This window comes from Arvicola amphibius, chromosome 1 (assembly GCF_903992535.2).
Source record: "Arvicola amphibius chromosome 1, mArvAmp1.2, whole genome shotgun sequence".
NCBI lineage: Eukaryota > Metazoa > Chordata > Mammalia > Rodentia > Cricetidae > Arvicola > Arvicola amphibius.
The window spans coordinates 79,764,804-79,908,982 of record NC_052047.1 but is presented as its reverse complement, the minus strand read 5'-3'; the positions used below and the strand labels follow the sequence as shown (position 1 = coordinate 79,908,982).

The following is a 144,179-nucleotide window of genomic DNA, read 5'->3' as shown; positions in this document are numbered from 1 at the left end:
GGTGATTTTATTTTATGTTAGTTATCTTTTTTTTTTAAAGACTAGGTCTCACTATGCAGCCCTGGCTTGGCATGGAGCAGAACAGGCTGGCCTCAAGCTCCCACAGGTCTGTCTGTCTTTATCTCGTGAGTGCTGAGACAGAAAGAATGCACCACCATTTCCTGCTCAGGGGTGATGTTAGATAGCAAATTTAATAATTTGGTTTATGAAAATTTAATTGCTAATTTTACCATATGGTGAACAAAAGACTTTAAAATGCTTTTCTTGTGCATATCTGTCCTTGAGAACTTATATACCACCTAAACATGCATGGCATAAATTGGTCTTTCATCACTTGTCCTTTGTTTGTTTGCTTGTTTAAAAATCCACAAGGTTTATCGGGAGCCCTTCCGGCTCTCTCAGAAGTCCTTCATCTTCTGTAGTTCATCATCTACGGACGGGGCATATGAGATGTCTTCCATCCATGCTGGCAGCTAGTCGCTGTTGTCGTTGACCAGTGTTGGTTAGGCAGAAACGCCGGAGCTTTCAGAAATAAAGTATCTCTGTCATATCGCGAAAACACACTCTACAGTGGACTGTCCAGGCCTCTGGCTTTTTGATTGATTGATTGATTGATTGATTGATTGATTGACTGATTGATTTGGGGTTTTATGAGACAGGGTTTCTCTGTAGCTATGACGCCTGTCCTGGAACTAGCTCTTGTAGACCAGGCTGGCCTCGAACGCACAAAGATTCATTCGTTGCCTCTGCCTCCAGAGGGCTGGGATTAAAGGCATGTGTCACCACTGCCCAGCTTCCAGGCCTCTGGCTCTTGCAAACTTCCTATAACTGCTTCCATAATACTCCCTAAGACTTGGGTATAGGGATTGTTTTGTAGAATTTATGTGCATTTTTTTGGGAGAATTGATGAACTTCATTAGTGTTGGGAAATTCATGTTTCTAAATTATTCGAATTTTGCTCCCACGCCATTATCATTCCCCGTGTGTGTGTGTGTGTGTGTGTGTGTGTGTGTGTGTGTGTGTGTGTGTTACACACAGGTAGAGTTTTTACTTTACCTTCATATCGCCCCCCATTCTGCTATCCCATCCTTTTTTTCTCCATCCATACATCCATCTTATTTTTAGCCCATTTCATTGCCCAAACTACTAAGCACTTCCTCCTTCAGATATCAAATTTTCTGTTTCAGTTTTTCTATTCAGCCTTTAAAAAAAAAAAGTTCACCGTTAGCCAAGTTCTCAAATCTTAGCTTTTACCACCTTATCAAAGTTTACTTGTTTTAACTGCTATGGCTACTAGTGTCAGTATCTGGAGCCCTGTGAGTCTACTTGCCTCGTTAGTCCCTTCGGTTTCATCCCTGTCTTGGGCAGATCTCCCTTTATTATGCCTGGATGTTGTATTGGTAAAATTCCTTGCAGATCTGATATAGAGCCCATAATAAGACTCTTATGTTGCTTTGAGGAGGATTTATACTTTCTAGCACATGGAACACTAGCTGTCTGGTGCACAGGAATATGAGCCATCTGGCCACCTGTTAGGACCAAGTTCAAATTCACTTCTCCTTCTGCTAGGCTTCTTGAGCCTCCTTATTCCCCAGGGAAAGGTGAGTATGCTATCTGCCCATTCCACAGGCCTGTCGCAAGACAATCAGATTGGCAGGCCCATGATGCAGGACAATCAGATGTGATAGGGAGTTGAATCAAAGCAGGAACTCAGTTTATTACTGTGAGCATCTGCTTATAAAGGTTAAGCGACATCCTGTGGTGTGAGGGTCCCTCCAGCCAACGAGAGGCAGCCAAACTCTCCCCCTGGCTGAAGAGGTGTCTACCTAGTTTTTGGGGTCTTATCCTCACTCAAACTCGAGCCAGGCTTTTTTCTGTCCTATAGTCCTTGAGGTACAGGCCCTGAAATAATTTTGGCCCAACATCCTTCCTCCTGGAACATTACTCTACTGGATAAAGAAGGTTTCAACTCAAAGTAACTCAAAATGTCAGAAAGAGAGACTAGAATGCTTTTACAACTTCAACAGCTCTGTTGGGCAGCTAAATAGATATTAGGAGGGTTAGAAGAGAACCCTCCCTGTGAACTAAGCCCTCCCTTCTAACAGCTTGTAAAATCAAGGACTTGAATTTTAGGACAGTACTTGCTGGTCAGATGAATGGGAGCTGTGTTATGTCACACTCTGGTCTCAAGAAGAAATGTGACATCCTACACTGGACAGAAAGTCATTCACAGGTCATTACCTAAACCTGGTTCCAAGATCCCTGGATGGTAGAAGATTACCTTACAGCTGAGGACTTTATAACAAAGAAAAGGGAGACTCTTATCTCCTCCCATAAACCTTTAGGAACAGCACAAGACCTGTCAGAAATGTATGCAGTTGTCCACACCCACCCCAAGAGTGTTCCCAACAGCGCATTTGGCCATTGCCCACTCCTAGAGAGGACTCCCCCTGTCTCAGTAGAAACTCTACCCACTTCTACAGTGCACAGTCTGTGTCTCACCTGAGTTCTTTACCACAGACCGCAGGACTAGCGGTCTGAGAGGGGCCCAAAACAAGATCACAGAGACAACTGGACACCAGTATCTGTCGCCCTGGCTGACTGTAACATGGAAGCCATTCCTGATCTGGATACTGGTGGAAAACCACAGGGACACAGTAGAGTTCAAGGCCAACCTGTGCTATATAGTAAGACCTGTCTCAAAGGAAGCAGGGTAATTCCAACGTAAAAATGACCTCTTCACTGCCAGAAGGAAGAAAAGTAGAGCAAGCCTGTGCCCAGTGGGTGACACCCTGTGGTGATACCCGTGGGAGTCACCTCCATCTCTAGTTCCTGGACTTGTGTTCTTTCCTAAACTTTTAGCTTCCTGGGACCTTCAAGCAATATTTATTTGTTGGTTTGCTTGTCTAAGCTTTTCAATAAAGCTTTTGTCTATGCGTATTCAGTAGCGTTACAAGGTTACTTTGTCTATCAAAATATGATTAAGGGCAGAAGATATTTAAATAAAATTTCTTTTAATCTGACATAAGAGAAGAAAGAAAAACAAAGTGTTCCTAGTGCTTTTCAAGTGGTTCCTCACTTTAAATCCAAAAGAATCAAAGACTCATTTGACAAAATCTATTTGCAAAGTATTTAGACAGACATAACCCTTTTTTTGGTTATTTTTGGTTTATTTGGTTATGTTGTTTATTTGTGGTTTGTTCATGGCTATGTTGGTATGGTTACATCAGAATATTAATGTGACTTTCATTTCCTCTAAAATCTTAACAAAACTATATTTCATACTTGCTAATCTTATCAAGACCAGTACAACCTGGAACACTTACATATATCACGGTGGAAAAACTCCCTTGGAAATGATTCGTTGAGATTATGGCTTTACTGAATTAAAGATATTTAAAGCTTGCTGTAGAGTTTTAAATTTTTTTGATATCATTAAACAAGGCATTAGCCCAAGTACTAATTAAAATTTATCATTGTCACCCAGTGATAAGATTTTCAAATTTTACTGTCTGCAAGTTTTAATCATTTAAGGAAAATCTAATTTAAATGAAAAATGTCTTTCCAGACCAAAATCTGTGATATCTAGAATGTTTTTATATTCGTGTTTGAGAACGAGAAATGGCTTTATGTTTTTTATTTCTCTCCCCACCCCATGGGTTCAGTGCCAGAGGAGAGCCTGGGGCCTGAGCTAAACACCTAACCTTGAGGGATCACCTAACGTTTCAAACCCATTCACCACCCAGCGCACACATTGACCAGGTACCAACTGCATATCAGAGGCAGGAGCAGGCCTACATTCCCTTTAACACCTTAGGGGCCTCTTCTCCCTCTTTTGCTGACTTACATGCTATCTTAACCCTTACTGTCTGTATCTTACTTAGCAAGAATTCCCCAGCTCTCTGTGTGATGAGTCTTTCCATGCAGCCTTGACATGTAGACCTGTGTCTGCATCATCTCCTCATCTAAAGAGGGCACGTGCAGTAGATATGACATCAGCATTCTCTCCTACTCACCTGACAAAAAATTGTGACCAACAGTTGCGTTATCTCTAAAGCAAGTGTACAGCTAGTTGAAACACCTCCCCTCCACGCAGCGAGGCTGGTTTGAGAAGTGGTCTCAGATCTTAGAGGCGACAAATGGGATGCCTGGCTGGTGACTACCACCGTGATGCATCCTTGTAAGTGCCTAACGCTCACTGAAGAAGGAACAAAGAAGCATTTAACACATTTGCTATCCAGGCTCAATTCCAGCTCAGAATCCACATCTATTCCCCAGGCCACGCTTCCTCACTTTGACTGTAAACTGGCATCTCCTGAAAGTGCTTCTGTTGTGTGTAGACGCAAGCGTGTATATCATTATCTGGATGTTTTGAAGTACAAAATTTCTTTTATATGACTTCAGAAAGACTGGGATAATTTTCACTTCAACAATCTAATCATATACACATATAATGGATTTAGTCAGTTTTTACCCCCTGCTACCAGCTCTCATCCCCTCTCCCTGTCTTGATGACACCCCTCTTCTCTCCATCAAGCCCCCATCTTGTATTCATGTCTTCTGTGTGCATGTGGCCCACTAGGTTTAACTGACTGCATGCCCAAGTATGGGCATGAGGTGATTAATCGGAACATGGGCCACTTAGCAGTAACTACACCACAGAACAGAGTGGCACTCTATCCCCGGCCCCTGTTAACTGTAGTTCAGGCCGTGGGGCCTCAAGAGCCCTTACTCCTTCCATGATGAAATGTTGACTATCCCCATCTTCTGCAGCTCTTGTGTAGTTATCCATAGCAAATTCATGAGCACAAGGCATGTCCAGAAGATTTTTTTCACACTACGCCTCTCCATTCTCTTTTTCTTCCAGTCTCCTCCCCTGTCCTGCTATGCTCCCTGAGCCTTAGAGGGGGAAATCTTGTAGGAGGAGGCCACTTGTTTGTTCCTGGCCACCCAGACTCAAAATAACCACATAGAAACTGTATTAATGAAATCACTGCTTTACCAATAGCTTAAGCATATTGCTAGCTCGCTCTTATACACTAAATTAGCCCATTTCTATTCATCTGTGTATCCCACATAGTTGTGGCTTACCGGTAAGGTTCTGTCCTATGTCTGGCATCTGTCTCCAGCAGCAGACTACATGGCTTCTCACTGACTCTGCCTCCTTTCTCTTTATATATCGCTTCCAGCCTGGCTATATTTTGTTAAGCCATTGGCGGAAAGTAGTTTCTTTATTAACCAATAAAAGCAACACATGTACATTAAGACTTCCCACACCAAAATATGGGAAACTTATTTAGGGTCAATTACCATGCCCATCATGAGCCCACATAACTGCTACACACAAGAAGTTCTCTGACAATGGCTGTGAGAAGAAACACTCAGTGTGGATGTAAACGTGGTTAGAAGGCAGTTGGGCCTTTAGCCCTCTTGTCTTAAGACTACAATGATGAAGTGGATTTGAATTGGGAAGACTTGTTTGTGAGGCATTGTGCCTTCATGTAAGACCTTAATAGTGTCCAAGCTGAGACGCATCTCGCACTCATTTTTACGTTTCATTGAATGGCCTGGTGAGTAGGAATTCTTCTTCCCTTCTCAGTGCTGGCGAAGCCTGGGGGTCACAGCAAAGTCAGGCTTAGTTGGTAAGAGGGACTAACAGCCTTGGAGCACGTGTAACCTTTAGTGTGGGTTTTGTCTCATCTTCTGATCACAGCTCCCTTTTGAAGAGGTGAGACAGTAAAAGCAAATAAATTTAAAAAATTAAATGAATTAAAATAATAAAATAAATTTTTTTTAAAAAAGTGTTCTAAAGAAATAAAATAAGGGTTCCAACCCTGGAAAGACTGTGATGATGATACATATTCAAGAGGCTCTGCCAGACGGAACCACCAATAGAAGATGCTACCCTGCCTAGCTTCCCTCGCTCTGCTCCTGGGACAAAGACAGCCTTGTCAGTCTCCACTGGGGTTTGGGGCTTATTTGTCTGTTTTGTTTGGGGTTTTGTTTTGTTGTTTTGTTTAGTTTTGGAACTTACAAGCTTTCAAGTAAGCTAAATAATTTTTCTCTAAAACAAAATTCTTAGAAAAGGAAAGAAAACTGACAAATGAACCAAATAGAAAGGTTTCAAAAGGAAACACAATTCTTGTTCTCAAAGGTGTTCACTACTCCTAGCCGCCAGGCAAATGCAAACCCAAACTACTCTGAGGGGCCACCTGCTTCGGTCAACAAGCCTGACAACAAACGTTGTAAAAGATGTTGGGGGGGGGGGGCTTGCTCACTGTAGTTGGAAGTGCAAATTAATGCAGCCATTGTGGAGATCAGTTTGGAGATTTCTCAAAGAGTTCAAAACAAAACTCCACATGACCTGCCGTTTCGTTCCTAGGCATGTACTCCCTACCTTAGAGATCTCAGCATCCCCTCCCCCCATCATTCCTACTGCTTTTGTCACTGTGGCAAAGAGTTGGGATCAGTTTAGTTGTCCATGAACCGATGAATGGATGATGAAAATTGTGTGTGTGTGTGTGTGTGTGTGTGTGTGTGTGTACAAATACTATTCAGCTCTAAAGAAAATATAATCACAAAACTAGCAGGAGAATGGGTGGATTTAGAATATATAATATTAAGTGATGTCATAAAATCTCAGAAAGAAAAAACTTCATGTTCTCCTTTGTATGTGGAACCGAGTCAATTTTGTGTGTGTGTGTGTGAGAGAGGGGGGGAGGGAGAGGGAGGGAAGGAAAGAGAGAGAGAGAGAAACAGAAAGACAGAGAGAAAGAGATACATGTAGGTATAATATAAATGCAGAAAAGAGAACATATTGGAGACAGAGGAAGGACCAACTGCAGGTAAAGGGTACCTCAGTTGAAAGAGGCTATAAAGCCAATTGGTTTTCTACTTTTAAATCTGTTACAGATTTTGGGGGTTTGGTGAATAAGTACATAAAATATACTCAATAGTGAAGGTGTGGGATCCAATGAGGTCTTGGCATGGCTATTCTAACTGTATAGAAGAGGCTCAGTGAGGTGTATGACGTTGGGTCTGTTTAACGTCAGTGTGTAGTTTTTTATTTGCAAGGTTTCTATTATAATAATGTTCATTTACAGAGAAAGATTATTCTAAAGTGCAGCTGAAATTCTTGATAGAATGAGAAGGTCAATTTTTTCATACAAATGGATTTCAATTGTCTGGACAAAAGTAAAATAACTTTTTATTTTATAGCTGACTGTAAGTCATTAAATATTTTTGAGATTTCATGGATAATACAGACCAAAGATAAGCCACTGACAATTTCTAGAAGTGCTGTGGAATCTTCAAGGACACACTGCAGTGGTTACCATTGGTTGTTGAGTAGACAGGATCAAGAACCACCTGGAGAAACTGCTCTCCCCGTCAGCCTGTGGGGCGCTGTCTTGATGACATTATTTGGTATAGGATGAGCCATACCTGCTGCAGCAGGCACCATTCCCTGGCTGGGATCCTGGGCGATGTAAGTAGAGAACGGAGCTCAGCGGCAGCGGCAGAAGCGGCGGCAGCGGGCGGGGGCCGCAGCACTCATAGCTCCAGGCCTCCTGGTTGCAGGTGCCGTGCGACCAGCTGCCTCAAGCTCCTGCAGCCTCGACTTTTCCACCATGAGAGACTGGATCGTTAAACTGTGATCCAGAGTAACCCCAACTCCACTTACGTCGCCGTCTTCAATGCATTTTCTCACAGCAAGAGAAAAGAAACCAAGATGCACACACTACTAACATCTGCTTGGTAAGTAACTTCTTAAAACAAACGTCTGCCCAGGAATAAAGTCACCAAACTCGATTTTTCTCAGGAAATGCTGTTTAAAATAAATTATCAAGGAAAGAGATTCTCTCCCACTGCTCCTGGGCATTCAGACGCTAGGTTCACAAGTTCTTACTGAACCACTGTCTCTTAGTATCTGGTTTGCATGTCTTTTTCTTTCCTGCCATAAATATACAATCTGATTTCATAGAAATCCTAGGAAATATTTCTGGTACTAAAAGAAACTTCTAAAAAAAAACCCAAAAAAACAAAAAAATAAAATAAATAAAAAAAAAGAAAAGAAACTTCTTAAAGGAGAACTTTTGATTGTGGCTTGGGTAATAATAAAATACAACTTTGACACTTAAGGTAAAAAAATATTCAATCACAATATTTGTCTGGGCATTATCTTTTGCAGTTATGTTTTTGTAGTGAGTTTAACTTTTTGAGGCAGGGTCTCACGTATCCAGGATGACCTAGAATTCACTCTGTGACTGAGTGTGGCCGTCACCCTCCTGGGTGTCAACAGCAGTTTTCTGTGCAGTGCTGGGTACCCAACCCGCGGCTCATGTGTGCAGGAAAAGCGCTCTAGCAACTGAGATATAGCTCCAGTCCCATCAAGTTTTAATCACTTTTTTTCTCTATCATCCATGAAATCCAAAAATAGTTTCCACTTCATTTTTAGTGACGCAAAGCAAGACAGAAACCCGCGTTCTTTTGCTGCCACCTAGTGGTTAGGGTCAAGAAGAGCAACTGTGGTTAATCTCAACCTTGACAAGGAAACATTACTTGTCCAGCTACATAGAAATGACACATGAAGCTTTTCATTTTAAAAACCTAAAAACATAAAAATTCCTTGTTTAAAGTAAAAAAATGAATGAGTGGTTACAATTTGAAAATACCCCTTTGTATTACCTGAAACTTTAAGAGACATCTCCCCTCGATTTTAAGTTAATTTGAACATGGAGACATAGAATTTAAACATAACTTCCTGCTTTCTGAAACAGAGAGTAGGTATCCAATAACAGGAGCAGACAGTCAGTATGAATAAACACTACAGTTCCACAGCTACACTGGTATTAGCCGCTCCATCAAATGATAACTAAAATCAAATTAAATATAAAACAGATTAAAAATGACCTTGTGCAAAGGAGACCTTGCTGTCTATAAACATCTTGTTTTATAGAACAAGAATGAGTAAGAAAAAATAAATATAAGAAAGAGGATGGTGATATTTGGGATAAAGCATCTTCTATGATGCCTGGCTTCAGAAAGAACTACTTTGATTTTGTTGTTGTTGATAGGGGCGGGAGGGGGGAGCAGTAGTACCAGAAGACAACCTTGGGTGTCAGTCCTCACCGTGTATGAGTCGGGGTCTCTTTTGTGGCTCACTGCTGCAGTATGCCAGAGTGGCTGGTCCCCAACCTTCTGAAATTCCCCATCTCTGTCTCTCATCTCACCATAAAGGAGCTGGGGTTACAGACATGCACTTCCATGTCCAGGTTTATGCAGCTTCTGGGGGTCTGAATGAAGTCCTTGCTCTCCTGCAGGAAGCACTCTCCCCACTGAGCCACATTCCTCTGAGAGCATAAATGGGTTTGACTTGCCTACTGAACGGTTAACGTGGTCCGAGAGAGAACAAACCATCCAACTCGGTTTTCACAATGGTTATTCCAGATTACCCGCCCCCGCTTACTGTTAGCACAGTAAAGCAGAACCCCAGCAATGTGATACACTTCCAGCCATGCTTGGAAGTTAGTGTACACGCGTAACTCTGCTACCATGGAAACACAAACTGAAGCCAACTAGATGGAGCTTGCACCTGCAGGGCCCCTTCACTGAATCAGCAGAAGGCAGGTATGAGAGACCGGGGTTCTCTCTTCCAGCTGTCATTCTGGTTTAGTTCATTGGTCAGATACAAAGCTTAGGGCAAAGACAAGAGTGGTGGGCACCAGGTCCATCATCCTTGCCTTGCTCAGCATGAGCTTGGGGTTTCTCTATATTGCCCTTGCTGTCCTGGAACTCACTCTGTAGACCAGTTTGTTCTCGAACTCACAGAGATGTCCTGCCTCTGTCTCCCGAGTGCTGGGATTAAAGGTGTCCACCACCACCACCTAGCTCCATTAAAATTGTATTGTTAAGAAATTTAAGATTTTCTACACCTCATTTATTTCTTATATTAGTTTACCTGGGACCTTTGGAGTGTTTGTTTTTGCTTTGAACCACTATTGTATGGCAAGAGCTAAAAACTAAATGTCTTCAAAGTAAATTGCCTTGCAGGACTGGAAAGCATGTGCTGTTCTCTCAGAGGACCAGGGCTCAATTCCCAGCATCCACATGGATGCTAACCTACAGTCAGGCTTGAAACAATTTTATTCATAATTGCCCGAGATGCAAGGTAACCAAAACATTCTTCAGTGATTGAAGCGTAAATAAAGCAATCTTTCAGTGAAGTACTGTCTATGAGATGAAACAGAACAGGATCCGGTGTTTATAAGAAACGGGCTATCAAGCCATGAAATGACAAGGAGAAAATTAAATGTATCACACTAGGTGAGAGAAGGCGACCTGAAAAGACACTCGCCATCTGACTCCAAGGATGTGTTCTCCTGGAAAAGATGAATCAAAGGAGTCAGTGAAAACTGTCCTCTCCAGGGGCTAGAGAGGAAAGAGATAAATACGTAGAGCGCAAATCCTTAGGGCCATGTCAGGTTTATAAATATAGTGGCAGGTGGATGTCCTTGTATCTGTTCAAAACCATAGAATAGACAACATCAAAAGAACCCAGACATAAACTACAGACTCTGTAGGTTCGTTAGCCGTGACAACAGTACCAAGTGGCACAGGATGTCCTGTTGGGGGTAGATTTGTGCCTATGTAGGGAGACGGAGTGGATGTGAACTTCTCACTTTACCTGTGACCTTAAAATCACCACTACAAAACAAAATTTGTGAGTAAAATTTTTAATTGTATAAGAAAAAGAAATGGGGCAAGCAAGACAACACAACAGTTTAAGGAGGCTTGCAGCCAAGCCCAATGACCTAAGTTTGAGTCCCAGTACCCACATAGTAGAACTGAGATCTGACAACACACACACACACACACACACACACAGACACACACACACACCAAATGTAAATGTATATATACACACACATATATTTCAAGTCATCTCTGACATGCAAGATTTAATGCCGAATGACATCTCAGATTACAGAGTTTTTACAACTCTGCTGAGCCTCGGTGAGACAACAAATTCTTGCCCATTTTCTAAGAACCGGATTCCTCTTAGGACACTTGGATGCAGGAAAATCCCCTTTTCAATGTAGCACGAAGACACTGAATATCTCATGTTTGTTTACAGATAAACTTAGGAAAATTGTGCACACGTACACACACTCATGTGCACACATGAGCAACCGTGGAATATCTGCCATCTTAGCTCAGCATTCCCTGGCTTCCCTATCGCTGAAGAGTTTTATTGCCTAAAATGTCCAAAACTAAGTCGTACAGTCATAACACAGCTTTGAACATGTTTGGTGCTGTTTGGCACCATTACTCTCCTTGTTTCTTTTTACTAAAGAGATCACACTCAGCAAAAAACCAAACCAAGCCCAAACCATGGCCTACGTCTCCTCCGCACATGGCGGGAACACAACTTTCCAACTTCGCCCGGTTGACCTCCCAGCACTGACACTGCTCCTAACGCGCCGCCTCCTGGTTTGCAAAACCGAGACACAACTACACTGGTTCCGTCAACTCCTTCCAATCTTTGTCAGAAAACTTAGAAAAAGCAAAACAGCGATCACCTTTGCAACTGGGATTAAACCTCCAAGCCCTTCAGTCTCGGACAGCAGCTGAATGTATCATCGCGAGAATGCGGCTTCTCCCCTCCCTCTCGGCAAACTCTCTCAAATAGAGGTTTTTACATTCCCGAGGTCCACTTACGTTATTATCATTTTGTGTTTTATCTACTGGCTCATTCTAAAAACTGATGGCAGTAAAGGTATTTAGAATGCTAAAAAGGCAAAGAGCTGAGCCCAAACTATTAGAAGTAAAGGCTACTTTTGAATTCTTCAGTTGCTAACTCCAAAGGTGGGGCATAAGTGCGGGTGCCCCCACCCAACACACACACACACACGCACGCACACACACACACACACACACACACACACACACACTATACGCCTTGATTATTCAGTTTAAGAATTGGGAAGAGGCCCTTTAAAGAAAAATCAAGTTCAGCCAGATAAATTCCATGTGGGACTTTCACAGGGGCATGCGCTCATCTAACAGTACAAATTACGCACACCTGTGTATGATGTTTTACGCATTTATTTTCATTACTCCAAGCTAACTACTCCGTTGTTTCAGGAAAATGCCATGCAGTGTGGTAATGTTTCTGTGAAGAAACAAAATAAATAAAAATGTTTGAAAGATGGAACGTTCAACCACATGGGCAATCTGTTCAAATGTTCGGGCTTTTGAAGGAGTATAGCACGCCCTTGGCATTTTAAAACAGAGGTCCTGCCATCTCTGCTTACATAAAAATGTCCATGAGTTTTCACAGGCGCCAGAGTGTTTTCAGAATTCACCTTTACTTCCGGTCAACGCTCCTCATACATACTTTCACACACAAGTACTGTCTTTATTCATTTCCCTTCATCTGATGGCCTCTGAATTTGTTTCCCGGGCAGCCCCAACAGAACACCCACACTGGACAGCACATACAGTAGAAAATGTATTGTCTAGTTCTGGAGGCTGAAGTCCAAAACAGGTGTGAACGGAGCAGGTTCCTGCCCCACACGGCTTGCCTGAAGTCCAGTACTCTGTGGACACTGGTGTCCCTTAACTCCTGAGAACATCAAGCTGCTCTCTGCCTTCGTTTCCTACAGGAGTCTCCCTGCATACATGTCTGCATACCTGTCCACACGGCCTCATTTTATACTTGCTATATGCAACTGGAAAACACCCTGGTGACCTCACACATGTGACTACATATGCGATAATCCCATTCCAAAAATAAGAGGACATTCTGAAGTATTGAATCTTAGGTCTTCGATATATAATGCAGGAGGTGGGTGCCCGAGTTCACTCATGACAACCATTTTCACGTTTGGATCAGGGATAGAACTCAATGGTAGAGTACTTGCCTACCTAGCATGTAGGTTTAATCCCAGCACAGTGAAAACACACACACTCACAAACTAAAATATCTCCCAAGGACCCCCATGTCAGGGTCAATGACTGAATCCCCTATGTCTAAAACAGAACTTTGCACACAGGATCTCAGCTAAAGAGTTTGTTGAATGAGTGAACAAGAGAGAAGAAAAAAAAGCGGAAGTCAAGAGGTTGAATCATCAGCTAGGTTCAATATTGCCTTCCTTTGTGGAATGAGTAAGAAGTAAGATTGTGCCCTGGCAAACTGCAAATCAAAATGACTCTGAGATGTCATTTTTTACTTGTCAGAATGGCTAAGATCAAAAACATTGAGGAAAGCTTATGTTTGAGAGGACATGGAGTAAGGGGAACACTCCTCCATTGCTGGTGGGAGCGCAACCTTGGACAGCCACCTTGGAAATCAATATGGCAGTTTCTTTTTTTTTTTTTTTTTTGATTTTTCGAGACAGGGTTTCTCTGTGGTTTTGGAGCCTGTTCTGGACCTAGCTCTTGTAGACCAGGCTGGTCTCGAACTCACAGAGATCCGCCTGCCTCTGCCTCCCGAGTGCTAGGATTAAAAGCGTGCGCCACCACCGCCCGGCTCAAGTTTTTTTTTTTTTTTTTTTTTGAAATATGGCAGTTTCTTAGAAAATTGGAAATCGGTCTACCTCAAGACACGGGTATACCAATTTTAGGCATGAACACTCCTCCATTGCTGGTGGAAGCGCAAACTTGGACAGCCACCTTGGAAATCAATATGGCAGTTTCTTAGAAAATTGGAATTAATCTCCCTCAAAACACAGTTATACCAATTTTAGGCATATACCCAAAGGATGCACAATCATACCACAAGGACTATGTTCCTAGCAGCATTATTCGTAATAGCTAGAACCTGGAAACAAACTAGATGCCTCCCAACCAAAGAATGGATAAGGAAAATGTAGTACATTTACACAGCGGAGTACTACTCAGCTGTAGCAAAAACAAAAACAGACAAACAAACAAAAAAATGATGGCCTCATGAAATTTGCAGGAAATGGATGGAACTAAAAAAAATATATTCTGAGTGAGGTAACCCAGACCCAGAAAGACAAACGTGGTATACACTCACTCATAGGTGCTTATTAGGAGCAAAGCATAGGATAACCAACCTACAATTCACAGTCCAAGACAGGCTAGATAACAAGGGAGGCCAAAAGACAGATGGATTGGTCTCCCTGGAAAGGGAAAGTAGAAAAGATCTCCTGGATAAACTGGGGGCAGGGACTGGAGGGACAAGAGCTCGAGGGAGCTGGTTGGGCAGGCTGGGTGCAGGGCTCGGGCTGGAGGCAGAATGGAGGGGGGGAGTAACAAAAGAGATGTCTTGATGGGGGGGCATTTCAGGGTTAGGGAGAAACTTGGTGCCAGGGACACACCCCAGAAGCCCACAAGGATGACCCCAAATAAGACTCCTAGCAATAGTGGAGAGGGTGCCTGAACTGGCCATCTACTGTAAGCAGATTGGCCACTTCCCTAGTTGCCATCAGAAATACTCTAAGCAGTAACTGATGGAAGCAGAAGCAGAAATCCACAGACAAGTTCTGCGCTGAGCTCCCAGAGTCTTGCAGAAGGGAGGAGGGATTATACCAGTGTCAGGGGGGTCATGATGGGCAAACCCACAGAGACAACTGACCTGAGCTCGCAGGAGCTCAAAGATGCTGGACCAACAGTCAGGGAGCTTGCATGGGACCGACTTGGGACCCCTGCATGTGCATGATAATCGTGTAGCTTGGTCTCTTAGTAAGGCTTCTAACAGTGAGAGCAGAACCTCTCCCTGGAGCTTAGCTAGCTTTTGGTAACCTGTTCTCTATGCTGGATTGTCTTGTTCCTGCCTCAACTTTATGTGCCACGCTTTGTGCAAGCCCATGGGAGGGCTGTCCCCTTCTGAATAGAGATAGAGGAGTGGATGGGGAGAGGGGTAGATGGCAAAGGGAAGGAGTGGGAGGAGAGAAGAAAGGAGGGGGAAAATGGCTGGTATGTAAATAAATGAAAAAATGTTATTTAAATTTTAAAAACTGTGCCCTGGCGAAACTATGAAATATTCCATGTTCTGTGTCCTGCTAACAAACCATCCAAATCACAAGCATCAAAACCTCAGAAACAGCGAAGATGCCATGTATACAGGCGAGCTTAAATAATTCCTTCCTTAAGGACCATTTGAGACAGGTGTAATGTAGCCGACAGCTTCGGTTTAAATAACTCCGGAAATGGCAGGGAGAAGGAAAGGGATAAAACGCAAGACTGCCAGCGTGGTCCATCAAAGCACCGTCTCCCAGCACACCCGTGCTCCAGCCCTACACGGGGTGCACTTCCTTGTTATCAGGTTTTTTTTTTTTTTTTTTTTTTTTTTAAATAACCCATCCTTTTTGATAAACTCCAAGGTGAGCTGAACTCCGCCGCAACCTCAGGATAACAAGCTCCTCTTTGTTGTATCAAATACACACAGTATCTCAGTAGGTAACAGCCACACAAGGACAGCGTTCTGTTCCATTTCTCCTAATCCCCTCATTCAAATCCTATCACCATGAATTTCCTCGGTACTTGGCCTTAAAATACTGTATGACTTTAAATCCACTCCCCGGATAGGTCTACACTCATTATGACAGCAGCATCTTGAAATGGTGAATTATACTCAATTTCCCTCAGCCATTTATTGCAGTTGCCAAAATGAAATGGTGCGCTTTAAAGGCAACGCTAAACTGAAGAGCGAGTAGTCTCTTCAATGACTCATTTACAAAAGCTTATTTTTCCACCATCACATTTTATACACCATCTCAAATACATATCACTTTGTGAACCTGGCATTTTGCATGTGGTGGCCCTGCAGAGACCATGCACTAACTGAAAGGCTTCCTGGGAGGGAGGAAAATGCAGCAGCATCTTTGCACCTTTTAAGAACCAGAACCAGGGTCTGGAGAGATGCTTCAGTGGCTAAGATCAGGTCCTGGTCTTGGAGTTCCCAGCATCACTTGACAGCTTACCGCTATAACTCCAGTTCCAGGGGATCCAACATCGTCTACTGCCCCATGTGGGCACTGCACACACGTAATGCAAATGCATACATGCAAACAAAACACTCACACACAGAGAATAAAAATGAACCTTCAAGAACTAGAACTGAGCTGGGTGTGGTAGCATCAAACTGCCCTCAGCTTCTGGGAGGAAGAGGCAGAAAGTCAGGTCTTCATAGCAAGTTGCAAGAATACAAAATGCCAGGGCTACACAGTGAGACTCTATCTCAAAAGCAGGGTGGGGGTGGGGGGAGCCAGAAGAACCAGAATTGGCTGGGTTTTGGCCTTGGTAGGGAGGTAGGTGGGATTAAGTTAAAAAGTCAGTAGCTTCATTGTAGCTGCCCCTTTTGTGAATAGCTTCACTAATGTGGCTATATTTTAAATTGTGCTGCAACCAGGGATGGAGTGTTTGCCTAGCATGCTGGAGGACTTGGTTCAATCTCCAACACCAAAAATAATGAAGTAAAAACATTACACCCCTATGTAAGCATTCTAAAAAGGCAAATCAAGACTAAGATAGGGGCTCCAAGGAGCAGACTGTGACAATTAGCTCACTTTAACAACAAATCTCCAAATATACAACAAAAAAAATTCAAGATCTTCTAAAAATCCTTCTAAAAGCCAAATGTGTTAAGTTCTATTTTAACCCTATGTAAAGCCACAACTGCCTATGACAACTCTAAGGTACTCACTAGCTAAACAACATCCGACTGTAGTTCCAAAACTGACCTGGGACTAGAATGCAGGGCAAGGAGTGTTCACGTCAGTGAAGTACATTCCCTGCAGTCACACAAGCCAGGGAGCCGTGAGGTCACTAGGAGGGGCCACAGAAACATATAAACAAGGTTATTACTATGTATGGTCGGTGTTTCTCTTCCTGTTGTATGTGAAGCTGAGTTTTAAAAATGTTCAGAATCACTACCCAAATCTTTCTCAGTCAGTAAGACTTTGAAAAGTCACAAGTCCTGGAAATTTATTGTATGAAACTGTAATTTAGTAGAATCATAAACTGATTAATCCCAAAAGTATCTTTCACTTCAAGAAAAAAAGTGTCTATTTTTAGTACACTGTCCATTTCTGAAGTATTCGTGTTTTTAATTAATTTAAAAACCTGTAGTTAGAATACCAGTCCATTTTAGTAACTGGGTAGATTTAATACTTCAGTTTCTGAAAAGCCCACCTACTTGTTATGACCTAAGTCCAGAAATATAAATCATGATTCAACCTTCAAATTTTAATTTAACATATTTTACTTCCCACTCTGTAACTATGAATGAGAAGAAAATTTTGAAATATTAAAAGATCAGTATCTACAAATCTAACCTAAAGACTACCCACAGCTACGACCTCTCTAATGTGTTGAATCCCAAGACCATAAAACACACAATTAACACCTACCCTTAGGGCAAAGCATTACTTGGAATAAACTGTTACCAATGACTATTTTATAAATTTGATGAGCCCACCACTCTGTGTCGTTCTGGATGAGGCTAGTGAGCGAAATTTCCCGGAACTCTGAAAAACTGAACCGAACTAAGATGACTGTTCCATAATACTTCTTCAAAACAGCACAGGGGCTGCAGAGAACATCTCTAGGACTGAGCTCAGTTCTTGGCAATGTGGACATTAGGGTATTAATTTATCAAATAACCCAATAAACTGCTACTAAAGATATCCAATTTAATGAGCTGTTAAGCTGGACTTTCAGAAACAAATACATTGGTTAATGATTTTCTGCAATCATGTGACAATTTTCATTAATTTTTTTTCTTTATTAAATTTAAAAAGTTTCTCTACAATGAACATTAAGAATGTATTCTATAATTATCTTAACAAAGCATTTATTTCTCTAAGGAAGTGACTTGAAAACTAGCTAGAAATCTGACAGAATTAAACGGCAAGGAGTGAAGTAACTACAAATGTTCCTAAGCATGTTTGCACTCTAAAAAGTATCTGGTATCAGAGCTAAGAGGCTTTCTGCATCCATTCGGGAATTACTCTCCACGTATCACAGATTTTAACATGCCTTCCGAAGCCCATTATAATATGATACTATGAATCAAGAAATTTATATATTCAAAGTTGGTTGTGGAAAAATTAATCAGACAATTTCAACAACTCTTATTCTCAAAAATTAAAGAACTTAGCTATACTTGGCACCCCTACACATGATGATGGGGGCTGAGAGCAGCAAGGCTATAGGGGCTCAGTCACTAAAATAGTTTAAGAAGTAGAACTCTCTCACAAATATTCTGGAAAAATAAATCAGAATGTAAATACAAGGTGATTCCTCCTGTGCCGAAGGGGCAGTAGTTAATAAAGAAATTTGGTTCAAAATATTCCTAAGTAAATGTGCCTAGGAAACAGTCAGAAAACATCTAAAAGAAAACTGAGACATGACTCACAAATGCAGCCTACTGGATACAGCTTCTCACGCCTACCTTCATCTGGAGAGTGTGCTCCCTTTCTCTGTGCATAGCAAGAAGCGAGGGAGCTACACAGCACAACCTTTATTAGGAGAGAATCAAGCCAAAGCCAGCCAGGACACACAATCTTATTTTCCATCAGTGGTAATGAGAATATTTTATTTTAAATGGAACATGAAGAGTTAAAGTACAGCCTTAAGGTTTCAATTTTGTACTTTGAATATCAAGAAAGCAATTACTGCAAAAAAAAAATCACAGAAACATGTTGAACTAACTACTCAGAAAACAGCATGGGTATCTGAATCACTGTATTTATCACCATTAGTGAAAACAGATGTCCTTAGATCTCCAGTCTACAGACAGCACACTTCATAATATCATTATTCATTTAAAACACCACAAATGTTTACATAGAACATTTAGATTTCACAATTGTTTATAGAATATCTTACAATATTAAAAACATCATGATATTTCATATGAAAATCAATAGACAACTTAATCTTTCTCAGCAAAAAAAAAGATTCAGTATCACAAATTTAATGTGTAAATTTACATATGAATTCAAAAAGGAATCCATTTAAACCTCACATTGCCACATAACTACCTATTTCATAAACTTATAAAAACGATGTACTTTTTGAAAACATGTACATCAAAACCAGAAGGTTAATGTTTACTTTTCCCTTTATTAGCAACGTTTGGTGTATTTTTCTGTTTCGGTTCCCAGAGTGCATTTTTGACAAATCTTGAGGCAGCACCCCTGTCCAGCTTGGCAGCCTTTTTCTTGTCTGTTATTTCCTTGACTCTGTTCATGTAGACTCTGATTCTTTCCTTAGAGATAAAAAGAAAGAAAAATAAAAGGCAATGACTTCCTGAGCTGCTCACTATCTTTAGGTTGTATTATACTCTTACTCAGTGAAAACCAAGAGTGAGTATTTCTTGTCAATTAAGTCTATGGGACTAGTGAGTGCAAACAAACAGGCTAAGCATGCCCCATGTGGTCTTGGACAATCTAGGGGAAGGAATACTTTAAACTCCCTTCATTGGACATGGGGATGCACCCACCACTTGAAAAGCAGAGGCAGGAGGATCAAGACTTCAAGGTCAGTCAGTTTGAGTGCAACTTGGCTCTACACCAGACTGTCCAAAAACAGCAACAACCAAGAACCAAACATTTTAGAAGAGTTCTGAACTCTTCCAGAGAAAGGCTCCTGTCAGGGTATCACAATAAACAATGACTGGCTGACATGCGGCTCTACTGTTTTAATTCATATTAACCTAAATTCTTACACCAACCAATTAATTCTCCCACTATTTTTCTAAACAGAAAATAGGTGGGGCAGTATTTATATCTATTTTATGTTACTGTCTAGTGTCACAATTAAAATAGAAAGAATGAAATAGGAAATCTTTTATTCAATTTCATAATTTTGACTGGTAAGCATGGGAAATTTTCTAATAAAATATACAGACTTTAAAGGTAAGAAACATAATAGCTTTCTGGACCACTTTAAATCTCCTAAGAATATTACTCAGAATAAATAAATCTTATACTTCAAATGATGAATTAAAGTTGATGAAACCATACAATACAGTAATTGATTGATCACTGTTCATAAAAGAGTTTCACTGAAATAAAAGAGATACATGAACATACACAGTAAAATACAGAACCTTACAAATTACCAAAACTGAATAACTGTTCAAAACCTCTACTGGCTCCTTCTTCTGTGTCAAAGCTGCAACCCTTAGAAAGCAGCACACCCACCCCAGACCTGCCCTGGGACCTGCGCCCCCTTACTGCTCTGGTGACAAATATCCATGCAGTTACCGCTCTCTTCCGTCTGCTCCACTGTCAGTCTTGTCAGGGAGCTCCTCCCTTCACCATTTAACACTGGCACTTCACCAGGTATCCCAATTTGTTATACCTGCTCTGCTTTTTCCTTTTCCCCATAAAATACCCCTTAGCATCCTGCACAGTCAGTATGTGCAGTGTTCATCTTATTATGGCCACACTGTGGGTGTGGCACCTGCCACACTCCTCAGCTTTTTCTCCAATGCAGCATCTCGCTAGAAAACGATGCCTCACTCATAGTAGGCACTCAGACATCGCTGGATGAAGAAGGCGACTGTTTTCCATTTGTGATGTATATGACAAATAGCAAATAGATTTCCTCTAACTCGGGGATCAATTAGCAATGTCTGTTGCAAGGTCAGGAAAGGGTAATAGACTTAAGAATGCTTTTTATTTGCCAATCCTTATCCAGAAAATTAATATGCTCTCCATGAAATAGATTCTGAAGGAGAATGAAGACTAATGATCTTATCCTTTTACAAACACAATATTGAGTACTGGAAATAACTTTGGGTTAGAAATAATTTCATAAAAGGACACCATTAGAAAGCTAGAAAGATAACCTTTACTTCTTAAAGCCAGTATCATAAATCAAATAAAATCTATACATATTCCTTTATGCCTTTCTCTTAAAATTGTTTCACAACTGCTATATTTAAATATAAATTTATTTTTCCCTCAAGAACTTTAAAAGAGGAAAATACCCTGATCTATACACTTTTTTAAATGAAGATAAGAGGCCTGAATTACTCATTTATTTTTAAGTGTATTACCTATATGCTTTACGGAGATGTAAATAACACACTTTACTGGCTACTATAAGACTTGAGAACTGGATACAATGTCAAGTGTTTTGCATATATATGTACATTATATTTTATGTACACAAAGAATAAATTCATTAGAATTCTTATTCATGAAGCCAAGTCAGTAAGGTAACTATGTTTGATTTCTATTTTTCTCCTTTGAATTGGATGATTTGACTTAATATTTGAAGTCAGCAAAAACTCCAAGATATTAGATCTTATTTAGTGTACTTATACATCTAAATGGAATACAGAGACAACCTAGAAGATTTACTGCAGGTTGTAAATATGTCACTGGTGCAGAATTACTGGACAGTAGACATACTGCTGGTGCCAAAAAAGCTTTTAGCTTTGTTGCTGAACTGAATTCTTTACTGCTGAGAAAATGAGTTAATGGAGGAATTGAAAAGGTAGGAGAAAAATTTCCCCGTCTTTGCTAGTAAATCAACGGGAATACACTTTTAAGAATTGTCTAAGAGATTTTTTTTCCTTAAGTAGCCCCGGAGATGAATAAAATCTTAACAATTTATAGGAAAAATAATATGAAAGTTATAAATAATTACTGGAATTATGCCATTCTGCCCTAATTCTGATCCCCCTAATCAGCGTGATAATGGCCATAAGTCTGGAATTCCAGAGTTATACAGCAGACCTATAAATAGGGATAAATCAAAGATGTCTTACCAATTCTTGCTTCACTGGATGCTCCTTAGGATTAACTCCTTGAGTTGCCAAATAAACTGTAAGAGAAAGACAGCATTAAATAAAGTAGTATATATAATATTAAATGTTATAATAAAAGAACCCCTAGTTATTCATGGAAGGAAGGTTGCACAGTTAATTCAATTTCAAATTATTTAATCTCTATGAAATATTAAGTTTGTGTGTGGATCACAGGCACCCTGTATTGATATAATATAAAAAACATTTGAATAATAAAATTACTATAAAAAATAATTGGGGCTGGAGAGATGGCTCAGCGGTTAAGAGCATTGCCTGCTCTTCCAAAGGTCCTGAGTTCAATTCCCAGCAACCACATGGTGGCTCACAACCATCTGAAATGAGATATGATGCCCTCTTCTGGCCTGCAGGCATACACACAGACAGAATGTTGTATACATATAAATAAATATTTAAAAAAATAATTCTATGCTGACTGCTAGCTCTTAAAAGCAAACCACCTTTGACACAGTAATATACTTCCTAATAAACTACAAAGTAACATACGTACCCCAAAACATTGAATTTAATGTGTATGCAGAAACTAAATCCACCTTGGCTTGCTCAAGTGGGTCCAACTAATAAAAGAGAAAGAGACAGAAGAATGAGAGATGCACACAAACTTTGCACATCAACAGATAGTACTTCAAACATTTCTCAACCACACAGAATAAAGGCATGTTTTTCTCAACTCCTATAATCCAGTAATACAATGATCTACTAAATAAGTTGCACAAAAACCGGTGATTCTTTTCAGTTATTTCTGAAATTGTATTTTAATTACAACACTTATCCCTTCTCTGTCTTCCTTCAAAACCTTCCTGGGTACCCCTCCTGCTCCATACCCCTCCTGCTCTATACCCCTCCAGCTCTATACCCCTAGAGCTCTATACAGCTCCTGCTCCATACCCCTCCTGCCCAATACCCTCCCTGCTCTATACCCCTCCCTGCTCCATACCCCTCCTGCTCTATACCCCTCCCTGTTCCATACCCCTCTTGCTCCATACCCCTCCCTGCTCCATACCCCTCCTGCTCTATACCCCTCTTGCTCTATACCCCTCCCTGCTCTAGACCCCTCCCTGCTCTAGACCCCTCCCTGCTCTAGACCCTCCTGGTCCATATCGGAAGGAGAACAAAATGCTTAGGCAATACCAAAGACAGGAGAAACAATTTAATTACTGTTTTTGTACTGCAGAGTTTCCAGAAACTCTGATATTATCATTACAATACTTAAAAGGTCAAAGATAGTGTCAAAAAGAAGGCTATGAATGTCCTTGCTTTTCAAAAAAGTTCCCAATGCAAAAGTTTTATCGGATGTTCTGGCTAAATATACCCCAACACATCTACATCTGCAACTCCAGTAGGAAGACATGGAAAGTGTCGATCAACTGCTTCTTCCACATGTTTCTGTCTTACAAAACTCATCTTCAGGAAACAGATTTTAAAATACCTTCTGCTACCAGGCTGTGGAAGTGTATACCTTTAATCCCAGCACTCAGGAGGCAGAAGCAGGAGGATCTCTGTGAGTTCAAGGCCAGTCTGGTCTACAGAGTGAGTTCCAAAACAGCCAGGGCTATGCCATGAAACCCTGTCTCAAAAATAAAGAAAGAATACCTTCTGCAACAACTCGTTCCTGGAAACGGACATCATGGTCTTCAGCATGTCATCCACAGCACCAAGGGAGCTCTCCAGGGCCGACAAGGACTCATGGATCTCCACAGGATAGTCCTCATTCATTTCTTCACCTGCCATTTCGACCAACTAGGAAAAGAAATATCAGAATTCATATTGGAGACAGAGCTTTAGAAAGAAAATAAAAAGCACTTTTACTTTTGAGTAAGGGTAGAAAGAGAATCTGAGCACGCAAGTCTAGAACAGCAGCTTCCGGCACCTCTTCCACCATCTCCTCCTAAGCATGCCTCCTTTCTGGGAAAGAGGAAACAAGCCCACCCAGGCCACACATCAAGCCTTGGACACCTTCAAAGCTCCAAAAACATGACTCTAACACCACATATGAATGGGCAAAACCCATGTTCACCCAGATGTAGTGGCACAGGCACTTGGGAAGTGGAACAAGATACAGGTGGCCCTCAGCTGTAGGTAAGTTCAAGGTCAGTCTCTGCGACATAAGACACCATCTCAGAAAAAAAAATGAGGAAAAACTACATTTTTAAAAAGAATCCTAATGAAGGCAGAATTTTTTTGAAACTGAAAGTCTGATTTAAAAAAAAAAAAAACCTCTAACGTGTGCTGAAGAAATCTAAAAAGCGAGTTTGAAAATTTTATGTTTTATTTAGCTTTTGAAAACTTAGGATCATTCTGACAGTTCATTGTATTAAACTTAAAAAACAAATCCTAGACATGAAAAATCTTTATCAACTATCACAAAAACTACTTTTCAAGTTCATATATTTATGTATTAACAGTCTTTAAGCATCTTAACAACAGTTGAGGAAGCAGACACTTGAGCTTTCAGTGCACCTGCTTGAACACTCTATTACCTTGGGGGGAAAAAAATCACTAAATCTCTCTGGGCTTCAAATTTTTCATTCATAAAATAATCTAGTTGATCTCATGATCTGTAAAGGTCATTATTAAAATTATGGATAATTTTGTTGTATATGAAGATACTATTATAGATATATAATGTCTGCCATCTAAGGATACATACTGAAGTACACAGTGATTAAAACCATGAACTTGAAAGAGTGGCCTTCATGAAGTAAAGTGAAAACAAGGATTTACGTAGATTATACAATGAAGTTGGAGAGCAGTTATGACTCAGGTCATGTACTGCAGGATGAAGAGGTGCAGCCTAGAACACTCACCAACTTTACAGGGAGGGGAAGGGAAGGAGGTGCTCACCGTACCTGCGCAGCTGCTCAACCACGCTCATATCTCTACGGCTGGCCACAGAGGCTGACATTTCAGATCCCTGGATTATGTACAGAGTGTCTTTAAGACATTGCCATTTCAGTGGGCAGGGCAGGCCAGCTGCCGGGAACTGAACCGAAGCCTCAAGAGTGCTAAGTACACAACCTACCTCAAAAATATCCCTCTGTGTTTATCTGATTCTTTAAAATGTATCCACGTAAAAACACACAGATCAGGTTAAATCCAAACAAAATACTAAGGAAATGAACCTGTGGCACAACAGGAAAGAGCCTCTGCGAAATCAATTCAACGAACAGGCAGCAACTACACACAGCTCCAAAGAAAGTAGACAAAGAGGCGAGCGGCTCACAAAAGAACCCAGATGACTACAAAAAAAACTACTCGACTTCATCAAGGAAACCACGAGAACAAAATGCCATTTTTCATGTGTGAAACAACATCTAATGTAAACAAAAGGTGGCCACGAACAGGCCCTTTTCACCATTAGCCGTTTGATTTAATTAGGCATCTTTTGGATTTGATACTTCCTTTTTTCTAGGAAAGGAAAAGCAGGGAAGTGAGACGGTGTACCTTATTACATTCTCGGAACTAGGACTATAGGAGATTTATGCAATGTGTTAAAGCAAATCTATAATAAAAGCTTCACGTGTTTGACAATTTGAAATTTACTGGAGATGACAGACAGACGCTCACTTCCCCCTACTTAGCAGCTATAGGCAAACCTATGACTCTTCAGCTCCACTACTACATTCAAAGAACCAAAATGTCTTCTTTTCCCTGGGGCTGAACTCTTCCTCAATCTCATTGCCTCTTCTAGCTTAGCTTCCTGAATGGTCACACCTCCTACCAGCTGTCTCAGAAAAGCTGCCACAAAACAAACCTAACTTCCCTTGGTGCCCACCAGTCAATTCTCAACCTTAGGTAAGTAACCGTTCGAGTTCGAGGTGCACTAGTCTTCCTGAGGAAATCCACAGAGGACACAAACACAGAGCCCAGCTGGGAGCACTATCAACTCCCTCATTCATGCCTGAACCGACTGTGCACTCTCTCTTCAGCTTTCAGTATACACTGGCATATCAATAAAGAGCATTTACTGAACACTCACTCGCCAGCCACAAGGGCTTGCTCACAGGTATCCAGAGTTGACAACAAACAACCCTGATGCTTGGAATGCATTGATGAGCAGAAACCTGGACCCTGAGCTTCTGTGCTTACTGCAGATGATACACCTCAATCCAATAATCACAGAAACACAAAATCACAAGGCATGGGGAGATACAGGGTGCCCTGACACTGCAAACTGGCAGGCATAACAAGACCCGAGGAAAGCAAATCCATCTCCAAACACTCTTCAGAGTGGAGTCAAGTAGACAAACACAGCATGTGAGGAGGAGTCTTCATGGCAATACCTTAACTAGGTACTGACACTCAGCTCACTGAGCCCTGCAATGGCTCCTTATCCTTTCAGGACAAAACACTCTTATACAACATGAAAGCAACTTCAAAGTCTGGCCCTGTCATCCTTCAGCCTTAATTCTCTCTCCCTCACACCAACACCACATTAAACTTCTGCTTCTGTTCTTAATCTACATGAGTAAAATCCCTCCAACTCTGGAGCTAGACCAGTCATGGAGGCAGAATCAGCTGTGGGTACCAGGAAAGAGGACTTGCTAAAGCACCCTTCAAACAGCTGACTGGGTCGGCGTGGGTAGTCTGAGAGTTAGGAGAGGAGTGAATATGACTAAAATATATTGTATGCATGTTAGAATTAAGTTAAGGTTAGAGTTAGTTCTCAAAGAATTAATAAATATATAGAACCCAGCTGACTGGGAGGTGTGGCAGGGCAAGAGGGGAGAGATCAGCAAGTAAAACAATGAAGGTCCTCTTCAGGATAGATGAACTAACTCTAGGAGACTAGTTATGGAGGATGAAATGACAGCATCAGCTATGAACCAAAGCAGGCAGAAGGAACTGAAGGTGGAGGACAGTGGTCCAGCTTGGGTTGGGTTTTGTAGGCAAAGGCAGCAGAATCCACTTAGGCGCTGATCGTGGGTTGCGAGAGAATAAGGTGAAACAACCGGAAGAGCGGAGCTGCTGCTAACCAAGACATGAGCGGACACAGTGGTGCACACTTACGACCCCAGCCTTGGGAATCTGAGGCCAGAGATCCTGAGTTCAAGGCCAGCTAGACTATATAGTGAAATCCTGTTACCAACAAAACCAAGCAAGCAAGCAAACTCAAAATCTCCCCTAAAACAGCATGGGCAGGACTGTGGGAGCAGAACAGTATTCAGATGTTTGTTGAGTCATCAGATAGAAGTGTTGAGGGGGAAGCTAAGTAGAAGGAGTCTAGAGTTGAAGGAAGTGGTTGCTGGTTGAATAAAAAATTGTAAATTGTGAATGAACAGATGGTATTTAAAGTCATGGGAACCAATCACTAAAGGAATAAATGAAGACAGAAAAAAGAAGTTGGTCCAAGGCCAGAGTGCTGCGGTGTTGAATAGCTCACGTAAGTTATTTAATACAGTACAGTACATACTATGTAATTTACCCTCAAGATCACAAGAGTCACTTGGATCCATGCTGATACTGCTCACCATCATGAGCACCGTAGCACACATCATTAGCCCAGAAAAGATAAAACTCGGAGGACAGCTTCTACACCCCACACATAGTCAACTGCGACAAAAAAGATGAACTCTCTGAGTACAGCTTGTACACCCTACAGACACACACAACGTACAGCTTCTACGCCCCACAGACACACTCAATGTACAGCTTCTGCACCCCACACAAAGACACTCCAAATGCAGCTTTTACACCCACACCCTAACCCCCTCCCACCCACACAGAGTTAACTGGGACGCAAGTTTAGAGAATCTTAGCACCATGTCACAGTTTGGATTTACAAATATAAAAGTTACTACATGGATATAGGAGGAAAATATATGTTTTCATCTCTATTGCAATTAGAGTTCCATATAATAACCACACTGTTGAGAGAAAGAAAATCCAACATATACTTAATGGATTTTTGTACAAGAAAGCAATTTGCAGGTTCAGCACCATGATTCTATTCCTATAATTATGTTTTATACAACATTACCTTAGAAAATAATGATGAAACTATATGTAAGTTATCAATAAATACTACTGTCTTGGTCAAACAGTGATTCTCCTAGTGTTACCTGTAATTTTTAGTAAAATCTGAGAATATATAAGGCTTCCTTTTCAAGCATATTAACCTCTAAAAACACATCACAGAAGTTAGAGAAATTGCTGACTAGATAAAAGCACCTGTCCCCACCCCAAGCTTGAGGGATGGAATTCAGATCTCCTGCACCCTCATAAATGTGGGGTGGGTATGGAGGGGGCCCAACACTCAGAAGGCAGAAACGGGGAATAACCTAGCATCCTTGGTAGAATGGCTGAAGTTAGTGAGTCTCGGGTTCAATGAACAAACACTGTGGAGTGCCACTCAATAAACTGAAGGATGGAAGAAGCCCTCATGTTCGGACTTCCACATATTCTTGCAGTTGGAAAAAGACACAAACACACACACACACACACACACACACACACACACAAACACACACACAATCCAAAAGTTCAGCAATAAAAAAAGCAGATAAATTACAAGGCTGGCAAGGTGGTTCAGCAGTTAAAAGCAATTGTTCATCTTTCAGAGAACCCAAGTTTGGTTCCCAGCAACCAGGTTGGGAAGCTCGCAACCACCTGTAATTCCAGCTCCATAGGACCAGACTCTTTACTGTTGATGTTGGCAGGGCACGGTGGTGTACGCCTTTAATCCCAGCACTTGGGAGGCAGAGAGGGGACGAGCCTCTGAGTACGAGCCCAGCCCAGCCTGGCCTACAGAGAGTATTCCAATACACCCGGGGCTACACAGCGAAACCCAGTCTCAAAAAATAAAAAATAAAATTAAGGAAGCCTTTATCTCAAGTGAGCTAACATTGCCAACGCGAGCGTTACAATCTTGGGCAGAATATAATAACTGCATGGAAAAATTACTCTTTTCAACTTCCATCACGGCCTTTCTCCGTTTAGATTTGAAATCTGCCAGAAACCGATGGCGTTGGGTTTTCACTTGTCGCTTTTCAACCCTTGAAAGGCAACGTTAACAAGCGAAGGACAAAGGCAGGGTTGGGAGAGAAACGAGGGGGCGAGGCAGGGCAGAGCCTGAGAGCGCCATTGACAGGCTCAGGGGACTGGCGGGACCACGCTAGCGGCACCGAGGTCCCGCTGGCTCCCCAGTCGGCCACAGGACGGACGCGATCCCGGGACGCCGGAAAAGGGGTCGTGATAGGAGCGCGACAATCACCCGAACCCAGCTTGGCACTATACCTCAATACCGTGAACGACTGGCTCCGGGAAAGAGGTCGCAAGATGATGACGCCATGACTCCGCCTCTGCCTGCCACGCGTGCGTCGCTCCGAGGCTCGCGCATGCGTAGTTCAGTATCACGGATCACAACCAGCGCCCGGATGAGAAGCGTGAGGAAGGAAGCCCTGGCGTCTTGTGTCGATTAGGCTTCTGCCCTCACCCACCCCAGAAGCAAGTTGAGTGTTCCCTACCACTTTGTTCAGATCTTTCCCTTGCCGGAAACTGGGTCCAGAGCTCTCAGATCAAATTTTTGAGGGGCTCCTCTAGACTAGGTAGGGTCTGCTGCCTGTCTGCCAGATGCTAGGCTAAGGGATACTTATGAAATACAGCAAAACAAAAATTTTTAAATGGAGTCGTGGCCATATGCAGAGTATAAGCCCGGGTTTCGTTATTTTGCTTCTGTTTTTGAGCGGGTTTCATGTATTATGGATTGGCCTTCAGTTCACAACCCGCTTCATGTTTGTTGGCTGTGCCACCATTCCTACCTGCTGGGGAGTTTTACACTACCAAAAGAGAAACATAAACAAACCCTTGGAACAACAATGGGATCCTGCCTGCAATGCAGTGGTGCCAGTCAATATCTGATTTTTAAGGCCCACCCGTGAGAAGGAACTCATATCCAGCATGGCTTGGATGACCAAGAAGTTGAGACTATACAACCCAGGGACCTATGGTAAAACTAAATACTACTAGTTTGTTTTTTTTTTTTAAAAAAAAAAAAAAAGCAGGTCAGGGCATGGCAGTGTATGCCTTTAGTCCCAGCACTCAGAAGGTAGAGGCAAATGGACCTCCGTGAATTTGAGGCCAGCCTGGTCTACAAATCAAGTTCCAGGACAGTGAATGCTGTTACACAGGACAGTGAATGAGAAGCTCTGTCCCCAAAAAAATACCCCCAAAAATGTAGTCTTAAAATGACTCCTAGTGATATTCTGCTATACTCATAGATCAGTGCCTTGCTCGGCCGTTGTCAGAGAAACATCCTTCTGCAGCAGATGGGAACAAATAGAGAGACCCAAAGCCAAATACTGTGCAGGACAGTAGGAGACCTTGGAACACTCAGCCCTAAACAGGATGTCTTTATCAAATCCCTCCCCTCTGGTCCAGGGAATCCTAAAGAAGAGAAGACAGAAAGAGTCCTTAATCTCGGGCTAAAGACATCCCTCTTCCAGGGCTCAGGAACCTTCATGGCGGAGGGGACAGAATGCCATAGACAGTGGAGGACAACAAAGTAGTGTCGTCTCCCTGTGAAAGGCAGTTGCATATGAACTCGAAGTGACTGTGACCAAACGCACAATTTCTTTTTCAAGATCAAGATAAAATCCTGGCATGGGAAAAGGAAGGGTCACGAAATTGCACCCCTAGGTAGCGAGCTATGGGCAACTGATGGCTGTGGGAAGCAGTGAGTTGTGCAAGTTCTAATTGAGCTTAATAATAAAAACCCGGAGTCAGACTTTAGGGGGTAAAAGCTGAAAGATCGGAGAAGCAGAGCAGCCAGTCACAAGTTTTTACCTCTATGAAATCCTCCGACCGAATGGGGTATCCTGTTTCTACAAATCTTTAGACGGAATGCCTTGAGCTCCCATCTCCCCACGCCTTATATTCCTCTCTCCACTCAGCCACTCCCTTCCTGTCTCCGCCCCCCTAGTGTTGGGATTAAAGGCGTGTGACTCCCAAATACCGGGATTAAAGGTGTGAGCCACCACCACCTGGCTCTGTTTCTCTTAAGATTGGTTCAATCTACTGTAGCCTAGTATGGTCTTGCCTGTAGCTCTGTTTCTCTTTGAGACTGGATCAATCTGCTGTAGCCAGTGTGGCCTTGAACTCACAGAGGTTCTTCTGCCTCTGCCTCCCTGGTGCTTGTGCTAGGATTGAAGGTGTGTGCCACCACTCCCTGGCCTCTATGTATAACTAGTTGTTCACTTCTCCCCTGGATCCTCAGGCAAGCTTTATTTATTATAACAGAAATAAAATATCACCACAGGGAGTCCATTTTCTTCAGGTACATAGGCCTACGAGGGTGCCCATGGTCCAGGGGATGGCCTATACTCATGCATACACTGGCAGCACCAATTAGGCTAAGTGGGTTTAAGAATAAATGTCAGGAGTTTTTCTCTGTCCTGCCAGCATTCTCTCTGCCCCCAAAATTCTGCTTAGTTAGCTATTGACTATTTAGTTTTTTATTAAACTAACCATAATGACATACTTCACACAGTGTAAAGGAATATTCCACAACAAATAAAAGCACAAGAAATTGGGAGGAAACAGAGGAGAGAGGAAAGGTATTGGGAGGATGAAAATGGGGAGGGGTGTTCATCAAAACACATGTACGTATGAAATTCTTTTTTATTTATTTACTTTTAAAATGTTTTAAGTGTTCTTTTTTAAATTTTTATTTGTATGAGTGTTTGGCCTGCGTGTTTGTGCACCACATGCATGCCTGGTGCCCACAAAAGTCAGAAGAGGGCCTCAGTTTTCCTGGAACTGGAGTTAGAAGTGGGTGTGAGCTGCCTTGTGGGTACTAGAAATCAAACCCAGGTCCTTTGCAAGAGTATCAAGTGTTCTTAACTGCTGAGAAACCTATTTAGACCCTCATGTATAAAATCTTTAAACAACAAAAGAAAAATAACCATTACAAATTAATTATTTTTTATTTTAAAGAAACTGATTTGAGCGCCGAGAAGACAGTTCAGTTGGTAATGTGCTTGCAGCCAGAATAAGGACCTGAGCCTTGATACCAGGCACCTGCAGGAAACACCAGGCACAGTGGCTCGTGAGATGGGATCCTCAGGGTTCACTGGTCAGCCACTCTAGCCAATCAGTGAAGTCTGGATTCTTTGAGAGTACTTACTTGTAAATATAAGAGGGGGTGGGGATCTGCCATGCCTCCTCGAAAGATCTCATGGGAGGATTCCTACCTAATAACAGCCGAAAACAAAACAAAGTTTGTTGGCACAATGAAATAGCTGCATTCATCAGAATGAGCACGTCTGTTTCACATAGGTCTGTACTATCTTTGCAAATCTGCCGTCTTCACCTTAAGACCAAGCTGAATTTGCTGAACGGAGGCTAAAGAAGAAAAACCGAAAGTCCTTATCCCAGGAGCTGAAGTCCACGTCAACAGTGTGGACAACGTGTGTCAGCAAATGTGCCTGAGCCTGGACAATCATGATGGCTCCCCTAACATTACAGGGGAAAATGGAGAACCTTCTATTTCTGTTCAGGAGAATTGTGATAAAGGCAAATGATAAAAGCGTGGAAGGACACGAGAAACTGAAAGTGCAGCGGGATGGCAGGTTCCGAAGTGGCCCCTGGTCCTCCGCACTCTGAGTTGTCTTGCGTTGCTACTGTTCAGGTTAGGAACGCAGAGTAAATCCTCACAATGGGAATATAATTTACAGGTTTTTTTTCATGGTTTATTTTATTTTATTTTATTTTTTGGTTTTTCGAGACAGGGTTTCTCTGTGGCTTTGGAGCCTGTCCTGGAACTAGCTCTTGTAGACCAGGCTGGTCTCGAACTCACAGAGATCCACCTGCCTCTGCCTCCCGAGTGCTGGGATTAAAGGCGTGCGCCACCACCGCCCAGCCAAGATTTATTTTTTTATATTTAAAAATTTCCATCTCCCCTCCTCCTCTCCCTTCCCTCCCCTCCTCCTTCCCCTTCCCTCCTGTCCGTCCTTCTTTCCCTTTCCTCCCCTCCCCTCCACCCATACCTCCCCTCCCTCCCTCTCAAGGCCAAGGAGACATCAGGGTTCCCTACTCTATGCTAAGACCAAGGTCCTCCCAACTCCCCCCAGGTCCGGGAAGGTGATCGACCAAGCTGAGAAGGCTCCCACAGAGCCCGTCCATGCAGAAGAATCAGAGCCCAGCGCCATTGTCCTTTGCTTCTCAGTCAGCCCCCACTTTTGGCCACATTCCAAGAGACGGGTTTGGTCGCATGATCCATCGGTCCCATTCCAACTGGAGTTGGTGATCTCCCATTAGTTCTGTCCCACCGTCTCCATGAGTGAATGCACCCCTCACGTTCCTGACTTTCTTTCTCATGTTCTCTCTCCTTCTGCTCCTCATCAGGACCTTGGGAGCTCAGTCCAGTGCTCCAATGTGGGGCTCAGTCATTTTCTTCATCTATCGCCAGGTGGAGGTTCCCTCACGGTCCTGACTTTCTTTCTCATGTTCTCTCTCCTTCTGCTCCTCATCAGGACCTTGGGAGCTCAGTCCGGTGCTCCAATGTGGGGCTCTGTCATTTTCTTCATCTATCACCAGGTGGAGGTTCTATGGTAATATGCAAGAAATTCATCAGTATGGCTATAGGAACTGGCCTTTTCAGGCTCCCTCTCCTCAGCTGCCCAAGGAGCTAACTGGGGGGCGTCTCCCTGGAAACCTGGGAACCCCTCTAGGGTCAAGTCTCTTGACAACCCTCAGGTGGCTCCCTAGATTAAGATATATGCTTCCCTGCTCCTATATCCACCCTTCCTGTATCCCAAGCATCCCATTCCTCCGAGCTCCCCCCATTCTCCCCTTCATGCTTTTCTCTCCCCATCTTCCCTTGGCCGCGTCTCGCCCAACCCCCAAGTTCCCAATTTTTGCCTGGCGATCGTGTCTACTTCCAATATCCAGGAGGATTACTATATCTTCTTTTGGGAGTTCACCTTCTTATTATCTTCTCAGGGATCCCAAATTATAGGCTCAATTTCCTTTAATTATGGCTAGAAACCGATTATGAGTGAGTACATCCTATGTTCATCTTTTTGGGTCTGGGTTACCTCACTCAGAATAGTGTTTTCTATTTCCATCCATTTGCCTGCAAAATTCAAGATGTCATTGTTTTTTACCGCTGAGTAGTATTCTAGCATGTACATATTCCACAGTTTCTTCATCCATTCTTCCACTGAAGGGCATCTAGGTTGTTTCCAGGATCTGGCTATTACAAATAAAGCTGCTATGAACATAGATGAGCAAATGCTTTTGTAGTATGATTGGGCATCTCTTGGGTAGATTCCCAATAGTGGAATTGCTGGGTCCTGGGGTAGGTTGATCCTGAATTTCCTGAGAAACCGCCACACTGCTTTCCAAAGTGGTTGCACAAGTGTGCATTCCCACCAGCAATGGATGAGTGTACCCCTTACCCCACAACCTCTCCAGCAAAGGTTATTATTGGTGTTTTGGATTTTAGCCAATCTGACAGGTGTAAGATGATATCTCAAAGTTGTTTTGATTTGCATTTCCCTGATAGCTAGGGAGGTTGAGCATGACCTTAAGTGTCTTTTGGCCATTCGAACTTCTTCTGTTGAGAATTCTCTGTTCAGTTCAGTGCCCCATTTTTTAATTGGGTTAATTGGCATTTTACCGTCTAGTCTCTTGAGTTCCTTATATATTTTAGAGATCAGACCTTTGTCAGTTGCAGGGTTGGTGAAGATCTTTTCCCAGTCAGTAGGCTGCCTTTGTGTCTTAGTGACAGTGTCCTTTGCTTTACAGAAGCTGCTCAACTTCAGGAGGTCCCATTTATTCAATGTTGCCCTTAATGTCTGTGCAACTGGGGTTATGCGTAGGAAACGGTTCCCTGTGCCCATTTGTTGTAGAGTACTTCCCACTTTCTCCTCTATCAAGCTCAATGTGTTCAGATTAATATCGAGGTCTTTAATCCATTTGGACTTGAGTTTTGTGCATGGTGATAGATATGGATCTACTTTCATTCTTCTACAGGTTGACATCCAGTTATGCCAGCACCATTTGTTAAAGATGCCCTCTTTCTTCCATTGTGTACTTTTGGCTCCTTTATCAAAAATCAGGTGTTCATAGGTTTGTGGTTTAAGATCCGGGTCTTCTATACGATTCCATTGGTCGACTTCTCTGTTTTTATGCCAATACCAAGCTGTTTTCAATACTGTAGCTCTGTAATAGAGTTTGAAGTCAGGGATGGTAATGCCTCCAGAAGTACCTTTATTGTATAAGATTTTTTTGACTATCCTGGGTTTCTTGTTTTTCCATATAAAGTTGGTTATTGTCCTCTCAATCTCTGTGAAGAATTTTAATGGGACCTTGATTGGGATTGCATTGAATCTATAGATTGCTTTTAGTAGAATTGCCATTTTCACTATGTTGATCCTCCCAATCCACGAGCAGGGGAGATCCTTCCATTTTCTGGTATCCGCTTCAATTTTTTTCTTCAAAGACTTAAAGTTCTTGTCAAATAAATCCTTCACTTCCTTGGTTAGAGATACTCCCAGATACCTTATGCTATTTGTGGCTATTGTGAAAGGTGATACTTCTCTGATTTCCCTCTCTACTTCCTTATCCTTTGTGTATAGGAGGGCAACTGATTTTTTGGAGTTGATCTTGTAACCTGCCACGTTACTGAAGGAGTTTATCAGCTGTGGGAGTTCTTTGGTGGAGTTTTTGTGGTCGCTTATGTACACTATCATATCATCTGCAAATAATGAAAGTTTAACTTCTTCCTTTCCAAATCGAATCCCCTTGATTCCCTTATGTTGTCTTATTGCTATTGCTAGAACTTCAAGCACTATATTGAAGAGATAAGGAGAGAGTGGACAGCCTTGTCGTGTTCCTGAATTTAGTGGGATAGCCTTGAGTTTCTCTCCGTTTAATTTGATGTTAGCTGTCGGCTTGCTGTAAATAGCTTTTATTATATTTAGGAATGACCCTTGTATCCCTAATCTCTCCAAGACCTTTATTATAAAAGGGTGCTGAATTTTGTCAAATGCTTTTTCAGCATCTAATGAGATGACCATATGGTTTTTTTCCTTCAGTTTATTTATATGATGGATTACATTGATAGATTTTCGTATGTTGAACCAGCCCTGCATCTCTGGGATGAAGCCTACTTGATCGTAATGGATAATTTTTCTAATGTGTTCTTGGATTCGGTTTGCCAGTATTTTATTGAGAATTTTTGCGTCAATGTTCATGAGTGAGATTGGCCTGTAATTCTCTTTCTTGGTTGAGTCTTTGTGTGGTTTAGGTATCAGGGTAACTGTAGCTTCATAGAAGGAATTTGGCAGTGACTCTTGTGTTTCTATATTATGAAATACCTTAAGGAGTATAGGTATTAGGTCTTCTTGGAAGTTCTGGTAGAATTCTGCATTGAAACCATCTGGTCCTGGGCTCTTTTTGGTAGGGAGGTTTCTGATAACAGTTTCTAATTCTTCGCGACTAACAGGACGATTTAGAGCATTTACCTGGTCCTGGTTTAACTTTGGTATATGGTATTTATCTAAAAAACTGTCCATTTCTTTACATTTTCCAATTTTGTGGCATAAAGGCTTTTGTAGTAAGATCTAATGATTCTCTGAATTTCCTCTGTGTCTGTGGTTATGTCCCCCTTTTCATTTCTGATCTTATTAATTTGTGTGTTCTCCCTCTGCCGTTTGATTAGTTTGGCTAAGGGTTTGTCAATCTTGTTGATTTTCTCCAAGAACCAGCTTCTTGTTTCATTGATTCTTTGGATTGTTTTCTGTGTTTCTATTTTGTTGATTTCTGCCCTCAGTTTGATTATTTCCAGTCTTCTACTTCTCCTAGGTGAGTCTGATTCTTTTTTTTCCAGAGCTTTCAGGTGTGCTGTTAAGTCACCAATGAGTGCTTTCTCCGTTTTCTTTAAGTGGGCACTTAGTGCTATGAACTTTCCTCTTAGCACTGCTTTCATTGTGTCCCATAGGTTTGAGTATGTTGTGTCTTTGTTTTCATTAAATTCAAGAAAGACTTTAATTTCTTTCTTTATTTCTTCCTTGACCCAGGTGTGGTTCAGTAGTTGACTGTTCAGTTTCCATGAGTTTGTGGGCTTTCTGGGGGTAGCATTGTTGTTGAATTCTAATTTTAATCCATGGTGATCCGATAAGACACAGGTGGTTGCTAATATTTTTTTGTAACTGTGGAAGTTTGTTTTGTTACCAAGTATATGGTCTATTTTCGAAAAGGTTCCATGAGCCGCAGAGAAGAAGGTATATTCTTTCCTATTTGGGTAGAATGTTCTATAGATGTCTGTTAAGTCCATTTGGTTGATTACCTCCATTAAGTCTTTCAATTCTCTGTTAGGTTTCTGTCTGATTGACCTGTCCATTGGTGAGAGAGGAGTGTTGAAGTCTCCAACTAATAGTGTGTGTGGTTTGATGGCTGCCTTGAGTTATAGAAGTGTTTCTTTTACATAAGTGGGAGCTTTTATATTAGGGGCATAGATATTCAGGATTGAGACTTCATTCTGATGGATTTTTCCTGTTATGAGTATAAAGTGCCCCTTTCCATCTCTTCTGATTGATTTTAGTTTGAAGTCAACTTTGTTGGAAATTAGTATGGCCACACCCGCTTGTTTCTTAGGGCCATTTGCTTGATAAACCTTTTCCCAACCCTTTACTCTGAGTAGGTGTCTGTCTTTGTGGTTGAGGTGTGTTTCTTGTAAACAGCAAAATGTTGGATCCTGTTTTCGTATCCAGTCTCTTAGCCTGTGCCTTTTTATAGGTGAATTGAGTCCATTGATATTAAGTGATATTAATGACCAGTGGTTGTTAACTTCGGTCATTTTTTGTAGTAGAGTTTGTGTGTTTCCCTTCTTCAAGTTGTGCTGATGAAGGGTTGCTAGATGCCTGAGTTATTGTGGGCGTTGTTGGACTCCTTGGTTTGTGATTTTCCTTCTATTACTTTCTGCAAGGCTGGATTTGTGGGTACGTATTGTTTAAATCTGGTTTTGTCCTGGAATATCTTGTTTTCTCCATCAATGGTGAATGCAAGCTTTGCTGGGTATAGTAGTCTAGGCTTGCATCCATGTTCCCTTAGTGTCTGTAGCACATCTATCCAAGCTTTTCTGGCTTTCATGGTTTCCATTGAGAAATCAGGTGTAATTCTGATAGGTTTCCCTTTATATGTTACTTGCCCTTTTTCCTTTGCAGCTCTTAATATCTGTTCTTTATTCTGTATGTTTTGTGTTTTGATTATTATATGGCATGGGGATGCTTTCTTTTGATGCAGTCTATTTGGTGTTCTGTAGGCTTCTTGTACCTTCATAGGAACATCCTTCTTTAGGTTGGGGAAATTTTCTTCTATAATTTTGTTGAATATGTTTTCTGGGCCTTTGAGTTGTAATTCTTCTCCTTCTTCTACCCCAATTATTCTTAGGTTTGGTCTTTTCATGGTGTCCCAGATTTCCTGAATGTTTTGTGTTAAGAATTTGTTAGATTTGTTTAGTTCTTTAATCTGTGAATTTATTTCCTCTATAGTATCTTCAGAGTCCGAGATTCTTTCTTCCATCTCTTGTATTCGGTTGGAAATACTTGTCTCAGAAGTTTCTGTTCATTTACTCAGAGTTTCCATTTCCAGTCTTCCCTCAGATTGTGTTTTCTTCAATACCTCCATTTCGTTTATCAGGTCTTGTACTGTTTCCCTTACCTGTTTGATTGCTTTTTCTTGTTTTTCTTGTTTTTCTTGGGTATCTTTGAGAGATTTATTTATTTCGTTTACCTTTTTGTTTGTCATCTCCATTTCTTTATGGCAGTTTTTTACCTCCTGTTTAAGGTCCTCTATTATTTTCATAAAGTACTGTTTAAGGTCGGTTTCTTCTATATCTTCTGGGGTAGGGTGTTCAATTCTTGTTGTTTCGGGATGTCTGGATTGTGGTGATGTCATGTTGCCTTTCATGTTGATGGAGGAGCTCCTGCATTGGCGCCTGCCCATCTCTTCCTTCAAGAGGAGCCGGGAGGCGCTTGGTGTCCTAGACCAATCTTTGCTGTGACTGAAACTGGTTGGATCTCCTCAGTGACAGAGGAGGACCTATTCCTTGTGTCACAATCTGAAGAAGCCCGCACTCCCTTGCAGGAATCCTCAGACCTGCCTGGAGGCCAGAGTCTGACCCTTTTGGGTGGATGGCCTTAGAACAGGAGCAGGACACCTGAGAACATTAGGGAAGGCTTGGGAGAGGCAGGGACGTGAGAAACAGAGACAAGCCTGCAGAGGGAGCTGGGGGAAGGGGGTCTGTGCTCTCTTCCAGGGCAGGTTGCCCCAGGGTCCGCATTCACTCACCAGTTCAGATGGAATGTCAGTGCTCAGGGTCAGGGATTCCAGGCAGCCCAGGGACACCGCCCGGACAAAAGGGTCAAGGTGGGGGCAGGGCGGGATGGAATATCACACAGCGAACCTGGCAGCACAATCTGAAGGAGCCCGCACCCCTCTGCAGGAATCCTCAGACCTGCCTGGAGGCCAGAGTCTGACCCCTTTGGGTGGATGGCCTCAGTACAGGAGCAGGACACCTGAAAACACTAGGGAAGGCTTGGGAGAGACAGGGTCTTGAGAAACAGAGATGAGCCTACAGAGGGAACTGGGGGAAGGGGGTCTGTGCTCTCTTCCAGGGCAGGTTGCCCCAGGGTCCGCATTCACTCACCAGTTCAGATGGAATGTCAGTGCACAGGGTCAGGGATTCCAGGCAGCCCAGGGACACCTCCCGGACAAAAGGGTCAAGGTGGGGGCAGGGCGGGATGGAATATCACACAGCGAACCTGGCAGCACAATCTGAAGGAGACCGCACCCCTCCGCAGGAATCCTCAGACCTGCCTGGAGGCCAGAGTCTGACCCCTTTGAGTAGATGGCCTCAGTACAGGAGCAGGACACCTGAAAACACTAGGGAAGGCAGTTCAGATGGAATGTCAGGGCACAGGGTCAGGCATTCCCGGCAGCCCAGGGACACTACCCGGACAAAAGGGCCAAGGTGGGGGCAGGGCGGGATGGAATATCACACAGCGAACCTGGCAGCACAATCTCCAGGTTTTTTTAAAAAGAAATTATTGCAAACAATCCCAATGTTCTCTACACTGTGTTAATACACGTGATCTTTCCAAGACATGGGTGGTAGTCTGTTTGACGAAACCACTCAGAGAAGATTCTGAGTATTTCTAAGGGAATAACCAGCACCCCTCCATCCCAAGTTTTTGTTTTCCTTTAAGCCTCCCATGCTCATGAAAACTCCCCATATGTTTTGTATGTGACCCATGACCCTGAAAGCACCTGCCAAGGGGGCAAAACAGGGTATCTGTGGGCGGCAGGAGCAGTCTTGAGAAAAACACCCAGTCCATTGTGTATCAAAGCTCAGGAGGCAGAAACTGGCTGAAAACTGGCTTAATTTAGACTTGTTTTTTGTTCTTAAGGTTCTGACAACTTGGTAACAGCTTTAAGTGCACAATCTATACAGTTAATATAGGTTATAAGATATGCTGAACCAGAGAATACTGACAGTTTACTGTACAGTAGTTTTACCAGTTAGTGCTGTGGACCATTTCTACCAAAAGGAAATGCACTTGTTTTTGTCCTGTTAGACTTGTTTTCTTCTTGTTAGACTTGTTTTTGTCCTGTTAGACTTGTTTTTATCCTGTTAGACTTGTTTTCATCCTGATGTTGATCCCCCTATATGTTAATTTGAGTTGACCAATGATATTGCTGTTGCTATGGTTTCCTGTTATGTAACCCTGAGACGCTATAAATGCTTGCTGGAAAAATACCAGGGGGGCTCAGTCTCACTGGAGTATTGAGTTCCCCGTTGGAGCCTTCGACATTAAAGAATCCTCTTGCTGTTTGCATCCATTGGTGTGGCTTATTGAGTCTGGGAGATCCTTCCCTGAACCCTAGAAATTAGGGTCTTTCAAGGGAAGAGATTCTTACCAAGTCTCTCTAGAGACAGGCTAACAGTTTTCTCCCTGACTTGACCCCTCCCTGGCACCTTCAGTTACAGTAAGGTAAACAGGAAAAAAACAAACAAACAAAAACAGTGAGAAGCATGTCTTTTCTCCTGTCTACAACTTCACTAAGCGGACCTGCAAGTTTCCTTCAGGCTCCAAGTGTTTTAGTAGACTATGGCTTCTGGGGTTTTCCATGATCTGCCTTTACAGAGCTCTGTGTTGTAATAGCTTGGGAATCTAGGGTCCCCTTCTCTGGGCACTCAGAGAACCAGGGCATTGTTCCAAAGCCTTCCTTCAGTCACAGTGGGTCTAACCAGGAGTTAACAGGTCCAAATCTCCTTCTCACAAGGACAGACACTCTGTGTGAATGTTATCTCCTGCCAGATAAGCGATCAGCAGGTCAGACACCTCCTTATCTGTGGGTGGAGAGAGCCAGCGCTCTGCTCCTGTTGCTACCTGGCTTATTCTCTACCCTTATTGCTAGTGACCTGGCATTGCTTGTGCACCTTTCTCAGGTTTTACCTACCTAAACCCAGAGGTTCCTGGCTTCTCTGAGGGCAGAAGCACACCTCAAAATAGCACAGACTTTCAGGGAGGTCTTGAGATTTAGATCCAGGGTCTGTGTCCAGACAGATGCATTGGGAGCAATGCCTCTGAGACATCCTCCTGAACTGACATCCAACAGGCTGTGAACAGCTGAGGTCTGATAAGGAAGGAACAGTGAAGAAAACATGGCACAGAAGCGAGTGTCTTCAGCTTCCTGTGGGAGGGAGAATGTCTTTTGACTACAAGGTTGTTTTGCGGGTTTTGTCTGAGCTGAATGATACACAACACTGCAGGACAAGTTGGGGGCTTTACTCGGGCTTTCTAAAGAATAACGACTCTCTCCCATGTAAGGCTGAAGCGAGGAAGGTGGGAAGAAATCTCAGTGTCCTGCAGGAAGATAACTGATGGTGTGAAGAAGCCCTTAACTGAGAACATGTCATTAAAATCAGAACTTCCAAGCAGACGAGTGGTGGGAGGTGAGGGATTTGACATGTCTTTCGTAAAACAATTACTTTCTTTAAAAACAAAGCCAAGTCTTTTCCCTGGGAAGGAGCCATTCCTGGTGCTAGGAATGAGATCGGCTCTAGGATGCAACAATGCAGCTTTAGTCTCATTGCATCAAAACAAGCACGGATGCTGTGTACACAGTGGGCTTTTTCATGTGTTTATATTTTGGGGGGAGATCCTTCTTAAGGTAACGTATTTCTTGGGGTTCAGTTGAACTTAAACTGCAGATTTCACAGCTGGCTTTAAAAGGCTCAAAATCATTTTCTTCTTGTCATCAGAGCTCTACAGTGCAAACATCACCCACAAGGGGGCAGTTCACCCTGGGTATCCAGTTAAACTAAAGCTTGGGATTTGCAAAGCCCATCTCTAGGACAGCAGTCACCAGCACACACGTGGTGAAAGGCAGGTCTAGCATATGAACATTACTGAATTTTGTGTCTCCCAAGCACTCAGTGTTTATCAGAAACTTTCTGGCCCTTTCTAAGGGTGGGGTGGGGAATAAAACCATTTTCTGTTGCATTGTCCTTAGACCTCCATGAGGAAAGAAAATCTGTATTGATGAAAAATGCACCCACTTAAGACACCAACAGATATGACTTCCGGCAGGTGCTGGCACATACTGGGACAGGAATGCTCTACTGTTGGTTTAAGTTCCTTTTGTGAATTAATGGAGCTCTGAGAAGAACCGTGTTCTTCCAATGCTTTGTACCTGCCTTGGGACTGCCCTAGTTGCAACAAGTACTTAGGGTTTGGAAGAAATTACAAAGTAAGTGGGCGTTTTCAAGGAAAAAAAAGTTTAGTCTATGTTCATCTTGGGATGTACTCACTCATAATTGGTTTCTAGCCATAAATAAAGGACATCGAGCCTATAATTCGCAAAAAAATCCTAGAGAAGCTATATAAGAAGGTGAACCCAAAGAAAAACATATAGTTATCCTCCTGGATATTGGAAGTAGACAAGATTGCCGGACAAAAAATGGGAACTTGGGGGTGGGGTGGGGTGGGATGGGGGAATTGGGAGAGAAAAGAGTGAAGTGGAGGATGGGAAGAGCTTGGGGGAATAGGATGGTTGGGATATAGGAAGGGTGGATATGGGAACAAGGAATTATATATCTTAATTAAGGGAGCCATTCTAGGGTTGGCAGAGACTTGACTCTAGAGGGGTTCCCAGGTGTCCAGGAAGACGCCCCCAGCTAGTTCCTTGGGCAGCTGAGGAGAGGGTGCCAGAAATGTCCAGATGCCATAGTCATGAATATCTTGCATATCACCATAGAACCTTCACCTGGCATTGGATGGAGAAAATGACAGAGCCCCACATAGGAGCACCGGACTGAGCTCCCAAGGTCCTGATGAGGAGCAAAAGGAGGGAGATCATGAGCAAGGAAGTCAGGACCGTGAGGAGTGCATTTACCCATTGAGACGGTGGGACAGATCTAACGGGAGACCACCAAGTCCAGTTGGAATGGGACTGATGGAACAGGGGACCAAACTGGACTCTCTGAATGTGGCTGATGGTGGAGGAGGACTGAGAAACCAAGGACAACGGCGATGAGCATGAACTCTACAGCATGGACGGGCTCACTGTGAGCCTTGTCAGTTTGGTTGCTCACCTTCCTGGACTTAGGGGGAGTTGGGAGGACCTTGGACTTAACATAGTGAAGGGAACCCTGACGGCTCTTTGTCTTTGGAGAGGGGTGGAGTGGGGGTATGGGTGGAAGGGAGGGGAGGGAAGGGGAAGGAGGAGGGGAGGAGATGGAAATTTTTAATAAAAAAAATGAGAAAAAAAAAGTTTAGTCTAGAAGATCAAGTTCCTTTGCATAGTTCTACTAAGCTGGGTTTCCATCCACTGGACACAAAATATAATGCACATGATCCAAAGCAGAAGAAATAAAAGCATGGCAGAAAGGTGATGAAGGAGTACTACTGGGTACTCCCAGATGATGAGAAAGATGAAGGGAACACTGGGTACCAAACTCCAAATGATGAGAAAGATGAAGAAACAGCACTGGGTACCAAAGCCCAGAAAGTGTCTGTAAAAGCATGAGTTGATCACACCCCAACATTTGCCCCTTGGGTGAACTCTACCACAGGATCAGGCTTGACTGACTTACTGGAACAGGATCTGTTTGCATCTCCTGATGGCCTCTATACCACCTGCCTCAGCAACAGAAGCCCCAGTTGTCTGCTCACTGTTTGATTGCACACCAACCTATCACGGCTTTTAATGCCTACTTTCCAGTGATGGCACCAAGCTGACTGCAGGACAGCTTCCATGTGAGCAACTTCTCCCACATGTCCCTGCTGCCACAGACTTTTGCTTTTTTGTTACTGTTGTTGTTTTTTGAGACAGGGTTTCCTCTATGTAGCCCTGGTTGTCTTGGAACTCGCTGGCCTCAAACTCACAGAAATCTGCCTGCCTTTGCCTCCCGAGTGCTGGGATTAAAGACGTATGGCTGCCTCCCTGCATCCAGCAAGATATTGTAAAACCCTCTGAAGCCATGAGGCAAGCTAAGTTCTATCCTCCTTTGTCTGTCAGGCACAATGAGCACAACAGTGTGTACACAGGACAGTGATTGTGCAAATCAGCCTGAGTTTGTCTCATTACAGTGTACGTGGTGCTGTGACCAACATGAAAGCAGAGGGACAGCCTTTCAAACAGCAAGGAGTCTTTAGGCCTTATTTTCCTATTTTGTTGATAGGGTGAAAGCCGGCATTAAAATGAAAGTCTCAGCATCCACGTTGGGCAGTTAAGGTGAAAAGCACACAATGGGTGGTTAAGAGCACCAGCTGCTCTTCCAGAGGATCCAGGTTCAATTCCCAGCACCCACATGGGGACCTAACACCAGTGACAAGACACCAATGTGCATAAAATAAAAATAAATTAATATCTAATTATTTAGTGTATGCTGAACATGTATGAAGCCTTGGGAACAATGCCTGGTTCCACTGGTAAGAAAACATGGTATCATCATTGGTGGCATCTTTTTTCTCTGTGGTACAAGATAATTCTATAGCTGCTGACATCTTAGATTTAATGAAATATATTATATATATATATTATATATAAAAATTGTTCTACTTAAACCTTTCTGTATTATCAATAACAAATATTCTAAGACAGATTTTCATGTATTTTCAATTTTTTGAACATTGGGAAATCCAAGCAGCCTTTTTAAAGGTTAATTGTTGACTGACTTTTCTGTCCTGCCCGGTTCCTACAGTCGTTTAGTCCCAAAGAAATCACACAGAGGTCTACATTAGTTATAAACTGAGTGGCCCATTAGCTCAGGCTTCTTATTAACTAATTCTTATAACTTACATTAGCCCATAATTCTTTTCTGAGTTGGCCACATGGCTCGGTCCCTTTTTTGGGGAGGCAGTCACATCTTGCTTCCTCTGAGGCTGGGTCATGACTGCGGACTGAAACTTCCCTCTTCCCAGAATTCTCATTGCTCTGTCTATACTTCCTGCCTGGCTACTGGCCAATCAGCGTTTTATTAAAAATAATACAAGTGACAGGATAAAAGATCATTGTCCCACAGCAGTTAATTTTATTTTTACTTTGATATTATACCCACAACCTTGTTCCGTTTACAGTTCCATGTGTAGTTCATGTGTGCACGCATGCGCCTGTGGCCAAGGGTGAGACAGGTTCTCAGAGTTCAGGCGCTCCTCCTCACACAGCCAGCAATTACCCACTGAGCCATCTCCTCAGCCCCCCAACAGCTCTGTCTTAGAAAGCATTTTGGAAATAAAGAGTTCCGAGTTTTGTATATTATGAATGTTGTAGGTGGCTCTGTTCTTATGGAAAGTGTGATTCACCCAGTGGACTTGAGGCTCAGCTCATGATGTGGGCCAGAGCCAAGGACCGTGAGCTTAAGGTGCATACTGAGAACCCAGAAAGGAGGAGACAAAGCAAACAGCCTGGCTCTCTCACTACTACTAAAAGAATCCAAGCTTCCACAGACTTTAAGAACAGGTTTATTTAAAAAATATATTTTAAAGGCTTAAAATAAAAAAGCAGTCCAGTCCTCAACAGCTCATCATCGTTTAGCGCAGTCAAGGCCAACCAGGTCTCCCCGACTCAACAGCTGCACTTGAGCAGAGAGACGGTTCTAAGTCACAGCGTTTTTCCAGTCCCGCTGCTGAAATGGGCTCCTACCTGCCAGTCAAACAGTGTTCCCAGTGCTTTACAGACCAAATGAGGTGATTCCTACAATATGGAAACGCTAAAATGAAGCACAAACGTACAGAGAAAATATGGAACTTTTGAGATATAAAACAAACTTAAAATATAGTTAAGTAACAACTACTGACTTTGGTTTTTTTTTTAATTAAAAAAAATTTAAATACAATTTTAAAAAAAAATTCTAAGTATGTGGTGTGCCTATGAGTACCATTGCCTGCTACAGCCAGAAAATGGCATCAGAAGCCCTGGTGTGGAGTTACAGGTGTTGTAAGCCACCTGACATGGGTGCTGAGCCCCAAACTTGGGTCCTCTAAGAGCACCAGGCATTCTCTTCACTGAGTCATGTCTTCAGCGCCACCCCCAACTGTTTTGAAAGGCAGCCTCTGACTATGCCGCCCAAGCTAGTCTTGATCTTATGGACTAAACTGATCCTCCTGCCTCAGCCTGTTATATAGCTCAGGCCAAGAACAAATACCAGAGCACCTGGTTCTACATGTTTTAGTAGAAATATGGGGAAAGGAACAAAGCTGGCTCTGTTGTGTGGCACCTTCACACAGAGCAGCACGCCAGCCAGGCCACCAAACACCCCGGGAAGCTGGAGGAAGACTGGCTTTGTGCTCGCGGCTGTCAGTCAGCGCTCTGATCCAATGTCTTCAGTGAGGAAGGAGGGTGCAGGACGGAGCTCAAATTCTGTGAGCAACCCTCTGGGAAACGTCCAGTTCAGAGCGCTGGGTCAGATGGTCTGGAGCTTGGTAACAATCAGCACGCGCACTGTCTGGTCAAAGGAGCTGCAGATGCAGAGTCCCCTCTTGTCAGGACTCCAGTCCAAACTCGAGACGGGCTGAGTGGACAAGGTCACATTCTGCAGGAGGCTGACGGACCCTGCGACTCCCATCTCTACTCCCTCTGAATCTTTCTTTGACCGATGAGTGGGGTATTCACTAAAAACAAGATCAAAGTGGTCAGAGAGCAATCCTATATGAGTAAAGTCACTGCCTCCCCTGAGCCCTAGGCCAATACACCTAGGGCAGTGAGTACTTTTCCCGCAAACTTCTCCACAGCACCTCTGCCCAGCATCTGCCTATGCTTCCTCTTCAATATGAACACTGTAGGATGGCCTGACGGGGTGCTCTCTGCAGTCTTTTTTTCTAATTCTTTCCTAAATTTGTATTGCTAGGTACGGCAGGCAATGTGTGTACAAGGGGGAAAGCTTAAGAAGCATTTACAGCACTTATACAGAAAGGACTGGTACTGTACCCTGACCCCAGAGTGCACCATTCAGACCTGTCCCGGGGACCTTCTCTGTACTACTACTGTGGAAACGCCACTGGGGGAGATTCTGTAAACCACGGCTTCCACAAAGGAGAAGGCAATGGTGAGAACACATGATTTTCTTTCCAGCAGAAAATAGAAACTTTTAAGCTAAGAAGAGGGAAAGGATAACAACTATCTAAAACCTGACATAGATCTGAAAGGTGGAAGAAAAAGAAACAGCCTTCTCTACAGAGGTGGTCTCAGGCTCCCAGGCAGTGGTTCTCGACGCTCCTAACGCTGAGACCCTTTAGTTCCTCATGTTATGGTGACCCCCCAACCTTAAAATTATTTTCATTGCTACTCCATAACTGTAATTTTGCTATGGTTATGAATTGCAATGCAAATATCTGTTATGCAACCCCTATAAAAGAGTTAACCCCCAAAGGTTGAGAACCACTGATCTAAGGTATAGCCCTCCACAGGGCCTTTGGAACCCACTGTGTATCAATGATGATACTTTGTGAATGCAAAAACCCCACAACTAACCAAACAACAAAACAAGCAAACAAAAACAAAGAAAAAAACAAAAACAAAAACAGACCCAGAGTTGAACAGACACAAAGGGATCAGACACAGTAGAAATGGAGGTGAAACCACAGGTCCTCACAACTTTCTTAGCAAACTTTGTAGTTATTCAGTATTAAAACATCAGGGCACCTTTAATCCCAAAACTAAGAGGCAGAGGCAGGTGGATTTCTAGAAGCCTGAGGCCAGGTTGGTCTACATATCAAGCTGTGGGCCAGCCAGGGCTACATAGGGAGAACTCATCTCAAAAACAAAACAAAACAAAACCAAATTGGTTCTAAAGTCTCTACATTATCTATGCAAGAATTTTTTGTTGTTGTTTCTTTAAACAAAGTCTGGAGACTTGCCTGCATTTCTCGTCTGACTGCACTGGGAAGGCAGAGTGGCAAGTGGACACAAGTTCCACTGCATCGTATTTCAGCCACTCTCTTTACGGGCACTAGACAGCATCAAGTACACAGGTCACCTGTCGTGAGAACGGTCAGTGCCCACCTTAAGATGGGCTCCCGGAGTTGGGGAGACCCCCTCCAGGATTAAAGCGCTTCTCCCGGAGCATGAGGACTAGAGTTTGGACTTCCAGAGCCACGTGAAAATACAGGCTGCCTTGGTGACACTTGTGATCTCAACCCTCGGGAGGCAGACAGAGCAGGGTAACTGGCCCTGGGTCAAGCAGGAAGCTTGCCTAGTCACAATCAGGGAGCTCCCAGTCAACAAATCAAGTGGCGTGTGATCAAGACAGACACCTGATGTCAGCTTTGGGCTCTATATGAACTCACAGTGGTCAATTTCAGGGGAGGGAAAGCCAAGGAAAAACTTCAAATGTCTAGGTGCATAAAATCTAGCCTTAGCAACATAAATAAAAAATTCTAGCTGCCACTGTGCCCAGTTATGGAAAACTGGTGCTAGCTCCTTTAGCAGTTTCAAGAGCTGAGAAATCAAGGAAACAGGCACAGCTGAGCTAATGAGACCTGCAAATCCTAACCTTAGGTGAGACTGGGTTAGAACCACAAAAGAATGGAGCGCAAAGCTTCCAGGATCAAAAGGTCTATCCACCCAGCACCATCCCAGAACACCCAAGACATGTCTACTGCTTTTTGCTGACAGAAAGGACAATGTTGATGAAGCAAGGATGGATGCAGGGCTCTACATTCCACTGATGGTTATCAAGGATGGATGCAGGGCACTACACTCCACTGATGGTTATCGATCAAAAGTAATCGCAAAAGCTAGCAAAATCAAAAGCAACAGCATTAGTCAGCCAATGTCCTCAGTTCTCTAACAAGTACTATCTCATTGCAGCCCTGCGTTTCAGCTTCTAAAAGGAGCTTAGAGAAGGTTTGTAAATGAGGAAGTCCAAGCCACACTGAACATGTTGTTTTGCTTTTTTTAAATAGTAGAAAATTTAAAAATTAAAAAACTTCAATTCTGAAATATCCTTCAGTAGTGAACTTAACATTTTCTGAGTAATAGAGATTTCTTTGTCATTGCTAATAAAGTTTTCAAACTTTCAATCTGTCCAAGCCCCGCTGAACTGGCAGCTGAGCTAGCACCTAGCCCTTGGGAATCTCGGAACACACACATGGCTACAGCTTCCACAGTAAGTCCTCCTGCCTAGGTGTACAGAAAAGAAACTCTGTTGATAGAGGCTGCCTCTGAAGACCAACCAGGAGCCTGGGTGGGGCTGCTTTCAGCTCTACCACAATGAATTTAGCAAACTCATTACCCAAACCTAAGCAATGTAACCGTCTCCCTAACTTCCAGAGGAAATGTTCTAGTGACTACGAGGTAGTGTTTAACAAAAGTCTTCAATCAATTATAGAAACAAAAGCTATTCCCACCATCACCCTTCTCCCTTCCTTCGTCCCTCCCTCTTTGTATTTTGAGACAGGCTCTTCCTCTGTAGCCAAGGCTGGCCTGCAACTCATTATGGAGTCCATGCTGGCCTGAGCCTCGTGGCAATCCTGGCCCCGTCTTCTGAGTGCTGGGATTATAGGTGTGAACATGTACACCTACAACTTCAAATTCATGGGGGGAACCACACTCTGTGTCACTCATACACAGAGATATAAGTACGACAAATATATTTACTGTGTCAAGTAAGGGCGAATTTTTATTAAATGTAAAATAAATACATTAGCAAAAGAAACTATTTAGAAAGCCAGTTACATAACAACACTGAAAACGAAAATCATATCAAAATGAATTAAATCAAGTGCTAAAGGAGAAAAAGAAAAGTTCACGGATTCCTTCGTCATACCCACAAATAACTCAAAAGGACTTACTACTTCCAGAGGTGAAGACTGCCAGCACCTCCCGCTGTCAGAAAGAGCTCTCTGTTCTGAGGCAGGTGTCGAACTTGCCATATGGTGGACTTATGGGCCTGCTCAGACAAGATACATGGGGGTTAAAGACAAAACGACAGTCCTGGAGAGAAGACTCAAAAACAGAGAACTATAACCACTTTGACTGTCAGGAAGGTTTTGCTGCTGCTTTAGTTGGTCAGGCAGTTTTGCTGAGGAGTATAGTCTGGGTTGGCGGTGGACCTGTCAGGGCTCTTTTGACTAAATTATCAGGCACTGTCCTGATAGGCCTGCCTGGTGAGTGGCCTGAACTTTCTCTTTGGCAGTTTTCCAACCCCTCTCCTTTGTCTGTTTTCCGTGTTTAGAGATAATATGTGACGGGAGTTTCTCTTCCCATCCCCTGCTCCCTCTTCTCCAGGCTTCTTGGACCTGGCTGGGGACTCTTTTCTAGACTTGGAAAATTCTATGGTCTCAGTGAAAATGTGCCTTTGGTACAGTATTTTCTTCCTTCTATTCTCTTAATTATATGATCTGGTCTGTTTATAATGTCCTAGAATATCTCATGTTTTATATGTATGTATGTATGTATGTATGTATGTATGTATGTATGTACGTACGTACGTACGTATGTATAAGTGTGTGTGCAAAGTAACAGGATATAAAATCAACATACAAAATTCAGCAGCGTTCAATATCTAATAATGGTCTTGCAAAAAAGAAGTTGGGGCAAGAGGAGAGAACCCCAATCATGGGAGGCAGCTTAGAAAATAAAAACTTAGGATTAAACATCACCAAGGAGGTGAACAACCTCCAGAGTGAGAAGCTAAGACTTTGAAGAGGACACCAAAGGATGGAAGGATTTCCCACTCACAGACTGGCAGAACTGCTACAGTAACGGCTACATCATAGAGGGCTACACATATGCAAAACACTCTCGCTTCAAGTTGATACTGTTCTTCCCAGAACTACAAAAAAACAATCCAAAATTCAATGAAAGCACAGAAGAGCTAGAATAGTCAAAGCAGAAAGAGTGTGTCTGGGTTTGGTGGTGCACACCTTTTCCCCAGCACCCGGGAGGCAGAGATAGGAGGATCCTTGTGAGTTTGAGGCCAGCCTAGTCTACATAAGAAACTCTGAGATGGCCAGGACTACAGAGAGATACCCTGTCTAAACAACCAAACAAATCCAGAGTAATGCTAGGTATTGTAGGTGTAAACTGAGCCACTCTATTCCTGAGGTGCTGAAAGCTGTACAATACTAGAAAAAAAATCAGACACATAGATCAGTAAAATATAATAGTGGTAACAATGATGTCAAAAGTACACACACATAAACACACACACACACAGCTTCTTCAGCAAAGAGACAGAAAAACATGATACTAACACACATATGATGTATTTAGACTCTTATCTCTCATCCTGTACAAAATCAATTAAAAATGGATCAAAGACCTTAATATAAGAAAAGAAACTATGAAACTTAATATAAGAAGAGAAACTATGAAACTGCTGGAGGAAATATAAAATCCACAAAGAATTATAAAACATTAAGCAATAAAGCAAAAAGTCACCCAATGGTCAATGTTTTCAAAAGGAGAAATGCGAATGGAAACACATCCTTGAACTGTGTTTAACAACCTCAGCCATGAAGGAAATGCAAATTATAACTGTTCTGAAATTTCATTTCACACCCCCCCCCCCCCATCACAGAGACTATCATCGAGAAAACAGTCACTTTCTGACTGGACTGAAGACCTGCTTCACTAGATGGGACCCATACTCGGCACCATTAATGGGACCCAAACCCTGTGGCTAGATAGGCCACAGGCCCTAGGGCAGAACCCCCGACTATTACTCTGCTAACAGGACACAGCATTGAAATGACTCCTAAGGACGCACTGCTATACCCATAGAGCTCAACTCTCGTTAGAGGAGCTTCTTACAGTAGAAGGCAATTAACACAGACACCCATAACCAGCTACTGTGTATGCTCCATGCTCTCTTCAGGGTTTGGGGGTCTTCCCAAAAGAGGAGGGAGAAAGTCTGTAGGAGTCAGGGATGGTGAATAGCTTAAAAGAAACAGTATTTCCTGGACACAGCAGCACAGACACACACACGAACTCACAATAGCTATGAGAGCGTGCACATAACCCACACACACTCAACACAGACAAAAACCCCAGTATGGTTAGGGCAAGTGAGCAGGAGTCCCACCCAACCTGAGGAGTTACTGGCATCTGACAGCTGCTAGATGAGGTGACCACACCCTAGGGTAAATCCCACACTCAAGAGTGGCTGGGAGCCGGGCGGTGGTGGCGCACGCCTTTAATCCCAGCACTAGGGAGGCAGAGGCAGGTGGATCTCTGTGAGTTCGAGGCCAGCCTGGTCTACAAGAGCTAGTTCCAGGACAGGCTCTAAAACTACAGTGAAACCCTGTCTCGAAAAACCAAAAAAAAAAAAAAAAAAAGAGTGGCTGGGCAACACAAGCTGAACTCACTGGATGTTGGGGGGGTCGGGGGAAAAACACAAAAACAAGAAGATGGGTGGATAGGGAGATGTAGGATGTAGGAGTTAAGGGAGGGAAAGTGAATATGATCAAAATAAATTATATATAATTTCCAGTTAATAAAAATATTAAAAAAGAGAATGAACAACAAATGATGGCAAGGGCATGAAGAAAGAAGAACCCTTCCTGCTGGTGGGAATGTAAAATGTAAAGTGGAGCAGCCAACAGAGAAGTGAACAATGAGAGGTCTTAGAAATATAACCCAGTTACAGCACTCTGGATACAGACCCGGAGACTCTTAAGTATCATATTAAAGAGATAATAGCACATGGACTTTCACGGCTTGGCTATTCTCACAGCCAAGGAATAGAACCAGGCTAGACAGCTATCAGTAGATGAATAAGTACAGAAAATGAAGTACATACACACAATGGAATTCTATTTCATTATTAAAAAGACAAATACAGATGTTTTCTCTCAAATGCAAAAATCTAGGATCAACTTGCTCTGTCTGTGGAGATCACGAAAGCTGAAAGTGTAGTGAGAGGAAGGAAGGGTTGTTAATGTGTGAGAAGAGGGGACAGTGAGAGTAATGGAATATGCAGGACAAGAAGGCAGAAGAGGGAAGGAGCTGATGGGGAAAGGGCGACCAGACAGAGGTAAGCAGGGGCACGCAGAAGGCACTGGGGCAGTGCACTGAGTAACAGTGATGCATAAGGACACATGCTCAATATGCTGCATCCATTCTGTTACTAATACCTTTCATATCTGGATGGCTTTTGATTTTTGTCATTATTTAAATGTGTTAATATATTCCCTACATTAAAAAAAAGTAAAATATTTTTCCTTAGAAAAATAAAGATAGGTGACTAGAAAAGGCTACCAGTTTATCAGGCCCTTACTCACACCAGTAACCCCTCCAGCATGCTGGTTTGCCAGGGGGTCATGAGGAGAGAGAGCTGAGCAAGGGAGGGGAGACCTAGGGAGAGGGCAGCAGTTCTCTTAAAGCAGTGAAGCTGCTATTTGAGCTAAACCATTTCACATCTCAGTGGCTATGAATCTTGAGATTTAATTTTCAATTATGTGTATGGTGAGGGGGTGGGGAGTCTGTGCATGGCAGTGGTGCCTGAGGAGGTCAGAAGATGGCATCAGATCCCTGGACCTGGAGTTACAGGGCATTGTAAGCTGCCTGGCATGAATGGTAGGAACCTGCCTCAAGTCTTTTGAAGGAGCAGTGAGTGTTTTTAACCACTGAGCTATCTCTCTAGTCCTGAATGATACTTCTTGTCACTGAGCTGAATATTCACTTGAGAGAAGGACCATTAGCATAGAAAAACATGAACCTCAACATATACACTTTAAGTATATGAGATTAGGTTCATACTGTCCAAATGAACTTGGGAGGATACTACTGTATATAGAAAATAAGGAGTGATTTACAAGCAAATTATGGAAAAATTTAGTAACAGTGGATTGAAAGATTAACTATATTCTAAAATGACACTTACAAAATATTAGTTTGTAGTTACCTTGTTACAAATTTATTTCACCTGACAATAGCAACTTATGCTTTATAGTAATAACTGTATCATAAGAGGACACAAAAGCACAAAGAAGGAGGTTGTGTGAAATCCCACAGCATCCTGGGGTGGGGGGCAGCAACAGTGGAGGAAAGAACTGGAACTAACTTATTTCCTGAGCAAACTGCACGTTTGAGTCTCATGGAAACAAAACACCTGTAGCTGCTTTCCTTCTTATGCTTCCGGAAAGAGGGCCACATTCCCCACCTGTCTCTTGCAAGTATCAGGATGTTTTGGGGGTTTTGTTTTGTTTCTTTCTCTGTGTAGCCGTCCTGGCTGTCCTGGAACTATCTTTGTAGACCAGGCTGGCCTTGAACTAACAGAGATTTGCTTGCCTCTGCCTCCCAAGTGCTGGGATTAAGGGCGTGCGCCACCACCTATCAGGATGTTAACAGGGACTGTAGCTGCTTTATTTCAGACATCTCTTTCTTTGTGACAAGTATTTTCCCTTTGTTTTTCCTCCCTATTTATTTTTCTAATGTTATAAATCAAAAGCCTTTCCCACTAAGCTCTCTCAAGCAGAAGCCAAAGTATAAACAAACAGAACACGCTTGACTATTACGTCATAACCACAGTAGTCAGTATTTTAAAATAAATCCATTTTAAAAAATAAACAAATTAATTAATTAAAAAGTTCACTTAATAAAGAAAATAAGAATATAAAATAAAATGGGTTGAAATAACAGTGAAAATGCAATTTCTGGAAAGTACATTATTAGTTATTAATAAGCATATATTTATTAAAAAACATGAAGTTAGAATTTTCTGATCAAATTCTTGGTATCAGCAAGGTTTCTCTCACTACAAAATAAGATTCCTAGCTAACCAAGATAATTATTATAATCAAAAAGTATAAAGCTGGCAACCTTTGGAAAAGTAACCTGCACACAAACACCTAAGATCCCACAAGCACGTGACAGACAGAGGATGCCTGGTGACTCACTCCACGTACTAGTCTAGAATGACCATCATGGCTCTTCACAGAGTCTCTCATTTACCTTTTCTGTAACAGAAGCAAAGCCTTTGGTGGGATGCTGTGTTCGCATGTCAAAGACGTGGAACTTGCCTTCCAGAGATGTAGCTACTAACTTATTCATACTTATGTCTTTTCTGTCAAACTCCAAACTACACACCTGAAAGCAGAGAATATATCTGTAATTGATAGGGTCTTACATTCTTTATTTGTTAAAGACTGGGTATGGGTGTTTTGCCTGCTTTCATATATGCACACCAAGTGTGTGCTTGGTACCCAGGGAGGCCAGAAGAGAGGGTCAGAATCCCTGGAACTGGAGCTACAGACAGTTCTGGGCCATCATGTGTGTGCCAAGCTGATCCTCTGGAAGAACATTCAGTGTGCTTTACTACTGAGCTATTTCTCCAGATCTTGTTGGCTCTTTTAAGTTATCTAAATGGCTTAAAATGGTGCTTGAATATTCATTAAGCCCTTTGAATCTGTAATATAGCAAAAATATTTTCTGTTAATTTGATCAATAAAACCATCTTGGGTTCCCTTGTTCAGTAGACGGTCCCAATGTGATGTTTTCATTATTTAGCACAGGAAGGTAAGTTAAGGCTACCTCCAGAAATCAGAAAGGAACTAGAGGTGCACAGCTTGAAAACCAAAGCCCAAAGGCACTTGGTGAAACTTTTCCTATTCCAGCAAGAAAAAGACGACTTATTTGCTCATTTTACATCTGTGCAGTCCTCATGGTCCTTACACAGGCTGTAGGCACCATTGACTCCATGGACTTTGTATAAACCATATCTGAATATGCAATCACTTTCTTAAGAAAGGATGTTTGGCCACCATTAGATTCAAGATGATTTGGCTCTGAAAGTTTAACTTCGGTGGAAGACTGAGAGACATGAGTCAGGAGAAAGGATCTGAGAACTTTGTAGTGGCTAGACATAGACAGTAGGTGCAAACATTTCAGAGAAGCCGGACAGCACAGAAATGTACATTACCCCATTTTTAATGTTTGTCTCCCAACGCAGTGACATGTTTCTGAGATCAAACAGCTTGATATCCCCATTGTCATAGCCAGCACAAACAACACGTTCTTCTTGATTATAAGCATTGCCTGGAAATCAAGATACTTTTCAGGTTTTCATAAATCCACAGTGAAGTCTGCTAAGAAAAACTGTTACACATGTAACTTGGGACAGATGTAAATTTAAAACATTATACTGGGGATAATTCCATTCATCAATCCTGACAGGTGATGGGGAGCATTAATTTTTAAAAAATGCTTACTTAGGCCGAGTGGTGTTAGTGCACGCCTTTAATCCTAGCACTAGGGAGGCAGAGGCAGGCTGATTTCAGTGAGTTCCAGGACAGCCAGGACTGTTTCATAGAGAAACCTTGTCTCAAAAAATAAAAACAAAATAAAACAAATGTTTATTTGAAATTCTATGGCAAAAGTCTACTTGAAAGTGTTTACAGGATTCTAAATGGAAAGGAAATGCTCTCTCAGGCTGGAAATACAGTTCAGGGCTTGTCTAAGCAGGGGCAAAGTCCTATGATCCATTCCATACCTACAAAGACAGACCAACTACAGTTCACAGACATTTGTGCCTGGGAAGATTCATATACTTATTCTTTTTCATTCCTTGGTAGGAGTTATATATGAATGTAAATACTGATTTAAAATTATTTTGCAGAATATTTTCTGGTTATTTTATCTTCACAGGAAACTCTGTAATCAATTGGAGTGCACTTTTAGTGGTATACATAGATGACCATACCTAGAATTTAGAATGTGAAGTTAATCTCAGCTTGCTTAGCTCCAGGGTGGTTTTCCTGCATAGCTCTCACTGAAGAAAAAAAATGTGAGGGAAGAGGCCGGTTCTGTCAGAGCATGAGGCTATGCAGATACCTGACCCCAATGTCTTCCACTTCAACTGCCTCCAGCTTCCTACTGTAAGCTCCAGGCTGCAGCTCCATTGTGAGCTCTTACGGTACCAGTGTCTTGCTCCTGCTGTGCCCCGAACTGACCTCACGGTTCCCTTTCACCACTGCCACACTGCATGTGGAGCTTTTCAATGAGCAACAGCTTTCCCTCCATGAGCAATCCCAAAATGTCCCCACCGTGGACAGGAGCCTTTTCCTTGTTCCTCATTTTATGGATAGAGAATTGCGAATACAATTTATTCGGTATCTATCATATGAATCATTTTCATTGCTACATATCTTCTTTACCTGCAATCCTGTCTAAAACTCTGAACTCATCTCCACTATGCTGTGTGCCACCCCACACTATCATCACCAGTGACATCTGAGATGTTCTGGCTCACAGAAGTTCTCACCAAGCACAGACCTTCCAAGGCCAACCGGCCACTATGTCCAGTCCACCCAACAACTGTGCTTTTACGGTGGCTGCGGCAACTGTGGCCAATCTCTCCACCATCCCCTTCCACGGCACTTAGCAGTTAGTCCCTATGTTGAAATTTTTCTACCAATTTAATAATTAAAAACCTCTATAAATCCTTGATCTGAGCTCAAAATGACTTTCCTCTCTCTGCGTCATTCTCCCTCTGCATCTCCCCCTCTTTCCCTCCTCCCGCGTTTCTCCCTGTCTTTTCCTCTGCACCTCTCTGCATGGACAGATATCCCTTGCGATGTTTTATTACTTCTGTTTTTATCCTTAATAAAGTGGATGCCAGTTCCTCTTCACTAAACCATATGCCCGAGGGCTCAAATATGACTCAGTTTCACTACTGCATGTCCACAGCAGTTACTAAAAAAAAGTAAAGCCAGGCATGGCGGTGCTCATCTGTAGCCCCAGTTAGTCAAAAGACTGAGGCAGGAGTATTACTTGAGTCCAGAAGTTTGAAGCCAACCTGAGCAACATAGTGAGATCTTGCCTCAAAACAACCAAACAAAATAAAAACAAAAACTCACAAAAGCCAGGTGTGGTGGCACATGCCTCAATCCCAGTACTCGAAAGGCAGAGAGGCAGGAAGATCTCTGCCATTTTGAGGGCAGCCTGGTCAAAAAGAAAACACAGTTTAAAGCTAAATATGGAGCTGCAGCCAGCAGTGCATGCCTGTAACTGCAGCTAGCCTGGGCTCTGGCCCACATCTTTTACAGTCAAAGGCAAGCACCAACATTGACGGATCAATGGGCCTTATAACTGTATTAATAGGGGCTGGAGATATGGCTCAGAGGTTAAGAGCACTGGCTGCTCTTCCAGAGGTCCTGAGTTCAATTCCCAGCAACCACATGGTGGCTCACAACCCCCTGTACTGAGATCTGGCGCCCTCCTTTGGCGTGCGGGCATACATTGAGGCAGAATGTTGTATACATAATAAATAAATAAATCTTTAAAAAAGTGTATTAATAAAGGGTGACAGTTATCAGACTAACAAGAAATAATTATGTAATGGCACAACTGTGTTCTAGAAAAGAAATACACTATGGAAAACATGTGACAGTTTTTAGGTTATCATTTCCATTTGAGGCTTTATTTAGCCTTATTAATAGCATCTGGTACCAAACTAGGTCAGTATTATCAACTAAACAAAAACCTCTCATAATAATATTAGATATTTTAACACTCAACAATCTATGCACAATCTAAAACAGTGATTCTCAACATTCCTAATGTTGTGACCCTTTAATATTGTCCCTCATGTTGTAGTAAGCCTTAACCACAAAATTATTTTCACTGCTACTTCATAACTGTAATTTTGCTGTTATGAATCATAACATAAATGTCTGTGTTTTCTGATGGTCTTAGGTGACCCCTGTGGAAGGGTCGTCAGACCTCATAAAGGGATTGTGGCCCACAGGTTGAGAACCATTGATCTAAGAGCTTTAGCATTACCTTATTGGCTCCTCAATACTATTGAGTAAATTCAACCAGCACCACTGTATAAATACAATCACCAAGAAACAGTGAAATCTGGTGACTTTCTCCAAGCCACACAATAAACAAAATGGTAAAGAAGCAAACGCCAGCCTAAGCCTGATATCAGCTACTACGATACTTGCCTGGATAACCTCTCAGAATAATCCACAGAACAGATTCCTGGAGACTACTGGGAGTTTCCTAAAACACAAACTTCAAATGCAATAATCTTTTCAGTAGCTTACCAAATGCCACGGTCCAACAGTCTCTCTTGTTTTCTCCTTGTGCGGGTTCCATGTTAGCAACAGGATCATCTTTTTGCCTTGGGTCCCACACCTTGACAGTTCCTGCCATGAATAAAAGGGAGCTGGTAAAACCCAATAGTGACTGATCACATTTCCCGTTTGCATTCTCATACCAATGTGACATGTGCCAATACTGTAGATGTTACAACATCTGAAAACTATTCGTGCTTTCGTGACTACAAATTCGTTAAGCTGTACTCGATACCAGACATAACCCATATGCTAGTATTAGAAATGATTCCTAAATTAATAGCTATACATAGAAAAACACACATGTGCTCCTAGGCTATCTATAAGTTATGAATGACAAGTGTATAATTCAAAACATGCCTTATTTTCCTAGTTCACACTCAAACTAATATATGTATTTAGAAGACTGGAAGTGTTATTTCTTCATGTTTTCCTTACTACACACATAACCATTGGTTCTTTTCTTATGCAGAAGAACAAGCACTGTTAATACATTTTCATATGCGGTTTTAGAATGCCATTTCAACTGCTGGGGAGGCAGTTCATGGCAGTGACCAGCATACATGAGGTCCCAGCTTCACTTGCTGGCATCAGAAGAAACACCACCACCCATTCCATTATATAATTAAGCTTAAATTTCCATAACAAAATAGCGAGGAGGGAACTATTAAATAAAATTAGCCTAAATTAAATTTTAATCCTCTTATATCAATGGATATTATATAGGATTACTAACTTCTGCGACTGCCATAATCAACATAAATGCATGCAATGAGATGGCTAACAGGCACACATCTGAGCAAGAACAGGGAAATTCCTTGAAAGAGACAAGAAACTTAAGACTTATCTCCATGCATAGAGCTGGTCATTAAAAAGGCTACAATCCTGCATGGAGAGGACTCCCACCAATCTGACAGACATTACCACTCAGTTACAGATTTTACACAAACCACTATGACCTACAATAAGTTTTCCACACTTGAATTAGCAAAGAACATAAAGGTGATTCATAATACAAAATAAGTTAGTAGGCAAGCAAAGACATTCACAAGTGGAAATGGTGTACAATTTCTAATCTACAAATTTACAGGAAAGAACAATCAGTATCAGGCCGTTAGTCCCTCATCCACCACAGCTGACCAGATAGATAGGTATGATGGGTGATTTAGAAATCCACTTTATAAGTCATAAAATATTTATCACCAAGGAGTTACAGACATAACAATAACCACTTCTCCATAATTTCAAACCAGTCTCCTAAGAGTACCCAGAAAACTTAAAAGCACAGTGCACGGTTATTGTGAAGCAAAGTCCAGTGGTAGAGCCACACGATGGAATGGTGCAGCCGTCATAGCAACGGTTACAGACACAGAAGCATCCGTACACGGCAAAGCGTAAGGTAAGATGCATCATCTCAATGGCTGTGGCAGTATAATGAACTGTTCGCCATCTTTCCTTCCGTGTCCCACAGGGCTTCTATGAAAATTAATTTCTAACACACCACTGCACTTGAGTAACTACTAGAAAATTATATCTCATTTTTATTATAAAACAATTCTTTCATAGAAACTAATACATGTCCATGTGAAGGAGCAAAACCTGGGGCTCCATGGCAGTCACGGAGACCTGGCCTGTTGGTCACTATGGCTGAAAGCCAGGCTGGTGCCTGCGGAGCTTCTACAGCGCGCGGGGACAGGTCACAGGGCGCGGGGACAGGTCACAGGGCGCGTTTCCAGGCAGCTGTCCACCCGTGCGACACCACTGTCATCACTGTCATCCTCCCGGAGGACATTCTGAGTCTGTCAGCGTCAGGACATTATTAGCTGTTGAACTACTCCAAACTAAAATACTCAGGCCTATGACTCTCCCTGAAAATACACAAAAGTCCGAAACAAACGAAGAATGTGCAAGACAACTTGCCTACTAGAACGCAGATGCACAGATTAGTAGCTGCTGAGTGAGGCCAAACAAAGAGAATTCCATCACACAGAAGTTGCCATTAAACGTTTGCTTAATATTTAAAATACACTGACTCACCATCCCGGCTGCCGGTCACAATTTCAGGTGCTCCTTCCCCAATTCCAAGTCCACCTATACCATCTATAGTGTTTATAATTTCTTTGTGGCCCTTCACAGAATACACTGGCATCTCTGGAGCTTCCAAATTCCTAAGCAAAAAAAAAAAAAAAATAGCTACTTATCACATGTGGCCTAAAAATCAATTCAAAATAAAATAAGTAAAAAAAAAAAAAAAAAAAAACAAACAAACAAAATGGATCAAAGACTTTAACCTAAGACAGAGACTCTAAAAATGCTAGAGGAAAAGAAGTAAAACACTGGGTGATACAAGCAAAGGCAAGGATTCTCTGAAAAGAGAATACAAACCCAGGAAACAGACCCATCAAGACACAAATGGGTAAGGTTACATACAATGAAATTTTATTCAGTCAAGGAGAAAAATGAAATCAGGACATTCATAAGAAAATGGACAGAAGTGGAAGCCAGAATTAGGAAAACAAATACCAGGCTTCCTCTTATACGTGAAAATAAATTAAAAATTATGTGCACACACGTGTGTATAAACGCATATGTATGTCTGCATGCCGGTAATAAAACTGGAGAGGCTGGCCATTAAGATGGCTCGGCACGTTAGACACTCGCCACCAAGTGTGACAGCCTGCACAGAAGCCCAGATCGTTCCAAGTGTAAGAGAAAACAGAACCCCAGAACCTGTCTTCTGCTCTCCACTTGTGCGTGTAAATGTACACGCACAGACACAGGCAGACACTGACACTGAAGAAAATGTGAAAAAAATCTAAACAACAAAACAAATCTCGAAAAGGGGGACGGAAGGAAGTGGGCAATGGAACATACACACTAAGGGTACATCTCGCCAGGCGTGTTGCGGCACACCTTTAATGCCAGCGCTCGGGAGACAGGGCCAAATAGACCTGTTAGTTAGAGGCCAGCCTGGCCTAGTAGTGAAAATCTGCCATTCACACACTAACCCCTCCAGTCCCCTCGCCCAATAATGAAAATAAGGCGCTGGCCCTTCTTTCCGTTTCTCTGAAACTCTGTGTCAAAGTCTGTGAAATGACGACTAAATGTGAATTTAGCAGACAGCAGTTAAAATCAAGGAGAAATTATACCAGTTTCGTTTTGATGTTCCTGTTCTAAAACAGGTAAGTATGTGAGTAGAATTTAACTATAAAGTAGGACAATCTAAGTGATAATCAAAACATCTTATTAGGCAGGGTGTGATGCCCCCTCCCTCTAATCCCATCATAGGAGGCAGAGGCAGACAGATCCCTGAGTTTGAAGCTGTTCTGGTCTATATAGTAACCTCCAGTCCAGCCAGCGCTGCAGTGACCCCAACACAGAAACTGTCAAGCAGCTCAGATTAGATAGGAGCTAATAACAAACTGGGTGTGGTGGATCACACCTTTAATCTTAGCACCTAGGGAGGAAGAGGCAGGCGGATCTCTGTGGGTTTGAGACCAGCTTGGTCTAAAGTTCCAGGACATCCAAAGCTACACAGAGAAACCCTGTCTTTAAAATAAAAATAAAAAAAAAAAAAAAAAAAAAAAAAAAAAAAAAAAAAAAAAGTTTTTCAAAAAAGCAATTAAAGAGAAATCATTCAACTTTAATATTTTATAGAGACAATGGACACAACTGTGATTTTTGTTCATTCAAAGCAGGGTTTTATTGAGTTGCTCAATAGACATTTTCCTAAAAAGTTGTATCTAAGCCAGGTGGTGTTGGCGTACGCCTTTAATCCCAGCACCTGGGAGGCAGAGGCAGGTGAATCTTTGAGTTCGAGGCCAGCCTGGTCTAAGAGAGCTAGTTCCAGGACAGGCACCAAAAACTACAGAGAAACCCTGTTTCAAAAAAAAAAAAGTTATGTCTAGATCTTTAAAGCATTAAAGACTAACAAAAACTTTAATTGCAAGTTCTGCATGGAAAAAAGTAAAATCAGTGTATTGCTCTATAATGCCAAACTTCTGGCTAAAATGGCATTACCAAGCAGCCTGTGGGCCAGAAGAACTGGTAACACTGTTTCAAGTTCTAGAGTTTAGTGATCTTTTTAAACTTTTGTCCTTTAACTTTTGAGGTTATATCATCCCCCCTCCTCGTCCCTCTCCAAACCCTCCTACGGATCCCACCTTGCTCTTTCACATTAATGGCCTGTTTGTTCATTGTTATTACATGCCTATGCAGACATACACATACACATTCCTACATGTAGTATGAAGATCTTAGGATTTACAACAGCCCTCACGATTTTAGTTACTTCTGGAAGATATCAAAACATTGGAAAGAATTTTAAAATGAGAATTCTCTTTCAGAAGGGTAATGAGCCTACCAAAGAGAACGTGTAGCCCATTGGTGTACTGTTTAATCATCTCACCATATATGAAGATTTCCATCAAAATCCCCAGTAGCTAAGTGTCTCTGCTGCAAAGACGCGGCACCAAATGTTCCACATTTAATGGGCTTAGCCTTTTCAATCTGGACAGAAAGGAGAGAGGACACTTATATAAGCAGTTACTGACAATCACAATGTCTACAGCTTTGTTCTGGGGGTTAAATACATTATATACAAAAGCAATTAAAACATTCTCTGATAAAATTATTGACCTCTTTAATCAATTTTGTATAATTTAGAAAGCTTATCACTATCAAAAAGAAAGGTTGTTTTTGAGTCAGGCTCTTACTGTGTAGCCTTGGTTGGCTTTGAACTAAGAGGTCCTAGGCCACTGACTTCTAAGTGCCAGGATAAAAAAGGGCATGTTTTGGCTTTTTTTCCTGGCTATTTTTCTTTTAGATTTGGGGTGGAGTTTATTTATTTTTAATGAGTATGGGTAGTTTGTCTTCATGTATGTCCACGCATATGTCCATGTGTATGCAGTGTCCTCAGAAGCTAGAAGAGGGCACTGGGTCCTCTGGAACTGGAGTTACAGGTGGTTGCCATGTATGTGCTGGGAATCAAATCCAGGCCCTTTGGAAGAGCAGCCAGTGACCTTAACTTCTGAGCCATCTCTCCAGCCAGATGGTCTGAGACACGGGCTCTCACTAGGTTGCCCAAGCCAGACACAATCCAAACGTGTCTAAAATTCAGAGATCCTGTGTCAACATGGGAACACAGGGGAGGGAGCGGAAAGGAGATGCACAGGGAATGACTGTTGCTGCTGTTCTCATCTCACTGAGACTTGAGGCCCTGCTGTGATGGCTCACTCCTGCAGCCTAGCACTCCAGACATGAAAGCAGAAAGACAGTTATGAGTTCAGGGTGAAGCTAGGCTACATAGTGAATTCTAGGTCAGGCTGGACTATAGAGAGACCCTGCTTTAACCTCTCACCATCCTGAAAAGCTCTAACACCTCTGCTGGTGGGCATGTAAAAAGGCTCACTATGTACCGTGCAAAGTTCTCAGCAGAAACGCAAACACAACGGAGCCATTATTTCTTGAAGGAAACAGGAACAAAGATGTCCACGAGCCTCTAGACCTCCCTATAGGACCTAGGAGGTATTCAATACTCTCTGAATGAGGGTTTAAGGACGCCTCTCTTAGCCCTTCAGCACCAATTCTTGGGGCAGAGAAGCCAGCACCAGAGCCCTCTCCCTGGTCCTCCCTTTCTGTCCTCTGGGTTTTCAGGTGCTGTGTGCCTGAGATGGTGTCGGGTGTCACTTGCACACGATCACAGAAACAGTTTTCATATACTGAGTATATGACAACAGATATCACTCTACGTGCTTTTTCTAGAAAAGGCCATCTTTTTTACACATGTACATCTCTGCAAACTGTTCGGGATATCACTCTGTGTGTGCTTGTGACTGCGGAAATCAGAAGAGGACTCCAGGTATCCAGATCTATCACTCTGTTTTCTTCCTTGGAGACAGGGTCTCTCATTGAACCTGGAGCTAAGCTAGCTGACAGCAAGCTGCAGGGATCTTCCTCTCTCTGTCCTCCACATGCAGGAATTACAAGTGTACAAATGTGGCTGGCTTTTTCTACGGCCACTGTAGATAAAAGCCCAGCCTCATAACTGCACGACAAGCACTCCCTAAACCAGTCCAGGGTACCATTTCCTAAGCCCTACACACAGTTCAGGGTACCGCTTCAATTGAGAAGTGATGGCCCATACTTATAATCAAGGGCCAAGTCAAGCTCAGGCTCTCGTTCCTAAGTTCTAAGCCTGGAAGAGTGAACAAAATGGTGGAGGAATAAATTAAAGCTCATTTCAGATTTCTCTATTTTTTTTTTTTTTTTAGCCCTCATTCATTTTTTTTTGCAAGAAAAATAAATTGTATCATGCTTTCCTCAGGGTTTCTATTTTTGCATCAAAAACCAGAAACTTAGGTTTTACTTGTGTATTTTTCAAGAATCAAAACTCAAAACAGTTGCCCAGAGAGGCTGAGCTCTGTGTATCTGGATTCGGAAAACAGTCTTGTTTCCTCTGAGCTCAGACACTCCTAACAGTCAGTAACCAAGGGGACATCACAAACACACAGGTTCATGCAGCACCAAAAGCAACACTGTTAAATTTTTTTCTATGAAAAGTGGTAACTTTAATAAAATACTAATGGGTTAAAAATAATAATCTACTTGGTTAAAATTATTTCACACAAAAATCAGCCTAAGAAATTGGTAAATATGATATTGAGAATGACCAATGATGGTTTATTTGGCCTAGATTTTTATATTCTTTGCCAGAAGTATATGCCAGCATGACTAAAGAAGCCCATGATCAATAATTGCCACAGAACTATTTTTGCTCTGCCTGTGGGCGGGTCTACTGCAGCTTGTCAGTACTTCCTCCTCCACATCCTGGCACTACTTAATTAACACTGAAAGGTTTAGTCAGGCAAACGTTAACAAGAGCTGAATGCAGTAGCACAGGAGCTAAAACACCAAAGCCTCATTAGCTCACTACCAACCTCACCCATGATTCGTTTTTCAGGGATGTCTTAGTCCATACGGTACCTTCGTGTACATTAGAAAAGTTGAAGTTGGGGCTGGAGAGATGGCTCAGAGGTTAAGAGCACCGCCTGCTCTTCCAAAGGGCCTGAGTTAAATTCCCGGCAACCACATGGTGGCTCACAACCATCTGTAATGGGGTCTGGTGCCCTCTTCTGGCATGCAGGCATACACACAGACAGAATATTGTATACATAATAAATAAACATATTAAAAAAAAAAAAGAAAGAAAAGTTGAAGTCTCGGGAAAGGATGGCAAAGGGACACTTGGATAGACACTGTTATGTGGCCCCACACAGTGTTCAACTGGGGAAGGAGGCCCTGCCCTCCACTTATCTATTTTGATGTATGTGTACGGCATTTTGCCTGCATATACGCCCGTGCATTAGAAGCGTGACTGGTGCTGAAGAAAGCTAGAGAGCATCAGAGCTCCTAGAAGTGCAGCTACAGGCAGTGTGAGCCGCCATCTGGGTGCTGGGACATCAGAGCTGGGTCACCTGGAGAGTGCTTTAACCACCGAGTCACCTCTCCAGTCCCCTGCCCTCCAATTTTATTTATCTATTCAATTTTTGTTTGTTTTTGTTTTTTGAGCCAGGTTCTTACTATATAGCCCTGGCTATTCTGGAATTATGTAGACCAGGCTGGTCTCAAACTTAAAGAGATCCTCCTGCCTCCGCCTCCCGAGTGCTGGTGTTAACGATGTATGCCAAACTGCCCACCCTCTTGCCCTCCATTTGTACCCATTCCTTTAGCAACAAGATGAAGTGCCAGAGAGGAAACAGCTGATTTGCTCCTTTTACATCTATCTTGGTTGCATAGGTTTTGGTGTAAGTCTTCCAACAATTTATCATAACACAATGAGCATGACTCCTCCTATTGGGGTAAGGAATCCACCTGGTCCCACAGTTCTCAACTCCGGTACTCACTAAAATCAACCAGCAGAAGGTCACATTTTTAGAAGTGGGAACTGGGCATATTTTAAAACCTGTGCATAGCCAGGATTAGCAGTCAAACACACAATGAGGACCTGGACACAGGAAAGTCACTGGCCATGCATTTACCCTGCACCTTTTCTGCTGCACCCCTCAATAATACAAAACAATAGAACGAAATAGTAAGTTCTGAAAGCGCGTTGTTCCTAATGTTCTTCTCGCTTTTTGGAAGGAAATGTCCAAGTACCTGCAGTTCTGTTTCGGCACAGGACCTCTAGAGGAGCCCCAGTAATACGCGGAATGAAGAGGGTCCAAAAACAGAAGTCGTTACTCCTGGGGTTCAGTTCATGTGTGATACTCTCTTTTTTAGCCCTACCTATAATTTCTAAATGTTCTCTTATAAACACTTGTTACTTTCACTTAAAAAATAAATAAGCTGGGCGGTGGTGGCACACGCGCCTTTAATCTCAGCACTTGGGAGGCAGAAGCAGGGGCAGAGGCAGATCTCAGTGAGGTCAAGGCCAGTTTGGTCTGTGGAGCGAGTTCCAGAACAGGTCACTGCTGTTTACACAGAGAAAACCTGTCTTGCAAAACTAAATAAGTAAGTAAGTAAGTAAATAAATAAATAAATAGAATTTCTAAGATTCTTCAGAAATTAGGACAGCAGAACACTATTTCACTTAGAATAGCTATTACTGAAATGACTGAAATGTATAAATGCACCATAATCCTTGGGAAAACAAAGCGCAAGTCTACAGATGCTTTCTGGCTGAGTGTTGACTGGCATTTGTTTCTAATGCTTCATTTTAAAGTTTCTGTTATGCCAACGTTGCCCATGTCCAGAGTCCTTAACCCACACTGACTAGCAATTCCTACACCAGTATATAAAACTCCCAAGTTCATTCATTCCGCATTCTTTTAACAAATGTGCGCTGAGTTGCTGGTCCTTACAAACCATACGAGAAGGCATTGTCTCTATTCTCCAGCTTACAACCTAGAGAAGTAACATAGCCTGCTTACTTCAGCACAAATGGTCAGTATTATAGGGACATAGAGCAGGAAGGGCCTCCTCTATCAGCTCACCTGAACTGGCCACTAGGACAGCAACAGGTGACTGTGGGTTACGGGATGAAGAATACCAGCAAGGGAGAAAAGACCAAGCCATGTGTAGATTCTCCAAGTTGAATGCTGGCTACAGAGTACGAACTAACCCTGAAAAGAGGCTCTCAGCAAAGCTCATGGAGAGAGGGCACATCACACACCTTCTCATGCAGTTTATGTATCCACTACCTGTCCTAAACTCATTAAACTCATCTGCAAGCCAACTCTTCGCATAGCTCACCAACACCTCAGTGAGCCTGGTCATTTGCTTCAGTCAACCCGAATCGAAACAGTTTTCAAAACTGTAACTATAGAACCATTAGCCACAGCTCGGCACCACAGCACATGGCCTGTAATCCCAGTCCACTGTGTGAACCAGCATGAGGATTATTAAGTTGAGACCAACTGGATAACACAGACAACACCCATCTCAAAAAGAAAAGGAAAGTTAGTTATTTTCATCATTCTGTAACTGGCTCACTGGCAGTCTTCTACAAAATCTGTCAATCTGGTCTTGCATCCTCCTAAAAGCCCTTCAGTGGTGTCCTGTTTTTCTTAAAGGAAAAAGAATAAATCTGTCAAAAGTCTTAGAGATCTTGCAAAGGTCCCTACATACCCCTCTTTTGCAGTGGGCTTTGTGATTGTTTTTCAGATAGGGTCTCAAGAGGAAATTCTCCTGCTTCTACCCCAAGTGCTGGGATTAAAGGTGTGCACCACCACTTCTGGAGTGTGTTTTGTTTTTTTTTTTTTTTAAAAAAGATAGTAAACAGCCGGGTGGTGGTGGCACGCACCTTTAATTCCAGTACTCGGGAGGCAGAGGCTGGGGAATCTCTGTGAGTTCGAGGCCAGACTGGTCTACAAGAGCTAGTTCCAGGGCAGGCTCCAAAGCTACAGAGAAAGTCTGTCTCAAAAAACCAAAAAGAAATAAATAATGAAAAAAAAAATAAACCTATCTCCCATTAACTATCAAAGAGCTCTCCCACACGCTGTTTCTTCTGGAACTTCACACTCTGACTTTGCCCTAATTAGTTTCTGCTCACCCTAAATGTTTTTACTCTCATTGAACTGTGTATTAGAAAACTCGACTTGATTTACATTTATGCATTCTTGCTTTGGCTGTTTTAACTGACTGTCTCTCCCAACAGAAAATAAACTCCACGAGACCCGTGACATTGCCATTCACACGCCTGGGACTATCAGGCATTCAAGTGATACTTGTCGAAAGATCGGGGTATTTAGCTGTCTCCACAAACTTCGTTGTAGGCATCCCGATGCCTCCTAAGCTCTGCTGCACGACACGTGCGTGTATTGCATATACGTACTAACAGACTACAGCTGCAAACACCCTAAAAGGTCCACGAACGTAATCTTGAAATCTCAACTTCACTTCCCAGAAACCTTGCAACGGACTGCACGGAGGGTGGCGGGAGAAGGGGCTGGCAGTGAGCCAAGGTACTAGTTCCCCAGTGAGATTTTGGGATGAATGACAAAGTTTTAAGCCCGAAGTATTTCTCAGTCTGTAATCTCCTTCTTTCTGGTCCTGCTGGGGCCAAGAGTACTGCAGAGCCCAGAACACGCACGCACGCCCCAACAGCCGTCCACGCCTGCGCCCACCTCCCGCAGCAGCTTCAGGTCCCCGCGCTGGATCTCGTACACCTGGATAACGCCGGTTCCGCGGGCGAAGTTGCCCATCGTCACGAACTTGGCACTGCAGGGCACCCATTTGCAGTCGAACACCGTGTAGTTTAGGCCTTTCTGAATGTGCACAATGATCTGAGGCTTCTCGAAGGTGGACATGATGCCGAGGACGACAAACACTAACCTGGAAACCAGACTACAAACATCGCAGGGGCAGTTTGTCCCTCCCTAGCCGCACTCTACCCGGACGCTCAACCATGTTGGGCTTGGGTGTCTCTGATAATGCCGGATGAGACGCTGAGACTGCACCAGATGCTTCTCCACACACGGCCCAAGCTGACTTACTGCCCTTTACCACAACGCTTTCAAATACACACGTTAGAGGTTGAGAACGCTTCGGCTGAGAGCGTGTGGGGGATACGGCGACACTAGCAATCAGGCATATCGTAGGGCAGCCAGGCAGGCACGCGAACCAATCCTGCTGTAGGCCCCCCGGCGTGGGCTCGGTCTCAGGAAAGGGGCGGTGCCATCGCGCTGATTGGCGGAGGCTGGCGCACGCGCAGTATAACTACGCACGTGTCCGGCTGGTTGTACTCACTGGATTCGGACATGGCTGAGATGGAGACGCAGAACTCCGGGACGGAGGACGGCTTCACTCTCGTCACACACCGAGGGAGCCGGCGGGCGAAGAAGCGTCAGGCCGAGCAGCCGTCAGCAGCTGGACAGGACGGAGACGCCAGCAGCATGGACACGGAGGAGGCGCGGCCGGCTAAGATGCCGGTCTTCCCGCCGCTCTCGGGCGAGCGGCTCCTGGTGGGGACCGAGGCGCGGCGGGGTGGGGTCGGGCATCCAGGCGGAGGATCCGTTCTGGTTTTAAGTCTCGTCCCGCCGGTCTCCGGTCACCTCCTGAATGTGTGCGTGCTTTGTTGCAGGCTGAAAAAGAAGAAACGAGAAGTATTCCCGTCCCCGCTAACAGATACACACCATTAAAAGAGAACTGGATGAAGATATTTACTCCCATAGTGGAACATTTGGGACTTCAAATACGCTTTAACCTGAAATCAAGAAATGTAGAAATCAGGGTAAGGAGAAGGGTAGCCGTTTCGCTGCCTGCCGAGTTTTCTCCCTCAGAAATGAAGATAAATGAATGCATTTCCCTTAATAGAGCTTGTTTTTTAGTAAGCTGGTACTTTTGGTGGCTTTGCTCTCTGAAGAAAACTGGTTTTTTTTTTTTTCCATTCTCTTTCCTACTTGGTTCCAGACAGCTTTCATGGTCTAGCTTAAGCACTTTCTCGTTAGAAGTTTGTATTTTTCTCTTGTGCTTCACCAGCTTCCTTGTTTACTGCAGGATCCTTAGTTGGTAGTCTCAGTATGTGTTGATAAAGCCATGGATCACGAGCGTAGTGTGTTAGCTCGAGATAAAGCTTGTCATTTGGTCTTTAAGGTGTGATGTAGGTACCTTTCCATTCTCTCCCTCAACCCCACACATGCCAAAGTTTAGAGAAATTCAGTGCCTTGGCCAGTCTTCAACCTTGGTGCTAGAAGGGACCACTTAGGGTCTTCTACAATGACATGTTATTTTATAGATGAAAAAACATAAATCTAGAATATTTATGGTACTTGCCAAAAGTCACATATAGAGTGGGATCTAGAGTCGGGAGCTTTGTTGTTTGTTTCCTTTTTTGGAGACTAGGTTTCACTGTGTAGCCTTGGCTGGCCTGGCACTCAAAGGGGTCTGGAGGGTACTGGGATTAAAGGTGTGTGCTCCCTTAACCTACTGGGTTCTGTTTTTAAATGTAGAAATCCTGTTAACACAATCCTGTATGCTTTTAAGTTTGTCAAATGGGGAATCTCTTCAAATGGGTTGTGAATTTGTGTGGGAGACCAGAAGGAGTATTTTAGAAATTAAACTGTGCTTGGGTTTTAGTACTTTAATTTTCTTGCGTATGATGTGTTTATATTACAAAGCATTGAAAGTTGTCAAGATGAAACTTAGAGCTAGATGTGTAAGGCATATTATTTACAGTGGTGGGCGTTCTCTGAATAACAGCTATTTCTGTAGTTCAAGTAATTTCTTGCAGACAGGATTCCTACTTAAACTATTCTTGATTTCCTCAGTACTAGGCATGCAGGTAGTCAGAACTGGAGTTGTTGATTTGGGAAACAACAGCATATAAATGGTCCTTTAAGACAGGACGTCAGGTCAGGACTCTTTGGGGGATACTGCCGTGATGGAGAAGAGAGGACCTGTCTGGACATTTACTAGAGGACAGAATGGGTGTGAGCCCCTGGTATGCTAGAGACCAACCTCCATTACTCATAGAGTATGTTTAGTCATTTGAATGGGTTTGTGTAGCATTTCCCAGCATTGGGTCCAGAAGATTCCCTTGTACGAATTAAAGGGAATGCTTATTCCACCTTAAAGGGGCCTGAACAATGTTGGGGAGGGTGGTTGATGGTGAAGGAAATTATAATAAAATACCATTTCTGGTATTTTATTTTTAGAAATGCTTTCTCATCCCCTCCATATGTGTACCTCTTTTTTCAGACTTGTAAAGACACCAAGGATGTCAGTGCCCTGACCAAAGCAGCCGACTTCGTGAAGGCCTTTGTTCTTGGATTTCAGGTGGAGGTGAGTGGTCTCGTGAGACTTGGAAATGTACAGGAGACTTGGAAATGTACAGTGTGGACATTTCAGTGGATCGATCATTTTCCAAACCTTTGAGTTTTGTGACTGTGGTGTCTGGATTTTAGTTGTAAGAATGCTGTCGCTGTCACACGTCTACTGAAGAGGCCTTGTTGATGCCTACTCTTGTTTTGTAGGATGCACTCGCGCTCATCAGGCTGGATGACCTCTTCCTGGAGTCCTTTGAGATAACCGATGGTAAGGGAAACAAGTGGGTGGTTCTTCTGTGTGAACCGTCAGCCTTTGTGTTTCCGACTGCATTGTGTCGTGTCTGGTTCTCTAATAGCTTCAATTGAGCTGCATTACTAACGCTTTTCAGAAAATGTATATTCGTGTTGTTTAGTAGAAAAACTCAATAGCCAGCCACCTGATGTCTTGTTTTTCTTGTTCAGTTAAGCCCTTAAAAGGAGACCACTTGTCAAGGGCAATAGGAAGAATTGCTGGCAAAGGAGGAAAAACCAAATTTACCATAGAGAATGTGACACGGACGCGGATTGTTTTGGCAGATGTGTGAGTACCTTGTCTTGAGGAAATTTTCATGATTTGTAGTTGATCTTACTAGTTTCAAAAAGGTCATAGCTCATATTTGTTGTAAATATTTTTCCTTTTTTTTTCCTTTTGGTATTGGGGATTGACTCTAGGACATGGTGCATTTTGGTCATGTACCATACCACTGCTTTATAATAGTTGCCTTTAACCCACATTGGGTTTTTTCTAGTTATGTGGTTCTAGTTGAATAGTCACCAACTTGAAAGGATATTAATCAAGGAAATTTCAGTAATTGTCCCCCTCAGAATAAAAGAAATAACTTAGACTCACTGTTAAAATGATTTATTAAAAGGGAAGCTTTAAATTTTATCTTGGACAAATCTATTAAATCCTTAAGGGAAGTACAAATAGTAGGTGTTTGAAATCCCATTGTGAGGTTTTCCTTTAAAAAGTCAGATAGTTGCATGTGCCTGTATATAGGATGATACAGGCTATCGACGAGGGTGGGGTTCTGATGTGGAGCTGGGAGTACCTCTGAGGTCAGAGCTGCTCTGTTTCCATGTTGGTGTTAAACAGGCAGATAGATGTCTCAGAACTGATAAAATATGAAGTTGGCAGATAGCGGTTGACAGACAGGGTGAGGATTTCATTTAATTCTGTTTTGCTCTAAACATCATTATTTGGACCACATTAATGTAGGCATTCTTTATATTTAAGGGCAATTATTATATTGGTGGTCCTCTCCTTGAAGCCAAATATCATAATTCTGCCTTTTTATGGATTGAGTCTTATGAGTCTGAAACCTGAGCTTTTTTTCTACTGGAAATTTCAAAGATACGGAAACAACGATGTTTAAGATGGCTGAACGTAGCCTGAAAGTTTTTGTAAAGTTGTTTGAGAAAGGGTATTTTTGGCACAATTTACATGAGTAAACGAATTCACCTGACAGCCTTGTCAGTCCAGCGGGTTGCTCAGCATAGCAGTCCTGCAGCCCCGCCACATCCATACTGCCCACCCTCAGGGTCCCCATGCGTCATTTTATCCAGTCCTTTACCCCACCCTAGTCCCAGTGTGTTCATTTAGCACATTGCTTTGAATGCTTCATTTTGTTGGGACAGCAGTAGTTCACTTTTTTAAATAGCCAAGTAGCATTCTAATTACAGTTGATGGGCATTTGGAATGTTTTATTGGAGTTATTAGATACCAAATTCTGATGTAAAGGTACTTTTTTATCTTTAGATTAATTTTGAATTAGATTTAAAATGTAACAATAGTGGTTTTTTTGTTGTTGTTAAATTTAGAATTTTGTTTGTTTTTTTGAGACAGGGTTTCTCTGTGTAACAGCCCTAGCTGTTCTGGAACTAGCTCTGTAGACCAGGCTGGCCTTGAACTCACAGAGATTCACCTGCCTTTGCCTCCCAAGTGTTGGGATTAAAGGGTTGCGTCACCACCACCCAGCCTCATTTAGAAATTTTTTGATTGTAATATAATTAATTTCTTCTTTCCCGCCAAACCCTATCATATGCCCTTCTTTACTTTTTCAAACTCATAGCCTTTTTAAAAAGTTAATTGTTATGCCAGGCAGTGGTGTTGCATGCCTTTAATCCTAGCACTCAGGAGGCAGAGGCAAGCAGATCTCTGAGTTTGAGGTCAGCCTGGTCTACAAGAGCTAGTACAGGACAGGCTCCAAAGCTACAGAGAAACCCTGTCTCGACTTGCATGTATGCTTATACATATTTATTCCTAAATATATTTCTAAGTTGTTCAGTCTGCTTGATGTTACTTGTGTATGTGTATTCAGAGCTGACCATTTGGTATTGGATAATAATTGGTATGATCTTTCCTGGGGAAGACTGTTTCTCCCACCCCAGCATTCCTGTTACTTGTAGTTCTTCCTATAGGGTTGAGGCCTCTTTGGCTTTTCCCATCTTCTTTGGTATGTCCATTGTTGTCCTTGCTCAGCTCATGATTGGACAGTCATGTTGATGAGATTTTATGAGTGTCATTTCTGGTGTTAGTAAGAGACAGCCTCACCTCAAAGCCCTGATCCTCTGGCCCTTGTAGTGTTGCTACCTTCTTTTCCAAAATGTTCCCTCAGCCTTAGGTGTGGGAGTTTATAGGTGTATCTTTTGGGACTGGGCTCCACAACCCTGCATATCGATTGGTTATGGTTTTCTGTAGTGGTCTCTGTCCATTACAAAGTGAAGTTTCCTTTAAGAGGAATGATGACTACACTTACCAAGCTAGACATCTGGTAATTTTATAAAGTTGCTAGTAACTTGGCGATACACATAATAAACATGAGCAGGATACAAAATTAAGGACAATTTGCTTTCTAGATACATTTAAAATACCAAAGGGGGGAGATAAAGTTGCCTATGTTTAATGAAACCTTCATGCATCTAAATATGCACACAGTTGGTTGGACTTTATGAGCACCTGCCTCATCCGTGCTGGAGTGTTGACTGGCTTGACCATGTATAGGGTCAATTGCAGACAACCACAGCTGCTCTGAGTTCATGAGTACAGCTGCCCTGCCTGCCATGTCCAGAAAGCCCTGCTTTGCAGCAGTCCTTGCCTGTTTCTACCTCCTCCATTCTTTCTATCCTCTCTTCCTCGATGCTCTGTAAGTCCGGAGGGGCCAAGCATTCTGCAGTTGCTCATTCTCTGTGCTCTGACCCACTTTGAGTGTCTGCGTTCATCACTGTGCACTGCAGAAAGCCAGTTCTCTGATGAGGGCTGAGAGCTGCAGTGGTCTGTGGGTGTCCAGGTTTGCTGCTGTTTAGGAAAATCAACTATGGGTCTCATGTCCCCTCAGCAGGTTCTTGGCCAACTTTATAGAACTAGTTTGAGTTCCGTTTGTGGAGTGGGCCTTAAAACCAGTCTGAAAGCTGGTGCTTATTCCATAATATCGATGGACCATTGTATTAGTGAGCCCATCTTGCCAGGTTGGTCATTATCATAAGCTAGTGGGCTTCCTATCTGAGTAAAACCTGTGACTTTCCTCCTTTGGCAGCCTGTCAGTATCCCACATCTACTAGCATTGGACTTTTTATGTGATATTTTATCAGAGAGAAGCATTATATCCCCCAAGTATAAAATAACATCTTGTTTAAATGTATATAAATATCAAAGCTTCTAAAGTAGTTTTTCTTAGCTTTGTAAGTTGAAATTGAAAGATGCTGTGGTAAGTGAATCCGTGTTACAGTTCAGGGTGTTCAGTGAGCAGCTAAATGGTCTAAGCATTCTTGATTTCTGCGTCCTTTTCATGTTGTGGCCTGTATCCTTCCCATCCTTACTGCTCAGGATGAAGTCCGGAGCCTCACACTAGGCAGGGTGTGTTCCTCTGAGCTACATCCCTAGCCCTAAGTCTGCTGATTTCTGACCTTGTATACAATGGAAATACTATCTACCTAGGAAGGGTCCCTTGGAGGATTACATGATAAATGTTCAGGACTCACTGGACTTGAGCAACTGTTGACCAGGAATTTTTCTGTTTCTTTTCATTTAATTTGTGTTTGGGTGGGTGGATCATGTGCCATACCACTTGAATGTGGGTCGGAACAACTTGTGGGAGTTGGTCCTCTCCTTCTGTCAAGTGGGCCTCGGGGAATCAAACTTAGTTGTCAGGCTAGGTGCCAAGTACCTATACACACTGAGCCATCCCTCCCTGCCTGTACCCAGGAATCTGGGAGTGGTAGCATGTCTATAATCTCAGCCCTCGGGAGGCATTGCATGTTTAAGGCCAACCTGGATAACACTGCAAAAACTGCCAAGAAAAAGAAAGGAATTTTTAATTTGTTCTTGTCGGATAATTTTTTTTTATGGGGATATATAATTACTAAACCACAGTCACTGATTGGAGAAGAGTTTTAGAAAATTTAGAAAGTTGTCAGCAATCACCCCCTGCCCTTGTTTTAGAATGTGGATCTGTTGTGATTTCCAGAGTTTTTAATAAGTTTCCCGGAATTTGGTACGGACATGGTTTTCATGGCTAACCTGACTCATTTGCTTCTTTCAGGAAAGTTCACATTCTCGGCTCTTTCCAGAACATCAAGATGGCAAGAACTGCCATTTGCAATCTCATTCTAGGTAACAGCAGTTTATTATTCCCTTGGTGTTTCCTGATTAGGGAATAGAAGGATTCAAGCCTTACTTACAAAGCAGCTTTCATATTGTTAAAGATACCAAACGGAAGTCAAAGAGTTGGTAAAGGGAAAAACAGGAATATTTCACTTAGATTCCATCTGTTAGAGAAAAGAAAGGGTTCCTTGGCTAATCTCATTAAATCTGTACACAGAAAAGCTATTCCAAAAATAACAGACCAGTTTAGGTTCTACAAAATGGGGGCTGCTGAACACATCCAGTCAACTTGATTTAATCTAGTTCTAGAGTCAGCAATTTGCTCAGAGAATTGGAGGTTTTTCTCTGGTGTTCATGTCTGGCTAGCTGGCTTTTTGAAATACTATTTTTACAACTGACTTCTCTTAGCAGTGCAAAGTATTTGTCTTTTGTGTAGTTCTGTGTATTTGAATATATTTGTATATATAATCTGCTTTTTTTCTTGAACAGGAAATCCTCCATCAAAGGTGTATGGCAATATCCGAGCAGTGGCCAGCAGAGCAGCGGACCGGTTCTAATTCTCCTCTGACCCTTGAGATGCACACATAAAACCAGGGGAAGATCTCCCAGCTGCCTACAGCCTCGGTTCCTTTTCACGTCTCAGCCAGAGCAGAAGCAGAAAGAGAAGGTTTAACAGGACTTGTACTCTGCTGCTTCTAGAATAATTCAAATATCAAAATGTAATACTTGTAATACTTAATACATTAAGTATAAATTGCTGTATTTTTTCCTTAATCCCATGTGGCAGATTCACAGTTTAAAATCCTGTCATTTACAGGCAACTTTGTAATTTGTCATTTACAGACAGATTTGTAAATAAAGTTAGCATTTTTTTTTTCTCTGAAAATTTTTATTAAAATCTCCGAAGACTTGTAAATCATTGTCCCTGCTACAGGGCACCGACGTGACTGGGGCACAGCACTGGTCTGCGCTGTTGAACCTTACGTGCTCAACTTTGCACTCTCAGTGCAATTTATGAAGCCTGCATCACAAGGCTTCTCGTGTACGTGATGAAAATAAAGCCATTTTCTAAACAGTATATTCTTGTAACTAGTGTCTGTATATGTGGATTTACTTATTATATTGTTTAGAACCTTCTTCATTAAACATGATTTAGATACTACACTCTCTTTTGTTTCTCAATCCCTGGCCAAAACAATGATTGGGGAGTATCAGGAAATAACTAAAAGTAGTAGTACCTTTTTGAGCCAAGTGGTGGTGGTGCACACCTTTAATCCCAGCACGGTGGAGGCAGAGGCAGACTTTATGAGTTCGAGGCCATCCTGGTTCTACAGAGCAAATCCCAGGACAGGCTCAAAAGCTACACAGAGAAACCCTGTCTTGGGGGGCGAGGAAGTAAATTTTTTAAAAAATTTTTAAAAAAATGCTAAGTATTTATGAGTGTTTTGTGCATTGGGTATGTGTACTATGTATGTGCCTGGTATCCCCAGAAGCCAGAACGGGACCAGATTCCTCAAACTGCAGTTAACAGAGAAGCTTGTGAACCACGTTTTCTGGGAATAAGTCTGAAAGGCCAGCAATCTTTAGCACTGAGCCAGCTCTAATAAAGAGGGGTGTGTGTTTGGAGATAGGTATCTATCACTGTGTAGCCCTGGCTAGCCTTGAACCCACAGAACTTCCCCTGCTTCTGCTTCCTGAGTGCTGGAATTCAGGGTATACACCACCACATCCAGTAAAAATTTTAGTTTCATTTATGTGAATTTGGTGTGTGTGTGTGTGTGTGTGTGTGTATCCCTGCCATGTATATAGAGGGGTGTGTGCGGGTGCCTGCACTTGTGTATAGGGGTGTGGGGGGTGCCTGCCACGTGTGTATAGGGGTGTGTGTGCGGGTGCCTGCCATGGGTGTATAAGGGTGTAAGGGGGTGGGTGCCTCCCACGTGTATAGGGGTTTGCCTGGAGCTGTAGCTACAGGTGGTAACCACGGAGCCATCTCTCCAGTTCCTCTTTGATTTTTGAGACATGTAGTTAGTTCAGACTGGCCTATGACTCACTGTGCAACCCAGCATGCCCCAAACTTGGGACAGTCTGCTGCCTCAATGTCCCATGTGCCAGTCAGGGCTACAAATGTGTGCCATCATGCCCTGCTTAGTTTTTGTTGAGTCTGGGTTCCCTTTTTTTTTTTAATTTTTATTTTTGGTTTTTCGAGAGGGTTTTTCTATAGTTTTGGAGTTCTTGTAGACCAGACTGACCTCGAACTCAGAAATCTGCCTATCTCTGCTTCCGAAGTGCTGGAATTAAAAGTACATGCCACCACCACCAGGCAAGTCTGGGTTCCCTCTTACCAGTAGGAGGTGCTAACTATTCAAGCTGTTTTGTACCTTGGATATACTGTCTACCAACTGGAAATTGCTGGAGTGTCCCACCAAAGGAGAAAATATTAAGTATTATCAAACCTCACTGAAAGGAGGAATATATTGGGAATTCTCTATTCTGGAGTCTATAGAGCCTTTAGGAGGTACAAACATACGCCCAGCGAGAGGGATTAAAAATTGTCATGACGCAGCCATGTGCTTTTCTGGGAAATGATGTCTATGGCCTTAATGCCTTTTCAAATGTTTAATGTGATTGGTGGCTAGGTGTTTTGTCAGTGTTTTGTGTTTAGCTCTAAGGAATTAAGACAGAGTACCATAATTTTTCCTTGAAAAAGTGTGAGCTTCTATGTTAAAGTGTGTTTGTATTCCTCCTTCCCAAGCACCATGCGATCAGGAGACAATGCTAAAGAGGAACTCTTGGAATGTGAATGAATGAATGAAAAGCAGTCTGATTGCGTCTTGCTGGTAGTTTAACCTGGACCAAATCACTCCCATAACATCTCCAGTGATAGCAAACCACAGCCACCCTGAAACCTCAGTTTCTGAGGCCCTGTCCTTCTACTGTTAACCGGAAGGCTGATTTTGGATCTGCAGCGTCTTTCACAACTCTAACTACATTTTACTTATTGCATTGTCTGGGTTAAAAGCGAACTAATATTCTTAGGTAAAGCTATGGTACAACTTGGTAATTCTTATATTGGGGCTCCAGCTCTTGTGTCTGCCTAGTAATCGTGATAGAAATGAAAGCTAATGATTGTTGAGCATGTAGAGACTACTGTTCTAAAAGCCATGTTATGATTGGAGCAATACACTTACATTATTGAAAGCATCTATAGCCATTCTGAAAGCTGCAAAATACCTGTCTTAGGAAAGTTTTACCTATGTGGCCAAAGAAACCAGAATCTCTAGGAACTCTCATTGCAAAAGGCCTTACGGCTCGACATCAATGTGAACCTGGAATGTGGGGGCATTTTAAAGACACAGATGAACATCTCAAGACGTGAACACTTTGTACATCCTGAGAACTACACAAGAAAGTAAATCTTTAACATCTTGTCCACACCTCTCATTCTAAAACATTTTACACTAACAAACTCTTTTTGAGGGCTGGAGAGATGGCTCAATGACTAAGAACACTGACTGCTTTTCCAGAGGACCCAGGTTCAATTTCTAGCACCCACCTTTCTGTAACTCCAGTTTTAGGGGACCTGACACCCATGGTCAAAACACCAATGTATGTAAAATAAATAAAATTCTTTTCTTAAATACAGCTTTCCACATTAATCATTGTTAGTTGCAGATAATGCAACTTTATAACTTTACTTAATGTGCAACCATCACAATGTTCTGTCTTTTGATGCTCTATTAAGTGTTTAACACTAATTCCATTTCTTCCTGCTGCTCTTGGCAGAAACCATTCATCTCTCAGAATTTTACTATCTCAATATAAAAGTGGAGCTATTTCACGTAATAGGGTTTATCCATGATAGGAAATATGTCAGGTTGTTCCTTCCTGCGGCAGTGTTTATACTTGCCAGAATACTTGGACTGCTGCCAGCCTTTAGCTGGTGCAATGCTGCCAGAACTGAGCCCCTGTGAGTTCAGTAGTAACTAAAGAGGTGGCCATTTCTCTCTCCAATACTGTTTTTCTAGCTTTTGGAGGTGAGGAAGAAGTTAGTCTAAAGCATGTAAAATAGATGGATTTGTGGCTTCCACTTGCATTTCCTTTAATAGCAGAGCTACTGAACATCAATTCCCGTGCTTAGTGGCTGCTTGTGCATCTACACTGTTTATTCAAGTCCTTTGCCCATATTTTAATTCGGTGTTTTATTGCTGTTGTGTAGACCTTCAGGTTTGATTATCAATCCCTATTTTTCTATATAGTTTACAAATATTTCCTGAGTTTCCATTTCTTTCTGAAGTCATTTTCTTAGACTCTCTTCAGATCCTATACAGTGTGGAGCCCACTATTCTCAATGCACACAAATCTTGTTCTGAGTTAAAACACCCAACACCCCACAACTCATTTGGGTAAGGGACTTCACTTACCTACCATGAGTGTCTCAACCCGATTACAGTGCTAAACACGTAAAAAATTCTGCAGTACTTTCAAAAATAGGCCAGGCATGGTGGCACAGGCTTTTAATCCATCCCAGTCCTGGGGACGCAGAGGCAGGGAGAATCTGTGAGTTCCAGGCCAGTCTAGTCTACAAAACAAGTTCCATGACATCTGGGGGCACACAGAGAAAAACCCCAGCTGAAAAGACAAGTCTCAAAAACAGAAGTTATAAAACAGCCGCATTTATAAGATTGTAACCAGCCTGGTTTAGTATGAAGTTAAATGCAATTACAATATGTATAATCCAGGAGCTGCTTACTAGTTCATTTCCTAAATAATGATCACACACCAAAATCCAGATGATACTCTGAAAAAGTGGACATATCTGCTAAACAAGCAAACCACTACTATGTAAAGCATTGGTTTTATTCTATAAGCAGGGAAGACCAAATACACTGGGAAGAGGAGGCTGTGGAATAAAGGAAATGAGACCAGGTAAAGGGGTCCCAGGAGGATTTACGTCTTACACCAAGACAAGCAGAAAAGTCCCCTTTGAGCCAGCACATACACAGGAGAACAAGACATTAAAGAAAACAGGAAACGAGGCTGGTACACAGGTGTGGGACAAAAGCAAACCAAACCCCGAAGGCACTCATAGGCCCGGGTAGGGAAAGTGAGTGGTCAAGGAGGGAAGCGGAGTCACAGGGCTTTATAATATCAGCGTTTTCGTTTGTTCCAGATACTTCACCTGTAGCTTACGATTCAAAACAACAAAACACTTTGTCAAAGTTTGTAAACCCTAAAGCATGGGCCGACCTACCAACTGTAATAGATGTAATAGATGACAGAACACATACAACCAAGTTTCAAATATTTTATTGTCTTACTCATACAGTATGAAGTTCTCTAAAGATTTCACAACATGACGTGTATCATGCAGAAGAAAATTTAAACATTCAACATAAACCATGCCCTCCCCACCTCCCTCACACAAACTAAAAAAGAAAAACCCTCATTCCCCAGTAAGGAAATAGTTTGCACTATTTTTTTTTCCCCACAACGCCAGCCAAGATATGCACAAGCAAGAGATATAGAAAGCATTTGCTAAAATATTTGTAACAAATAATTATGTACAAAAAAATTCACAAAAGCCTAGTTCCCTCTTGAAGCAGAGCAAATGGCGGTTGACACCGGGACAGACCAAACCGCTGGCTGCGATTGGAAGCCACGCACTGATCCAGAGGAACAGAGTAGTTACATGTCGTGGAGATTTTCATTTTGAGTATTATTAACATTTCCAAAGTTTGGCAACATCATCTTTTAAAATTATGCAAATTATGTAAACAAGAGGTACATTTTAAATTGATCTACATGCAAAACTCCATGTCATGCAAAGACACCAAGCACCGGGATTTTTCTCTCACAGACAGAGCCCATGGTGTGTGCAGCACTCAGTTGAAGGAACAGCGGTGGCAGGCAGGTGTGCTCAATTTAATATTCTTTCACCTTGATTCAACCCGCCCTTTACCATTCTTGATTATCATTCTTGATTATAAAACCAATTTTAATAGAAAAACTACATAGGGAAGACTCATATAAAACTAACCCAGAATGGTCTACTTCCAGCCAATAGTACCTTTGCAGAAAAGGGAAGGGATAACGTCACGTGGTAGAACATGACATACTTTTATGTCACACAAATTTGATGTTATTATCCATCACTAATCATATGGGCAAAACAACAAAAATCTTTATGTGCTATCTTGCCTTCTGGCAAAGAAATTTTAAAAGTACAAATCTGAACAAAATCTGTTCTCCTCTGCATATAGATTAGCAAACAGGATTTTGCATAAATATGTGCTCATTAAAGTATCAATAGTTTTTTTTGATTAACTGATACACCTTTTGAAATGCAGAAGGGAAATACATGGTTCATACACAGTTTAGTGACAAAGTCATTGTGTATAATGAAGCAAGGATAATCCATTACATGATTACTTTGGATTTTCTTCACTAAATAATACATTTTAAAAAGTCATGACTGCCTCAGAAAACTCCTGACCTTTATAAAATCACAATTGCTAATTACAGTTACTCAGGGACACCTCATAAAAGTAACAGCGACTGTAAAGCATCAGCCCGAAGCAGCCATAGCATATGCAGTTCTTCTATGGACACAAGAGCCCACTCTTGGCCACAGCACTGAACTAGACCTCCAACCGAGATGGACTAAACGCTGCTCAGCAATAAGACGCGGTCCCTGGAAATATATCAGAGATATAAATAAAGTTACAGACTTCGTTACAAAAATGTAATTAAGGTAAATAATAGGGCATTAACAAATGCTTTATCAATCTCTCAAAGGAGAAAGCATAGAGAAAGGAAATAGCTGGCCTAACACCTGGCGCAAATTGTACAATCCTATATCTACATATAAAACTGTGTGAAATAAAAGGAAGGATGTTTTATGTTCTGCTTGGCACTTTTTGTACTCTAACATTTTGTTTCTGAATCAAGTATATTAAATTAAAGCCAACCTACTAAATATATAGAAAGCTACATATATCTATATATAAATATTTACATATGTATATATAGATACTTTCTTGTTATAAAAGATGAAGAAAAATAAATTAAAAAGCCAACCCCTTCCCTTTCTCCACCATGCTGATATGCTCTTTTCATGCTGCTGTCCTTCAAACCGTAAAGTGCTACACAGAGTTATTGAGAGAGTAGGAGTTCAATAACACTTAGTTGGCTTCATGAGGCTCATGTTGGAAAATGTGGCTTCACAGAGAAAAATACTTCCATTTAAATACACAGAGAGCATTGCTGGACGTCTTGAGCAGATCTTCAGAGATGGAGAAGAAAGCAAAAGTGTTGGATGGTATTCTCCAAAGAGTCACACATCTACCACCATCTTTTTGTGGATATCTAGGCCACCTACAACCTGGAACAGACAGAGACAAGTCTTTAGTAGTAACACAACTGTCCTAGCAACTTTTGTCAACTTGTCAGGCTACCAACATCTGGGAAGAGCAGCCTAACTAAGAAAATGCCTCCATCAGAATCAGACTGCCGTGGGCCAGTCTGTGGAACAGTTTCTTAACTAATGATTGATGTGGGAGGGCCCAGACCATTGTGAATGGTGCCACCCCTGGGCAGGTGGGCACTGGGTAAGTGAGCAAGCCACCGTACATGGTAAGCAGTATTCCTCCATGGCTTCTGCATCAGTTCCTGTCCTGATTTCCCTTCATGGTGGATTACAACTCTAAGATGCTGGTGACTGAGTACACTTGGTGACAAGGTCAGGCCCATTCTTTTCATAGACAAGATATCCTGCTCCCTACCCATCCCCCACCCCACCATTCCTTCCTACCATCTGCCTGGAGGATCTGACTGTAGGTGTCAGGGCAGGTTTCACAAGACTGAACATGTTAATGTGCAATTATTTTTATAGCAGCTACTGAAGAACTGAGCTCAGCCCAGCTGAAGGGTTCCCTGCTCCTCAAAGCAACTACATAAGGGACTGTTACCCAGGATCAGCACAAAGAAGCTGATACAACTGGTGGAGGGGGGCCAAGCTCTATTTCGAGCTGGAAGAACTGGATGGTGTTATCTATGTGTTACTGGTTTTGAAGGCTTGAAGGGAGGTGTAGCATAGCAAACTTTGAGTCTCCGCTAAGACCTTGGGAAAACATTGCCTGAAGTCCTGAAGGTGAATCCTAGATTTCAATAGATAGCCTAGTTCTGGCAGGGAGAGCTGTAGAGCTGGACTGAAATGGATCAAGAGAAGGGCTACGTGTGCTGCAGATACACAGTCCCACCTCTGGGCAGATGGGCCTGGGCCGATAGAAAGGGAGCTGAAAAGAAGCCTGGAAGCAGCGATCCTCCACAGCTTCAGTTCCTGCCTTGGCTTCCATGTCATTATACACACTAAAAACACCTAGGAAGAGACCCCAACTGGGGCTACACCTCCATCACTGGCCTGTGGGGCATTTTCTTGATTCACAAATGATGCTGGAGGGCCCAGCACACTGAGCAGCAGTCCCACCCTCACCCACAGCAGGTGGTTCCGGTTGTATATGAACAAGCTGAATAACAAGAAAATAAGCCAGCAAACAGTGCTCTTCCACGGTCTCTGTGTCAGTTCCTACCTCCAGGTTCCTGACTGGAGCTCCTGTCCTGGACAGGCTACAGTGTGGAAGTGTAAGATAAATCCTTTCTTCTCCTGGCTGGTTCTGTTCGGTGCTTATCACAAGAAGAGATACCAAGCTAAATCTAGACCTGCTTCCGCCAGTGACTTAACTGTAACTTTTCCTCCCCCAAGCTGCTTTTAGTCAGCAACAAGAAGCCAGCTAGAAGAGTACTCCAGCTTCTAAGAGGATAGGGGTGGGGGGTGGGGTCTGGTTCTTACAGAAAGCCTCCATGCAGGACCCCCTCATAAAGGTCTACAGTGCCTTAAGCTACCCAGCCTTGTCTGTCTGTCCTTCTTTCTGACTTGTCATGTTACACTGAATGCGTTTTATATTATAACACAGTTATGACCTTATGGGGACGGGGTAGAAGGTGTGGCTTTTAAAATGATGTGCTTGGGTGTCAAGCTGACAACAGGTGAAGCTGTGCTGTTAACCTGTCAGAGTCTAGAATCACCCGTAAGACGGGCTTCTGGGTGTGCCTCTGGTAGATAGCAGAGTACCGAGATAGCACTAAGATCCACCCCACTATGGGCAGACACTCTCAGGCTTGGATATGTACATGGAAAGAAGAGTAGGGTGGAAGCTGCATCCGTCATCATCCTCATCCTGACTGGTGACATGTGACCGGGTGCCTTGAGATCATGCTGCCCTCCCCGCTTCCCGGGCACGGCAGACTCCAGTCTTGAACTGTGAGCCAGAATAAACCCTACCCTTTAGTCACCTGCTACGTTTTTAGTCCAACAGGGTAAGTCTGTGTGTATACATTACATAATATCCTAAGACAAACTTGTGCCTCTCTCGCACTTTTAGGAAACTTGGCTTTAATCACATTGTATTTCACTCACAGATTGCACTGGTTAGTGTTTTTATCAATTTGACACAAGTTCAACTGAGAAAATTGGCCTATGGAAAGACAGTGGGGTGTTTTCTTGTCTGATGAAGCCACCGTGGGCTGCATAACTATCAAATTGGCCCATTTGTTGCATGATTTCCATTTGTCTCTATCTGTGTAAGTGACCCCCCCCCCCCCAACTCCAGAAAGGTCAAAGAACAACTTGAGAGGCTTGGTTCTCCCTTCCCACCAAACAGGTCACCAAGACATCAGATCGGCAGGCTTACAGGCCAGCACTTTTACCCACTTCTTGTGGGGTCTAAATGTAAACCAGGACTGGGAAACCTTCCTAGGTAAGTATCTACCAACGACTGACAAAACTCTCAAGAATGTATTTCTTTGACTCTCCTCTAGAACCTTCTCTATTCTCTACCTTTAGCTTGTAATTAAAAGTCTTTTGTGCTAAGGACAGTAGTATAGAAGACAAGCTGCAGGAAAGCTAAGTGGCACCGAATCTTTGGCTCTGGAGTGAAGGAAGGTTCTACCTCATGTTACATTTTCTAGAACTCCCAGTACCTGTGAGACTCCACTGGACACAGAACAGAAGAACTCATTCATTAATAGCTTGAAAGAGGAGGGATAAACCACCAGGCCAACTGCAGAGCACCTAAGGTTAGGATGGCAGGGCTCTTGCCCCTTTCTAGGGTTCTTGTGACTCAGTTTCTGGTGTTGCCAGCTAAAATTCATGAACACAAGACTGTTTTACACCGAAACATCTTTTTCTCTTTTAAAAACACATACTTTATTGTTTTTTTCTAATGTTCACTGGTATTTTGTCTGCATGCACATTTGTGTGAGGGTAATAGACACCCTGAAATTGGAGTTATGGGCAGAAGTGAGCTGTCACGTGGTTGCTGGGAATTAAACCTGGGTCCTCTGGAAGAGCAGCCAGCGCTCTCAACCTCTGAGTCATCTCTCCAGTCCCATCAAAGCATTTTCAAACATGCTTTTTGTTACTACTTACAGTACTGAGTGGGCACTGACCCGATGTTGCATGCATGGTGGCAGGCAAGTGCTCTCCATCTAAGCCTTATTCTCGGCTCAATGGGTGAGTTTTAAACAAATCTTAAAAACATATCCCACTTGTAATTTCTAGGGCCTACCAGCAAATAAGTTACTGGTACCATAGAGAGAAGGCTATGGTGGTCAAAAGCTTGCCAAGCGTAAGGCTGTGTTAGAACCCACATGAAAAGCTGGGTGTGGTAGCATGTATTTGTTGGTTTTTTCTTTGTTTTTTGGCTCTTTTTTTTTGGCGGGGGGGGGGGGGGGAGAGACACATGGTTTATCTTAGTAGCCCAGGCTGTTCTGAAACTCTCTCTGTAAATCATGCTGGCCTTAACTCTCAGAGATGGACCTGCCTCTGCCTCCCAAATGCTGAGATCCACTGTCAGCAGTGGTGAGACAGACAGGAGACCCCCGGGGCCTGCTGGCCAGCTGGTCTGGCAGAAATAGTGAGCTTCAGGATCAGTGGGAGAAGAGTTCAAAAACTGAAGACAGCATATGAGGTAGACACTTCCAGCCTCCACATACACCCATCCCCAATCCCCAGTCATACCACTAACATTCCGGCAGCATTTTATCAGACTGCTTATGTATACTAATTCTTGAGAATAGTCTCTTAATTACCAGCAATTAAAACAACATATCCCAAAACTTGAATGTGAGGCAATTGGGCAAAACAGAATTTCAAATTAAATTATGCTTACGCAATTGTCTAGTCAATGGTCCTTAAAAGGTTTTAGAACACACTAACAGAGGAGGCAGCCTTCGCACTTACAGCACAGAATTCCTCAAAGGATATTCGCCCGTCTCCGTCCTTATCTGCATTTATGATGGTCTTGTCTACAATCTGCTGTAACTGTGTATCTTTCAGGTTATTCCCCACCATCATCTTCAACACCTGGAAGAGTTCCCCATTGGAAATATAGCCATCTTTATCCATGTCATAGATACGGAAAGCAACTAAAAACAAATAAGAAACAGCAAATCAATGCAATTATAAGGCAGATACAAATACTAAAAACGAAAAGCCGTATTACCAACTATCTAGAGTTTACTATGAAGATGGCACCTTTTAAAATATAGAAACTACACACACAGTTTGACTTAACATTAACTGATTAGAAGTTGAGCTATGGAGTGTAGACTACCCAGGCACAAGAACCAGTACAACTTACAGCAAGTGATGTATTTGTTCTCAGAAACACCTGCTTTCCAGCTACACCGCGACAAACAGCATCTACTCAAATATACTACTAGCTGCAAACATCGTAAGTGCTTTTCTTTAGAAGTCTAAGACACAACAGGCAATGGTAGTTTAAGGGAGAATACTTACACCTCAACTTCTGTTCCTTATCGCCTTTGACACTGAACTGAGAGACTCCTTCAATGAATTCTAAATAAAAGTTGAAAATGGTTACAAATCACAACTTTAAATTTTTATAAAGAAAAGCAACATTCAAAGGGCTATTTCTTGTGCAAAATTTTAAAAGTAGTGAACAGAGAAATCCTGTCTTGAAAAACCAAACCAAACCAAACCAAAACAGTCGCGCTGAAAAAAAAAAATCAGTATGTCAGTTTTAAAGCTTCTAACACAGTTTTCATTTTTTTAAACTTTTAATTTTGAGTTATCAAGATTAATCAATTTGAGTTATAATATGTTAAGGCCTGTAAAGCCGTTAACACTCAAAAACACTGTTTAAGTATATTTATTTAACCAGTTTTCTTTAGACTACGACAAGAAAACGACTGTACATTGTTTTGGCAAAACAAAAAAAGCATTTAGGTTTGTAGCAATACTTTGTTTCTAATGGAACAAATCAAGCTTGCCTGAAGATCAAAGTGCAGAGCTAAGCCACTAGGTAGCCACAGAGGCCAGGCAATGGTGGCACACACCTTAATTCCAGCAGAGAGAGGCAGAGGGATCTCTGTGAGTTCAAGGCCATCCTGGACTACACTAAATTTAATCTATCTACTTAAAGAGAAATAGAGCTCACACAAAGATGATCCCAGCACTTGGGATCACAGTCTTTAATCCCAGCACATGGGAGGTGGAGACAGGACTGATATAAGGTGGGAGGAGACAGGAGCTCAGAGCAGTCTGAGTCATGGAAATAAGGACTGCCCTTTCAGTCTGAGGTAAAGGTAAGATCTAGTAGTTAGTTGGCTGTTCTGCTTCTCTGATCCTCACACAGTTTTATTTTTTTAGATTACAAACAAAATATCACTACATGTTTCCACTCCAAAACATGTAAGAAATACTGTTAGAAATTTCTAGGAAAATTATTTACTTACAATCTGGTAAACAATAATTCATTAAAAAAAACAAAACAAGAACATTGACAATTCTAGTTAAATGTGCATTTTAAAAAGTTTAAGATCAAATGTACAATGGTACATCAGTCGATCAATATTTGCACAAAAGATTCCTCGGTGTCGGGCTGAAATGAAGGAAGCATGGGCTACCAAAATTGACCAGTACAGGTCTCATTAAAATAAAATTTAAAAAGTTAAGTTTTTAATATTGTTAAGCTGTCCTTGAATGAGAATGATTTTTCTTAAAACAGGAAATATTAAATGTCCCTTTTTGTGGTAGACTATACTCTAAGACACACCTTGATAATTTATGAAGTAAAAAGTAAAGGATAATTAAATCTACATAACACATGTTCAAGTTTTAGCATAAACTTTAATTATAAAATCAAAAATAGACACTTAAAAAAACTAGTTTCATTCTTGTTTAGAGTGTGCTAAGACTAACTTTAAAAACAAAATGATCCTCGTTACCTTTGAAGTCCACCTCTCCATTTCCGTCTGTGTCAAAGATGTCTATTACCCGCTGCACTAAAGGGTTCTGTTGTAACTCGGGCAGAGACATGAACTCTTCCACACTCAAAGAACCGGAATTGTCCAAATCAAGCTTCTTGAATCTCTTTCCTAGCCTTTTAATTTCATCAGCATCAACTAAAAGCAAACCAAAAAGTAGCAAGATTTTAACTTCCAATTTGATCTAAGAAACCACAAATTGCTTCTAAGTAAATACAACAAATATTTTTGCTTGGTTACATTTCTATTTGTTCCTGCCATAGCCTATGGTTGCTAGGCAGCCAGCTATCCCAGGGTGACAATGCTTTACCAAGCTGACCATGGAGGTCTGTGATACGTGCTGAATCACTTTCTGCTCCTTTATTTTCATTTTTAAAGTATAACTTATGCCTAATACCCCATGATTAAAAATCCCAACGTTTCCCACCCATTTTACCCAGCAAAATATTCAGGAGTTTATGTGGGTTTCTTGAACATTCTTTCAGGTTTTTAAACATTCTTCCAGGTATGAGCAACTATAACACACCTTTTACTTCTATTCTCAAAACTCGCTTTTCAGTACTTCTAAAGAAAAGCAGAGGGTGCAGAGATGGCCAAGTACTTAAGAGAACTGCCTGCTAGCACTTCCAGAGGACCCAGGTTCAACTACCTACCAGTACCCACATAGTAGTTCACAACCATCTGTAACTACAGTTCTAGGGCATCTGATGCCCTGTGCTGGTCTCTGCGGGACACTAGGAACTTAAGTGGTGCACAGACATACATGTAGCCAAAACATACATACACATAAAATTTAGAAAAGAAAATCCGGTGTCAAAGTACCTTCTAAATATCTATGTTTATGATATACACACATGATACTCATTGTTAGGAACTTAAAACTAAAGGGTACACTTAAAATACAAAAACATATTAAAATTGATACAGCAAAAAAATATCTATGATACTAAAGTAAAGACCAGAGTTACAGGATGGCACTGATGTCTCCCATAATTCAAAAAAGGTGAAGTAATGTCAGTAAAATATGGACCTTTATGTATTAATGGAGATTTCCCCAGTACAGATACTCTAAGACTTACAGATGGGATAAAATACCAACCAACTCACATGAATGCACAGAAGACATCACATCTAGCAGACGTCACAGGCTAGCCTTGTCTCACATACATACACCGGCAGCTGGACAAAACCTAACTCTCCAAGCTGGTTCTGTGATAAAACGTGGAACACATCCTGTAATTTGGGAAATTATGAAAAAAAGGCTCCTGCAACAGAGCACACTACAGAACTCGGTATTCACCACGGCAGCTGGCAGTTACAGCTTACAGCATTCTTCAGAGTATGGGGGGGATATTTATGTCACATGTATGCGTTTACTTATATATATGTGTACACACACACACACACACACACATCACTCATCTTGGAAGACCAAAATTCTTGTCTCAAAAGTGTAGCATCTGCCCCCGATTACCTGGTAATAAAGCTGACTTGGAAGGCAAAGCCATAAACAATGTTTAGGGGTGGAGGACAAAAAAAGAAAAAGGTGTTTGAAGTCAAGATCAGAAAACACGAAGTTCAAAAACGGAAGCATAGTTCTCTTCACACACTGCCTGCAGTGAGTAAGACCCGCTGTGATCACGGTAACATAGCAGATAGGATTTAACTATGGAAACGCCAGTTTTTACCAACCTACCACCCATGGAGACAGCGCTAAAGCAGTTCAAACTCATCCCGTGTCGCCAGTCAGGATTCTGCGGTAACCAAACAGCGGTGCTTTGCTGAAGCACACATTCCCACATCTGATACTACTACCTTTACCAAAGATTCCACTTCTCTTTAAAAAAAAAAAATAACAAACTTCAGTCTTTCACGTGTTTCACCAAACTGTAACGTGGTTTTTCCACTTTTTAGAAGGACAGCTATAAAAAGATACTTTTCTTTCAAAAGAGGGTATTTTCCTGAGGCAAGGCCTCACTACGTAGCCTTGGTTGGTCTGAAGTCGCTGTGCAGACTGCGCTGCCCTTGAGTTCAGAGGATCTGCTTGGCTCTGCCTCCCAGGTGCAGATTACCTTTTCTTTATAGCTTACCTATCAAACTGAACTGTGTGAACCCAAGTGAACGGTAATGCCACACCTAGGCCGAAGAGTTTTTAAAAGTAATCAAAATTTCATGATTATGTACTTTTATTATGTTCCAAATACAGTCTAAATTATCCTAGACCTTGGTTTCCTTAGTAACTGTAACCTTTGACCCCTGTACCTGAGCTAACACCTACTGACTATTAGGTTTGGGGTATATTAGCAGACCATGGTCTCCCAGCTAAGAATGTTAACCGGGAGCATCTGAACCTACAGCAAAGGTTTCTCAGCTTCAAGGTAACCTATTCATCACAGATCCTCGTCAACAGATTTGCTTAAATACATTAGTTTTATAACTTCGTTCGTTCTGCAGCTATCAAGAAAGAATTTAACGGTGACATGTTATTCAGATAACCCGACTATCTGTCCCCGGCGTACAGTCACTTTATTTGTGTAGAGAAGACTTCATTCCCACTGGGGTCCAGCTGGGATTCAGTGTTTCTGCCATCCACGTGACTCACGGGAGCATCTACTTCACACAGCTGCTCACCTGTCAGCACCTAAGACCATGCACCCAGGAGCTGTGCTGCCTTCCCAGGTACAGGAGAAGTTCCTCCTGGGACCTGGACCTCCTCTTTGGTCAGCAGTCTGGCATGTTCTAAAACAGGTCGTTAGATGACCCTCATTGCAGAGTGGTAGGCACAGCCTTAGTCGGCCATCTTTCCATCTTTTCTCCACCATTCTGGCTTAGCATCTGCTTCTGTCTCTTCTGTTTCCTGTCACCTGGCTACTTTTAGTATAGAAATTCTCTGAGCAACTAATCCTAGAAACACTGAAGAGGCGTATGAACTTTCCAGGCCTATAGGGTGCAGGTGTTAAGAGGACCTTTCTAGGACCATCAATGGCCTCAAGGGGAAGCCCTGAGGTGGCACACTTCCTGCCTAAACTGGAAAAAAAGGTCCATGTGTGCCACAAGACATACTTAAGGGTGATCTCTTAAATACTGGGCTGCTTCATGACACCCCAAACTCCTGTGAGATAATACTCTCAGTTATTAGTTCCATGGGAGGAACTAAGTACCTCAGGGTGAGAGCAAGGAAACCACTCTTGTTAGCTGCACAGAAATATAATCCAAAAAATCCCATCAGATCACATAAACAGTTTTAGGAAAGAAGGGGGAGAAAAGACTAAAACGGGAAATAAAACTTCAGGAAAGGAAGCATCTGCTGGGGAAAGGCTAATTAGTAGCTGACTTTACAGTTTACAGTTATCACTCTACCTGGAGAGCTGCGAGGACTTGGGGAAATGGAGAATAGCTGATATTCCGGAACGGACTACTCACTTATTTTTTACATACTACAAGTTCCAATTATAGGCAATCAAAAGATTAAAAATAGCCAGCCTAATAGGAATTTAAAAACAACCCAAGAAATGAAGAAATTACTAGTTTAAAAGAAATTCAAGTGTTTAGCAAATTACTGAACTCGAGGAGCAAAAGAACTATTAAGGCGCAGGAAGCAAATCTTAGAGACACCGTGGGAACTGAAGGCGAGTTCTGAGGGCCCCAGCTTGCTCAGCCCCTCGCCTCTCTTCTCTGGCTTTGCCTCCTCAAGCTCTCCTCCCCTCTTTAGGAATCTCCAAGGAAAGAAAGTTCTGCATCAAAGGAAGACGCTGTTACATCCTCTATGCCGGAGCCTAAGGGGAGAGGAGGGTTGATACAATCTGTTCTCTGAACAAACGCCCTGCTGCACATGTCCTCAATTAGAGCTGGACTGAGATCTGCTAAGGAACGTCAGGGTTCTCTGGCTTTATTCATTAGAAGAAATGTTCACTTACAAGGACATTTCCCTCTCTACTCATCAGCCCCTGAAACAAGAAAAATAGCAGTCTATGGGCACATGACACTTCGCCTTCTGATTTTATTTAGGTTAAGTTGTGATTTGTTTTTAACCTTGTTCTCAGAACACGCCAACTTTAATATGATTGTGCTATGTGTTTTTAGTTTCTTGATAGTTTATTTTCCTAATGCTGATGATTTCACATTAGATAATCAATCCCATTTATCTACTGGTCTAGCTGTCAGCCTCCATGGGTGATTTGATATATTTGTGTATGTATGTGGGAGACTACAATACAGCCTTTGCCTCCACCTACTTGCTCTTGTTTTTTTTCCTCACCTCTTCTGCTTCTAAGAAACTGGGTCGTCCAAGCCCATCCTAACCAAAGTACAGATACAAAAGCTAATTATCAAACTAACTTGGGATTAAAGAAAGAAACGCAAACTTATGGTAGCAGCAATAGGGTTTATTGAAGACAGAACACAAAGTTTTGGCTGGGCAAAGTAATACATAACAAACAGGCGATCTTGATTTCACTTTTGTTAGAACATGGGCCTGCCGCTAAAAGACAGTAGTCACTTAAAATCCCACAGCCAGAGATCAGGCCACACCTCCCTGCAGCAACAACCCCCATTTAAGGTCCTAACCAGGACCTGACTCCTCCATGCTCTGAGACATCCCCTCTTTCTGCATCTCAGTTTGTCTCTCTTCTTCTCCCCTCCCTTCTCTCCCGTCCTTTCCACTTCTTTCTTCTCCCCTCACTCTGACATTACTCTCCAGACTTTAAAGGGAAGTTCTCCATCCCTTAAGGTTCCAACATATTCAGAGCTCCACATATATTGTACTGTTTCTGACATGGCCTCCTTTTTTCTTGATCTACTGTGTTTCTTGGAAGCAATTACTGTTGCTCTTCCTTTACAATATTAACAACTTTGTTCGGGGGTCAAAGGACTCAACTTAAAAACTGTAACATCTTGACATATCTCTCTCCCTCCTTTCCTTCCACCGGTTCAAGTGTGACGCCTGCATACATTCCGTGGGAGGTCAGAGGTCAGAGAGCCCTAGATCTGGAATTAAAGGCAGTTGGGACCCACCTGGTTTGGATGCTGGGAATCAACTCCAGTCCTTCCAAAGAACAATACGTGCTCTTAACTGCTCAACCATCTCTCCAGCATAAATAAACTATCATGGTCTTCTTATTTTATTTGAGACAGGTTCTCATTATATAGCCTTAGCTGGCCTTTGCTTCAAGAGATCCATCTGCCTCTACCTCCAAAATGCTGGGATTAAAGATATAAAACAGCACCCAATGCTTCCCTGACAAGGTTTAAGAGCCCCGAACTAGAGTTTCGGTTTTGTCTAGCTTCAATTTGTACAACCCTTCTATGTTTGCAGCTCGGCCTCTTTACTCAATGTTCTATAGGAACTCCATGATTAGATTTTAGTCTATGTTTCTCCAGCTAAAAAGGTATCTTAATGTGTTCTATTTTCCCCTTTGAAACCTTCTCTTGGGTTGTTGCAAATTGAAAAAAAAAAGTTGCCACTTTAGAGGAAGAAAATCCTATCCAAAATAATTCCGCCTACTTAGTGCATTCCTGCTAATTACACAGTAACCACTGAATAATGTTATTGGGCAAATACTCAAATTATTTGCAAAACTGGTTCAAGTACATAGAATTTTCATTGTGCTTATCATCTTCAATTCTCTTGATTAGGGACTAAATGAATAAACAGCACAGTATGAATCAACTTTCAAAACTGACAATTCTTTCCTCATTAATTAAAAGGTGCCAGGTATGGTGGTACACCTGGGAAGCAAAGGCTGGGAGATAACAGTGAGTCTGAGGCCAGTCTGGTCTTCACAGTTTCAGGTTGATGAGTTTACATAGTGAGACAGTCCCCCAAAAATAATAAAATAAATAAATAAGTAAATAAATAAATAGATAGGTGTCCCATGAATCTATGCATCTCTAGTAAATGTAGATTTTAAGTCTTGGTTACAGTTTTTCTACGGAAACTCCTGGGAAACAAAGAAGTAAAAGAGTCTGAACCAGGAGATGATGTCAGTTAGGAAAGCCATCAATCACACCAAGGAGTCCGCGGCTTCACTGACAAGGTCCCACCCAGCACTCGCAGCCACCTCCTGTGTTACACAACTGTGGCTTTGGGCTGGCGAGACGACTCAGCGGTGGGCTGCTTACAGCCAAGCCTAAGTCTGATCCCTGAACCCACATGGTTGAGAACTTATTCTTGCAGAGTTTCCTTGGACTTCCGCACGCACGAACACATAACATGTAACATGTACAAACACACGAGCACACACACAAACCTCCAGGGGATACACTTGTCATCCCATATCTCACCCCAGATATGTGCAATTCCCTGTGTGGGCAGGGCACCTTCAGATGACTTCCAAACTGCGTTTACCGACTTTCAGCTCTATCAACAAAACTCAAAACCTTCCTGGCTGCATTTCCACTTACCCCTTTATGGTTATGTATATGCAAACTTATTGAACAGTGTGTTTACTTAAATGATAGGAATAACCTGGTGCTGGCTTTAGAGGGACCACAGTAGGCTGTCCTAGTTATTCACGCTTCCGTAACGGCTGCTAAGCAAGGCCTCCTTTTACAGGAGCCAAATGTCCACGACTCAAAGTTCTCAAAGGAACTCTCAGAAAAATTCTCTCACGATCCAATATAAATTGGATTTTGAAAAATTCCAATTTCAAGATCAAACAAGTTAAAAGTTCCAGCATGGGGGAGGGCGGGCTCCTAGGTGAAGAAGCTGTTGCTGGCTGTTGCTGGCTGGTACTGGCAGGTGCTCCAGGCCTCAGCAATGAGCCATGCCCACGTACATACGGGCAGCCTTAGCTGGATTTCATAGGTTAAAGACATCAGTTTTAAGGGGAAGATGCTAAGTCGGGATTGTGTAGTGAGGAGCTGCGGGCAGGCCTGCTTTTCATCCCGCCAGGATCCCGGCCACCGGCTAGCTTATGCCCCGAAATAACAACACACAAACTGTATTCATTTAAACACTGCCTAGCCCATTAGTTTCAGCCTCTTACTCACATCTTGATTAACCCATATCTAATAATCTGTGTAGCACTCGAAGTGGTGCCTTACCAGGAAGATTCTATCATACGTCCATTTTGGGCTGGAGCTTCATCACATCTGTCTCAGAGAGGAGAGGTATGGCATCTGTCTGAGCCATCTACCTCACTTCCTTCTTCCTGTTCTGTCTACTCCACCCACCTAAGGGCCAGCCTATCAAATGAGCCAGGCAGTTTCTTTATTAACCAATGAAATCAACTCAAACAGAAGACCCTCCCACATCAGGAGTGAGCTATATTAGACAATGTGGAGGGAGTTGGAGGGTGAGCAAGCTGTCCTGATACATTTTGAAGAAATTTCATGACGGCAGACACTTATTTTAAGTCTTCTAAAAAGAACTCCATTTGGGGGAATGCCTCTACTTTAGATCCCAAACCACTATAGCGAAAACAACAAAACTCCTTCCTTCATTTAGAGAAAGGGGTGGGGAGTTATTAACGGGATCCAACCTACTGAATACCTGTTGTTACTGATAGTAGCAATGTTAAGATACAACAAATTCTTAGACGCGATGGTCAATCTGTTACAGCTGCAGCATAACCTACCCTGATGACCTATCCTGATAGCCTATCCTGTCGTGGAACCCTGTGCCATGGGCCAGAAGCACTCTATTCCATACACTCTGATAGGAGCCAGCTGAGGGATGCACTACAGAGGAGTGTGGAAGGCTCTGGGAAGTCGTAGGCATGCTCAGACTTCTGCCTACACCAAGCAACTCTCACGCTATTATCTTGTTAGGAATATCTAAAGCTTTTAGGCTGGCTCTTTATCTCAAGTGTGCCAAAGCAATCAAGTCTCCAATGGCAACCAAAACTGTCCCAGTGCAACACCAAGAGATCTTTCTGGAGGTACTGGATACTGGAACTAGCCAAACACTTAACGACATACCAAAATAGGATGCATGCTCAAAAGTAGGACATATAGAAGATTATTGCAAATGAGGAATTCACAACCTAAGAAACTGTACATTTTTCTTTTTTAAAGTATTAAGAAATCTTCATGGTATCCTGCAGTAGTTAGTCAGAGCTATAAAAATACTAAATAACACATGTATTTTGCCAATAAAATGTAAAGGACAACATTAAAAAGTAACATCTATTGAAATTCCCTTTCTGACTGTGAAATAAAAATAAGATTTGGAGCCTAGCAAGATGGCTTGGCAGATAAGGACATGGACCAAAAAACCTCAGTTCTGTCCCTGGAACACAGATGGAAGGAGAGAAATGACTCCCAGCTATACCATCCTTTCACAGGGACTCTAAGGAAACAGTGGAACTCTCAACTCCAGGAAGACAGACTGGAGATTCCTAACTGAAACTCATAAAGAGAACCACCCCATGTTTCCTTGGTTTTGAATTCATAGAGATGACGTGAAAGGAGAAGCAAGACTGTCTGAGGGAAAGGGGAAAAACAGAGGGATGAGATGACAGCACATCACACACTGCAACAAATACAGGGGGATATGAGTACAGCTCATTACACACCGGAACACATGGCTTTGTGCAACCGCCACTATGTACTCGCGATGAGTATAACGTCAATAAAAACAAGAAGCTTTCTTACAGACTAGCAGTGTAATATTTACAGTCTGAACAAAACAGATCAACTACCAAATGAACAAAGAAAGTTACTACCAATATATGAAAGACTGAAGCAGTATATTAAAACATGTATAGTCACACACATTTCAGCTGTCTATTTTCCTGAGCATGAAACCTTGGTGGTTTAAGAGCCTGGACTACAGACTGGGAGATGGCTCAGAGCACTGTCTGTTCTTGAAGAGAACCTGACTTCAGATTCCAGTACCCTCATCCAGGGACCTACCAACTGTTTCTAATCCAGATTCGGGGAATCCTCCTCTGACCTCCCCAAACATATGCATACAGAGAGCTAGGCATAAACATAATTAAAAATAAAATGGCTAGATTTTAGATGTGTACCATAAATTTAGAAGGCAAAACTAACTCATTTGGGCTTTCAAAGCTTCTAGATTAAAATTCTTTAGATACTTAAAAATTATCAAAGTCAAAGGGATAAAGTTAGACATCACCAACAAACACCTAATCAACTGGACGTATTGGCAGATGCTCATAATTCCAATATCCAGAAGGTCAAGGCAAAAGGACCAGAAGTTGAAGGTCAACTTTAGTTTCAGAGAAAGTTCAAGGCCAGCCTGACATACACATGAAAACCTGTCACAAAAAAGTAAGCCAACAATTTCTAAGGTAGATGTGGAACATGTCTACAAGGCAAGTAAATCCATGGTAGGCTGAAGCACAGGAACTTAAATTCAAGTATAATTTCACAGCTGCAGGCTAGTCTGGGCTACACAGCAAAACAAAAGTACAGACTGGCTCCACAAATCTGCAAACAAAACCGAAACAAACTAAATCAACAGCACAAAACCCAAGAAACAACTCACTGGAAGGCAAGATCAAAGCAAGGCAGAACTAGCCCCAGTAAAAGGGCTAGCAGAGCTGGAACTCTGGAAGCTACCAACAGTCTCCAATCCAATTCCAAAGACCCCACCCTTCCCTGAAAAAGGCCCTTTCATGGGATACCTGGCCACCACTAGTCCATCAACACGAATGACTAAGGCGTCGTTACATCAAGTCCTCAGCCATCCCCATTCCTACTGTTCACTCCAGACACCTGTGCTTCTGGAACAGCTATCTGGTGTTACTAAGGTTTTCTCCTAGAGAGCACTTTATCTGCAGGCCAACGGAAGCACACTGAACAAACCATCTGTTCCTTTTCTGTGGTGGGGCTTTCTTACTCCTCACCTCCCCAGGTCAGTCACTGCTCCCTTCCCGAGAGTGCACAACCTCTTCCCTCAAACTACTGTGCTACCCAGTCAGGGTTCTAAACAGACAACTCAGATGAGCCAGCTGACAGACCACAGGCCTCTGTTGTTTCTTGAGACAGTTTCATGACATACTCCAGGCTGGCCTCCAAAGCATGGTGACCCTCCATTCTCAGCTTCCAAATGCTGTAGTTACCTTACCTTGCCTAGGCATAGGAGTTGACACAATTTAAAAGGATTAGGAGGTATGCTGGTCAATAAAGTGTTTCACTGGGGTGATGGGCTTTGAGGTTCCAGAAAGACAAGTCAGGCCCAGAGAAACCTCCAACTGACTGTGGATCTGGATGTAGGACACTCAGCTACTTTAAAGCAACAAACATGCCTGCTTGCATGTCCCCATGTTCCCACCATAATGAACCTAAATCTCTGAAATTCTAAACCCCAATGAAATGTTTGGTTTATACATATAAATAGCCATGGTCACATATCTCTTAACACCAATAGAACACTGACTAAGACACTGTATGGAGCTGGTACCAAGGAGCAGGGCATTGCTCTGACAGGCCCGACCGTGCTGCTTGTTGGCAAAATGTGGACTTTGGGATTCTGGATTAGGAAAGCAGGTTGAACGTGTCGAGCTGGTCTTAATGGGCCATCCTAGGAGTAGCACAGAAGACAGTGGCAAGCATAAACTGAACTGTGAGGTTCAGCTACAGAAGTTTCAGAGGGGAAGAATATTAGTGGCCTAGAGACCATTCTTGTGGTATTTTGGCCAAGCATGTGGCTGCTTTCTGCACTTGTCCAAAAAAATCTACCTGAGGTTAAACTGAAGAGTTTGGATTAATGGCATTAGCGGAGATTTCAATTCAATCTAATACGGAATATACCATGCGGTTATTAGTGGTCACTCTTAAGCAGATCTATAACCAAGAGAGTGAGCTGCTCACGGAAAAATACAACATGTCGAGCTTGAGAGGAAAAGGAGTACCAAGAAGGGTAAGGAAGCTAAGTACACATCTCGAGGAGATAAAATCTTTAAAGAAAGGCCTCCACTAACCGGAATAAAGGGAGTGTGAGCTCAGCGCAAGACCCCACCCAACCAAGCTTCCAATTTGTGAGAAGTAGCTAAAGAAAAGCTAAAGTGCTGAAGGAAACCACTGAAAACAGAAAGTTGGTGAAAACGTATCTGAACAAGGCGCCCAAGTTCTTGCCCCATTAAGCAGAAGAACTCAGCAGCCGTGTGGTTCTGTGGAACCTCCCTCCGCTGAAGAAAACCGCTGAGTCCGGGGCTGTGTTAAGGTGTCCCTGGACAGAAGATCAGAGAGGTCAACATAAAGGCATGAAGGTGAAGCCTGGATTGTGTTGGAGACCCCAAAGTCATGAACTACCCGCCAAAGAGAGCCGCTAACAAAGAGTTGAACCAGCCCAGTGGAGGTAAGAGTGTTGCAGATCTGAGGAGTGTCCAGATCTGTCTTGACATCAGACATGGAGATGCGAGTCTGGCGTTTGTCCTGCTCGTTCTCAGTCTTGCTTTGGCCCAGTATTTCCTCACTATGTGCCCTTTCCTCCCCTTTGAAATGATAATGTACATTCTATGCCACTTTATGTTGGAAGTACATGGTTTGCTTTTCTTTTTTATTTCATAGAGGTGAGTTAAGAGATTACTTTGAGTTTCAGAAGACTTGAACTATGAATTTTTAAACATAGGCTCATATACTTGAATGCATGGCCACCAGGAAATGCCCCTATTCCTTGTTGGGAGATCGGTTTTGAGATTTTTTTTTTTTCTTTTTGGTTTTTCGAGACAGGGTTTCTCTGTAGCTTTGGAGCCTGTCCTGGAACTAGCTCTTGTAGACCAGACTGGCCTCGAACTCAGAGATCCGCCTGCCTCTGCCTCCCGAGTGCTGGGATTAAAGGCATGCGCCACCACGGCCCTGCTGGTTTTGAAATTTGAGAAGTCGGGCCCAGAGGCTCGCTCTCTCTTTCTCTCTCTTCCTCCTGCCCCTGTGGATCCAGATGTAGAACTCTCAACTACTTCTCCAGCACCATGTCTGCCTGTATGCTACCACGCTCCCCTCCATAATGGGCTAAACCTCTGAACTTTTTTTTTAAAGCCCCCTATTAAATGCTTCCTTTTGTAAGAACTGTCGTGGCCATGGTGTCTCTACACAACGGTAGAGCACTGACTGGTCCCAGCACCCCAGGAGCAGAGAGAAACAGATCTGAGTTCAAGACCAGTGCGATCTACATTAAAAAACTCCACACTAGCCAGGACTGCACAATGAGAATCTTTTCAACAAGCAAGCAAGCAAGCAAGCAAGCAAGACTACACAGTGAGAACCTGTCCCACAAATAAATAAGCAAATAAATACAAGTATACTGCGAGAACTTATGTTATAAAGAAACAAATAATCAAGCAGGGCTACATTGTGAGAACCTTTATCATTCATCAATCAATAAATAGGGACCCATGGTGAGAGCCTGGTAAGCAAACAAACAAATAAATGTGAGTGAGTAGGGCTGCACAGTATGAACCGACAGACAGACAGACAGACAGACAGACAGACAGACAGACAGACAGACATAGGCAAATAGGCAGGTAAGTAGGTGGACAGATGGACAGACGGATGGACGGACTGATAAGATAGGGCTGCATAGTGAGAACCTGTTTTATAAATAAGTAAGAAATAAGGGGCTAGTAAAAAGTGCTCAGCAGTAAGGGTGCTTGGTGCCACACTTAATAACATGTATTCAGTTGGATCCTCTGGACCACTATGATGCGAAGAAAAACCAACTCCTACAAGCTGCCCTCTGATCTCCACATGACACCATGTCACATATATAATCCCAACCCCACCCACACATATGTAGAAATAATCAAATGCAATTGTAAATTTTTTTTTTTAAAAATCCCCCAAACCTAAAGAGCAACACTTACAGTACCCGAGGGAGCCTGTGACAGCTGCCCTTTGACTCTAGAGACCTGCCGCCCTTCGACAGTTACCCGCCCCAGTCCATCCCCATCTGAAAAACTGCAAAATATAAATTTAACACATCTGTTTCTCCTTCCTGAATGTACAGAAGGATCTACTCTCCAGTCCATGTGATAACTATTGGGCTATGTGATAAGTACAAGCCCACGAAAGACCAGTTTTCATGCTCTCGCAACTCCTCCCAAATGATTTGGGGAATGCTGGGCACAGCTATTAACATCACAAGGCAAAGGAGTCCAGAACCTTCGACCAACAAACAGAAAAAGCAAAACAGAAAACAACATGACTACAAATTCACTCTGAAACTGCAAAGAACCCTCTGTGAACTTAGGACACAGGGATTTGGGAGTATAAATCTAATAATTACAATGATACTAATCTTAAGTTTTTTTTAATTCTCTACTATGCTAACAAAATGAACATCTGATCCATGTGTTCTCCATTTTAAATGTGAGCACATTTGACACAAAATCAACAAGTATGAATCATAGAGACATAACACACACATAGATTTATAAGCAAAACAAATGGCTGTTGCGCACATTATATTCAACTTACAGTGTGAGCACATTTCCAAAGGGTAACTCGCCTCATTTCCCTGGGGAAAGAAAGAATCAATTAGTTATGAGATACACCCAAACGTCTTTGGAAAATTAAACAACTTTTTTATGTGACAAGACAGGTAAATGAGCCCCAAATTTATTATTTAGAATTATAAACTATACTTAACTGGTAAGAAAACATATTACGCAATATTGTAGACAAAGGGTAAGCTCTTGTTAAGATTTATGCAAGCATTTGACAAAATATAGTTCAAGTTTTTTTAATACCATAAACATACTACACACAAAATTCCACATGTTAGAGACTGTCAATGCAGTCACTTGTCTTGCTGGATGAACTGAGTTTGCTTTGTTTCTTTCTGAAACACCGTTCCAAGGTCCGGCCTTGAGGTAAGGATGACGTAGATCTCCTGAAGCTCCTGCCTCCACCCCCAAGTACTGAGGTTACAGGTCTCTGCCAACATATCAGGCTAATGAACTCATTCTGATGAAAAGTTCAGAGTGAAAACATTCCTGTCTTTCCTGCTTAATTAAAGTTTAATTAGACTGCAAAATAAACTGTTAAGAAGAAAAGCCTTGGCCTGGAGGGATGGCTCAGCCATTAAAGACTAGGCTCACAACCAAAAATATAAGAGTTCGGTTCCCAGCACTCATGGCTGTTCCTCCGGGTACCGAAAAAGGGGGGGGGGGGGAGGAAAAACCTTGTTATCAATTATACACAGTCAGTAAAAGAATTCTCCAAATCCTGTACAACCTAAAATATTAGTGAGATGCTGACACGGCCATGAAGCCCCATATAAACCAACCAGCCACTTAAAACTACTTCCAAGTATTTCTTTATGTAAGGAGTCCTCCTGTCCCCTAATTTATGTATCCCCCCCAAGTTAGAGGGAAATGGTGCTGCAGAAGAAACATAGGCCTAGGTTTCCTAAAGTTAATATGTCTTAAATTTACAAAGTAAGAAAGCCTGCAGAATTCAAGCATTTTACAAATGGCCAAGTTGTTCACAAGACCACTTGATGATCAAGTCCTTAAATAAATCTCTTTGCTTGGAGTATAAGATAAACTATATATTGGGTTTTTTGGACAGAGTCTTACTATGCAACGTTTTCTGCTTCTGCCTAACATGTACAGGCATCAAAGGTGTGAGTCACTACGCCCAGTATAAGAACTATCATTACAATAGTCAAAAACCAAATAATCCCAAGAAAATCAATACTCTCTGCCTCCAAGGAGCCATGCCACACCAAGTGTGTAACTAGCATAAAACAGTACACCAGGAAACTGCACGAAGCTGTACTTCAGAAATAACCAGCAATCACGGGTAGAGAAAGGGGCCCAGGGCCTGCCCTGGAGAACCGAGAAATCACAGGAGGTTGTATTTGTGAGCAAAAGCACCTCAGAGGGGGAAGCTCTAGCAACCTGGGGTCTGCAGAGGGCTCCCTGTCTTCAGCTGCATTAGGACACCACCCCCCATCCTCCCCCAAAGCTAAGGAAAGAACTAGCAGAGGGCTGACAATCTCTGGTGCTCACAGAACTGAGAATGTGCCAAGACGTCCAGAGGGATGGGCAGATCTCAACACACAGGGCGCCAAGGTACAGTCCTCAGAAGGTCTGCATTAACCATGAATTAAAAGGCTATTTTGGGCTTACTCTAGAAGAAGATTTTTAAAATCAAGCTGAAAATCAGTATGCTAATTCCAAGTGACCTGAGAGTAGGACGGAAGAAGCGCTCTATAGGAACAAAACAGCATCCAGAAAACAGCACACACGTCCACATCTGACAATGAAGAAATACCTTTCTTATCAAGTCACAGCATGGGTAAAACATGTTTTTTAAAAAGCCACGCAGAAAGACCATGATTACAGCCTATCACCTAATCTGTAAAAAATACCAGAAGGTAATGAAATCTATACAACAGTCTCTATTCTCCTATAATACGTATCGTAAGTATCCTCAATAAAGATAAATTATGCACAGTGGTGCATCTGTGATCCCAGCAGTTAGCAGTGAGTTCAGGACTAGCTTGGATTACATGACACTGTCCCTTTTTGTGGGCTGTTGGTTGTCTCAATATTTGTGTCCCCCCCCCCCACCTTTTGTCAACTTGACACAAACCTAGAGTCATCTGGGAAAGAAACCTCAACTGAGAAAATGCCTCCTCCATTAGACTGCTTGTAGGCTGGTCGGCTGGGCGTTTTCTTGACGAATGATTAATGTGAGAGCATCTAGCCTAGTGGGGACAGAGCCAGCCCTGCGTGGGTCCTAGATGAATAAGAAAGCAGATGAGTAAGCCCCCAAAAGAGCCACTCAGCAGTTTCTTAACTGAGCAGTAAGGAACAGTCCAGAGGACACTGCTCCATGTTCTCCGCTTTAGGTCCTGTTTCCTTCTGCACACTTTATACTTTCCGTGCTAGGACCAGGAATTTCTCCAAGAAACTAGCCTCCTTTTGGAAAGGGATGCACTTTAAGTCCCAAATTTTAATCTGATTTATTCATACTTTATGTTTTTATACTACGACTAATCCCTAGCATACTGATTCTTCTTTCATGGTACTATCTGGGTGTAACTTTTCCTATAAAAATTTACATCTGATTAAATTGATGTACTAATAATCTAGATATTTTCCTATATGTAAAGACAAGAGTATATTATTAGCCCTCTTTAACAGAACTACTTGTAAGGAAAACTGCACACATATAATGCAATATGGTATGCATGATCAAAATTTAAACTGATGTTCTCAATACTATTTCTCCAACATATAACTTTGAAAATGTAATCTAATCAGTCTATGGATATCCGTGTGTGTGTGCGCGCACACACACACACACACACACACACACACACACACACACTCCTGCCTGCCTGTGTGTCTGACTGTCTGTCTGTCAAGAAATTACAGAACCTAGGCCCAGAGTAAAGTGTCACTAAAGACAAAACTTTACAATTTTGGAAATCAAAATTCTCAACATATACAGAGTAAAATTACCTCACCCAAAGAACAGATCATAAAAACCCCACATAACATGAATCCTAGCTCAGTGGGCAGGGAATTTGCCTGTCGTTCCAGTACTCAGGAAGCTGAGGCAAGAGGATCACTTGGGCCCACTATTTAAGCTGACCTACAAAACACAGCTGAGACAGTTTTTCAAAACTTAAAAAGGGGGAGAAAGGTAGGCACAGTGACACACACCTTTAACGCCAGCAATCCAGAGACAGAGGCGGTAGGTGAATCTCTGTGAGTTTGAGACCAGCCTGGTCTACATATCAAGTTTCAGAACAGCCAGGGCTACACAGTGAGACCTATTCTCAAAACAGTAATAAAGTTAAAACTAAAACATCACTTAAAAAAAATAGCAACCAAAATTTAAAGAATTTGAAGGAGAAATTTGTTAACTGCAAAATGAGCAAATAAGAAATAGAGAAGAAACAGAGGTGGGAGCTGTGCTTATGTTTATAACCCTAGCAGCAACCAGCTGGGAGCCAGGGAGACCAGCAGCAAGTCATCCAGTTAGACTATCTCAAAACAACGACAAACCTAATCCAGTGTACACAGCTCTACCGTTTATCATGGCTCTATCAAAATCTGCATTTTTCTATATTCTTAGAATATATGTGTTTACGTAGTCTATTAATACATAATTGATGAGTAGGATGCATATAAACAAACTAAGGAAAAACTTTAATCAGGAAGAGGTTAAGAGTAATAAATAACAGGGACAATAATTCCCAATTTCCTCTTCACTGTAGATCTTCTATGAATCATAGTAATAGAAAAGCACAAACTGAATATGATCAGTAACTGTAAGCTATGCTGGTTGCTAAACAACAAGAAATGATCCACATATCCATTCTCCTCCTCCCTGCCAAGTGTCTTTAAAGTGACCTTAGGAGATGAAATTTTCAAAACAACTTGCTGATCTAGTCTAATATAATCAAAACATTTACTTTTGTAAAAGTGTGTACGGGTGTTTTACCTGCAAGTATGCCTATGTCCATCTACAAGTCTTGTACTCTTGGAGGCCAAGAGAGGACATAGGTTCCCCGGGGTCTGGAGTCACAGATGGTTGCTGTCATGTGGGTGTCAGGAATCAAACCGTAGCCCTCTGGAGAAGTAGTCAGGGCCCCTAGCCACTGCGCCTCTCTCCTACCCTCACATACTTTCTCATTTACTAGCCATCTAAAGAGACAACACTATTTTAAGTCTTCCTCTTCAGGCTCCTCAGTAGCAAATGCCTGCTTTGTTCACTATGTTCTCTACTGCAGGATACAGCGCATACCTACATATTCTAGTCCCTAATGCTGACTACCGAGCCACCACGGATGAACTTCCAACCATCCTTCCTCTCCGCGTCAACCACTCATTTGTCCAGGAACGTTTGTCCGCGACATTAAACAAACTCAAAAGGGAGCTGGGGGGTGGCACTATATCCAAAATGGTGTTTTAGCAAGCAACCAGTATACCGCAGGTATCACCACACAAGACTTCAGTGTCCGGATTTAAGAATATAATCCAAACGTATACGCTACACATTGAGTATTGTTGGACGCAGCGAAAACTTGTATAAAAGAAAGCCTTCCGAGTTCACAGACACAATCTGCTGCTCTCCGTGTGATATGTCCTAACAATAGTACCGCTCTTCAAAGGACATCTTAAAGTCCTAAAACCCTTCGGATGCCTCAAATGTATTAACTGAAAACTTAATTACCTTTAAATTAGAACTAAATGAAGACATTTTAAAAGCAGAATAATCTGCTAATAGAGCAAAGAAACACTCTAGAAGTTAAGTGAAAATAAGTGTGGATGGAGGGGGCACGCGAACATTCACTAGATGAAAAGAAGGAAGTGACATTTCTGTTGCGGGATCCTTGCTAAGGGACTGGACGTTCATATCCGCATTTCCTCTCCAGCTGCCCTTCAAGTAGGTAGGGGCGACCAGGCTAAGCAGCAAGTACACAAAGTTAGAAACAAGATGTGAACTGATTTGATGCTAATAAAACCATAATACCAATACTCCTTGGTCTGCTGCACAAAATATAAAGGGAAGGAACACTTTCAAATTAATCTCACAAACCAGTGCCACCCTAAAAGCAAAATCAAATAAAGAGGAAAAAAAAAACCTAGAAAACCACAGATGTGTTTCTCTGAAAGATAGAGATGCAAAGACTCTAAAAATATTTACAAACTGAATTCAGGAACACATTAAAATGATCACACCATGACTTAAGTGGACTTCATCCTTGAAATGCAAGGTTGGTTCAACAAATGCAAATCAATAAATGTAATACATTATATAAAGTTAGAACAGTTATCATGCAGTCATCACAATGGATGCAGAAAAGGCACTGAACAAATTTAACAAACTTTCATGATAAAAGTCCTGGAGACATGAGGAAGAGATGGAACATACCTCAAAATAATAAAGAATCTATTCAACAAGCTAACGGCCGATACCGTATTGAATGGATGAGGACTAAGAGATTTCCTCCAAAACCAGAAACAGAGAGAGACATCTACTCGCCTCCCTTACACAATAAAGTACCCAAACCTTAACTATATCAACAAGGAGGAGAAAAGATATAAGAGCTAAATATAAAATGGAAAAAAATCTGTCTCTATTTGTAGATGAAGTAATTCTGTTTAAAAAACCCTATAGGTCCAACAAAAACTCTCAAAATAAGCACTTTCAGTAAAGATGCAGAACGCAAAAATCAATATATAAAAGTCAGTGGCCTTCTAATATGCAAACAATAAACTCACAGAAAAAGAAATTAGTTTTCCCAAAACAAAGTACTCAGGGATAAACCTAACCAAGCAAGACTTCTTTCTAAAATGAAAACTTCAATACATGGCAAGAAAACCAAGACAACATACTAGACAACAGGAAAAACTTCCTTGCTCCTTGATTGACAGGATCAATATTGTAAAATGGCCATCTGGCAAAAAGTAATCCTGTCACAATGCAATACCCATCAAAATGCCAATATTATTCTTCGGAGAACTAGAAAGAAACAATCCAAGAACTGGTAAGGAGCCAGAGAAGACCATGAAGAGCCACAACTCTGGGAGGAAGAGCACAGCTGGAGGTCTCTTAACACCTGGTCTCATAATACATCCAAGAGTTACAGTAACAAAGACACCTGACACTGGCATAAAAACAGAGAATGGAACAGAACACAGGACTACGAGAAACAAAGCTATGGCTACCTAACCTTTGTGAAAGGCACCAGAAACAGGCAGTGGAAAAAATATTACTGAACTAATGGTGTTGAAAATCAAATATCCAGACAGAAGAATGAAGTTAGACAGGTAGGGTCTTTCACCCACTATGTGGATCAAAGGCCTTATCTTAGTACCGGAAATGCTGACATGGTTAGCATAACACAGAGAATGCCCTTCAAAATACATGTTTAGGCAGGAATTCCCCAACAGCATAGGAACTTGCCCTGAGAATCAGCAGAAGGGACTCTATGAGGGTAAAGTTTCTAAGAGCTAGGAAATTAACATCAGAACAGACAGCCACAGGACTGGAGAGCATCAGTAACCACATTCCAAGCAGACAGCTAAGTTAACATTCAGAATTTTTTAAACATTTTTTAAAATTTTTCTTTCCTTTTTTATTTTTATTGATTTTTATTGAGCTCTATATTTTTCTCTGCTCCCCTCCCTGCCTTCAATCCTCCCTTAAAGTCCCCATGCTCCAATTTACTCAGGAGAACTTGTCTTTTTCTATTTTCTACTTCCCATGTAGATTATATCTATGTAAGTCTCTCTTAGTGTCTGCACTGTTGTCTAAGTTCTCTGGGATTGTGATTTGTAGACTAGCTTTCTTTGCTTTATGTTTAAAAACCACCTATGAGTGAGTATATGTGATAACTGTCTGTCTGTGTCTGGGTTACCTCACTCAAAATAATGTTTTCTAAGTCCATCCATTTTCCTGCAAAATTCAAGATGTTATTTTTTTCTGCTGTGTAGTACTCCATTGTGTAAATAACATCCAGAATTTTAAAAGGGTCACAAAAACTAAACACCAAATCAACAATGTACTAATTAAAAGAATAACCCTCTGCCAAAAAAAAAAAAAAAAAAACCCACAATGAAAATCCCCCAAGTGACCGGTACATATTTTTTAAATTGTCCAACATCCTTCTTCACCTGGGAAATGCAAACTAAAATCACGTTGAGAATAACATTTCACCCCATTAAGAACGGCTCGCATGGAGCAATCTAACAAATGTTGGCAAGGATGTGAGGAAATAACCCTTATTCACTCCTGGAAGAGGGCAAACCAGTGCAATGTTAAGGAGGTCACTATGAAGGCAGCTCAAAAAAAAATTAAAAACAGAACTATCATATGACCCAGAAAACCATTCCTTGGCATATCCCCACAGGTATCCCTACACTACCACAGACACTTCCGCATTTAGAGGGATGGACAATGAGATGGGACATATTTTTTCACATATCTGCGCACTTACTTATATTTACATAACTAATATACTTAAATAAAATCACGGCATTTTCAGGCAAATGGATGGATCGGAACAGTATAGTTAATACTAACCAAGGCAATTTAAGTTCAGAAAGAAAAATGGCATTTATTTCTCATATGAAGACCCTAGTCTATAAAGTATAGACAGATATGGGGGTAAAGTCTAAAAAAAATACTAGAAAAAAGACCGAGAGAGAGTAAAATTAGGTGAGGGGGAAGCCCTGGGTGGTGGGGCAGAGTAGAGTAAAAGGATATACGTGATATAAAGGAGGAAAAAGGACGGGGGGGGGGAGGGGCACAGGAGGATGGGGGTAACAGAAGAGTGGGAGACGAAGGAGAAAGAAAAAAAATCACTAAAACAGTTTGAAAGTGCCATAATTATATTTAAGACTTTGTGTGCTAACTTTAATAAAATATCTCAGCTTTGCGCCAATATATTGCAAAACAAAGCTTATATACATTGTACAGGAGGAACGTGAAGCTATATCAACAGAAAAATAAATAAGGAAGTCCTAGTAGAAGGCCAGGTGCGAAACCACGCTGGCTAATCGTCACAAGAGCCGAAACACAGACGGGTGGCCAACGTACACTATAGCTCAGAGGGCTACTACAACCAAGTGACAGCTGAAGCTAGGAGCACACCGTAAGGTAGGCACTTACATTCTGAATGAAAAGCTTGAGATATCCAGAAGGCAGATAGCAAAAGGCATTAGAAGAAATCAAGGGAAGTGCAATCCAACAGAAAATTACTTTGCAGGAGACTGAAGAATCAATTACTAGCCAACAAACTATGGCCAAATAAGGTCGACCACCAGCTTTTTAATCATACAATATGAATGAGAGGCAAAGGAGGGAAGGCCCAACCAATTACATAAAAAAAGACCTATCCAATATAACAAAATTGTTCAACAATAAAAAGAAATGTACTGAGTTTTTTGTTTTCTGAGATAGTCTTGATCAAGTAGGCACAAATCCACAAACCTGCCCAGCCTACTAAGCGCTTAGATTGCACGCATGCGCCACCATGCCGAGCAGTCATACTGATTCATGGAACACGGATTCACCATAAGACTTTGCTAAGGAACGTAAGGATAACATCCATAAAGTGGGATTCGCAGATCACGTAGTGATCCTATGTTCAGCATCTGATGGACTGTTTCCCAAACAACTAGAACATTTACACTCCCACCACCAAACTTTTCACATGCCTGTCATACTGATCTGTTCTCTTTTTTTAAATTGTTGCTGCCTTTTAATCCACAGCTGTCTGAATCTGCACCTTCAACTTCGCTCAGCCCTGGTCAGGGAATTCTGTTCCTCAGGCACTGATTCTTCCAAAACTACCAAGGAACTTAACTAAATCTATGTCCCTCTAAAGAACTCAAAAAGATTCAAAGGCTGAGGTGGAATTCTGCTTCCCAGAGAGGCTGAATAGCAAGTAGCTCACCTCCTCTCCTTGTGTCTTTTCCCAGAAGCGCACCTCAGCCTCCTGGCCCCTCCTTATAAACCCTTCTCCATCCGGCTCCTCCCAACCACTTCCACTCAGCTAGTTGCTGACTCAGCCTCCTGACCGGAAATAAGTTTTATTCAATCAAACACATCTTTGCATCATTAAACAAATGCTCCAAAGCATAAACAAAAGTAACACACCTTAAAATAATATTCTACAACACTGATCTTTTTGTTTCCAGCATTTTAATGATGAAGCTGACCACATGGGAATGGACAGCTAAAAGCCAGAGAGATGAAATACAGATACTGAAAGTCAGACAGTTTTCACTACTTATTAGCTCACCACTAATCAGTGAGCTTCATTCAGAACATCTAGTATTAAAGAGGCAGCTGTTAGTTCTTTCAAGGCCTAGCCTCTGGTGACAGAAAGCAAGCTAGGACCATGTTACAAGAACTGGACCCTCAGAATAATGAACTGGGTCTTTTTCTTGTGTAGAAGAGCCAGAGAGAAAAGAGAGACCTAAGGAAAAAGCCTACTGTGAGACATGCAGCAAAGATTTACCTCTCTAACACAAAAGACAGTGGAGGAAATCATTTCCCTCACACTTCTGTCAGTGTCTGAGGTAGTAGGGGTCCTCTCCTGGCAGGCAGAGCTTAGGAAACATGGTTTATGCAATCAAAAGTGGCAAACTGTTAAACCACCCCCATAACTCTCTGGCTCTGAGTTTCTTCTTATTCTGTGAAACAATACATTCCTTATTGTTGAAGCCACCTTGATACTTGTAAACAAAATACCCGAGGGATATATTTTCTACTTTTGTAATCACTGTACTGAGCAGACGTAAAACAGATTATGTGGACTGAAGAGATGCCTCAGGGAGTAAAAAGTTCTCGCTGCCCCAGTGTGAGGACTGGACTTCAGATTCCTAATACTCACATACTTGGTGGGCATAGCAACCAGTCTCTAATCCCAGTGCCTGGAAGGCAGAGACTGGGGAGGGGAGAAGGGGGTATCCCTAGCAAGCTGGCTAGCTTGACTAGTCAAATAGAGAAATTCTATGCTCTTCTGCTGAGAGACTTCAGACCTGGATATCTAACCTGGAAAACAATCCAGGCAAGCATGCAGTGTCAACCTCCGGCCTGCACATGCGCACACATATATACCCCCCCATACACACACACTTTGAATGCTGGTGTTGTTAATTTCACAGGGCCTGAATGGCCTAGGAGACAAGCCTTTGGTAAGCACCTGTGAAGAATTAAATTGATTAGATTAAGTGACTTGGAAAGACCCCACCCCCGACACACACACACACACACACACACACACACACACACAGAGTATGTGACATCGCCACTGTTTCCTAGGCTTGTGTCCCAGGTGGCATAAAGGAAGAAGCTAGCTGAGCACACTTCCCACTCTCTTCTCCCTGAATAGTGTCCTGTGCCTTGAGTCCTCCAAGACCACTGTGCCTGTGAGCCAAAAGGCCCCACTCTCTGTGACTCTGGGAGGTATTTCATCAGAGCGCCAGAAAAAGTAACTAAGATACAGGCAGGCAGGCAGGCAGGCTCACTCACAAACACGAAAACACACACACACATACATAAGCACGCACAGGAAGGCACGCACACCTGTAGATCAAGTGGGCATTTTACAGATATAAAGGGAGGGTGAAAAAAACCCAAGGCCAAGGCTCTAAAACACAGGTACGTTACAGAGTATCACCTGAAACTCAGAGAAACTATGTAACAGAATGAAGTGTTTTTCAGCTCATGGGTAATGTGACTAGAATCAATGTAACAAAATAAAGTTCAAACTGGGCAAGCAGAAACATCATCGTCTTCCCACAGACCCTACTGCGGCACTTGTTATAACAGTTAATACTTCTTCATTCTAGGCATCTGACTCCTCTATGCTATGAACATCTCTATGGCTCCCCACTCCATCTTTGTGTCTGGCAATGCTTGCTGCATGTAGTAAGTGAATATTAAGTGTTTGCTCAATGAAATCAAAAATTTAGAATTATACTCTCAGTTCAACAATTGTTTCTAGACTGTTCAGAAACAGCAAAATTAGTTTAAATGGAAAGCAATCACTATTCATATTTTGAGTTTCCTAAAAAGTAAAAAAATTTACTACTTATAAATAAAAACAATCTTACACATTACTCCCTATTTAAATATGTAATGATCTTTAAGCAGAATACTTCTCTAACTTTCGGAATCAATAATACCTTCCTCTGGGGCTCACTTTCCCCGTGTACCTAATACACACTTTGAAGGCTATGTAAGTGTCTGGGGGAATTGACCCTGGCATAGAATTTACCAAGCAAAGAGAAAGGCAAATCAGACAGGGAAAAAGATTACAAACTAAGCACCAAAAAGTGAAAAGGGAGATAGTTCAGAAACAGCCTGACTGGGTTAAAGAATGAGAGCGGGAAGAAACTGTGGGACAGAACATACATAGCGTGCAAAGGAGCTTAAAGTTTAGACCTAGAGACGCGGCAGTAACTTTTCACTGAAGGTAGAAAGACATCAGACTTTCTTTCCAAAAGAGAACTAGTAGAGACATGGTAAGTGAAGAAACTAAAGGCAAAATCTTGAAAGCTCTACACTGACTTCAGAAATAATACACAAGAGGAAACTATGACCGTACGATGTGAGAAAACAATCAAGAGGCATTTAACAGATCTAAATTATAGGACATTTTGCTATTATAACACATTAATACCTTTCACCCTACTCCCCCAAAACGCTGCAAGCTTTTTACTTTATGTTCTTCTTTTTGTTGTTGTTGGGTTTTTTGGTTTTTGGTTTTTTGAGACAGGGTTTCATTGTAGCTTTGGAGCCTGTCCTGGAACTAGCTCTTGTAGATCAGGCTGGCCTTGAACTCACAGAGATCCACCTGCCTCTGCCTCCCAAGTGTTACTTCATGTTCATAAGACTATACATTGGCAATAACATGGTCTACCATTAATTCCAGCACTTGGGAGGCAGAGGCAAATGGATCTCTGTGAGTTCAAGGCCAGTCTGCTCTACAAATTGAGGTCCAGGACAGCCAGGGGTGTCACACAGAGAAACCCTGTTGCAAAAAACGGAATGCAAGGAAATAGGGGAGAGAGGCAGGGCAGGAGACGGAAGGACAGACAGACATGGTCTAGCTGGAGATATAGCTGAGTCAGAGTCGTTGCCTAGCATGTGTAGTACTTGGGTTAGTCCCAGAAGGTGCAAACTTGGCCTAAGGAAGGTAGACTTTGGTGCAGACACTCAAAATCTTTAATTCTACAGCTAAAGTCCTAAACACAGTTACCGTTGTGTGGATAATAATCCAATAGCTCTGTAAAGGCACAGATGAGCAACTGGAGGCATGAGGATGACCTAGTTTAAGTTCGGAAACACGGGATAGCTCTGTAGCGTCTATGGAAGTGTTCAGTCAATTCTTTTGACAGAACGGAGCCTTAGTGAAGAGGATAAGGTGCTTTTCCGCACCAGACATGGCGCCACATTCTTTGGCAGTTTGTTTTCATGCATATTAGTATACTCTCAATTCAGCTGCCACTACCTGGTGGGGAAAAAAGATTTTATGTATGTATGTATGTATGTATGTATGTATGTATTTATGGGGGGGCGAGACAAGGTTTCTCTGTACTTTGGTGCCTGTCCTGGAACTAGCTACTAACTTTTATAGACCAGGCCAGCCTCAAACTCACAGAGAGATCTGCTTGCCTCGGCCTCCCGAGTGCTGGGATTAAAGGTATGCGCCACCACCGCCCGGCCATAAAAAGATTAATTTTTATACTGACGCTGTCACTCATTTCCTTGTCTACGGACAGTACTAAGCCAATCTGTGTTCCAGAGATAAGTACTGGGTGAACTGAACGTGAGTGATTTGCCTAATAGCTTAGAATGTGGGAAGTGGAGAAAAAAAGCACGACCAGACCATTTCCACTGAAGGGTGGTCCTCTCTAATGAGAAAAAAACAGCAAATAGCTATGGAGTCTTCAGACTATATTGAAGTTTTTCTCTTTATAATGCATGACACTTTAAAATGGGAATGTGATATAAAAGGGTCTTGGACCAAACCCAGAGGAAAGGCTAAAAACAAATCCTAACGACGGTCAGAGTAGCAGGACAACAAGCAGAAGAACTAGTCACAGAAGCCACCAAAAAAAAAAAAAAAAAAAAAAACCAGAACTCTTAACTTTCCAGAGAGGCACACAGTATAAAGAGGAATGAATAGCCAAATATATTAAATGACTCCCTACTAGATTTCCAGACAGTGTGGACTGACTCAACTGGAAGCGGTGTTTTTCTATTTTAGATAGAAGTCTAATGCGCTATGACATTTATTCTGGATCACAATGCTAAAATAAAAAAAGAAGAAAAGAAAAGAAAGAAAGAAAGCAGAGCCAAAATTCAAATGAGATGCATAACCATTCTGGACCAGCACTACCTAAGAAAAGCTTCTGCAATGCAGAACACAATACTATGGATCGAATATCCCTCCTAAACTTTGGCTGAAACTGTCATTGTATTATAAAGGACCTTGCCTTCATAAATGGATTAACCTCACTACTGTAAGTGACGGCTCAGGAGAGCACTGTGAGGAAAACTCAGAACTCCTCAATGATTAGGAGGTGCTAACTACAATGCTGTGGAAATATGCAAAGATAGGCTGGCGTGACGGCTCAACCGTGCACGCTGACAGAGCCAAGTTCAGTTCCCAGCAACAACAGATGGCTCACATCCCAGCCCCAGGGGAACTGAGGCCCTCTTCGGGCCTTATGAACAAAAATAAGGCTTAAAAAAGAAATGCATCCAGGTAAAACCATCCTGGTGAGGTCTGAAACACAAATGAAAAAGTACTCGAAACCAGAGCCAAGTCACCTTTGTTACAAGGAACACATAAACGTTCTAGGATTTCACGGAATTTGGACAGAACTGAAAGGCAATAAACTAGGCCATTTGGAAGAAATGTCGAAGCCGCAAAGCTTGAAAGGGGCATGCCTATTCTGTAGGACCTAGCACTGTGTCTAGAAGGCTCTGACTCAGTTTCACAGTTCAGAGAGGAATTTAACTTGCTTGGAGGATGACTGATGTGCTCATTCACACCAGATTCACATACGACTCCAGATTTGGACCTCTGCAGGACGCTAACCAGATAAGACTTCTAGGACGAGAAAGGGGAGCCTAGGGAAAGGGAGCAGAATGCCAGGGCACAGATGTCCCCTCAAGAAGGCTCTTCTGCTGAAACTTAGCCATCAAAGCGTGTGTTAACATTTCAAAGTACAGCCTGTGAGAAAGCATGAGAACGGGATCCCTGCACCAGAACTGGAGGCTTTATAGGAGGAAGGGGTCCAAGTCTGCACACTCTCACTCTCTCCTGTGATGCCGTCCGCCACACGGACACAGCCAGAACCGTAGCAGGCCTCAGGAAGACACACACAGTAGCCACCCTGGGCTAGTGAGCACTGTTGCAACTCAGGAACTGAAATCAGGGTACTGAAACCTTACAAAGTGAGGTGCGTGAAATAAGAAGCAGAAAAGTGGTATAAGCAGAGCAGCAGCCAGTTAGAGGCTCAGCTAACATACACCAGTGTCACTGATAAACTTACCATGACTGAGAGATGAAATTCTGTTATTAGAGAAGAAAAATTTATAATCACACATAAAACTTACGTATCCCTGCCGGGCGGTGGTGGCACACGCCTTTAATCCCAGCACTCGGGAGGCAGAGGCAGGTGGATCTCTGTGAGTTCAAGGCCAGCCTGGTCTACAAGAGCTAGTTCCAGGACAGGCTCTAAAAAAGCTGCAGAGAAACCCTGTCTCGAAAAACCAAAAAAAGAAAAAAAAAAAAAAAAAAAAAAAAAAAAAACTTACGTATCCCCCATTACCCATTTTTTCATCAAACCTTCTCCCCTTTTTGAGACAAATCTCGCTATATAACCCTGTAGCCTAGAACTCGCTATGTAGAACAGGCTGGTCTTGAACTCAGAGATCTGTCTACCTCTGTCTTCTGAGGGCTGGGATTAAAGGTGTGTGCCACCAAGCCCAGCTTCTAATCTTTATTAGTGATCGTGCTAACAAAAGAAAAACATGTAAAGCCCTAGCCCTCCCCGAGCAGTTATAAGCAGTTCAGGGTAGATGGGCAAGAGGAAGGTATTCCTCAGTACTGCAGCCACTGCTAAGTGGCTGCACTCAAGTAAATATCCCCCATATGCTTATGCAGGCAACCCTAATTAAATGTACTGGGAGGCAAGGCAAGGAGGGAGCAGGAGGGAGGGAAGGAAGCTTACTGTAAAGAGGGGCTTGGTGGGCCGGACGGTGGTGGGGCACGCCTTTATCCCAGCACTCGGGAGGCAGAGGCAGGCGGATCTCTGTGAGTTCGAGACCAGCCTGGTCTACAAGAGCTAGCTCCAGGACAGGTTCTAAAGCTGCAGAGAAACCCTGTCTCGAAAAAAACGAGGGGCTTGGTGGGAGGGAGAAGGGAATAAGGGAGGGTAATGGGGTATAAATTATGTATTATGAAACTGAAAGAATAGAAGCAGCAGGCATTTAGTATTTCACACTTTGTCCTACAGAACTTAGAGTTCTGCAACACAGTATTACAAACTTTACCAAATGATAACACTACAGGTAAAACAGGTTATCTGGGCAGGTTTCTAAGAACCCTCATAAAACCCAAGCACAGAGCTAAACCCTAAAAGGTACTCGAACATGTTCTTGAATTTGACAGACATACCACCTACCCAGTCACAAAGGCAGGATTCTCTAGTAACCAGCCCCTGTCTTCTGCCTAAATGAATATGCATCTAGTCCTGCCTTTCCAGCCTATTACTGTACCTTTCAGGTCCTTACCTGTGCTGTTTTATGACAATCTGATAAAGCTAGAGTCATCTGAGAGGAGGGAGTCTCCACTGAGAAAATGCCTCCATAGATGGGGCTCTACCAGCAAGCCTTTAGACATTTCTCAATTACTGGGAAATGTGGGAGGGTCCAGTCTGTTCTGATATTGTCACTCCTGGGCTGGTCCTGGATGCTGTCTGAAAGCAGGCTGACAAGTCACGAGGAGCAAGCCAGTAGGCAGCACTCCTCCTCCATGGCCCTGCATCAGCTCCTGCCCCCACGCTTTTGCCCAGCTTGAGTTCCTGCCCCGACTTCCTTCTCTGATGGAATGGTGATGTGGAAGTATAAGCCTCCCCAAATTGACTTTTGTCACGGTGTTTCGTCACAGCTGTCATAACTCTAAGACACTTCTCAAATAAATTACTGCAATTGTTTTTGTGTCATCTTATACTTGGTACTTATTTAGGCTACATGAAATATCTTTGCAATACTTGCTCACATATTTCATTAACCAATCTTAACCAATCCTCTTCCTCCCAAGCTGCCTCCCTTCTAACTCCCATGCCACCTATATGTATGCAGTCATTTAAGCCAGTGGATCTCAACCTGTGGGTCATGACCCCTTCTGGGTCAAATGACCCTTTCACTGGGGGTTGCACATCAGGCATTAACATTACGACTGCTAACAGTAGCAAAACTAGAGTAATGAAGTAGAAATGAAATCACTTTATGGTCAGGGGTCACCACAACACGAGGAACCGTATTAAAGAATCGCAGCAACAGATTGAAATCTTTATTCCATGTATGAAACGTACTTATCTAAAACAAGCTGACAGCTTAACATGACAAGCTCCAATTCTACCCACACGTCCCTGCAAATAACACGACTCTATTCTCCTTTATGGCCGAGTGAAATGTCACCGTGTGTACATGCCACACTTCTGCTGCTCACTCCACGGCTGATGAGCACACAGGCCGGCCGCATATTGACTACTGTGAAAAATGCTGAGTAAACATACGTAAGCATCTAACACGCTGCCTCAGATTCTGTCATGTACACGCTCAAGAGCAGTGTGGCTGAATCCTGGTAGTCCTAGCTTTTCAATGTTTTTATTCACATGTGTGTGCGTGTGTGCACACCACCATGCAGATGAGGAGCCAGAGGACAGCTCTCACATTGGTGCTCTCCTTCCACCAGGATGAACTCCGAGGGCAGGCTTGCATTTTCAGGCAGCATACACCTTTGCTCACCGGGCATTTCTTACTGGGAAAAGCAGCTTCTGCTGTGAGCTTTTCTCAACAACCTCCATTTTGACCACCACAGTGGCTGCTTCAGTTTTATGTATTTCTTAACTCCCACACCTAGAATAACTTATTAAAATAACCAAATAACTAGAAAGCAATCCCTCTTTTAAAAATGTCACTATAGTCAATAAAATCAATTTTTTATAAAAAAAAAAAAAAAGTCATTCTAGAGCTGGAGAGATGGTTCAGAGGTTAAAAGCACTAGCTGCTCTTCCAGAGGACCCGGAGCAGCTCACAACTGTCTATAACTTCAGCTTCAGGGGACCTGACACCCCCAGACAGATCTATGTGCAAGCAAAATAGCAATGCACTTAAAATAAAGAATTACAACTTAAGTTCTTAAAAGCAATGGTTTAAAATGAATTTAAGAGGACGGACCTCTAAAGATCTAGTATAATTTTTCTCACATCTCTCCCCTCCCTTACTCTACAGTCATGCTCAACACAGCTGTTTCTCAACTTTCCATGGAGTTAACTGACTTATAAACCTATTGCACATAAGGTGAAAGTATCATGAATCTCAAACACACATTCAACAATCTAATCTATTGAACACTGTGACCCAACCTAGCCTGCCTACAGCCAAGCAAAACCACAAAGCCTATTTTATAATAAAGTAATGTCTAGTGTAATTTGTCGAATATTATCTATGGAGTGAAACAAATAATTGTTACAGTTTAATGTATGCTTAATAAAAGTATGGTATCTACTGAACATGCCATGCTCCTATAAAATTAAAAAATCCTGAGAGAAACCAATGTTAGGGTCTATCTGCATTTCCTATATCTGAACAGTCTCATTTGTTCATGACTCCACAACTGTGAACATAGCTTCCTATGGAGTGCCCCCTCCCCCACCAACTGACCATTAGTCCTTTTAAGACAGTTCTGCAAGAAGCTAATGACTCCCACTCTATTCTGAGTTACCTGCCCCCCATCACACTTACAGCACCCTAAGTTTGTTGAAAGCACACAGCATACTCCATAACCACCATCGGTTTACCCACTTTGACTCTGCTTAGAAATAACAATCATTTCTTCAAATGTTTACGTTGTTAATACTAAGTAGATTATCAGACCCAACTACAATTTAGATAGGTAACAGTCTCTAAGCAGCTCTCAAATGTTAGCATCACGATTACCTGAAGACCTATAATAACTAAAGTTCTTAGCTCCTCGCCAGGCTGACCTAGGGTTGCACACACCAAGCTTCCCGATGACCAGCTCTGCTGGTCCCAGAACCACACTTGAGAATCCCTATTGTACATAGATCCTCTCTTCTCACCTCCAGGCTATGAAACATCTCCTTCTCCTAGGTGCCCTCACATCCTCCTCCTGCAGGCCTAATCATCTTTAGACCTAGCACGATCCTCTACTTCACAAAGCTTTCTCTAATTTCCAATTCATTGTGTTCTTTGCTCAATTTCTGCTAGGCTTTGTTTATATATTCGCAATACATCACATGCTATTTCACAACCACTGACATGGCTTATGTTTCCTACTTACGCGAGGCATGAAAATTTACTATCTTCTACAACAAAAACAACAGTACGCAGTGACCACAGACCACACCTCCAAATATCTGTTGGTATGAGTCAGTCTCGCTTCTCCTAGCCCAGCCTGACATACACATCCTGCTTCCCTGTCAGTAACAGATACTTCCTTCTTCCATATTGCTCATCTCTCACTGCTGACTGACTTTAGCTGGCTTCTGTATATCATAGCCTGACACAATTTTTAAAGATCATTTTGTTATTATGTATACAATGTTCTGCCTGCATGTATGCTTGCACACCAGAGGAAGATACTAGATCTCATCACACTCATTACAGGTGGTTGTGAGCCACAACGTGCTTGATGGGAATTGAACGCATGAACTCTAGAAGGGCAGCCAGGGCTCTTGACCTCTAAGCCAACTTCCCAACGCCCACCTGATGCATTTTAAGTTTCTCATCCACGATGGGATGTACTGAGAGGAGACAATGTCTCCTCCAAACCTGAATTAACTCTATTGACAATAAAACAGATTCACACACACACACAGTTTGTGAAAATGGAAACTTTAAATAAAAAGCTAAAAATGACTGAGAAATAAATCTCTTTGAAATCTAAAATTGTCTTAAAATTTATGACAATGCTCATATATATATATACATATATGTATATATATGTATATATATATATGTATCTCCACAACAAAATCCACAATACTGATTTTGTTTATGTGTATGGTGGGGTGGGAGCTGCACTGCCAGTCCAAAGACGAATTTCAGGTATCAGTTCTCTCACACCATGTGGGTGTGAGATCTAACATGTCATTAAGCTTGTACCTGTACCCACAGGGATACAGATAAAGCCCAAATCCAAAGATACAAACCACCTGAACATAGGAAAACTTCCAAGCGGCTCTGTACTCACAGATCTTGTAATACATCTAACCTACATTGTTCTCAATGCTTCAAAGTTTTAAATTCAAACAGAATAAAGGCCAGGGATAGACTGACTTGTGGAGGAAGTAGGGTTAGCTATAGCCCAACTGCCTGCAACTCACTAGGTAGACCAGTCTAACCTCAAATTAACATCAGCCTGACTCTGGCTCCCAAGAGCTGGGCTAAAAGGTGTGCGCCACCAAGCCAGGCTGAAATGGACTGCTTTTAAAGCAGCAAACAAAGCACTTGTCAGAAATGAGTCTTAAGAGGGCTGGGGACAGTTAGCAGGCACACACGCTTGGAGCCTGAGTTCTGATCTAGAACGCATATAAAAAGCCAGGTGGTAATAGAACACACCTCTAATGCTGGTGCTGAGGACACAGGGATAGGAGTCCCTGGAGCTCACTGGCCACACAGACCAATCAGGAAGCTCCAGGCTCAGTGAGGGAGCCTGTGGGGAGGGGATCAGTGGCACCTGAGGAAGGCACCCAAAATCCACCTCTGGCCTCCACAAGCATGTGAACGGGCACGTGTGCACAAGCAAGCACACACACAAAATTCCACAGGAAATCCAAACCTTTGACTTGCTAATTTTATCAGTGATAACAAATTAAAGCTATAGAAACTATTCTGAGAACATAACAATTCCATGGCACCCACTAAGACTTACAGAGACTTTCTGAAGGAGGCTCCACCTGGGATAATAACCAGATCACTGCGAAGCCCAACATATCTTCCGTTAGTCAGTGTTACATATGGCCAAATCGAGTTACCTACGTGGTCTTGTTATTGCCAAACCAATACTATGAGGATCCCAGCAGGACAGGCCTATGTTAGGGCAGAAATGGATGGAGAACAAGGCAAATGGGAATCAGGAAAGTTTCAAAGGGAGCTGAAAAGACCAGGGAAATAATGACCTGAAACTATTATAAAGTGCATCTTAAAATACTGCAAATGACTCGAAAACAGAGAGAGGCACAAGAAAATAAGGAACTTAGGAGTCAATGGGTTGAGGGAACAGCTGGGGTAAGAACAAGCAACACACAGAGGCCTAAATTTAATCTGCAGTACCAGCAATACAAGTTAAAATAAAAATTAAAAAAAAATGAGAGAGCTGGAGACACAATGCACTTGCAGAGAAACTGGGTTTGGTTCCCAGCACCCATGTGGGAAACCACTACTGCTTGTATCTCAGAATCCGGGGGCGGGGCGGGGGGATCTGGCAGCCTCTTCAGGCCTCCTATGACACCTGTCCTCTCGCACACATCCCCTTCTTCCCACATAGACACAGTTAAAACTAAAAATATTATTTTCTTTTTAAAAAAAAAAAATCACCACAGCGGCCAATGATCTGCGAATAAATGTTCACAAAGTTCCATTAAGTCCCCAAAGTCACAGGGTGAGGTGGTTCACGTATCTGGAGGGGCCCCAAGTCATGTTGTATTCCTTAGCCTCAGTTACTCTGTTGCTATTTAATACCCCAATTTGGCAGGTTTATCCATGCTACAAAGTATAGACCACACAACTGCCTTTAAGGCGTCCATTTCAAGTATGGGCAACAGAAGGGAAGAGAAACAACTGGGCCTTCTCGTCTGCTACTCTGCCATAGGGGTATGGTATACAACTCAAGAGACAAGAATTTTGAAGCAGGCAGCCATGAGCTGCTGGTCAGCCTAGGCTACAGAAAGAAATACAGACTCAAACCAAAAAAATATATATATTAAGAGAAATTCCTAACTTCAAACTACGACAACTGTATCATGAACATATATGATCTTTCTAAATGTCCTATAAGGGTATGGAAAAGCCTAAGTTTTGTAACCTTCAAAGCCCCAAACATCTAAACAGCTTCCCAAATTAAGAAAAAAAAATTCTTCTACATACCCAAATACCAGTCATTGAAGCTGCTCCTAACATGGGTCTTAACGATGCCAATAAGCCCTACACTTTAAATAAAAGCTGGCCCTTACTTGACTATTTTAACTTCAGTTTCTCTCATCTCGACCCCCTGATTTTCAATGGCAATAAAAAATCTCTTCTCTGACCCGCATTTGAATCATTTAAATCTTACATAAAGGGGACTATATTGTACAATTAAAAGGGGCAAGAGCCCCCAAGTAAGTCTGAAATGCTTTAAGTATTCAAAGACTTTTATACAAAGTGTTACAATCCAATGTCGTGTTTGGATAACTGACACATTCGTGCAGTGCAACTACGTTCTTCTGCGAACACAATTCTTGATTGTAAAGAGGAAACAAGGGCCAAGCGGAGCTACAGAACCAGTAAGGTAACAAGCTAAAGGCGTCATAGATTTCTTGGCTGTTGGTGACAGGCAGGAGGCACACCCCTAGCGTCAGCCAGAAACACTACATGGTGAATTCCACCTAGGGATTAATGTGAAAGTAAGCAAAGGAAAATTTAAATCGCCATGGTTCAAAAACAACTGCCCCAAGCACCGGACAAACAAAGGTAACAAAACAAAAAGAACATTAAGAAGATATTAACAGTATGAGTATTTCTCTAGGGCCGAGATGCTCCGTGTCTCAACGAATATACACGCTGGCCCTTTCAGGTCCACCAATGCAGAGAAAAGCAGCCGCGAAAGAAAGCCCCCTAAGTTGCATACAGCAACGAGATAAATACGAAAACGAACGAAGGCAAGAAAGTGGAAGGATTCCTGCCAAGGCTCACTGCTGGAAAATGCAGAGTGAGTGGGAGGAAGCACAACTCTGGAGAAGTGGGTCTTACATAAAGCGCCATTTGCCGCACACTATCATTTGCACAGGATTTCAGAATCCCCAACCTGGAAACCGAAATCTGGGGGTGGAAAGTGGGCTCCACGTGGAGGAGGAGAGGGAGGGGGCAGACCCACGGGGCAGGGGTTCAGCAAAGGCCGAGCGAGACGGCAGGTCGGGGCTACGCGGAGGCCCACAGGCTTAAGAGCCCGGGGGCGGCGGCGCTGTTGGCGATCGGAGGCCCGGGGGCGGCGAGGATCGGGGCGCTCGGAGGCCTCCGGGTCGCCGGAGGGTGGGGGTGGCAAGGCTCTGGGAGCGGAGACGTCCAGCGCTTGCAGGGGGGGCGGGGGCGCACGGAAGCCCGGAGGCGAGCCGGAGCTGGGGGGCTTGCAAAGGCCTTGCAGTTTACAGAGGCCAGGGAGCGCGCGCAGGGCCCGGGGGCGCACAGGCGGCCGTGGACCTCGAGCCCGGCATCCGCAGTTCTTTTCTCCCGAGAAGAACGCGCCGGGCCCTCCCTCGCCCGACCCAGGAGCCCAGGTCTCACCATCTTGCTCGGCGGGCGGCGCTGGCGGCGGGCGGCGGCTGTGGGTTCCGCGGGACGCGGCGACGGCGGCTGGCTATCCGGCGCCGGCTGGGGTGCAACGGGGCCTGGACCCGGAGCGAAGCGGGCGGAGTCCGGGCTGGAGAGGCGTCGGAGGGTGGAGAGGGTTGCAGCCTCACTCACGCACACGGACGGCCCCAACTCGCTGCAGCGGCTCGCTGCTGACCGCAACCTCAAGGCACGGAACAGGGCGCGCAGAGGGCGGAGCGAGCGCGGGGCGGGGCGGGGCGGGGCTTGCGGGAGGCCGACATCCGGGAACCCGCTCCCGGCCGTGCCCACGCTCTCCAACCGGAGCGCGCCCAGAGCGGCGCGCTACCCGCCCCGCCTGCCAGCGCCTGCTGCGTACGGTGCGCCGGGGCGGAGGCGGACGTCTTGACGTCCGCGGAGGTGCGCTTCCTGTGATGCGACTGGAGGAGGGCGGGCGGTAGGAAGGCTCCTCGTAGGAGGAAATGGAGCGATTAGCTGGACATGGCATGGAATTGCGCCTGTCTTTTGGATACTGTGGCACTAATGCGAAGCACGGGCAAGACCGCACTGTAGAGTCAGGCGCGCCAAGGGGAAAGTCGGATAAGCAAAGCTAGCTTCAGCTTGAGCTTTGGGGAGCTGCGGACGAGTAGAGGGGTTGCTTCCCACTCCACCCGCAGGCGACCCTTCTGCTGGTGCAGCAGCCTTTACGAGATTGCCCACTTAAATCCATGTAGTAGTAAGGGTATCTCCGTAATGGTGGCAGTTACCTTACTGTAAGAAGTAAGACTGCAGTAGGTGTCGAGTGATGGTGGCACACGCCTTTAATCTCAGCACTTGGGAGGCAGAGGTAGGAGGATCTTTGTGAGTTCGAGGACAACCTGCTCTACAAAGCGAGTTCCAAGACAGCCAAAGTTACACAGAGAAACCCTGTCTCAGGAAACAAAGCAAAAAGACCACGGAAGGTAATGAAATCCACAGATAGAAGTTTAAAAACAAAAAGTTGGTAGGAGAGGTGTGATAAGGATAACTAACATATTTATGTTGCAATTATTTGTGATAGCCACCTTTTGGATGGTTAGAAACCTAAGGTCAGCCGTGCCGCAGTGGTACACACCTTAATCCCAGCACTCAGAGGCAGACACAGGCGGCTCTCTGTGAGTTCGAGGCCAGCCAGGTCTACAGAGTGAGTGGGGCGGCGGGTGGGGACAGAAAAGAAAAAGAAACCTAAGAACCTAAGGTCAGAGCCAGGCGGTGGTGACACACACCTTTAATCCCAGCAGCCGTTCTCTTAACTCCATCTTCTGTAAAAGTTGGGTGGTTTTGTTTTGCTTTTTAAACCTTGCTCTAAATCGTAAGAGCAGCTTTCTACTCCATTTTGAGGATGGGAAATGCCTGCACCAGGGTGGACACATGAACACAGCACTGACAAATGGCTTATAGCTTGGAGTAGAAAGATTGCCATCCTATGGCTTTATCAGGGCAAATTGAAACTGTAACAGCACATGGGATTGTTACAATCATATCAGGAAACCGGGTGGAAGAACTTATTGGACACATCAAACTCAGAAAAGAGTGTAACTTCCTAACCTGGACTCAGAGACAGATACCTAGTGCTGTGATGGCAACAACCCCCACAAATCTGTCATCTGACCATTCTGGGGGCTGGAGCTGATAGGCAAAGAACTCCTCTGACTGTCCCTGAGGCTTCCAGTCAGCTGAGGCACCACTGTTGATGTGGTTTACTCAACCCCAGCTGCCTGCCTTCTAGTCTCCCATCTGAACCATTCATCCATTCCTTCATCTGGGCCTAGATCCCGCTCTTTGTCCTCCACATCTGAACTCACTCCTATAGCTTCCTATTTAAACAATGGCACTCCCAACAGCTGGCTCCAACATCTCTCCTAAAGCTCAGGCGTTTATTTTAGCATCAAAACAAACTACATTTCTGTCATACCAATGAAACCTTCTAAACTCTGTTGCTGCCCACTTCTCTTTGCAGACATACTGTAATCGATGTATATATAGATATATTTATTGTATGATCTGAGAGTAGAAGATAAGCCTCAGACAGGATCACCAAGGAAAACATGAACAGTTGGCAAATAGCTGCCATTGAAACTACAAAACTCTGATTTTTTACTATTCAATAAATGAAGATCTTGTGGAAAGACGCAAATGTTTTGGTCTATGTTTCTGGCATAGAACACTCGTGACACTTAGCATTCAGACATTAGCAGGTTTGGCAGCACTTGAGGAAGTATCCCTCTGTCATCAATCAGCTTGGACCTCATTTCCTGTGGCTCTGGTGACACTAACTTCAAGGAGAAAAAGTACCACAATTGCCCCTCCTCAATATTCAAATACTATCTGAAAGGGAGAAAAATGGAGGTAGGGTTTTCCTGAGATTCCCTATGGGAAGGTTATTTCTTCCTGTTATAGTATGGGTATTTTATAGATGTATGGGTTTTTTTTAGTTATTTTAATCTACTCTGTTACATGATGTTTAAATGTATTTATAATTACTATGTTGTTGTGAAAAGAATGGGACCTGAGTTGACCTCTGGCCCTGGGTGGAGGCATGAGAGTCTGAACAACCATGAGATTACTATCTACCTTATAATGAACAAAGGTTTGCTTATATTCAACAAAGACATGCTATTGTTTCCTTCTGTAAGAGTTAATCAGATAGGTAGTCAGCTACTTGGGCACAAAAAAATGCCCCTTGGGAAGCTGCCTGCTTCAGCAACTTTAAAGAACATGATTCACCTGAAAATGTGATAGTCACAATGACAGGAAATAGAAATAGGGAATGTAGTTTAGGGTAAGAGGACCCCAAAATTAACAATTTTTTCCCTACATTAAAATTCAGAATATCCTTGGCCCTGTCCTAGCTGGAGGTCAGAAATACCAGAAGTACTTCTGGGCTCCAAATCCCTGGTCTAGTCCTTAAATAATATTAGGGTTGCCCCTAGTATGGGGGTGGCTATAGTAGCCATGGAGGTATTTGAATCTCTGGATCCCTCTGCCATTTCTCTGGTAACACCAGAAAGATAAACATCGGATTTGTCACTCCTTGAGGCCAGACCAAAAGAACAGAACATCTCTAGCCTTGAGTGGAGACATGACATTCTGATCTGCTCTGAAGATTAGAACATTTCATACTGTTATCTCTTCACTTAGTGAATCAATTTGGGCCTGCCAAACCTGGCCAAGAAACCAACCCTCAAGAAAGCTGTTTCACTTAAAACCATGCTAACAAGATAGAAAGAGTAATTACTCCCTTAATGAAATAATGTACTTTTTCTTCCCAGAACCCCTACTTCAAAGATTCCCTTATGGGTCTGCCACCTTGCAACTCTGAAAAGCATAATACCAAAGAGTTTCACAATAGCCCTGACTGGGGTACAACAAAGTTTTATGTATTTGGGGATAAACTCATAGTAAGGGTAGCGATCCCCAGTCCTCTGCATGTGCAGGAAACTGGAACCCAACCCAGCAGCAAAGAGAGCTGTGCACGCTTTCTCTCTGCCTTAATAGTACATGAAACCATGCCCAAAGTGGGCCAGTAAATTAAAGTCTATTGGCTGAAGGAGTTTCCACAGCAGCATAACTTTTCCTGTTTCTTCTTTTCTGTCTCTTTCAGACACTGGCCAAAGCCTACTCGCAATTTCTCTTGCACTTGGGGTTTCTTTCTATGAAGCTACCCTCCTTTTGCCATGTGGCTGCTTGCTGACCTAACTCAAAAGGCCAGACTGTCTTCCTCCTCTCTAGCTCCCCTCTCTGTGGTGGCTTGGATGAGAATGCCCCTCATAGGTTCATATATTTGAATACTTAGGGAGCAGCACTATTTGTTAAAGTGTGTGAGACCTCATTGGAAGAAGTTTGTCACTGGGAGTGGACTATGAGATTTCAAAAGCCCAAGCCACATAGGGGATAGGGGCTCACTGAGACCAAAGAGGCAATCACAGAACCTGAATGGGTCTGAGCTAAGTCCTCTGTATATACATTCTGATGTTTAGTTTGGTGTTCTTATAGGACTCCTAACTGGGAGTGGGGGGGGGGGGTGTCTCTGACTCTTTTGCCTGCTCTTGGGACTCTTTTCCTCTTACTGGGTTGCCTTGTCCAGCCTTTATATGAGGGTTTGTGCCTTGTCTTATTGTAACTTGATTTGTATCTCCGGGAAGCCTGCTCTTTTTCTGAGAGGAAATAGAGGAGGAGTGGACCTGGAGGAGAGAGGAGGGGAGGGGCATGGAGGAATGGAGGGGAGGTAAACTGATGTCAAGTTGTAATGTATAAGAGAAGAATTTTTAAAAAAAGTCGAAGTCAATCCCAGTCTCTCACTTCCTGCTGCCTGTGGATCCAGACGTAGACTCTCAGCTTCCTCTGCGCACTGTCTGCCTGTGTGTCATGCTTCGTACCTGATGATAATGGACTAAACCTCTAAAGCTATAAATAAATCCTAGTTAAATGCCTTCTTTTTTAAGAGCTGCTGTGGTCATGGTGTCTCTTCACAGCAATAGAGCACTGACCAAGACAGAAGTTAATACTAGGAGCGGGGTATTGCTGTGGTAGGCCTGACCATGCTGCTTGCTGGCAAAATATGCATTTTAGGACTTTGGACAAAAAAAAAAGCAGTTGAATGTTTTAAACAAGGCTGACTAGGTCATTCTAGTAGGAGTGTGGAAGATAGTGGTACTGTGAGCAATGTAGATTATGACGGACTGGCTCAAGAGGGTTTGGAGGAGAAAAATATTACTAAGTAATCTAGAGATCATTCTTCTGATGTTTTGGTGAAATAGAAAATGTGACTGCTTCATGCCCTTGTTCCCCCCCCCCCCAAAAAAATCTGCCTGAGACTAAATTGAAGTGTTTTGGATTAATGACACTAGCGGAGGAGGTTTCAAGACAACGTAGTATTGACTGTGTCATGTAGCTATTAGTGGCCAGTCTTATCCAAATCTCTAATGAAAAGGAGGAAGTTGAGCAAGAAAAATTACAAAATGCACAGTCTGAGGAGAAAGGGGGCACCAGAAGTGCTATGGAGCTAAGTGGAGTGCTCAAAGAGATAAAAATTTAAAGAAAAGCCTGATGCTAAATGGAATAAAGGGAGTGGTAACTTCGGGGCAAGACCCCACCCAGCCAGGCTTTCAACTTGTTAAAAAGAATTGTATAAAAACTTAAGCAGTGACGGAAACCAACATCTGGTGCAAATATATTTGAATCAGGGACCAAGTTCCAGCTCCATAAAGCAAAAGAAATTAGCAGCTCAGTCACGTGGTTCTGGCTTTACTGTTGAGACTACAAGAAAAGGACGACTATCAAATATCTCTACACAACTAAGCAGAGCTGCTGAGGCCAGATGTGCGCCAGGGGTGTCCTGCATGAAGGCTCAGAGAGGCCGTTGCATGAAGCTACGAAGCTGAAGCCTGGATGTGGTTTGAGAACTCAAGATGTTGGAGATGCCAGAGTCATAGGATACCTGCCAAGGAGAGCTGCTAACCAAGTAGGGAACCAGCCTGAAAGAGGGAAGTATGTGGCAGCCAATAAAGATGAAAGATTTTAAAGGAGTTGGAGATCTGAAGAGAGCCTTGACATCCTTGCCCAGCTGATTTTGGACTTGCTTTGGTCCAGTATTTCCTCACTATGCCCCCTTTCCTCACTTTTGTGATGGTAGTGTATGCCCTGTGCCATTGTGTGTTGGAAGTATGTGACCTGTGTTTCATTTTATTTGACAGGGGATTATAGTTAAGAGATTGCTTTCAGTCTCAGAAGAGACTGTGAGCTCTGAACTTTTCAACAATGTTGAAACTCTTAGAGACTATGGGGGCTTTCGATGTTAGACTGGATGAGTTTTTATATACAAGCTTATGCGGGTCAAAGAGTGGAATGTAGTGGTTTGAATAAGAATTGTCCCCACAGGCTCATAGATTTGTATGCTTAGGGGCTGGAACTATTTGTTGGAGTAAATATGGACTTGTTGGAGGAAGTGTGTCACTAGGGGTGGGCTTTGAGGTTTCAGAAGTCCAAGCCAGGAACAAAGGCTCTTTCTCTTCCTGCTGCCTGTGGATCTATTGCCACCCGCAACTCCAGCTCCAGCTCTCTGCACATACACACACATACTATAATAATAATAATAACAACAACAAAGAAAATCTAAAGAAAAACGATGAGAGAACTAAGTATGCCCTTAATGAGCACTTAAATGCATCCCAATTCCCATCTTCTGTGTAGTTGTTTATAGCCCTTCACAGTTAAATTTGCCCACTCACTCAGAAACGATATTTTTTCTTCTATCTCCCTCAAGCAAACAGCCCAAACTCCAAATGTGCTTGCCCTGACTCTCCAAGTATTCTTGTTCTCTCTCTCTCTCTCTCTCTCTCTCTCTCTCTCTCTCTCTCTCTCTCTCTCTCTCTCTCTCTCTGAAGATTACCCTCCCCCATGTCCCACACCCTTCCTCCCCTCCAGCACCCTCCCCAGCTATCAAGCACTAATTGATTTCCATTGCATTGCCGGGCATGCTTGCTTTCTTTGACCTCTACACTGAACTTTCTCTCTTGGCACCTCTCCATCCCCCTCCTCCCCAAAACTGGTTAGAACTCCAGCTTGAACACACTGTTGTTTCTTTCTCTTAAGCTCCATTAAAATTGCCCTTGAGTTTCCTTCTAATTTTTATAGTAGTGTGTTGTCATCATATTTTTTATTTTATGTGTATGTATGTGTAATGTATTGTGTACAATGTATGTGTGTGTGCGTGCGTGCACATGGCAGTGCACATATGGAGGTCGGAGAATAACCTTGGGTATTGGCCCTTATTTGAGACAGGGTTTCCCTCTTGTTGATTGACTTTGCACAGGGCAGGCTAGCCTACAAGCTTCCAGGGATCCCCCTGTAATGATCTGTTCTGTCCCTTTAAGAGACAAGCAGCTATGCCCACTCCTTCCCCATCTGCTGAGGCAGACAGATCTTTCTTCCTTGCAGCCTGAGTCTCTTCCTTTTTTCATCTCCCTCTAGAAGAGGCAGCTTCTGCCTCTCCCCACTTCTCTCATTTCCCCAAACCCCTCTCTCTCCTCTCTCTCTGCCCCTCTCTCTGCTCTTTTCCTTTCCCCCCTCCCCTTCCATAACCCACTGAATAAATATCCAACCCCACTTTGCATGGTGTGCCTATCCATGTCTGTGTCTCTCCCCCTCCGCCTGGGACCAGCCGCCTTCAGAGAACTGCAGCATGGTCTCATGGCCACCTGCCTGCTGCAGCCACTTGGGAACCTGCAGCTTTTTAAATTAATCCATTACACCCCCTTCTCTGAATCCCATCTCACTGTTGATCAGGCGAAATTTGATCTCACATCTTTGGGTTTGTTCAGCAAGTACTTTATCTATACTGAGCCCCCTCCCCAGCCCCATTCTAAAATCCTTTTATCTACAAGACTATTACCATGCAAGGGGACAGTGTGTTCCCCAGTGACAATTTGATAAAATGACATTTTAAAGCAGTCTGTTAGTGTTGCTTTTATGAGAATTTTTATAATTTTTTTGTTCTATGCTTCTATGCGTCATATCAGCAGGGGCACGGATGGAGGCACGGCTCCACTCTGCCAAGACCTAACAGTGGCCTACTTATTGGTTCCTAATTCCTCTGCTGGCTTCTTGCTGTTCACCACTTGTATTCCCTTTGCTTTGGGTATGCTGCATAAAATGCAGGCATGCAACCAGTAGAATCTCTGACACCTGAAGTAGTTATTTTGAACCCACTGGGAGATAAACCAAAAGAACATGTTTCAACCCAAGGCTTTCTCTCCATGGCAAAAACAAGTAACTATGTTAGTAAGTATTCATTCTCCCCCCCTTTCTCTTTCCATTAAGTTTTGGTGTGGTGCTAAGGACACAGGCAAACCAAATGTTTCTGATAAAGGCAAACATTTTAATTGCGATGGTTAATGTTGATTACCAACTTGGCAGGGTCTAGAGTCACCTGGGCCGTAAGTTCATGGGCACACCTATAGGGGATGATCAAGAATCAGCTAGCCTCTGGCCATGTCTGTGACGCCCGTCTTGGTTAGGGTAATTGAAATGGGAAGTTGCACCCTAAAAAAAGAGCATCATCGCCTGGGCTTGTGTATCGGGCTAGATAAAGGAAAGGTACCTAGCTGACCACCAGCTCCCATCTTCCTCTGCTGCCTGACTGGATGCCATGTGACCAGCTGCTTCAAGCACCAAGGAGCTGGAGAGATGACTCAGCAGTTAAGACACTTGCTGCTCTCCCAGGGAACCGATGCCCTCTTTGGCCTCCACGGGCACCAGACACACATGTGGTACACAAACATACATGCAGACAAAACTCTTCGTTTTTGTTGTTGTTGTTTGAGACAGGGTTTCTCTTTAGCTTTGGAGCCTGTCCTAGAACTCACTCTGTAGACCAGGCTGGCCCTGAATTTAAAGAGATTCATTGGCCTCTGTCTCACAAGTGCTAGGATTAAAGGCCTGCACCACCACAGCCTGGCTGACAAAACTCTTGTACATATAGAATAAATGAAAACTTTTCAAAAGTAAAAGATGACCGAAACTCCTGATACCATTAAGAGAAGGAAGTTCCAGAATTTTGATTACTGTTGAGAAGAGGTGAGTTTGGATGCAAGTGAAGATGTAACGTTCTGAGCTGGACATGTAGTGAGTATAAACTATAAAACTTCAGGATGCTAAGGGGCCTGGTTTAATCTCCAGCACCGAAAAGAAGTACAGTTTGAGTTGATGGAAAAACCCAAGTAGAAGCTGGAAGTGATTTGAGGAGAGAAGAGAGATGTTATAGTCTATTTTAAGATAGGTTGGAACTCCCGCTCAATTCCGGCACTTGGGAGGCAGAGGCCGATGGAGCTCTGTGAGCTTGAGGCCAGCCTGGTCTACAGAGCAAGGTCCAGGACAGCCAAGGCTACACAGAAGGATCCTCCTGTCTTGAAAAATCAACCCCCCTCAAAAAAAAGTTGCAACTTAGATATTCACATCTACTCCTTATTTAGTGATGGGATAAAGAAAGAATTCAAAGGTATGATTAGTAGTACAGGAAAAGAAACCATTAAAAAATAGGGCAATGGGGGCTGGAGAGATAGCTCAGCAGTGAAGAACACTGGCTCCTCTTCCAGAGGAACCAGGTTCAATTCCCAGCACCCACATGGCAGCTCATGCCTGTCTGTAACTCTGGTTCTACAGCCTCTGACACCATCACACAGATATACGTGCAGGCAAAACACCAATGAAAATAACATGAAAGTAAATTAAAAAAAAGAAAGAAAGAAAGAAACAGGAAGAAGGATGCTGGAGAGATGGTACCTCAGTTAAGAACACGCATTCATCTTCTGGAAGAACGGAAGTATGCTCCCAACGCCACACTGACAGTCTCACAGCCAACTGTAACACCAGTTCCAGGGCCCCTGGACTCATGTGCCCACCCCTTTCATACCGATCTACATAATTAAAAAATAACCAAGAGAATTATTCAAGAAGGAAAAAGGAGAAGGATTTATAGCCATATTTGAACATAAGCAGCATCAGGGTTTCAATGTCTCCAAATTACCTGTAGTTAAACATTTCACAATATGGTGTGGTTTTTTTTTTTTTTTTTGACAAGAGTTCTTTGTTAGTTCTACTTTTTCAACAACATGGTAATACCTTGAAAGTCCACTTTGTCTGCAGCTCCTCTCACTGCCATTTATCCCTGTGGAATACCTGGGTACAAAAGCAGCCATTCCTGTTTTCTACGGCATTCCGGCACATTAGTTCTTCCAAACAGTCATCATATCCATGATCTTACTGAGCTAAAAGCCATGTTTGATTGTAATACAAAGAAAACCGAGAGCGAACACCAGCTCCGCCTCCTTCTCCAGAAAACGTACGCCCCAGTCCAAGACCCCCAGACTTGATAATACCTCTATACCTTTTTGTGGCCCAATTTTGGGCTATAAAATTTCCTGGAGGATGTGTACTTAGGTTTCCGGAAGTACATATTGCCTTTTTTCTCAGAACCCTTTTCTATACTGACGAAAAAGTGGGAAGGTAGGCTATCTCCCTGCTCCATGGCGTGGCTGAAGAAGGGTTCCATGGTGCCTGAAATAGCAGAGGGAGTGGGGACATGTCCTCTCTACTCAGCAGCAAAACATTCTGCTAAGGATTCTAAATTCCACCTGAAACTCATTGTTCCATAGAAACCATTGCACCAAGGCTGCCTCACAAACAGTGGCATCCCGAAATTATCTCACTCTAAGGCTGACATTCTGTTTATTTGCTAATGGAAATTTGATAGAAAATGATACTCTTAAAATAATTATGAATTAGTTAGGCATGGTGGCATACACCTTTAATCCATGCAGGAGACAGAGGCAAGTGGATATATGTGAGTTCAAGACCAGCCTGGTCTACACAGACAGTTCCAGGTCAGCCATTAGTGAGACCTTGTCTCAAATAAATAAAGAATAAAATTTGTGAATTTGAGGTGGCTATGGTGGCACATGTCTGCAATCCAGCATTTGGGAGGCAGAGGCAGGAAGATTAGGAGTTTAAGGTCATCCTCGACAATGGATGGCCAGCATGTGCTACGTGAAATCCTACACAGCAATAGCAAAAGCTTATGAATGAATGGACTTGGAGTAATTATATCTGAATGAAAAAAAAAGAAATAAAAAGGAAAGGACTTAAATAAAAAATAAACAAGGACTGTTCCTAGGTGTGGTGGAGGAGAAAGTATATTATAGAGGAAAGGAGAGCACAGCTGGAGGCAGGACGGCTGAGAGTCCAGAGTGGACATGACCAGGCAGAGTTGGGCTGTGTGGGGAAGGGGAGGGGAGGGAGAAGGGAGAGAGGGGAACCAGGTGCAGCAGCCAAGAGGGCAAAGGTCCAAATAGGGTGGGTAACCAAGAAGTCTATCTATAGGGAAGAGTCTCCAGGGGAAGGGCAGCACAGTGCCTGGATGGGAGAGTTCAGGGTAGAGGGCAGATGCCAGCCATACCCTGTAACAGGTAGGGACTGAGGAAGGCTGAGAGAACCTGGTGGCCAGTACCAGCTTTGATATGTTAAACAGGCACCTGGGTCATTTGTCCCAGGTTTCAAACTTAACAAAATACAAGTACAGAGTTAATCTTTTAAAAAAAATTTAAGTATAAATAAAAATTTTAGCTTTATGTCACTTTTCTAATTCTAAAATTAATAACATTGAATTTCTTCAGAGTAAAACCATGATCATTTACTTTTTAGATAAAGTATGAATTAGGATAAGTTTGTCTCCTTCCTTTTATGATCTTAGAAATAGAAACCAGGACCTCAGATAGTATTAGGCAAGCACACAATCACAGGTCTATGTTCTTGGCCCTGTTTTTTGTTGTTGTTTATTTATCAGGAGGATTTCTCTGTGTAACAGTCTGGGCTGTCCTGCCACTCGATTTGGAGACCATGCTGGCCTTGAACTCAGAGATCCACACGCCTTTGTCTCCCACGTGCTGAGATTAAAGGTGTGTGCCCACACTGGCCAGTTTTGTTTGTTTCTGAAATAAAGGCTTTCTAAGTTGTCCAGGCTGGCCTTAAGCTCATGAACTCAAACAGTCCTCCCTTCAGCCTCCTAAGTAAGGAAGACTAGAGGCACATGTCACCACCGTGCCTAGCACTACAAGTTTTAAATCAGAAAAAGTTTTAAAGTATGTAAGTTATTAAACAATGGGCCAAAAGGAAGGGGAACAAAATGATTTAAGATTTGTTCCTAAGGTTCTTAATCGTTCACCTGTTGTATGTCATGATGATAATAGACTGAACCTCAGAAACTGGAAGTCACCCAATAAAATACTTTCCTTTATAAGACTTGCCATGATCATGTTGCCTCTCACAACAATAGAAATCCTAACTAAGACAGAAGTTGGTGCCAGGGACTGGGGTATTGCTGTGACAGCTGGCCATGTTTTTGTTTGGAGGAATTTGGACTTTGCTACTTTGGGTTAGGAAAACAGTGAAATGTGTTAAGCACTGCTTGATGGAACATACTAGTAGGAGCATGGAAGACCTGAACTGTGGGAGACTGTCTGTCTCAGGAGGATCAGAGGGGAAGACCTGAATTGTGGGAGACTGTCTCAGGAGGATCAGAGGGGAAGACCTGAACTGTGGGAGACTGTCTGTCTCAGGAGGATCAGAGGGGAAGACCTGAATTGTGGGAGACTGTCTCAGGAGGATCAGAGGGGAAGACCTGAACTGTGGGAGACTGTCTGTCTCAGGAGGATCAGAGGGGAAGACCTGAACTGTGGGCGACTGTCTCGGGAGGATCAGAGGGAAAGAATTTTAGTATTTTGCTGAGAGATCATTCTTGTGATATTTTGTTTAACACTGGCAGTGTACAGGCATACATAGTGCTAGACAAGGAGCTAAGACTCCTATATCTTAACTCACAGGCAATAGGAAGTTAACTGGGTGTAGCTTGAGCATTTGAGACCTCTTCAGTGACACACTTCCTCCAACAAGGCCATACCTACTCCAGCAAAGTCACACCTCCTAATAGTGCTACTCCCTATGGGGACCATTTTCTTTCAAACCACCACAGGAACTTAAGGGAGCAAACAGTTTATTGTGGTTCAGTTAGAAGTACACTCTACAAGGGCAGGAAAGCCAAGTGTTCCTTCCACCTCAGCCCTGAGGGCACCCCAGACCAGAAGCATGTGCCGCTGTGTTTGGCTATAATCTTTAAATGGGCTAAAATAAATTATTTTTTTTTGTAAATAGGTTTTGTTGGGGGATAATTTTTACAACAGCAACTTGAAAGGTAACTAAAACAGACAATTAGTACTGAAAATTCTGTTGTTGGGATTAACATGACCACGTGGCTCTTGGACCCTTGAGACTTACTTGCAGGTGGAGTGTAAAAGAGTTTGGGACATTGGTTTAGAAAAACCCTAATGTGCTTACGCAGAGCTTACTTGACCATTTTGGTGGGACCTTGAGAGACAAGAATACTGAGAGGAATTCAGACAGTGGAGGCCTGTGAGGTTTCAGAGGGGAGCAAGGACACCAGGAGGGACTAGAACAGGGGCCATTCATGAGAAATAGTCAAGAATCTGTCTTCATTCTTTTAAGAATTCAAAGATATGGTTAGTATCAAGGGATAATAAACTTACAGGAAAAGAAGCATTAAAAACAGGGCGATGGGGACCGAAGAGAAGGAACAGCAGTTAAGAGCATTTGTTGCTCTTCCAGAAGAACTGGGTTCAATTCCCTGCACCCACATGGTAGCTCACATTTGTCTGCAACTCCAGTTCCAGGGCTTCTGACCCCCTTACACAAACAAACATGCAGGCAAAACATCAATGAACATAACATGAAAATAAATTTAAAGAAAGAAAGCAAAAGAAACAGGAAGAAGGATGCTAGAGATTTGGTACCACAGTTAAGAACACACACTGCTCTTTTGGAGAATCTGAGGTACATTCCCAGCACAGCCAGCTGTGACCCCCAATCCAGGGCACCTGGACTGTATCTGAGGTCCTGGCTTCTTTTAAACAGTCCTCTGTCCTAAAAACTTGAGTGAAGTTGAGTTAAAAAGTAACTCAACTAAAACTAACTTGTTTGACAGGGAGTATTAAGACAGAAAAGCATTTGATCTTGTGCAGGAAAGCAGCTGTAACTGTTAGGGAAATCAGTACAACTGAAGAAAAAAAATCCTGCTTCACAGTGGGGGAAAAAGGAAAGACATCCTAAGGCAAAACTCCAAGAACTAGAGGTTGGCACTTAAAGACAAATGACCCAGGAAAGGGTTTCTGAAGGACCGGCACATCAAAGATCATACAACTGTGGTCCAAAGGATACAGACTGGCTACATCTTGAGTTGGAAACATAATATAGCCATGCCATCCTGTGATACTGGCTTTGCAGCCCTGCATTGTGCAAAAGTTTCAGAAAGTAATTAAGGCAGGCAATGTGTGACAGGGACAGAGGCATTGTGTGAAGCTGCAAAGGGGAGGCCTATGTGATAATGTAGATCCAAAGATATGAGAGATGCCAGAACCAGGGGACAGCCACTGATGGAAGCTGCAGGCATGAGGTAGAGCTGGCCTAAGAGAATAACTCCATGTGGCATAGTCTGCAGAGCTAGTGGGTTTAGGCTACCTAAACCATTTGGAGCGCAGCCAGTTTTATCATGAGTTCCAGATGCTAGACACAGTGCTGCAGAATTTAGTGTTTCTCCTGATGGAGTTTTGTCTTTCTTTATTCCAATTCTTCCTTGTTATGCCTTAATTCTTCCATTTTAGAATGGGAAGGTCTATTCTATACCATTTACCTCAGTAGTCTATAACTTGTTCTTTATTTTATAGGCGCGCACAAAAAGACTAATTTGAGTAACAGGTAAGATTGGGCTTTTGGACTTTCATACTGGTGAAATTGTTAAAAATACAGGGACTTTGGAAGCTGTATTATATTTTGCATTATGAAATAAACGTAAAACTTTGGCAGAAAGGGCTGGAAGGTTATGACTTAAAGTGATGTACTTGGGATGGCAAAATAACTCAGTGGATCAAGGTACTTACTGCCAAGACTGATACCCTCATATCAATCCCGGAAACCACATGGTGGAAGGAGAACACACACACACACACAAATACACACACACACACACACACACACAGAGAGAGAGAGAGAGAGAGAGAGAGAGAGAGAGAGAGAGAGAGAGAGAGAGAGAGAGAGAGAGAGAGAGGGATTTAAAAGTTAAAATATCACAGTACTAGGGAGGCAGAAGCAAGTGGATCTCTCTGTAAACTTGAGACCAACCTAGTCTACATAATGAGTTTCAGGACAGCCATGTCTGTGTAGAGAGAGATCATCTCAAAAACAAACAAACAAACAAACAACAAATAATAAAAGTTAAAATAATAACAATAAAAGGAAAGTGATGGTTTAATGCTGTGGAATAGTCCTCTTGTACACTGTAAAGATTTGTCACTTGATTTGGTTTAATGAAACCCTGATTTGCTAGTAGTCAGGCTGGAAGTAGGTGCAGGGTGACCAAACTATGGATGATGGAAAGGAGAAGGGCGGAGTCCAGAGATGCAAGCCAGATGCAGAGATAGCAAGATGGGCACACCATACTGAGAAAAGGCACTTCCATGTGGCATAGTGGAAAAAAGGATAAGGAATTAATTTAAAATGTAAGAGCTAGTTAAAAATAAGCCTGAGCTCTTGGCTGAGCATACCTGGCCTAGCTCTGGAGTTAGCACCTGGCTCCTAATCTATCCTTTGTGTTACAGATACCTTTTGTTACCCATGTGAATCTTGTCTGAGAGTTTCCTATGAATACAAAGTCAATGCAAAACTTGGTTAAGAGGGAACCTGGAAATGCCAAGAGGCGGCTGCAGGGGGCTCAGCTTCTGTGAACTGAATTGCTTTCCCTTTGCCTCTTGGCATTTTTATTTCCTCCTGTTTATACTTTAGCTAGTAAATTTCCACATCTCAAACAAAATGAATAAAGCTTCCAAAAATAGTGCCAAGTGAAAATACCTGATTCATGAGGTACCATGGTTTTCCAGGTTTCCAAGTAACCTGGAAGTAACCCAAGCAAGAAGGCAACAACTGCATGTTCTCTGTCATATGCATATCCTAGGTTGTTGGTTACAAACACATGGGGAGAGGGGTTAAATGTGGTTGTGGTGGTTTGAATGAGAAATGCCCTTTGCCTTCATAAGCTCATGTATCTAAGCACTTGGTCCCCGGCTGTTGGGGCTGTCTGGGGAAGTTACAAAACCTGAATAAAACGACAAGGAAGAATTTTTTTTCTTGTGTCTGAGAAATCTAGAACTGTGTGATTTTTATTTGAACACAAGTAAATCTCCTATTTTGACTTCTTCTAAATTATGTGACAACACAAGGTATTCCGGATTGTATAGTCCTAAAAGGGATCGTCTAAAAGGAAACGCTTTTGTAGTTAAATGTAAGTTACAATTAAATTTATAAATATTGAAGGTTTAATGAATAATTTTGTGTAGAATAAGGCCTCTTATCCATGAGATTATAAAAACTGTTGTGAGATTAGGGAAAGGGCACATTATAAGGAGAGGGGTGTGTGTGTGTGTGGGTGTGTGTGTGTTTGTGTTGAGTGTCATTATTTAACAACTTGAGTGTCATTTATTAACACTTTCTACATTCTTTGAGACAGAGTCTCTCATTGGCCAACTAGGCTAAACTATCTGGTCTCCATGAGGACATAGAGGAGGCTTCCACTATTACTTAAGGGCAACAGGCAATTGATCAGTCATTAACAGGCTGTTTGGGAGGTAAGACCGAAGGAAATCAAAGAAGAGCATCAGAGGCCGAGAGAAGTTCAGGCATACTTTGAAGAAAACCTTAGCAACCCCCAACTGTTTGGCCACAACCTGCCCTTCACCTTGCAAGGTGACACTCCACCTGGACAACATCCCTGGCCAGGTTCCTGCTGAAATTAGTGGCCTGTGACACCGTAACAGGAAGCACAGAACGCTGTCCTCCTGTAGAAATGTCAAGCAGGCAAAACCCCAGAACCCACTGGACAGCTTCCAGCACAGGAGAAAGAAAGGTAAATCTGCAGCCAAGCCCTCTTGAGACAGCCTGGGCCTATGGATAGCGAGATTTGGGCTTCCTGGCTTGGGTGGAGTGAATTTCCCACCAGCATCTTTCTAGGCATTCTTGTGTTTGCTGCCTCAACAGACTGAACTTTGAGGAGGCAGCGTGGAGCCCTCCAACTCCTTGGTACTACCAAGATGCCATCTTGCCATTAACAGAATAAGGTCATATTCACATTCCCCACCTTCCAGAAGAAGGAGGAATAAGCAGGGGAGGAGGAGGATGAATGGTCTTTCTTGTTAGACTTTCTCTTGGGGACCACCAGTTCCCAAATAATGACATGGAGACTTATTATTAATTATGGAAGCTTGGCCTATAGCTCAGGCTTGTTTCCAACTAGGTCTTATAACTTAATTAACCTGCTTCTATTAACCTACATTTTGCCATGTGGCTTTTACCTCTTTCAGTCTGTATGTCCAACTCCCTCTGTGTCTCACTGGTGTCTATGGCCTTGCTTCTTCCCAGAGTTCTCTCTTTCCCCAGAAGTCCCACCTGTTCTCTCCTGCCTACCTGTTGGTCAATCAGCTTTCTATTAAACCAATCAGAGGATACCTTAGGCAGAGACACATCTTTACAGCATACAAAAAGATTATCCCACAATAGAAGGAGAAAGACAAGAAAAGGACTTCCATATGGAACGTTGACATCTACATGACTTCCGGTATCAGCACATGCCCGAGACCTCAGCGTGGTCTTCTGTGGCAATACAGACCACTGATATCAACACGGCCATCTGCTGCAGCACAGAC

General features: G+C 42.7%; 4 protein-coding genes across 7 annotated transcripts; 1 reads left to right on the top strand and 3 right to left on the bottom strand.

Annotated features, from left to right (window-relative positions):
* Positions 1 to 18,534: 18,534 nt before the first annotated feature.
* On the bottom strand, positions 18,535 to 29,125 carry C1d (C1D nuclear receptor corepressor). Of its 3 annotated transcripts, none has more exons than XM_038316133.1 (5): positions 29,048 to 29,125; positions 23,405 to 23,551; positions 22,302 to 22,368; positions 21,755 to 21,810; positions 18,535 to 19,240 (listed from the first exon to the last, which is right to left on the bottom strand). In XM_038316133.1, the coding sequence occupies exons 2-5, from the start codon at positions 23,540 to 23,542 to the stop codon at positions 19,076 to 19,078; spliced, it is 426 nt and encodes a 141-aa protein (XP_038172061.1). In that variant the 5' UTR covers positions 23,543 to 23,551; positions 29,048 to 29,125; the 3' UTR covers positions 18,535 to 19,075. The 3 variants fall into 3 exon arrangements, with proteins under 3 accessions (XP_038172061.1, XP_038172078.1, XP_038172070.1); XM_038316150.1 differs by lacking the exon at positions 29,048 to 29,125 and adding an exon at positions 28,715 to 29,015; XM_038316142.1 differs by lacking the exon at positions 29,048 to 29,125 and adding an exon at positions 27,237 to 27,382.
* A 16,645-nt stretch (positions 29,126 to 45,770) lies between these two features.
* On the bottom strand, positions 45,771 to 70,225 carry Dnaaf10 (dynein axonemal assembly factor 10). 2 transcript variants are annotated; one of them, XM_038346018.2, is made up of 8 exons: positions 69,972 to 70,225; positions 63,755 to 63,855; positions 61,384 to 61,514; positions 59,317 to 59,418; positions 56,187 to 56,302; positions 55,220 to 55,354; positions 50,116 to 50,213; positions 45,771 to 46,935 (listed from the first exon to the last, which is right to left on the bottom strand). In XM_038346018.2, exons 1-8 carry the CDS (start codon positions 70,152 to 70,154, stop codon positions 46,728 to 46,730), a joined length of 1,074 nt encoding a protein of 357 aa, XP_038201946.1. In that variant the 5' UTR covers positions 70,155 to 70,225; the 3' UTR covers positions 45,771 to 46,727. The 2 variants fall into 2 exon arrangements, with proteins under 2 accessions (XP_038201946.1, XP_038201955.1); XM_038346027.2 differs by lacking the exon at positions 55,220 to 55,354.
* Positions 70,226 to 70,568: 343 nt separating this feature from the next.
* Pno1 (partner of NOB1 homolog) lies at positions 70,569 to 78,331 on the top strand. Its single transcript, XM_038337342.1, has 7 exons — positions 70,569 to 70,808; positions 70,928 to 71,077; positions 72,544 to 72,627; positions 72,819 to 72,879; positions 73,074 to 73,191; positions 77,192 to 77,262; positions 77,743 to 78,331. Exons 1-7 carry the CDS (start codon positions 70,605 to 70,607, stop codon positions 77,808 to 77,810), a joined length of 756 nt encoding a protein of 251 aa, XP_038193270.1. The 5' UTR covers positions 70,569 to 70,604; the 3' UTR covers positions 77,811 to 78,331.
* Positions 78,332 to 82,544: 4,213 nt separating this feature from the next.
* Positions 82,545 to 127,047, bottom strand: Ppp3r1 (protein phosphatase 3 regulatory subunit B, alpha). Its single transcript, XM_038342739.1, has 6 exons — positions 126,799 to 127,047; positions 103,987 to 104,026; positions 90,562 to 90,738; positions 89,111 to 89,170; positions 88,553 to 88,737; positions 82,545 to 84,634 (listed from the first exon to the last, which is right to left on the bottom strand). The coding sequence occupies exons 1-6, from the start codon at positions 126,799 to 126,801 to the stop codon at positions 84,587 to 84,589; spliced, it is 513 nt and encodes a 170-aa protein (XP_038198667.1). The 5' UTR covers positions 126,802 to 127,047; the 3' UTR covers positions 82,545 to 84,586.
* Positions 127,048 to 144,179: the final 17,132 nt, after the last annotated feature.

Coding starts and splice junctions, on each gene's coding strand:
- C1d (XM_038316133.1), bottom strand. CDS start 23,542: ATGGCAGGTGAAGAAATGAATGAGGACTATCCTGTGGAGATCCATGAG. Junction 22,369..23,404: donor GGAACGAGTTGTTGCAGAAG/GTATTCTTTCTT, acceptor CTCTTTTATTAG/TTGGACCCACTTGAGCAAGC. Junction 21,811..22,301: donor ATTAAATTCAATGTTTTGGG/GTACGTATGTTA, acceptor TTTCTCTTACAG/TTTATTTGGCAACTCAAGGA.
- Dnaaf10 (XM_038346018.2), bottom strand. CDS start 70,154: ATGTCCACCTTCGAGAAGCCTCAGATCATTGTGCACATTCAGAAAGGC. Junction 63,856..69,971: donor ACCTGAAGCTGCTGCGGGAG/GTGGGCGCAGGC, acceptor CTTTCTGTCCAG/ATTGAAAAGGCTAAGCCCAT. Junction 55,355..56,186: donor AGACAAACATTAAAAATGGG/GTAATGTACATT, acceptor CTCTGCTTTCAG/GTGTGTAGTTTGGAGTTTGA.
- Pno1 (XM_038337342.1), top strand. CDS start 70,605: ATGGCTGAGATGGAGACGCAGAACTCCGGGACGGAGGACGGCTTCACT. Junction 70,809..70,927: donor TCTCGGGCGAGCGGCTCCTG/GTGGGGACCGAG, acceptor GCTTTGTTGCAG/GCTGAAAAAGAAGAAACGAG. Junction 72,880..73,073: donor GTCCTTTGAGATAACCGATG/GTAAGGGAAACA, acceptor TTTCTTGTTCAG/TTAAGCCCTTAAAAGGAGAC.
- Ppp3r1 (XM_038342739.1), bottom strand. Junction 90,739..103,986: donor TTTGGAAATGTGCTCACACT/GTAAGTTGAATA, acceptor GTTTGCTTTTAG/TTGATGCTGATGAAATTAAA. Junction 88,738..89,110: donor TAAGGAACAGAAGTTGAGGT/GTAAGTATTCTC, acceptor ATTTGTTTTTAG/TTGCTTTCCGTATCTATGAC.